We start from the raw sequence: 144,179 nt of genomic DNA on the forward strand, positions 1-144,179 counted from the left end.
AAAATAAAATGTGAACTATTAAAATAAAATGTTAATGATCCCGTACGGTGAACGGCGTGAACAAAAAAAAAAAGTCCAAAATTGCTACTTTTTTAATACATTTTATTTAAAAAAAATTATAAAAAATGTATTAAACATTTTTTATATGCAAATGTGGTATTAAAAAAAAAGTACAGATCATGGCGCAAAAAATGAGCCCCCATACCGCCGCTTATACGGAAAAATAAAAAAGTTAGAGGTCATCAAAATAAAGGGATTATAAACGTACTAATTTGGTTAAAAAGTTTGTGATTTTTTTTAAGCGCAACAAGAATAGAAAAGTATGGACTTCCAGTTCCGGCGCGCTGATGGAGGAGACGCACTAGCGTCACCCAGTAACGGCTGCATTCACCGCTCACAGAACCGGTCATCAGGGTAGGATCTCTGCCGGGATCTTCCCCATTACCTCTCTGATGGAGAGATTTGTCACTCGCGGCGCCAGTGCACCCTCTCAGCCTCCCTCCTCAACTCCGGAGTGGGACGAAGCGGTCCTCAAAATGGCGGCGGCCGAGATGAGCCAGGATATGGCGCAGATGACCTCCTCCACCACAGCTACCCAGGAAGGGCAAGTAAGTGGGGTAATGGACTCTGTCATCCCCTCATTAGGGATGACGGGCAAACAATATGCCATGGAAATGGCTAAAGTACTCTCCCCACAAATAACCGCCACAATTGAAGCCTCTATATCAGCAGCAGTGGCACAGCTTAAAATGGAGGTATCCTCCCACACTGCTCGGATTACGGAGCTAGAGCACAGGCATGTGCAGCTTGACAATGAGATGGACACTCTCTCAAGGGAAATGAGTCTTATGTCTAAAGCGCAACAGGCATTGCAAGATAAGGTTGATGACCTAGAAAATAGGTCCAGAAGGAATAACTTAAGGGTGGTGGGTTTACCGGAGAATATCCCACACAATCAGCTTACTGCTTTTTATTCGATGGAACTGCCCAAAGCACTTGGCCTAGAAGGGGGATATTTGGTAGAGAGAGCGCACAGAGTGGGACCCCCTGCGCAAGCTGAGGCTAATAAACAAAATCGTACTGCCAAGACACGCCAGGTCATAGCTCGTTATCTGAATTATGCTGACAAAGAACTTGTGCTACGCACTTTCAAAAAACGTAACACTCCACTGCTCTATCAGGGGCACAAGTTACTCCTATTTGCTGACTACTCTGCGGAAGTTGCACAAAAACGGAAAGCTTTTGCCCATATTTGTACTTCGTTGTTCAGACAGCAGATACGCTTCACTCTGCAATATCCGGCAGTACTGAGGGTGTTTGGTAAAGACGGTACATCTGCAACTTATTCATCTCCGGATGAGGCAGCCTCCTTAATGGAGACGCAGGAGGCTATGGAGATTACAGCACGATCTGCACAGAAACGTAGAAGAGACGACAGGGTTCAACCGGGTTCTATTACCCCAGGATGAGCATTCTATGATACTCCAAGTGGTGCTCTACAGATGTACTTGGGGGCTAGCACGTACTCTTGGTTTATGCTGTTGGTTACATACATAGCAAGGATGAAGGTGACTTCCAAGGGAGATGGTGGACATATTTTCAGGGACTATTACACTATTTTTCCTGGTCTCTTTCATTTATTAAGTTTGTTATTCTGCACTAAAATGTCAAAGAGGGGACGTATGTGGTGCGTGTCGTTCTGGAGGGGGGGAGAGGGGAGGGGGGTTGAGGGGATTTAATGTAACGGGCAAAAGGGGGGCGGGAGGAGATTGATGATTTTAGAGGTAACTTTTTGGAGAGGTGGTTCAGTGTCCCACCATGTTACCATCAGCGAAAAAAGTGAAGTCTGGAATATGATAGGCACTGTGCAGAGGGTTTTATGTTATGTCACCAAGTTGATCTTGTTTATTGTTTTTTTATTATTTTTATTTTCTATGTCTACATACAACAATGATACTGTGTGCACTGTACTTTTCTGGAAGCGGGGAGGAGTGGAAGATTGTGGTCTGCAGACGTCGTTTGTCCTCAGGTATATCAGACTCCATGTTACCTTATTTTTTAGTATAATACAATGAAGGTCACCTCCTGGAATGTGAAGGGACTTAGGTCCCCGGCCAAAAGGCGTATGGTTTTACGTCACCTAAACAAACTTAAAACGAATATTGCTTTATTGCAGGAGACACACCTGGGGGAGGAGGATTTTTTTAGACTCAGACAGATGTGGGTGGGAGCGGTATATGGTTCACCAGCGGTGAATGGGAAGGCAGGGGCTGTAGTTCTCATCAGAAAGTCTTTCGCACACACTGTGATTTCCCAACAATCTGATAAAAATGGTAGGATGTGTCATATTGTACTGGACTCTGCTCTGGGACGGTTAAGCTTGTACAATATTTACGCCCCTAATGATAATCGCACTCCATTCTTTCGCACCCTGCAAGACACTTTTGGAGATGACCGTGAACGAAATATATTGGTGGGCGGGGATTTCAATACAGTGCATTCTTGCAGGGAGGATAGAAAGAGAACAGCTGAGGGGGAGGGACACAGAAGGGGTGAGGAAAACTGGCTGACGGACTTACTTGAATGCACGAACTTCACGGACGTATGGAGGCACATGCACCCTGATGGTAGGGAATTTAGTTTTTATTCGGCAATGTGGAAAGCATGGTCTCGCATTGATTATTTTCTATTTTCTCAGGCCTTGTTACCTAGGATAGAGAAAGCGGAATTGGCAGACATAGTAATTTCTAACCATGCACCATTGCTGATGGAGCTGACTTCGATTATACCTAAAGGAACCGATATCCTGTGGCGCTTCCCCTCGGCATTGGCCAAGGAGACCGATTTTCAGGCTCATCTCAATAGCTGGTGGATGGAATATCGGTCTACGAATGCGGAGCATGCTGCCAACCCAAGGCTGTTCTGGGATGCCGCGAAGGCTGTGCTGAGGGGGAGAGTCATGGCTTATGTAACCCACCGTAAAAGAAGCGCGACTTTAGTATTTCAGAAGGCGACTAATAACTTACGCAGTGCATACACTAATTTTCTGGCTGATCCGACTAATGGTAATAGGGAGGATTGGGTAAGGGCGAAGACTGACTTCGAACACTCTCAGGAACAGTTGGACACACTGTTTCGCGATCAACGGAATGCGACTTTATACAAATTTGGGAACAAGGCGGGGAAACTGATGGCTAACTTAGCGAAGGGATGGAGACCAGTGACGGACATCAGGGCATTGAAGGACAATGACGGTATGACTCAAACTCACCCGAAAGGTATCAACCAAATCTTGGGGGACTTTTACCAGCGTTTGTATAGGGGGGATGACCTTAATAGAGAGGAGGGACTTAAGTATTTAAGCTCACTAGACTTACCTCGAATGTCGGATGCGGCTTTAGAGTTGCTTAATGCTCCAATCACATTGGAAGACGTTAGTTCGGCTATACGGGGGTTGACAAGGGGGAAGGCACCGGGACCTGATTGTTTTGGCCCTGACTTTTACAAATCACTGGAGAAGGAGATTTCGCCTTCTTTAGTCCAGGTGTTCAATTCCATTCTGGCGGATGGGGGGATGCTGGCTTCGGGGGATATCGCCTACATTAAAGTAATACCGAAACCTGATAAACCTCTGGAGTATGCCTCCTCTTATCGTCCGATCTCCCTCATTAATCAGGACTGTAAACTCTTATCAAAGATACTGGCGGACCGGCACTGTTGGCAATCGATGCTGAGAAAGCTTTCGATAACATAAGCTGGGAGTGGTTGGGGGATGTTCTGGACGGATTTGGAATCAGGGGAACCTTCCATAGGTACATTGACACCATATATAGAGCTCCCCTGGCGCGGGTGTACACGCCAGGTTTCTTGTTACAGCCTATCACATTGCAGAAAGGGACGCGTCAGGGGTGTCCTTTGTCTCCTCTCCTTTTTGACATGGCTTTGGAACCTCTGGCGCGTGCTCTTATACAATCAAGGGGATTCAGGGGAATAAAGGTGGGCTCACATGAATTAAAACTAACTTGCTTTGCGGATGATATGTTAGTATATCTAGATGATCCAGTATCGCATGTAGGAGTAGTCATGCAGGAATTGAGCCATTTTGGTTCATTCTTGGGTTTTAGGGTTAATTCGTCTAAGTGTCAACTGCTCTTTCTGGGATCGCAGGCGACTCCCTGCGTTTCTCAACTTGGTGTGACAGTGGCGAAGTCGCAGATAACATATCTAGGGATCAAAATAGGGAAGACTACTGCTGACCTGTATAAATTAAACTATCTCCCAATATTTACTAAAATTAAAAATGACCTAGTCAGATGGCATACACTACCCCTGTCGTTGGTGGGAAGGGCACACTTAGTGAAGATGATGTGCTTCGGAAAATTGTTGTACCCCTTGCAGACGATTCCCCTTCTGCTCAAGCATACGGATGTCCGTCTTCTTCAGTCATGGATTGTGGGGTTTTTGTGGAAGGGGAAGCGCCCTAGAATAGCATATAAAAAGCTACAATTGGGTAAACATTTGGGGGGTTTGAACATGCCCTGTGTTAGAACATATAATCTTGCGGCTCTCCTTCGACATGTGAGGGATTGGGCACTGGACTGCTCCTACTTCTCTAACTTGTCGCTGGACAAGCAGCTGGCTGCTCCGTGGGATCTCACTGCTTTGCTACATGCGAAATACTCTGAATTACCCATAGAAATAAAACGAAGTGCTCTCTTGCGGGATACCATTGCTGCGTGGAAGGCGGTCCGGAAGCTATATCATCTGCCCTTCAGTATTTCACCCATAATGTCCTTATGGCACTCCCCCTTCTTTTCATTGGGTTCTGAAAATAAACTATATGACGGACGGAGGGAGGGAGGAATACGCACAGTAGGAGACTTGCTGACTTCTCCGGGGGGGAACGTTATATACCTGGAATGACTTGAGAGACAAATACAACTTCCCAGCATCACAGGCCCTCCAGTTCTATCAGATAAAATCGTTTTGTAGGTCTAGGGCCCAACAGTTTGACAATTTACCAGAAGAAACACACTTTACTGAACTATTGGGCCAGGCCACGTCCTGCCGTGCTTTGTCTCACCTGTATAGAACTATTCGGGACAGGGACTCATTCACATATGCGTCTAAATTGTTTGATCATTGGACCCCGGTTTTAGGGCAGGATGAGGTAACTGAGAAGCTGAGGCAGGGCCTGAGACATGTGCGGGGGGCAGCGGTGAGCGAAGATTGGAGGGAGATGCATTTTAAAATTCTACATAAAACAACGTACGCTTTTAACTTTTCACACTGGGAGGTGCCGCCTCATTATTTGACAGCTTGTCCAAAGTGTCAATTGAATAAGGCTGACCTGATGCACTGTCTCTGGCTTTGTGGACAGGTAAAAGATTACTGGAAATCTGTTCAAGAACTGATCTTTAAGGTGTGGGAAAGAGAAATAAACTTAGAACCTATACATTACATATTTCATTATATTCCTATGGTCACTGCGTCAGGTGAAGGGTCTACTTTAGCGGCCAAAGATATTCATTTGCTGCTGCTAGTTGGAGTCAAATGCTTATTAAGACACTGGTTGGCAGCAACGATTCCAGGGATACAGGAGGTGACGTCCACATTTTTGCACCTGATGGACATGGAGTCTAGGGAGACGCTCAGGGACCCAGATAGAGGCACTAAGACATTTTTCAAAAAGTGGAGAGTGGTTATATCGAAATTAATGTCTGAAGAGGACAGACGGCGTCTGATGAATAAGTATAAAATGACAGAGTGGTATGCATTGGAAGCTCTTAAGGGCACCTTAGGTGCTCTAGCAGTTGATTAATCCAATGGAATACTCAGGGTCGATGCCTACACTTCTAATTGGACAAAGGAAAATGTATATATTTTCTGAGGTCAGAGATCAGTATGAGCAAGTATGTAGATTATTGATGTTAATTGTTGGTTTTATTTACTTGTTTAACTGTTATATATAAAACAGGAATGGCTCGCATGGGTAAACTAACAGACTTGCCTGCAATAGATGAAGTTACCCGAATTTTCGGTATCGAAGAGGTTATAGACCTAATGTAATGAAAGGCGAGACAAGGGGAGTGGGATTATGTGTGTTATTATATTGCCTTTGGCTGTATATTTCCTTGTTTACATTCCTTGGAAAATAATAAAAATTGTTAATTTAAAAAAAAAAAAGAATAGAAAAGTATGTAATAATGGGTATCATTTTAATCGTATTGACCCTCAGAATAAAGAACACACGTCATTTTTACCATAAATTGTACGGCGTGAAAAACACTATTTTTGTGGGGAAATTAAAAAGAAAAACGCAATTTTGCTAATTTTGGAAGGTTGCGTTTTTCTTTTTAATTACCCCACAAAAATAGTGTTTTTTGGTTGCGCCATACATTTTATGATATAATGAGTTATGTCATTACAAAGGACAACTGGTCGCGCAAAAAACAAGCCCTCATACTAGTCTGTGGATGAAAATATAAAAGAGTTATGATTTTTAGAAGGTGAGGAGGAAAAAATGAAAACGTAAAAATTAAATTGTCTGAGTCCTTAAGGCCAAAATGGGCTGAGTCCTTAAGGGGTTAAACAACAGGCACATGACTAGTATTTCTTAAAGGGGTACTAACTAACTGTTCCAAACGCTGGAGCCGGCAACTCAAAACGTCATAGTCCCGCCCCCTCCTGACATCACACCCCGCCCCGACATGCGGCTATTACCCCTTTAGATTGCCGCTGTCAAAGTTGACATCGGCATCTAAAGGGACATTTAAACCATCCCTGGTGGTCCAGTGGGGTGGATCGCCCCCCCGCAGCGTGATTGTGGGGGGGGGCAATCCACTGCTGAGGTGGCCAGAGGGCTTACCTCTCCTGTCAGGACCAGGCTTTATCAATCGAGCGCAGAGCACACAGATCTATGTGGTTGTATGAAACCCCATTGATCTGTATGAGGAATCTAATGATTCCTCCTAAAAGTCCCCTAAGGGGACTAAAAAAAAAAAAAAGTGTAAAAAAAAAAGTTGAATAAAAAGTTTAAAAAAAAAAAAAAACACCCATTAACCCCCTTCCTTATTAAAAGTTTAAGAGGATATGGTGTCTTTTTTTTACCAAAAAGTCCACTGTAAACTGTAAATTTTGTGGTGAAATGATTGATGTCATTATAAAGTACAATTGGTGGCGCTAAAAAAAAAAAAAAAAAGCCCTCATATGGGTCTGTAGGTGCAATATTGAAAGAGTTGAGATTTTTAGAAGGTGTGAGGAAAAACGGAAAAACCCTGCATCCTTAAGGGGTTAGGGAAGGGGTCCTCAAACTTTTTAAACGGGGGGGCCAGTTCACGGTCCCTCAGACCATTGGAGGGCCAGCTATAGATATAAAAAAAATTAAAATAAAACTATATAAACAAATTCCTATGCACAATGATATATCTTATTAGTGAACTACCCCTTTAAGTACGCAGCAAAGTTCCCCCCACATTAGTTAGGCAGCATAGATCCCCCACATTAGGTTGGCAGTATAGATCCCCCCACATTAGGTTGTAGTTCCCCCACATTAGTTTAGCAGTATAGTTCCCCCACATCACGTTGGCAGTATAGTTCCCCCACATCACGTTGGCAGTACAGTTCCCCCAAATCACGTTGGCAGTATAGTTCCCCCACAGACATACAGCCTCCAGCCATACAGTGTATGGCTGGAGGCTGTATGCCTGTGTACTGCCCCACTTCAGTGCTCCAACCACCACTCCTCCGGTCCGGCCATAGCAGTAGGTCCCGGGACCAGAGGAGCGGTGGTCGGAGCACCAAAGCTGACGTGCCGCTGGTAACACTTACCAAGCTGGCCAGCGCACATTCTTCTCTCTGCTCCTCTGCGCTCCGTTGCTGTGGGCACACGCACGGGACGTCAGTGACGTCCCTGTGTGCGCTACGTCCCGGCGGTCCTTACGTTTTTAAAGTAAACGTGGGGCCGCCGAGAGCGCATCCCTGTGTCCCGAAAACATCTTTCGGGACACAGGGATGTCCTTAGGCAGCGGCGGGCCGGATAAATGTCCTCGGCAGGCTGCATGTGGCCCGCGGGCCGTAGTTTGAGGACCCCTGGGTTAGGGTATGGTTACACATGCCGTATTTTGCTGCTACAATTTTCCTACTCATTGAAGTTAATGGGTAGCAAAATCAGCTGCATATTTTGCTACCCACTGACTTCTATGGGTAGGAAAATATGCAGCAAATACACAGTAAAATATGTTATGCATGATCCTACCCTAAAGAGGTAACAAGAAGCTTTGATGATGGTCTTTCCTTAGGATAGCCTGTCAATATATGCAATATGGGGTCCAACCTGTGTGATCTCTACCGATCATAAAGTAGGCCATACACATTAGATCACTGCTTCAGTGCTATCACTGAAAACAAAAAAACTAAAATATAACTTTTATCTCATCTGCTTCACAAGCAGATGCCACCACAAATCTGACAAAACCAGGATAAATTGCTAAAATACAAACACATAAGCAAATGTAAACAGAACACCAACCAAGGTCGTGAGCAGAATAATAGGGGGAAGGTGATATCAATGACAAACACCCTAGACCTAGAGGCAACACCGTACTGGAACCTCAGGGGTGTGGAAATTAAATTTTAAAAAAACTATGTGTCAAAGGGACTAAAAACAGAGCAAAATCTACTTGTTCCTCATGACAATCCACTTGCCCTGGTCCACAAAATAATTTTAAAAGGAGATATCTAGTGCTGAAAAACGTATCCCCTATCGTAAGGATAGGGGATACGTTTCAGATTGCAGGGGGTCCGACCGCTGGGGCCCTCCGCAATCTCTTGTATGGGCCCCGACAGCCCACGGGAAGGGCCCTGGCTCCCTGGCCAGATAGCGGGTGTTGACCACCGCACTAAGCGGTGGCTAACACGTCCCCTCAATACAACTATATGGCAGAGCCGAAGCGCTGCCTTCGGCAACCTCCGGCTTTGCCATAGCGGTGTATTGAGGGGGCGTGTCAGCCGCCGCTTCGTGCGGTGGTCCACACCCGCTATCTGGCCAGGGAGCCAGGGCCCTGTACAGGAGATCGCGGGGGCCCCAGCAGTCGGACCCCCCGTGATCTGAAACGTATCCCCTATCCTTCCAGACTATTTTAGTTACTTTTGTATTTCTCCTCTAGTTATAGTACTTTGTAATAACACTTTATTTTTCTATAACATAAGCTCCGAAACAAAAAAAAAAATTATTTGTGATGTGAAATTGCAAAAATATATAATATATATATATATTTATTTTTTTAAATGCCATTCATCTTGGCATTTTTATACCAAATTTTTTCGTTTCCGTAATATTTTCCTAATTAAAAAAAACTTTTAAAAAATGTTACTTAAATTGCCATTTTCTGACCCCTATAACATATTTTTTTTCTCCGCATACTGGGCTGTATGAGGGCTAATTTTTTGCGCCATATACTTTTGTTTTTCTTGCTACAATTTTGGTATTGATCTGACTTTTTGATCGCTTTTTGCTTTTTTTTTCTGGATATGACATTATTAAAAGTGCAATTCTGTCGTTTGGTATTTTTTTATGTTAACGCCGTTGACCGTACGGGATATATAATGTTATATTTTAATAGTTCGGACAATTACGCACACCCCAATACCAAATATATTTATTTTCTTTTTTTTATGTTTTTGTATGGAAAATGGAAAAAGGAGGAGTGATGTGAATTTTAAATATAAAGGGGTTAATGTGTGTTTTTTGAATATTATTATTATTATTTTTTTTTTTTTACATTATTAGCCCCTTAGAGGACTTTAAGGAGGAATCATTCTATTCTAGGGCTGGCTGTATGACCAAATATGTGTATCACGGTATTTTTGTAACTTATGGCGGTTCCACGGTATAACAGTATTTCCCCCCCCCCCCACAAAAAAAATTTATTAGCCCAGCGCTGCACTGTCCCCATTGGGGTACTACTTACATCACCTGCCCTCCTCGTCCTCCTGTTTGTTGTGGCCGCCGGCGCTGGCACACTATAGCTGTATCCCTATGCCCGGGCTGCAAAAGGAAAACAAAAATAAACTTTAACGCATGTTCCTACGTTGGCCTTACGTTCTTCCTGGGGATGTGAAAGTCGGACAGCCGTTAGCCTATCACCGGACGCGGCGATGTTCCGCCTCGGCCGGTGATAGGCTGAGCCCACTGTCATGTAAAAAGCCGGCTTCTTACATGACAGCACACTCAACCTATCACCGGCCGAGGCAGAACATCACTGCGGCAGATGTTCTGATGTTCTGATAGGCTGACAGCTGTCTGACGTTACATTCCCTAGGAAGCGGGTCCGGACCAATGGGGAAGGTGAGTTAAAGTTTATTTTGTTTACCTTTTGCAGCACAGGCATAGGGATACAGCTATAGTGTGTCAGCACCGGCGGCCGCAACGAACAGGAGGATGAGGAGGGCAGCGCTTGCGGGTGACGTGATTAGTTTCCCGATGGGGACAGCGCAGCACTGAGCTAATAATTAATTGGGGGGGGGGGGGGGCAGAACAGCACTCGCGGGTCACATATGATTAGTTCCCCGATGTGCGGGACAGTGCATCGCTGGGCTGATAATTCATTCATTCCCGAGGGGGAGGGGCCCAACCGGTATTGCGGTATAAGGAAAAATTCATATCGTGCATGACAAAAATTTCGGTATTCGGTATGAACCGGTATACTGCCCAGCCCTATTAGATTCCTCATACAGTTCAATGCAGTTCTATTGAACTCCATTGATTTGTGTGATCTGTGCTCAGTGGATCGCACCCCAATAGACCACCAGGGATGGTTAAAAGGTCCCTTTGACATGCCCGGCTATTAGCGGTGGCACCAGCTACAGGAATCAGCTGGGGGCCGCCGGAAATGGAGCGGGCTCAAGTCAGGAGCCCATACACCCTGAGCATCACTGGGCTGCCTGTCATTTAGCCCTGCTTTGGGCTAGCAGAACTGAACAAAGAAATTCCTCTGCCCGGTATCCGGAACTGCAAGTCCCGGGCATCGGGTGATGGGAATTCCACATCCCTGCTTCCTATAACACACTCCTCACTGCAAGTGTACCACTGGACAATGGTTACCCGCAAGGGCCCTAAGTTTGGACACTAAGGGGCAATAATTATTGCCAAGGGCTGTTAAAGAAATGCCCATATAGATATAGATAGAGAGAGATTTAAAAAAAAAACTGAAAACTACTCATTTAACAGATGTAGCAAGCTCCAAAAACACCAAAAATGTGCATAAATTATAATCTGCACTTTAAAGTAGTGCTGGGCGATATACCGGTTCATACCGAATACAGTTTTTTTTTATTCTGAACTATAAGAATTTTTCCTATACCGCAATACCAGTCGCCCCCCCTCCCCCCTTCGAATGAATGACTTATCAGCTGCATCCCCCAGTGCTCCTGTGAGCCGCCAGCGCTTTAAATGAATGAGTTGCGTGCCGCGTCGCTGGAAATGATTAGTAAAGGACATCTGTACTGATTAATTTTACATATTCCTGTGCCCGGGCTGCAAAAACAAACAAAATAAACTTTGACTCACTCATACGTTCCCCCGGCATCAGCCTCGCTGTCCTCCACTGCGATCTTCATGCTGCTTCCGAGGGACGGGAACGTCACAGAGCCGTCAGCGTATCACTGGCCGCAGGGATGTCTCACCTCGGCCGGTGATAGACTGACAGTGCGCCCAGCCTATCATGTCATGAGCTGGCCAGAGCTCCCTACACGACAGTACGCTCAGCCTATCATCGCTGTGGCCGGTGATACGCTGACGGCTCTGTGACGTTTACCGTCCCCAGGAAGCAGCATGAAGATCGCAGCGGAGAACAGTGAAGCCAATATCGGAGCAACGGGGGAACATAGGAAGGTGAGTCAAAGTTTATTTTGTTTAATTTTGCAGCCCGGGCACAGGACTATGCAAAATGAATCAGTACAGATGTCCTTTATTAATCATTTCCAGCGCCGTGGCATGCAACAATTCATTTAATGCGCCGGCGGCTCACAGGAGGACGGGGTGGGGGGGGGGCCCCCCCAACAGCGCCCGCGGGTCACATAATTAGTTCCCTGATGTGGGGGACAGCGCAGCGCTGCAGCTGATAATTCATTGGGGGGGGGGGTTAGAGAAGCAGAGCAGCGCCCGCGGGTCACATATGATTAGTTCCCCAGCGTGTGTGTGTGTGTGTGTGGGGGGGGGAGATACCGTTAAATACCGTGAGAGCGCCATAACTTACAAAAATACCATGATATGCATTTTTTGTCATACCGCCCAGCACTACTTTATAGTCCCAAATGTAAATACATCCCAACACATTTCAGCTGTTAGCCTCATCAGGGGTCAATTAGTAAGATGGTACCCAGATGGCAACCAGCCATTAGACAATCCATCTGATAATCCAATATGTATAGGGACAGTAAAAGTGTCCCATTTACGTTAGGAGTCTGCATGCCTATGCAAATAAATCTGCATCCAAGCATCTGTGTTCAAGGTGGAATCAGATGAGATAGCGGCTGCCATATTGAGTGTTCCACTGGCAGCTAAATTATGTGTCTGGGCATCTCAACATGTATCCATCGCAAAGCTTTGTTCTATAGTGTCTGATACAACAGACGAGCGTTCTTGTCTGTAGGGGAGTGAAGAAGAACGGCTGAATGGGTGTTTGGCTGATCGCTATAGAAAGAGTATGGGCACCCTTATGGGACTTACTTGGCTGTTTCTGTATCTTCCTTAAATTTTCATTGAGAGTGCCAAGGTAAAAACTGACAAAAGACAACCAATTCCATTCATTTAATGACTGATACACAGAGAGAAGAGGGGACACTCATCACTGTGACACAGAGGAAGAAATGAGGGGACACTAATGGCTGATCATGAGACATCATACAACTTTTTTACTGGCTCTTAAGATTGATAACAAATTTGTAAAGCTCTCCATTAAAGAGCAACTGTCTCCAAGAATATGCGAGTGAAGCTGCGCACAGTGCACTAGGGCTTCACAGGCATATTCTTGGCATATCTTTGCCAATAAATTTGGCTGTTTTATACTTACTAAAACAGTTTTCTTATTGCTCCGGTAGTCAGGTAACAACTGATTGAGAGTCAGCGCAGGAGAGCTTCACAGGGCCACCACAATCAGGCGAGCCGCACGTGTCAATCAACTGCGCAACCAGGGCTGTGGAGTCGGTAGATAAATGTTCCGACTCCACAGTTTCTTGTACTTCCGACTCCTCTGTATTAATATGCAAATGTATTTTATACATTCCTTGAAGGAAAGAAAGGCAACTTACAGGTCATTTCCACAGGACTACTGGCTGGGAAGCCAACAGTCTACTGTATTGAGCAGTTTGTGTGCTGATCTGCTGCTGGAGATAGGGCAGTGGGAGGATCCAGGAAGGGGCATTTATTATAAAACATGATTTCCCTAGTAGAATCCCATAGTCATGTTTAAAGTTTAAGCTAACAATCAGAGTTTACAAGTTTTTATAGCCTTAGCTGAATGACAGCAGTTTTTCCAATGGTTTACAGCTTCAGTCTTGAACTATTGACCCTCCATTCCTTTCACTTATAAACGTGTCTCTAGTCCTGCAAAAAACATTTACTTAAAGGGGTACTCCGGCACTAAGACTTCTTATCCCGAAGGATAGGGGATAAGATGCCTGATTGCGGGGAGTCACGCCCCCTCAATAGGCTTGCATTGAGGGGGCGGAGCGTGACGTCACACGGGGCGGAGCCATGACATCCCTATGCTCCGTCCCCGTGATCGCTAGTAATCAGACCCAGAGCGAGCACGCTCCGGGGGGCTGATTCTAACGGGGTGCGGCGTGGAAGATCACGGGGGTCCCCTGCGGCAGGACCCCGCGATCAGGCATCTTATCCCCTATCCTTTGGATAGGGGATAAGATGTCTTAGCGCCGGAGTACCCCTTTAACCTTCTGAGCGGTAATCCCGAGCATGACTCGGGGTTAATTTTCCCTGCCAGGATTGGTAACCCCGAGTCACGCTCGGGGTAGAATTGCAGAGTTCCCGGCCAGGCTGAACGATATATCGCAAAAGCAATGCGATATAGCGATGCGGCCCCCCGGGATAATTTGCGATTATCTGCTCTTGTCGGCTCCCGTTGCGGGGGCCGGCCAGAGCAGGTAAAGAAAAATACTAAAAAAGTCAGTGTTTCCCTACCAGGGGGCCTCCAGCTGTTGCAAAACTACAACTCTCAGCATGCCCGAACAGCCAAAGGCTGTCCGGGCATGCTGGGAGTAGTAGTTTCACAACAGCTGGAGGTACCCTGTCAGAAAAACACTGAGCTAAATGTAAAAGGAAAAAGTAGTAAAATAAAAAAACCTTTTGCTCACCTAGTCCCGGTCCCTGAAGATGTCGTTCCCCTCTGTGCGCTCTGGTCCCTGCTCTATTCATCTTCTAGGACCTTTCACTTTTCAGCCAATCACAGGCTGCAGTGGTGTAAAGCCTGTGATTGGCTGAAGGTGAAAGGGCTTGTTCTGCAGCAAATACACTAGGTTTGAAATCTGCCCGGCAAACCTAGTGTATACTGCTGCAGGACAAGAAAAGGTGACAAGGGGGGGGGGAGGAATGTGACAAAGGGGGGGGGATGTGTCAGGGGGGGGGAATGTGACAGGGGGGAATGTGACGGGGGGGGAATGTGACAAGGGGGGGGGAATGTGACAAGGGGGGGGGGAATGTGACAAGGGGGGGGGGAATGTGACAAGGGGGGGGGGAATGTGACAAGGGGGGGGGGAATGTGACAAGGGGGGGGGGAATGTGACAAGGGGGGGGGGAATGTGACAAGGGGGGGGAAATGTGACAAGGGGGGGGAAATGTGACAAGGGGGGGGAAATGTGACAAGGGGGGGGGAAATGTGACAAGGGGGGGGGAATGTGACAAGGGGGGGGAATGTGACAAGGGGGGGGGAATGTGACAAGGGGGGGGGAATGTGACAAGGGGGGGGGAATGTGACAAGGGGGGGGGAATGTGACAAGGGGGGGGGAATGTGACAAGGGGGGGGGAATGTGACAAGGGGGGGGGAATGTGACAAGGGGGGGGGAATGTGACAAGGGGGGGGGAATGTGACAAGGGGGGGGGAATGTGACAAGGGGGGGGATGTGACAAGGGGGGGGATGTGACAAGGGGGGGGGAATGTGACAAGGGGGGGGGAATGTGACAAGGGGGGGGGAATGTGACAAGGGGGGGGGAATGTGACAAGGGGGGGGGGAATGTGACAAGGGGGGGGGGAATGTGACAAGGGGGGGGGAATGTGACAAGGGGGGGGGAATGTGACAAGGGGGGGGGAATGTGACAAGGGGGGGGAATGTGACAAGGGGGGGGAATGTGACAAGGGGGGGGAATGTGACAAGGGGGGGGAATGTGACAAGGGGGGGGAATGTGACAAGGGGGGGGAATGTGACAAGGGGGGGGAATGTGACAAGGGGGGGGAATGTGACAAGGGGGGGAATGTGACAAGGGGGGGAATGTGACATGAAGGGGGGGGGGGAATGTGACATGAAGGGGGGGGGGGAATGTGACATGAAGGGGGGGGGGAATGTGACATGAAGGGGGGGGGGGAATGTGACATGAAGGGGGGGGGGGGAATGTGACATGAAGGGGGGGGAATGTGACATGAAGGGGGGGGAATGTGACATGAAGGGGGGGGGAATGTGACATGAAGGGGGGGAATGTGACATGAAGGGGGGGAATGTGACATGAAGGGGGGGGAATGTGACATGAAGGGGGGGGAATGTGACATGAAGGGGGGGGAATGTGACATGAAGGGGGGGGAATGTGACATGAAGGGGGGGGAATGTGACATGAAGGGGGGGGAATGTGACATGAAGGGGGGGGGAATGTGACATGAAGGGGGGGATGTGACAGGGGGAGGGGAATGTAACATGAAGGGGGGGAATGTGACAAGGGGGGGAAGAATGTGACAAGGAGGGGGGAATGTGACGGGGGATGTGACAAGGGAGAGGGGGAATGTGACGGGGGGATGTGACAAGGGAGAGGGGGAATGTGACAAGGGAGGGGGAATGTGACGGGGGAGATGTGAAATGGGCGGGGGGGGGGGGGAGATGTGAAATTCAGTGCAAAAAATTGTACCGCTTTTGGTACAAATTTCCAGAAAGAATCATACCGCCAGGGAGGTTAACCCCTTATCAGTGAGAGGCTGGGTTACTCAGGGGTTCCCTGTAACAGCAGGACACAACACTATGGAAAGTATAAGTATTGCCGCTCCTAATTGTGCGTTGCGTGCCATATAGTGAAGCACATGAAAAGCTTCTTCACGGTCACTTAACGTGTTTGTTTTGCAGTTACGTGAGGCACTGCATGCATTGGTCTTTATTCTTACAGTAGAGAAGTCATTAATTATAACTTTTTGTGAATTGGGACATTTAAACTTGCTTTTTTTTTTTCAATTCCAATCTAAATTTAGTAGGAGTCGGTGCATTGTTTGCCGACTCCAGGTACTGAAAATTTCGTCCGACTCCACAGCACTGTGCGCAACGTAAGCACAGAGAGGCGATGCGGTCTGGAGCAGAGCGGACTCCAGGCTCCGCCTCGCCAACTATTGTCTGACTGCCGGAGCAATTATATAACTGTGTTTTACAAAGAATAAAACAGCCAAATTTATTGGCAAAGGTATGCCAAGAATATGCTAGAAAAGCCCTAGTGCAGTGGTCTTCAACCTGCGGACCTCCAGATGTTGCAAAGTTGTAGTTTTGCAACATCTGGAGGTCCACAGGTTGAAGACCACTGCCCTAGTGTACTGTGTGTGCAGCTTCACAAGCATATTCTTGGTGACAGTTGTGCCTAAAAGTGTTTCTGTGTCCGTTTCCCTCCTAGTTTTGGCTACACAGACCAAAATGCTATCTGCAAACCTGACAATACAGCTGTAACATAGCACTTTTCCTCTGCACAGGTTTTAATAAGGTAACAGCGTGGGAAACCATTAAAGGGTTACTTAGGTGGAAAACATTTTTTGCATATGAAGTGGCTCCAGAAAGTTCAACAGATTTGTAAATTACTTCTATAAAAAAATATCTTAATCCTTCCAGTACATATCAGCTGCTGTATGCTCCACAGGAAGTTGAGTTGTTCTTTCCAGTCTGACCACAGTGCTCTCTGCTGCCACCTCTGTCTGTGTCAGGAACTGTCCAGAGTAGGAGCAAAACCCCATAGCAAACCTCTCCTGCTCCGGACAGTTCCTAAGACAGACAGAGGTGGCAGCAGAGAGCACTGTGAAAAGAATTACAGAACTTTCTCAGTAGCATATAGAAAAGTACTGGAAGGATTAAGATTTTTTAATAGAAGTAATTTATAAATCTGTTTAACTTTCTGGAGCCAGTTGATTTGAAAATAGTTGTTTTCTATTCGAGTATCCCTTTAAAATGTATGAGGGGCAGTGCAGTACCCCACAGTTTATTTGGACATCCTGTTCTTGGCAGGATACTGATAAATACAAGTGACATAAGCCATCAACCAGTGTTTCCCAACCAGTCAGCCTCCAGCTGTTACAAAACTACAACTCCCAGCAGGAATTGTAGTTTTGCAACAGCTGGAGGGACAGTGGTTGAGAAACACTGCCATAAAGAGCGTGACCCCAGCCAAGCATGCCCAATCTGATGTGTGTGTGTGTCTTACTGCAGAATAGGACCTGCTAATAATATATAGAATACAACTGCCCAGAGCCCTGACCGCACCACACATGACTAATAACCGGTCACCTATAAGAATACACGGCCCGGGGAGCCCGGAGTGACCGCTGCTCCTGCCAGGTGACTTGTCCTGCACATCTCCATGTCCCGGAATGTGTGACGTCATCCGCCATCCACGCGCACACAGCCCGGTACCGAGACTCACTACACCCCGAACACTCCGCCAGCCCCGATTTTATAACGTTCCTACATTAACCGGTACTAGACAACCGTAAACACTCACCGATTGCAGGTCCGGGCCTCTCCAGCCGCGGCCCGGGTCCACTTCCTGCAAAGCGGATCTGTAATTGGCTACTGGAAAAGCCCCAGGCAACCGTCCAATCAGCGGCCTCGTTCTATACGTAGTCTGTGATTGGCTGGCGAATAGACAGCTCTGTCACTAGCCGCCATGTTTAGTGTGGGCGGTTGAAGCTGAAGTGATGGCAGGAGATTGGTGACAGATTGATGTGCAGAGGGTTTTGTGCTGAGGAGACATTGTTAGAAAATGACACCTTCCATAGACTATATAATCATGGCTGCAGTCCAATTACAGGAGTGCTTAGATTACTGATCAGTCAGCAACTTGGTGACCCTCCAAGGACACTATAACACAGTCTCACCCAACCAGGGTGTCTCCAGCTGTTGCAAAACTACAACTCCCACCATGCCCTCACAGCTTTCCGGCATGCTCAGAGTTTTTAGTTTGGCAACAGCTGTAGGCACCCTGGTTGGGAAACACTTCTATAACAAGTCATCTTCATCATATATCATTGATTTAAATGGAAATTTTACACAGCCAAAGTCAATAAATGAGATAATATAAGGTACAGATGCCACTAGCCCAGTGGTCTCCAACCTGCGGACCTCCAGATGTTGCAAAACTACAACTCCCAGCATGCCCGGACAGCCAACGGCTGTCCCGCCATGCTGGGAGTTGTAGTTTTGCAACATCTGGAGGTCCACAGGTTGAAGACCACTGCACTAGCCTATGTTCACACACTGGTTTGCCAGTAATTCCGGCTTGAGAAATAAGCCGCATTAGACATCACATACATACCTCCCAACTAAGAGCAAAGAGGTATATACCACGCCCCTAACCACACTCAGCCACGCCCACACATATACGAAATGAGGATTACCTCTTTAGGGTGGGGTCACATGGAGCGCATCCGCATCATATTTCACGCTGCCGATGCGCCAACCTGCTGCGGCTTGGTAGCTATGTGTGTCCACTCGTAGTGGCGGACTTCCCGCTGCACATCTGCTACGAGCAGGCTTTACGAGTGGATACACAGAGCTACCCAGAGCTTCTGACTGCCATCGGTGCATCCACAGCATGAAATTTCCTAATAACAGTAAAGATTATACTGCAATGATACCGGAAAACAACTGCAATGTGTGAACGCAGCCAAAATGACCAATCATTATAATAAAAGATCACTGAGCTCAAAATGGAAATATTGCAGATACCAACAATTATCCATCTCCACAAGAGATACACAATGTCCAGATCTATAAAAAGCTTAGAGATAGATAGTACAAGTGACCTTGGAATAAACAGAGAAGAGGCCGTGCTGATGTAGGGGCCAGAGGAGAGGAACGCAGATCACATTGACACCTTGGTACAGCTCCAAATTATAAGCAGGAATATGGAGAACAAATATTTAATATCTTTATATCTGATTGAGAACACAACTGATACTGTCTCATTTACTAGGAGAAAAACTGTAATAACTGTGACTACTCTATGTGTTTCCAAAGAGTTAATTTTGTTGGTTGGTAATAGAGATGAGCGAACTTACAGTAAATTCGATTCGTCACAAACTTCTCGGCTCGGCAGTTGATGACTTATCCTGCATAAATGAGTTCAGCTTTCAGGTGCTCCCGTGGGCTGGAAAAGGTGGATACAGTCCTAGGAGACTCTTTCCTAGGACTGTATCCACCTTTTCCAGCCCACCGGAGCACCGCAAAGCTGAACTCATTTATGCAGGATAAGTCATCAACTGCCGAGCCGAGAAGTTCATGACGAATCGAATTCACTGTAAATTCGCTCATCTCTAGTTGGTAAGACCAAATTCCTACGAGAAGAAAAACTCCACACAATACATATTTGATGCAAGAATTATTTTTGTGTTTTATATCTTTCAAAATGATAAAGTTATATCCATGCGGCTTATATAACTATTAAAGGGGTATTCCAGGATGTTTTTTTTTTTTTTTTTTTACTATGCTACGTGGGCTGTAAAGTTAGTGTAATTCATAATATAGTGCCTGTGCCTGTGTTTCATGGTGGTCTCACAATTCTTCTGTGATTTTTGCCCCAATGTTTATTTTTAACAACATACAAAATGACTCAGGTCTCAGGTTTTCCCAGGTTGCAGTGAATTGAAACATTGCATCACTAGTCATGTGTGCATAGGGAGCCTGTCCTGCTTCAATGGGTGAAGCGATTGCTGGCTGGGAGAGAGATCATTTTGCAACAGCTGAAGGCACCCTGGTTAGAAAACACTGGTCTTGGACGCAGTGGATGCAGCTCATTTGTGCTGAAATGGGTGGGGTGGCTGATGTGTAGGAGGGAGGAATGTAACTTCACTTTTACAAACATGGAATTATGGGATGTGTAGTTTAAGAGACCGATGCCAACAGGAAATACCCAGTTCACAAAAAGATAGCCTGGCAGGTATGTACTGAAATCACCTTATGGTGGATAACCCCTTTAATTCTATGTGATGTTCACAGAAGAACAGTAGACACAATTCTCTGACACTTGGATGGTGAGCTCAGTCCAAAATATAACCATAGGGGGCCACCGGTGTTTTGGTGCAATATTACAAACCAAACAAGGAAAAGAAAAAAAAAACACCATAAGACGCACACCTTCTAAATAGATAACAGAAAGGGGCAATCTTTATTAATAAACAGATCTATACATAAATATAGAAAAAGGCACACAGACAATTAATATCGCTTAAAGTGTACCTGTCATCAACAAAAACTTTTGATATAATGTAGATAATACCATTATATGTATATTTGTAATATACATTGGTTAAAAAATGTGGATATTTTTTGGTTCGAAAAATGCTGTCCCTGAAGCAAAAAAAAAGTAGACAAAATTCAGCCATTATATATTGGTCATTCTAGTTAAATAGGTGGTACCCTTAGGCCATTTCCAAGTGGTCCTAGCACCGGCAGAACATGCAAATGCACAGAATAGCCTTAAAAACCTGCATATTTAATTATAATAACCCCTTAAGGACACAGCCCATTTTAGCCTTGTGGACACAGACAATTTTTATTTTTGAGTTTTTGTTTTTTCCTCCTCACATTAAGAGACGTAACTCTTTTATTTTTCCATCTAAAGACCCATATCAGTGCTTATTTTCTAGTGAGACCTATTGTACTTTGTAATGACACCTTTAATTTACCATAAAATATATAACGAAAAAAAAAAAGAAAAAATTATTTGTGTGGGGGAAATAGAAAAAACAAAAACTACATTTTAGCAACTTTACCCACCATTATACAGGCATGTCCGCTCTTCTGGTTTTACAGGACACCTGCTCTGTAAAGGCCCATTCACGCCACATATTTTCAGAGTGTTATTCCTCTCCCGAGTTTTGCTGCAGAAATACAGTGCAGCAGCCTCCCATCGTTTCTAATTGGATTCTGTTGCACCGTTCACAAAATGGTAAATCCGGACCACAGACTGTGCAAGGGCACTAGGTAAACTTAATTGAAAAGGTCTACATGTGCCCATCTGTACTGGAATTTAATGCTTGTTGTTGAGAGGCAGAGATGCCTGTGACTAGAACACAGTTTTATCCAGGGCACATGAGGAATATTGTGTAACGTTATGTGCACTTGTAGCAGAAGGAGAAATATAGTCAGCTCTCCCGGCGTACCATTATGTGCACCTATAACATGTCACAGGTGATTGGCTGAGCAGGTATTTCCTGCATGGCATTACACCTCATACAACTTATTATTATGTGAATAAAAAGGATATAGTTTATAGTTCACATACCATATAAAACCTGTACAAGTCACATGGAATTCATCCAGACATGATCCCAATTGGATTCTTAGGAGAACAATGAATTAATTTAGTTACCACACGACAGGAGACAGGGAGTGTAAATGTCGACCCTATATTGGCTTTCATGCAGAGGTGTTGTTTAAATAAAATATGTCATCAGGCAAAATCATTTTTTAGTGTTTTTATTTTTTATTTTTTAGGTCTGTATTTTTCCATTTTTCAATCTAGCCTTTAAGCTTTATAAGAGTCTGATACTTCCTGCAGTAGTAATTCCTTCGTAAGCTTCACATATGTGACAAAGCTCCGTTCAGAGAGCTTTGCTTTCAGAATCTGTTAAAATAGCTGAGTATGAGCAGTGAAAAGATACTGCAAGCAGACAGAATCCAGATGAACCCCATTAAAGTCAATGGGATCCTTTGGGACCCATTGGTGTTAGTTGTTTAACAGACCATTCAGCAATCTTTTTCTTTCCTGAACAGAGCTCTGACACAGATATGAACCTAGCCTTACCATTCTCCTTACTATCATCACAGGTAGATTTACACAATGAAAGATAACACCAATATATAGATAACACAGGATCAACCATTTACAATAGGTTATGGTTATATAGCTCTACTATTCACTGGCCCAGATTCAGCAATCTGCCTGAAACTAAAATTGTTTGATTTGCCCATAATAACTTTGATTTTACCAGAGTTCATTAAAATATGAAAGCTGAACGGCAATTGGTTGTTATGGGCAGAACTAGATTGTTCTGGTTTTGGGCAGATTGACAAATCTTGGCCATTGAGTCAGCTCCAGCCTCCAGACCACAGGTTTCTGTGACCCATGTGTCTACTGTAAAGCAGATCTCTAAATGCTGTTAATAGCCACTCAGGCATGATGGCCGCTCCTGGGATCATCTACTTAACCCCTTAAGGACTCAGGGTTTTTCCGTTTTTGCACTTTCGTTTTTTCCTCCTTACCTTTTAAAAATCATAACCCTTTCAATTTTCCACCTAAAAATCCATATTATGGCTTATTTTTTGCGTCGCCAATTCTACTTTGCAGTGACATTAGTCATTTTACCCAAAAATGCACGGCGAAACAGAAAAAAAAATCATTGTGCGACAAAATCGAAGAAAAAACGCCATTTTGTAACTTTTGGGGGCTTCCGTTTCTACGCAGTGCATATTTCGGTAAAAATTACACCTTATCATTATTCTGTAGGTCCATACGGTTAAAATGATACCCTACTTATATAGGTTTGATTTTGTCGCATTTCTGTAAAAAATCATAACTACATGCAGGAAAATGTATACGTTTAAAAATGTCATATTCTGACCTCTATAACTTTTTTATTTTTCCACGTACAGGGCGGTATGAGGACTAATTTTTTGTGCCGTGATCTGAAGTCTTTATCGGTATGATTTTTGTTTTGATCGGACTTTTTGATCACTTTTTATTCATTTTTTAATGGTATAAAAAGTGACCAAAAATGCGCTTTTTTTTACTTTGGAATTTTTTTGCGCGTACGCCATTGACCAAACGGTTTAATTAATTATATATTTTTATAGTTCGGACATTTACGCACGCGGCGATACCACATATGTTTATTTTTATATTTTTTTACACTGTTTTATTTTTTTTATGGGAAAAGGGGGGGATTCAAACTTTTATTAGGGAAGGAGTTAAATGACCTTTATTAACACTTTTTTTTTACATTTTTTTTGCAGTGTTATAGGTCCCATAGGGACCTATAACACTGCACACACTGATCTTTTACACAGATCACAGGCGTGTATTAACACGCCTGTGATCAGTGTTATCGGCGCTTGACTGCTCGTGCCTGGATCTCAGGCACAGAGCAGTCATTCGCCGATCGGACACCGAGGAGGCAGGTAAGGGCCCTCCCGGTGTCCTGTCAACTGTTCGGGACGCCGCGATTTCACCGCGGCGGTCCCGAACAGCCCGACTGAGCAGCCGGGTCACTTTCACTTTCACTTTAGAAGCGGCAGTCAGCTTTGACCGCCGCTTCTAAAGGGTCAATACCGCACATCGCTGCGATCGGCAATGTGTGGTATTAGCCGCGGGTCCCGGCCGTTGATGAGCGCCGGGACCGACGCGATATGATGCGGGATCGCGGCGCGATCCCGCTTCATATCGCGGGAGCCGGCGCAGGACGGAAATATATGTCCTGCGTCGTTAAGGGGTTAAAGGGGTACTCCAGTGGCCAGTGTTCCGACTGCGTTGGGAACTTTTAGTTCCAAACGCTGTGCGAGGGCTGCGGGGGTCGGCCATGAGGGGGCGTGGCCGACCCCTGCAGTGCGTGCACAGCGTTCAGAACTAAATGTTCCGAATACAGCCGGAACACTGGCCAGTGGAATACCTCATTAAAATAAAATAAAAAATGTTTATTCAGAAAATAAATAGATAAAACGATAATGGCCCAGATTTATCAAACTGTGTGAGAGAAAAAGTGGAGAGATTTTTCCACAGCAACCAATCACAGTTCAGCTTTCACTTTACCAGAGCTCGTTAGCTGAGCTGTGATTGGTGGCTGTGGAAAGATCCCTCCACTTTTTCTTTCACACAGTTTGATAAATCTGGGCCAATATTCTTTATCAGTATCTAATTTGAATTATTATTATTAAATATATTATTATACAATATTATATTATCTATTATTAAATATAGGTGATAACACATTACCTTTAAAGGGTTACGTTGTCCCTAGACATCTTAACCTCTATCAAAAGGATAAGATGTCTAAGTGTGCCTACTGTATCTTCGATCTGCATTTATTCACCTGTATAGCAGCTGTATCAAAAGTAAGGAAAAAATGGTTTCCTATAAATCCCGGCTTTAGAGGTATTATTTTTCCGGGGCCTTAGTACGAATTAAAGCTTTATTGAAGTAGTGGTTAGTGGGACTATACATCTAAATATAGGGTTACACCACTTCTGCCATGTGACATTACAACCCTCATCATTTTATATTCAGTTATCCACTTCACCCCCACCAACCACATTTCTCACACCCTCTGTCTTTCAAAATAAGTCAGGACAGACTCATACAGACTCCTGTCTTGGAAAATAACAACCTCCTGATCACTTACAGGAAACAAATCCATTCTAGTGGAGCTCGCGAATATTCGCAATGCGAATTTTATTCGCGAATATCGCATATTCGCGAATATTCGCGAATATAGCACTATATATTCGTAATTACGAATATTCGTTTTTTTTTATTTATTTTTTTCACAGTACACATCACAGTGATCATCCCTCTCTGCTTCCAGCTTGTGTGGTGTAAAGAAGGCTCTAATACTACTGTGTGAGACTGGGGCGCGAATTTTCGCATATGCAAAAATTTGCATATGCTAATGTTCGCATATGCGAATTGTCCCTTATGCTAATTTTCGCATGCGCGAATATTCGTATATGCGAAAATAAAACGAGAATATTACGAATATGCGAATATTCGCGAATATATGACGAATATTCGTCCATATATTCACGAATATTCATGAATTCGAATATGGCCTATGCCGCTCAACACTATCCATTACTAAAGGGCATTATCCATTAAACAATGGTCACATTACAGAGCAGTAGTCAAGCTCTAATATTGAAATGTAAAGTGTAAAAAAGAAATCTCAGAAATCATAACTACAGGGGGCAGTATTTGTTTACACTCGCAGACTTGACGTATGTTCACTGTAAGGGTGCATTCGCACCACGTTTTGCAGTTACGGTCACCGGATCTGGCTGGGAAATGTGAAAATCAGGCGCTCCCGTATCCCAGCCAGACCCGGCCCGTATCTCATTAATTTGAATGAGCCGACCGGAGTCAGATAGTGACTCCGGTCGGCTCAATTTTTTCTCTGTATGATATCCCAGCCGGATCCAGTGACCGTAACTGCAAAACGTGGTGTGAACCTGTCCATAGAACGTTAATAATTGTCATTTATAGTCAGCCTTATTGATGGATATTTTCATCATCAATGTATTCAAATATGTGAAACAATGTTTTATAAAGATTATGTTAGGGTTTGTATAGATGTGGTGGAATGACAGGGAGCCACACTACAACTACATTTCAAAACTGCATTAAAATAATGACTTGCTGCAAATATTTTTTTTCCTTTTGTCTTTTTTATTATTATTATTATTATTATTATTATTTTTTTTTTATCAGCTTCAGAGTGATGTTCACAGTTCTTCATGTGGGATTCATATCTCCCATGCCTCTCTAATTCTGTTGGACAGATATACAGTGGTCCCTCAACATACGATGGTAATCCGTTCCAACCGGACCATCGTTTGTTGAAACCATCGTATGTTGAGGGATCCGTGCAATGTAAAGTATAGGACAATGGTCTACAACCTGCGGCCCTCCAGATGTTGCAAAACTACAACTCCCAGCATGCCCGGACAGCCAACGGCTGTCTGGGCATGCTGGGTGTTGTAGTTTTGCAACAAGACCACAGGTATAGGAAGTTGTACTCACGTGTCCCCGCCGCTCTGGACTGTCACCACTCGTCACCACTGCCCTGGATGTCGCCCTCCATCGCTGTCGCCGCGTCCCCGGGGTGTCCCCAACGCTCCGGCAAGGCCTCTGCTTCTCCGGCATCATCGCTCTACATCCTCGCTCTACGTCGCCGCCATCACGCCGCTACGCACGCCGTTCCTATTGGATGACGGGACGGCGTGCGCAGCGACGTGATGACGACGATGGAGAGTGCCGACGATGCAGGGGATCCCGAAGAGGACGCGCCGGAGCCCCGAGGACAGCTAAGTGATCGTCAGCGGACCACACGGGGCACCGTAAACGGCTATCCGGTGGCAGCTGAAGCAGTCTGCGCTGCGGGATAGCCGTTTATGCGATGGCCCCGACATACAAAAGCATCATATGTTGATGCTGCCTTCAACATACCATGGCCTCTGAGAGGCCATCGCATGTTGAAATGGTCGTATGTCGGGGCCATCGTAGGTCGGGGGGTCACTGTACCTCTTATTCTTTACAGGATCTGTGGATTGTAACTAGCACTGGGGGCTGGGACATATATGGAGAGATTAGTGCATAAGAACTTATACAGTGCATCTAATTCAATACGAAACTGTAAAAATCTCTTTAAATTGAGCTCCCTCTTACCAGTGGCTGAAGATGAATGCTGAGTATAGGGTTGCAGGAGAAGTAGCGCTGATGTGCACAGGGCACAGGGCACAGGGCACTAGGTAAGCCAAGATGAAAAGGTCCACATGTGCCCATCTGTGCAGGTGTTCAGCCACCTAAATCATTAGGGTATATAATATTGGGTATAATTTGGGGCACTTGCTCACAGGCTGACCGATGATGGGTTGTGCAGGCATTTCCTGCATGGTAGTATAACTTATATAACATATTCATTATGTGAATTATACAGGTTGTAGTTTAAAGTTAACAAACCATATAAACCCTGCACACGTCACTTGTTTGAACCATTAACTCAGCCAAACATCATCCCAAATGGATACTCAGGAGAACAATAAAATGCTTTCATTACCTCACTTCAGTGTGGTATTTGGGGGACACAAGCCGAATAGGGAGTTTGTGGTTGGTGAGATTCTATATTTGTAACAAGGGTGTACGAGGGTGTACGTACCATAGTGGCAGATCATGTAGCTGCTATGGGGCCCATGGAGAGAGAGGACCCAACTCCAGTTGGTCCAATTCCTTTTTCTATTGGTAAACACTGCATAACTTCTCTCTCTGGTTTTCTAGATAGAGTGGGGTATTTACCAATGGGTCATGTACCAGACCTCTCTGTCCTGGGGAAAAATCAGACACCACTGCAGAGTGTCGGAGGCTAGGACCACCACCAACTGAGATTCATGAGACGTATGAAGATATAGACATATAGACATATGGACATTGCATTATTTGCACATACTGTTAGCTGAAAGCACCTGTCATTGATAGTGCTTTATTCCAGTTACTTGTTATCCTTATGGTTTTTTAGTTTTTATGCAATTTTGCAACTCTTGTGGTTTTTTGATTTTACGCAGTGCACTTTGTGGAAAAAATGACAGATTCTCTTTATTCTTTGGGTCAATACAATTAAAATGGTACCCAACTAATACAATGTTTCTATTGATGTCCTAAAATTGCTCAGAATTGCCCTATAATGACCCCTAAAGCTTTTTTGTTTTTCATTATACTGTACAGGGCTGCCTAAGGGTTAATTTTTGGTGCCATAAAGTTTTTTTCAGTAACATTTTATTTTTTTAAGATGGGAATTTTTGATCACTTGTTATACATTTTTTTCTGATGTAAGATGTGACCAAGAATTAGCACTTCTGTCTATTATTATTTTTTTTACATTTACGCTGTTCATTGTGCGGGATCATAAACATTGTAACTTGATAGTTTGGACTTCGGCGGTAGGACCGCGCGGCACTGCGCCGTCACCATTGACAGCTATGCAGTGTTCACGTTCTTCCGTGCAAAGAATGAACATGTTCTTTCTTTGCGCTGAACAATTTTAGCGGCGGAATTGTCCGCCGCTGAAATTCCGCAGTGTGAATGGGTCTCGTGGAAAGCCATTCACACTGATGTTTATGTTCACAGCACGTAATTCCATTTGCAGAATTCCGCTGACGGAATTCCGCGGGAATTACGTAGTGTGAACATACCCTAAGTCTACAAGCAAGCTACAGTCACAGCTTAGTCAGTCTCAAGTCAAGTCAAGTCAGTCACTGTCATCTAATATCAAGTCAGAGTGGCCTTCACTAAAATTGTCCAAATCTACTTCTAGTCCCAGCAAGTTAAGGTCTCTGAAGTTACAGGTCACCTCCGTGGCCTGGCTGAACTGTGTAGACTGTTCCATCTGTCACTCAGTAAAGCTACCATTGTCCGTATCTTGGCGTCTGCGTCATTATTGCCCCTGTGCCTAGCCCAGGATCTAGTATACCTTCGGGTGATATTGAGGATAAACCACACCCTGGCATCACGAATACATTGGGTTAATGCCATCTGCCCCAGGGTAATTCCATCTGCCCTGCATCACACCCTCTACCACATATTTATTAACATAATAGAAACAGATGAGAAAACAAGAACACATTTCAGTATCTGGTTCTGATCAGTAAAAGAAAAGTCTTTGAAGGGGTTAAAATAACTCGGGCGAAATAGCACGATATAGAGAAAAGGTAAATAAAAAAATAAAAAAAAGAAAGGAATCGCAGGATTTCATGGAATCTGAAATGCCAATTAATGTATATATTGTTATGGGCTGGTTTGCCAGGACTTGATATGTCCGCTGCCTGCAACGAGCCGGCGCAACGTGACCTTGTGACTCCGCCCCCTAGATGTACCGGGTGCTGTATGGACGTCGCTGACGTAGTAAGAAGTTGCCGCCGCAGCTGGAGCTGAGTGCTGGTGAACCCTTCTGCGCGAGCTGTCACCTGGGGAGAGGACACGAGGTCGGGCAGTGACAGGTAAGAAGCGGCTCCGGGGATCTCCGCGCTGTGTATGGCGGGAGCTGTGCCTACCTGTACTAGCTGTGCCTACCTGTACCAGCTGTGCCTGGAGTCAAGGTCAGAGTGCCTTGCTATTACACCGGGCACCAGGTATAGCTCTATAACCCGGTACAGGCTGCGCTTATAGATGGGGCTCCCCCACGTGGACGTTCCTGTGCGCTGCACCTGACATGGACAGAGACACCTCTCACATTTGTTTTTCCCCACCAGTCTGCTTCCAGCTGTTGCAAAACTACAACTCCCAGCATGTCCGGACAGCCAAAGGCTGTCCGGGCATGCTGGGAGTTGTAGTTTTGCAACAGCTGGAGGCACCCTGGTTGGAAAAGAAAGTTTGAAACTGAATTCAAACTGAACAAACCTTGTTGTAACCCTTGTGTAAGCCCATTGGCGCTCCATGATGCAGTTACTGGGAGTCTAATGGCGGCTGGGGGCTGACAATGGCGCGGACTAATAGTTTCAGCAGTTCTGTAGGATTAAAGATCTTCTATCAGGTTTTTGATGGAAAAACGGATTCCTCAAAAACTGACTAAACTGTATCAAAACGTGTGTACAAATTCTAACCCGTATAAGGTTGAAACTGTATACGGTTTGAAAAATGTCCGGTTGCATCCGTTTTTTTAAAGAAAAAAACATCCGTTTTTACCTTGATGTGGGGTCGCTGGCCACGTGAGCTCTATGCTCTTGCCTGGAATGCATGCGCTGACTGAGCGCTCACGTGACTAACGACTCCACATCACTAGGACATGGAGTCACAGACCAGGAATATGAAAATGAAGCCGGTGGGGCCGCGCCTCTAATGCGATATTCACTAAATTTAGCAGAGTCTCTTCTAGGGGTACATATCTCAGGTCCTACTGGACGTATTTTAGTAAGTGACACCTCGTCGGACTCCTGTTCACCCGCACACTATATTCTAGTGTATTGGGTGATCAGGCTGACAGTTTTCCTTTACGTAAATGCAAAATGTCACAAATGCATATCATGAGCTTTTTGGCTAAGGGTGCATTCACACCACGTTTTGTACATACGGGTGTCAGATCCGGCGGGGGGAGGGGCAAACTGGGCGCTCCCGTACCCCGGGACTCCATTTACTTTAAAGGGGTAGTCCAGTGGTGAAAAAGGTATCCCCTATCCTAAGGATAGGGGATAAGTTTGAGCTCGCGGGGGGTCCGACCACTGGGGCCCCCTGCGATCTCTCTGTACGGGGGCCAGGCTCTCCGGCCAGATAGCGGGTGTCTACCTCCGCACGAAGCGGCGGCCGACACGCCCCCTCAATACATCGCTATGGCAGAGCCGGAGATTGCTGTAGGCAGCGCTTCGGCTCTGCCATAGAGTTGTATTGAGGGGGCGTGTTGGTCGCCGCTTCGTGCGGAGGTTGACACGCCCCCTTCCCGCAGGCTGTCAGGGCTCCGTACAGGAGATCGCAGGGGGCCCCAGCGGTCGGACCCCCTGCGATCTCAAACTTATCCCCTATCCTTAGGATAGGGGATAAGTTGTTCACCACAGGACTACCCCTTTAATGATCCGACCGGAGTCAAACGGTGACTCCGGTTGGCTCAGTTTTGACCCGTATGTGGTTTTCTGACCGGACCTAAAACCATAGAGGTCTGACCCCAACCAATCATATCCTAGCTGTCTGCCATCACTTTATGCCATTGGACTATAGCTTTATTTTTCTGGAGCCCGCAGCATATAATGGGCTGTAGTGATACATATTTGCATTCCTATTCAGTGTCGTTCACTTTCCACTTCTTTTCATACGTTCTGTAACTTTTGGATCTCTTCACTTGTGCAGATATGTTCTACCTGTTCTGCATTCGGCCAGTTCTCTTTTTGTTGCTAAATTTGTTACACCCAGTCTGGTACTGTGAAACCTGTGAGATCTGAGGCCATGGAGTTACATTACTACGTCTGATGCTTTGGCCTCCTTTGTGCTTTGTTTATTAATTGTCCACCATGACAGCCGCCGGAGAGATGGTCCCCTAGGACCTAATAGGAACAGGAAACAGAAATTAAAAGCCCTTCCCCCTCCCACTCCTCCTCAGTGTTTTTCCTGTTCCTATTAGGTCCAGGACGGAGGTCCGGGGTCCTTTCTCTGTAATGGACTCTGGGGGTTTTCATTTTTTATTTTATTTTTTAAATTTTAGTCCGGGGTGGGTTGTGGTCCCTTTCTGTGGTTAGCTATGTAAAGTCTATATTTCAGAAGTAGTGCAAGGGAAGTAGCCGGGTATTTTGGAGGGTTTGCATTCTCTTATTCGCCAAGAAATCCAAGCATCCATGGCGGCCTTTAATCTAACCCCTTCTACAAGCAGTCAGGCCTCTGTGAATGTTCCTCCTGCTGTGAATGTGTTCCCAGTTTTACCTACCTCAGATACTACTACTATTAGTATGACTTCTTTACCTACAGGATACTTACCTAATGTCACTTTTCAGGCTTCTCTGGGTTTGGCTCCCTTGGTCTTTAATCAATGTCTGTTATTGAACCCCAGTGTTTCATCTGGTTATCATAAAGATGTGCGGAGTCTTCATAAATCTTGTAAAAAATCTAATTCTGACTCTGAGGAGGAGGACTTAATATCTCGCTCCGATATAGAGGAAGGTGAAGTTTCTCCAGGGCCCTCTAAAGGGGATAATCCTAAATAGGCTGGGTTCACACTACGGTTTGTAATTACGGTTCCCGTATACGGCTGGGAGGAGGGTTGGGCGGGGCTTAATCGCGGCGCCCACACTCAGCCGTATAGGGAACCGTAGTTAATGTATGTCTTTGAGCCGACCGGAGTGAACCGCAGCCTCTGGTCGGCTGCTTTTTCGGCCGTATGCGGTTTCCCGACCGCAGGCAAAAACGTGGTCGACCACGTTTTTGCCTGCGGTCGGGAAACCGCATACGGCCGAAAAAGCAGCCGACCGGAGGCTGCGGTTCACTCCGGTCAGCTCATAGACATACATTAACTACGGTTCCCGAATACGGCTGAGTGTGGGCGCCACGATTAAGCCCCGCCCACCCCTCCTCCCAGCCGTATACGGGAACCGTAATGACAAACCGTAGTGTGAACCCAGCCTTACTTCTTTCATGATGATACAGAGACTCATTTAAAAGCAGTCAGAAATATCATAGGATTTGAGGATGAGGATCTTCCTGGAACCATTCAGGATGAAATGTTTAGGGGTCTAAGACCTCAGAAGAAAAGTTTTTCCTGGTCATGAAAATATTAAGAACATTATTATTGATGAATGGAAAGAACCTGAGGAAAGAGTTGTCCTACCCAGAGAATTTAAAAATCGTTTTCCCTTTGATGAAAAAGATACAAAATTGTGGAGTGAGATCCCAAAAGTGGATGTTCAGGTTGTGAAAAGTTATCTTTACCATTCAAGGATTCTTCTCAATTAAGAGATCCTATGGATCGTAAAGTTGATGCTCTCTTGCGGAAAACCTGGGAGGCATCGTCAGCTATGCTTAATCCAAATATTGAGGCCACAAGTGTAGCTAGGGCCTTGTATGTATGGTTATCTCACCTGGAAGATCATATTGAGAATAAGACCCCTAGGGAAGACCTTCTCTCATCTATTTCCATACTGAAACTTGCAGCGGGTTTTCTGGCTGATGCATCTCTGGAATCATTTAGAATGGCGGCAAAGTCTGCGGGACTTTGTAACTCATCTACGAGAGCCCTGTGGTAAAAAAAAATTGGAAGGGAGACAATGGGGGATATTTATCAAAGTTGTCTATGTCCCGCATCAATATAGACCAAACTACAGAGGGTTAGTCTGGTCTATTGTGCACCTAATTTATCAAATGGCGCACAGCTCTTGATAAATTCTGTGCACAGACTGCATGATCTTTGCTTTAGTCTATATTTAAACCTGCTCCAACATGGTCTGACATTTCGGCGTACTTTCAGCCTATGCGACTTGTCGCTGAAAAGTCGCTTTTGATAAATTCAGCACCAATGCATTTTTCAATGCATTTCAGTCTAAAATAGACTTGCATGCATCATGTTCTAAAAATCCTCTAGAGCAAAAGTCGCAGAAAAGTCGCACATATTTAGACTGCGACTTTCTGTGCGACAAATTTAGACAAGAAAAACCAGTCTAAATCATTTGATAAATCTCCCCCAATATGTCTAAATCTAAACTTTGTGCTATTCCCTGTGTAGGAAAAGTGGTGTTTGGTCCTTTCCTAGATGACATTCTGGAGAAGGCGGCACACAGGAAAAAAAGGTTTCCCGGAAGAAAAAAATCTCAGAAGACTTTTGTCCCAAAGGGAATAAGGTCAAGAATTTGAGGTAAAGGCAAATCTGGAGATGGAGTTATCCTAAAGGGGGAAAAGGAAAGGAGTTGATCCTTAACCCCAATCAGACCCCCCAAAAAACAATGATGGGAGACCGGTAGGAGGGAGACTGAAGTTCTTTCTCTCACAGGGGAGAGAAATTATTTCAAATGCCTGGATCTTGAATCTGATAAATCTCGGATACAAGATAGAATTTTCTTCAAAACAGGCATCGCCCATGCTTCAACACAGAATGTTGGGAGGCATTCAGAGTCTCCTGCAATTGGGAGCAATTTCCCAGGTTCCAGAGCAGGGTCAGGGTCATTATTCTTCCTTGTTCATGGTTCCGAAGCCAAACTGCTCATTCCGCACGATAATAAACTTGAAGCCTCTAAACAAGTTTATTGTATGCAAGAAATTCTTAATGGTCCCTCCACGTCCCCCATTCATGTGGATTTTCAGAAATACCTCAGATTTGCCATTTTTCACAATGGGGAGATCCTGCATTTTCAATTTGTAGCTCTTCAGTTTGGGAGTGCATCCGCTCCCAGACTCTTCTCGAAGTTGATGGTCAAAGTAGTGGCATTTCTGAAGTTACGGAACATTGTAATAATCTCATATCTAGACGATCTTATCTAAGCAGAATCAAGGGATCTTCTCAGAGTTAATCAAAATCAGGTGATCTCTTGCATACAGAATCTAGGTTGGATAATCAATCTAGAGAAATCAGATTTGATTCCCAGTCACAGGAAAAGATTTCTGGGCTTAATCCTGGATTCAAGGAAGATATCCACGTTTCTTCCAAAAGAAAAGATAATATTAATTCGGGAGAAATTTTCAAGCTTTCAAAGGAAAAGGTTGGTGTCAGTGAGGGAAAGAATGTCTGTGTTAGGATCTATGACATCCACCATCCCAGCTGTACAATGGGCGCAATTTCACTCTAGGCTACTACAAGCTCAGACTCTAGCGGTCTGGGACAAAACCCAGTTTTCTCTAGAGAAGAAACGTTGCCTATCCCCAAAGTGAGAAGTTCCCTAAATTGGTGGCTGAAGGAGTCAAATCTGAAGAAAGGAGTTGTTTGGTATCCAGATCCGTTGATGATCACAACAGATACAAGTGCCTGGGGTTGGGGAGCCCACATAAATCAGTATTATTTTCAAGGTCAATGGCCCCCACACCTACAAAGAGTTGAGGGCAATCTGGGAAGCCCTACAGGCAGCCAAACATCTTCTGTCCAACTAGGATATAAGAGGGTATTCGGACAATTCTACTGCAGTGTTTAGAAGACATCAAGGAGGCACAAAACACAGAGCTCTGCAAGCGATTTCCTCAAGAATTTTTGTCTAAGCAGAAAAAATCTAACCTCAATCACTGCAGTTGGCTCTTGCAATTTAGTAGAAGATTTTCTGAGTCGCAGAGTACTGGACCTAGGGGAATGATGCCTTGTATAGATCTTTTTGTGTCCCGAAAAAATGCAAAGTTTGAGAGGTTCTTCTCCCTGGACCTGAGAGATCCGGAAGCAGTGGATACATTAGCTCAACCCTGGAACATTCCTCTAGCATATGCCTTCCCTCCAATCCCTCTTATTGCAAGAACTCTAGCGAAAATCAGGGACAGCAATCTATCAGTAATATTTGTAGCCCCCTTTTGGCCAAAGAGGGGTTGGTTTTGTCTCCTGAAGAGCCTTGATATAGACAACCCATTTCATCTTACATGAAGGGACGATCTTCTCCAGGGCCCAGTATGTATGTCATCAAGGCATCAAAAATTTTCAGCTCACGGCATGGATTCTAAAGAGCTTCTCTTAGAACAAAGGGGACTTTCTAAGAGAGTAATTTCTACTCTTATGAAGAGCAGGAAAAAGACTACATCCAAAATCTATTTAAAGATCTGGAAGAAGTTTATGGACTGGGTTGCTCCAAAATAAATTGATATTTCTAAACCTGATATACCCTGTATTCTTGATTTTCTACAGGAAGGATTTGAGAAGTACCCTGAAGGTCCAGGTTACAGCCTTGGTGCAGTGTTTAATCAACCAATTGCAGATCACTGTTGGATAAAGCAGTTTTTTTAGGGCTATCCAGAATCAAACCTAAAATTCCAGCTCACACTCAATCATGGAATCTAAATTGGGTTCTGTCAGCATTAACTAGCTCTCCATTTGAACCTCTGGATCAAGCTTCTCTGAAATATTTGACTCTTAATTGCAATTACTACAGCCTGTAGAGTGGGAGAAATGCAGGCTCTGTCCATAAGAGAACCTTATATGACTATATCTGATGACATCTGATGAGTGATTATGAGGTTAGACCGTGCTTTTTTTTGCCGAAGGTAGTTTCTGATTTCCACCGGACCCAGGAAATTGTACTTCCATCATTTTATAACAACCCTAAAATGAGCAAGAAAAGACATATCATACATTGGATGTCAGGAGATGTCTTGAAGTATGCAACCCTTGGAGGAAAGATGACAATTTGCTTCTACAATTTCAAGGTCCAAAAAAGGGGCAAAAAAGCCTCCAAGGGCTCCATTGCTAGATGGCTGAAATCTGTTATCTCGGAAGCCTATTCTTCAAGAGGGGAACAAGTCCCGAAAGGATTAAAGGCCGATTCTATGAGGGCCATGTCTACTTGGGCAGAAAGATCTGCTGCGTCTATTGACCAGATTTGCAAGGCTTCCACCTGTTCCATGCTCTCATACATTTTTAAGACATTATAGACTTGACTTATCAGATTCTCAAGCCTTTTAATTTAGTAGAAAGGTGTTACATGCTATTGTCACTTCCTAATTTATTTATTTGGTATTTCTCTGTTGGCTGTCATGTCATGGTGGATGAGTAATAGTCAGAATTATGACTAACCGATAATTCTGTTTTTTTTTAGTCCACCATGACAGCCCCTTAATGCCCTTATTTTATTATATTACAGTCATGGCTGTAAATGTTGGCACCCCTGAAATTTTTCTAGAAAATGAAGTATTTCTCATAGAAAAGGATTGCAGTAACACATGTTTTGCTATACACATGTTTATTCCCTTTGTGTCTATTGGAACTAAACCAAAAAAGGGAGAAAAAAAGCAAATTGGACATAATTTGTCACACCAAACTCGAAAAATGGGCTGGGCAAAATTGTGGATAAATAAGATTGTTTCAAGCATGTGATGCTCCTTTAAACTCACCTGAGGCAAGTAACAGGTGTGAGCAATATAAAAATCACACCTGACAGAAGAATAAAAGGTGAAAAGTTCACTTAGTCTTTGCATTGTGTGTCAACAGAAAGAGGAGAAGAGAACTGTCTGAGAACTTGAGAACCAAAATTGTGGAAAAATGTGAACAATCTCAAGGTTACAAGTCCATCTCCAGAGATCTAGATTTGCCTTTGTCCACAGTGCGCAACATTATCAAGAAGTTTGCAACCCATGGCACTATAGCTAATCTTCCTGGGCGTGGACGGAAGAGAAAAATTTATGAAGCTGTCAACTCAGGATAGTCCGGATGGTGAATAAGCAGCCCCAAACAAGTTCCAAAGATATTCAACTGTCTTCCAGGCTCAGGGAGCATCAGTGTCAGCGCAAACTATCCGTCGACATTTAAATGAAATGAAACGCTATGGTAGGAGACCAAGGAGGACCCCACTGCTGACACAGAGATATAAAAAAGCAAGCATGCATTTTGCAAACATTAACTTGAATAAGCCAAAATCCTTCTGGGAAAACGTCTTGTGGAAAGATGAGACAAAGATTGAGCTTTTTGGTAAAGCACATCATTCTACTGTTTACTGAAAACGGAATGAGGCCTACAAAGAAAAGAATGCAGTACCTACAGTGAAATATGGTGGATGTTCAATAATTTTTTTTATTTTGCTGCCTCTGGCACTGGGTGCATTGAATGTGTAAGAATCTTATTGATGGTTATAGGAAGCGACTGATTTCAGTTAATTTTTCCAAACGGTGTGCAACCAAATATTAAGTTAAGGGTGCCAATAATTTTGTCCAACCCATTTTTGTTGTTTGGTGTGACATTATATGTAATGTTCGCTCCGGGTCTGATTACCGGCAACCACAGGGCCCCCCCCCCCCCGTGTGACGTCACGCTCCGCCCCTCAATGCAAGCCTACAGGAGGGGGCGTGATAGCTGTCACACGCCGCCGGCCCCGTGATCGACAGTAATCAGACCCGGAGCGAACACGCTCCAGGGACTGATTACAAACGGGGTGACTCGCGCAAGATCACGGGGGTCCCCAGCGGCGGGACTCCCGCGATCTGGGGGGGTCTTTTACGACATCATGTGGGGTGCACAATGGGTACCACCAGCACCTGCTGAAGCCCATACATTTTTTACAAAATCTGTTGAGTTTCAATGAAGTGTAGCACTGCATTCAACACTAGTTTCCCATCAAGTATAGTGAAGTCTGCATCAGATGTGGTCTTTCACGTGCCACTCTTTAGTAAAATCTTGCTGCCAAAAGATTAAGAGGCACGCACCTCTTAAATGGGCACTGTCACTTTAGAAAAAAAACAGTTTGAACTAAAGCGTGCTGCCACACTCTTATCTCTGCTCGTTCTCCCGCTCGGTGGGTGTCTCCGCACCAAGACCCTGACAGATCTAGACTTTTCACATGTCTCTAAGACATGTCAAAAGTATTTTTTTAAGTGACAGTGCCCATTTTAGAGGTGCGCGCCTCCTAATGACTCTCATGGCAGCCAGAACAGGTATTAGTAAATTGCCCTACCAACTGTTCAAAACTATTGACATGTAGAGTTTTTCTTCAAGTGTTACAAGTAAAAAAGTATGTGAGCTTCGAACTAGTGTAGTGTAGATTGCTTCTGTAGTCCCTGACAGTTATTGCCGTGAACTATAGTAAATCTGTCATCCTGTGAAAGCCCCCCCCCCCCCCTTTTACTCTAAGTTCTGCCCAATCTTCTGAGGTGTTGAGGGCTGACTGAACTTGTCAAAAAGCTGTAGCCTTTGGCTGTCCGGCCATGCTGGGAGTTGTAGTTTTACAACAGCTGGTAAGCGACATGTTGCAGATCATCGCCATAAGGCAATGTTTCCCAGCCAGTGTGCCTCCAGCTGTTGCAAAACTACAACTCCCTGCATACCCGGACATTCAATGGCTGGGACCTTCTTTTTTGTATACAACAGCTAGGAGGTGTAGTTTGACTACAGCTAGAGGCACACTGGTTGGGAAACTCTGCTATAGATTGTTTTATAATTATCTTTCTGTATGTTGAAAAACTACAACTCCCAGCCGATGGCTGTCCGGGCATGCTTGGTGTTGTAGTTTTGAAACCTCTGGAGGTCCGCAGGTTGAAGACCACTGCAGCCTTCGTCATCATCCAGCCCTCCCCCCCGACCCCCACCTGTTTTGTACTCTCCTCCCCTCGGCGGGAAGTTATGGTGAGCTGGTCCGGGCCATCTATGCTGCAGGGACCGTCCGTTGGGGAGGATTAGTCATTGCGGGCTGTCCATTTTCACCGGGGGGGGCCTCTTCTCCGCGCTTCGGGCCCGGACTAGTGGCGTCGTCGTCAAGGCAACGTCCCTGTGCGGTGATGTCAAGGCAACGTCACTACTCCGGGCCCCGAGCGGAGAAGAGGGCCCCCTGGTGAAAATGGACAGCCCGCAATGACTAATCCTCCCCACCCGACGGTCCCTGCAGCATAGATGGCCCGGACCAGCTCACCCTAACTTCCCGCTGAGGGGAGGTGAGTACAAAACAAAAGGGGGGGCTGGATGATCCCGATGGCTGTCCGGGCATGCTGGGAGTTGTAGTTTTGCAACATCTGGAGGTCTGCAGGTTGAAGACCACTGATGAAGTAATTGACAGGCGGTGAGTTCACTCGAGTATAAGCCGAGGGGGGCATTTTCAGCATGAAAAATCATGCTGAAAAACTTTGCTTATACTCGAGTATATACGGTAAGTGAAAGTAAACTATCCTCTTCCTGCCTTCCTCTGAATGAATTTGTTGCAATTGATGGCACGAAATATACAATCCTCATACAGACGGCTAACCTGGCCATGTGAATTCTGTCTTATGGGGTTGTCAGGCTTAATCTTGTCTTCTGGGGCTGTTGGTATGACATACCTGGCATTCCTACCGTCTCTTCTCCCTGTCCCCTCTTATGTAATCGATCTAGTTTTTCTAGAAGCAATGCCTATATGTCTGAGAGCTGCAGCTGACAGTGGAGAATGATGGAATCAGAACCTAAGGCAGATGCCAGGATTCTTCCTCTTTCAGGCTTCTTTGCTTCAAAGATACTAGACCAGTAGTTCCCATCCAGTGTACCTCCAGCTGTTGCAGAACTATAACTCCCAGACAACCATCGGCTGTATTACACTGTCTTCTGTTTCTTGTCACAGCTTACTTGTAGGAACATTCCATCTCCCTGTAATGGAATCTTCCCTCTAGGACGTGAATTCCTAGTGACCCCCGTGTTTTGTGCTCCACACAGCCAAAGGTCAAGAGGAAGAGCTGAAGTGTAAAGCATGGATAAGTGACTCAAACACTTTTCCATTGCTTATATAGCACCAACCGTAGTGCTGTGTAGAAGTAGTGATCTCTGACCACAAGGCTTGCAATCTAAATTTTCTATGTTTTTGAAGGGTCGTAGGAAACCAGAGAACATACATGCTCTATAAAGATGGTCAGATACGAACCCTGTGCTAACCACTGAGCAAATGTGCTGGTCATTGGAGAGATCAGCCTTCCATCATAATGGGGAGGGACAATGTTATAGGCCAGTGTTTCCCAACCATTGTGCCTCCAGCTGTTGCAAAATGACAACTCCCAGCATGCCTGGACAGTCTTTTGATGTCTGGGCATGCGGGGAGTTGTAGTTTTGCAACAGCTGGAGGCACACTGGTTGGGAAACACTGCTATAGGCGCTGGTTAGATTACTCTAAACCTTTTATATAGACTTTTACATCAGAGTTTCCCAACCGGTGTGCCTCCAGGTGTTGCAAAACTACAATTACCAGCATGCCTGGATAGCCAAAGGCTTTCTGGGCATGCTGGGAGTGGTAGTTTTGCAACAGCTGGAGGTGCACTGTTGGGAAATTCTGTTTTTATATACTTTAATATCAGGTTCACACTGTTCAGTATGGATGCCAGGAAGCCCTTGGGTGCTCACACATTTTTTTTTTTCTGCCAATGTTTTCTGTTGATGTCTATGGTGCCATTGTATCCCTTTAACCTCTACAGGACGCAGGGCGTATGCCTGAGTCCTTAAAGTGTACCTGTCATCAACAAAAACTTTTTATATGATGTAGATAATACCATTATATGTATATTTGTAACATACCGTATATACTCGAGTATAAGCCGAGTTTTTCAGCACGATTTTTCGTGCTGAAAACACCCCCCTCGGCTTATACTCGAGTGAACTCTCCACCCGCAGTGGTCTTCAACCTGCGGACCTCCAGAGGTTTCAAAACTACAACTCCCAGCAAGCCCGGGCAGCCATCGGCTGTCCGGGCTTGCTGGGAGTTGTAGTTTTGAAACCTCCGGAGGTTCGCAGGTTGAAGACCACTGCGGCCTTCGACATCATCCAGCCCCCTCTCACCCCCTTTTAGTTCTGTACAGTACTCACCTCCGCTCGGCGCTGGTCCGGTCCTGCAGGACTGTCCGGTGAGGAGGTGGTCCGGTGGGATAGTGGTTCCGGGCTGCTATCTTCACCGGGGAGGCCTCTTCTAAGCGCTTCGGGCCCGGCCCCAGAATAGTCACGTTGCCTTGACAACGACGCAGAGGTACGTTCATTGCCAACGTACTTCTGCGTCATTGTCAAGGCAACGCCTCTATTCCGGGCCGGAAGCGCGGAGAAGAGGCGCCCCCAGTGAAGATAGCAGCCCGGAACCACTATGCCACCGGACCACCTCCTCACCGGACAGTCCTGCAGGACCGGACCAGCGCCGAGCGGAGGTGAGTACTGTACAGAACTAAAGGGGGGTGAGAGGGGGCTGGATGATGTCGAGGGCCGCAGTGGTCTTCAACCTGCGGACCTCCGGAGGTTTCAAAACTACAACTCCCAGCAAGCACGGACAGCCGATGGCTGCCCGGGCTTGCTGGGAGTTGTAGTTTTGAAACCTCTGGAGGTCCGCAGGTTGAAGACCACTGCAGGCGGATGATGACAAGAGGATGATGAAGGGGGGGGGGGTGTGGGATGATGAAGGGGGTGTGTGGGATGATGACAAGGGGATGATGAAGGGGGGGGGTGTGGGATGATTACAAGGGGATGATGAAGGGGGTGGGGATGATGACAAGGGGATGATGAAGGGGGGTGTGTGGGATGATGAAGGGGGGTGTGTGGGATGATGATGAAGGGGGGTGTGGGATGATGATGATGATGATGATGATGAGGGTCTGGATGATGACAAGCGGTGATGATGATGAGGATGTTAATGACGGGGGTCTGGATGATGACGGGGGGGGATGCTGTATTTCCCACCCTAGGCTTATACTCGAGTCAATAACTTTTCCTGGGATTTTGGGTTGAAATTAGGGGTCTCGGCTTATACTCGGGTCGGCTTATACTCGAGTATATACGGTACATTGGTTAAAAAACATGTATATTTTGTCCCTACAGCTATTCCCTGTGTGTCTCATCCAAATACAGGAAGTGGGGGTGGACAAGCAGGGATCTGTGCAGTGAAGCTCTGTGACATGCTCCCAGCTCACAGAGCCCTGCTTGTCCTGTCCTCACTTCTTGTATTTGGACTTCTCATAGACATTAGCTGCAGGGACAGCACTTTTTCACCCATAACTATACACATTTTAAGGACGTATAGGTACGCCTGTGGCAATACCGGTCCCCGCCGCCCCGGGATGCCTGCTGAAATCATTCAGCAGGCATCCCGACACATCGTCCAGAGGTGTCAAAGACACCCACGATCCCCCTGAAGGGATAGGAGTGAGGTGGCAGGGGTGCCACCCCTCCTATCCCTGCTATTGGTCAGTCAGAAGCGACCGACCAATAGCATATCGGGGGCGGTTGGTTAAAGTTCCGTTACCCGATTCTGCCCACCCACGGTAATCCAGGCAAAAGGGGGAACTGTCCTGTGACTGGCAGCAGCGGTGGAGGTCCCTTATTGGCGATCGGCGGAGGGCGACCATGACGTACGGCTCCTTGGTGCGGATCCCTTGTAGAGACTAAGGAAGCCGGTGAGCAGTTGCCTGGCAACATCAGGAGTGCTACAGTTTGGAGACCACTATACAGTGGTCTCTAAACTGTAGCCCTCCAGATGTTGCAAAACTACAACTCCCAGCATGCCCAGACAGCCGTTTGGGCATGCTGGGAGTTGTAGTTTTGCAAGATTTTTAGGGGTACAGTTTGGAGATCACTGTGCAGTGGTCTCTAAACTGTGGCGCTCTAGATCTTGCAAAACTACAACTCCCAGCATGCCCACACAACAGTTTGCTGTCTGGGCATGCTGGGATTTGTAGTTTTGCAACATCTGGAGGGCCACAGTTTGGAGATCACTGTGTGGTGGTTTGTAAACAGTGGCCCTCTAAATCTTGCAAAACTACTCACAGCATGCACTAACAGCAAAAGGTTGTCTCACCATGGCGGGAGTTGTAGTTGCATAACTACATCTCCCAGCATGTCCTTCAGGAATCAGTACATGCTGGGAGTTGTAGTTTTGCAACAGCTCGAGGCACACTGGTTGGAAAATACTGAGTTAGGTAACAGAACCTAACTGAAGTTTTTTTTTTTTTTTTAAACTACAACTCCCAACATACATGGTCTTTCAGTGCATGCTGGCAGTTGTAGTTTTCAAACAGTTGGAGGTTTGCCCCGCCCATGTGAATGTACAGGGTACATTCACACGGGCGGGTTTACAGTGAGTTTCCTGCTTCAAGTTGGAGCGGCGGCAAATTTTCTGCCACAGCTCAAACTCCTAGCGGGAAACTCACCGTAAACCCCTGCCAGTGCGAATGTACCCCCAAAGTACTACACTAACACAAAATAAAGGGTAAAGCACTACATATACACCCCCTTACACTTTCCCCTCCTCCCACCAATAAAAATGAAGATGTATCGTATAGCAGTGTTTCCAAAACGGAGCCTCCAGCTGTTGCAAAACAACAACTCCCAGCGTTTCCGGACAGCCACTGACTGTCCAGGCATGCTGGGAGTTTAGAAACAGCTGGAGGCACCCTGTTAGAGGTATTCTACGCCAGTGATTCCCAATGTCCACCCCTATGCAATCCCTAATATATTCCTCAAATGCGCATGGTGCTCTCTCACTTCGGAGCCCTGTCGTATTTCAAGGGAACAGTTTAGGGCCACATTTGGGGTACTTCCATACTCAAGAGCAATTGCGTTACACATTTTGGGGGGCTTTTACCCCTTTAGAAAAGGAAAAGTTGGGGTCTACACCAGCCTGTTAGAGTAACATTTTTATTTATTTATTTATAGTGAGAGCGCACTATGTACATTTGAGGCCTAAATTGGTGATATGCACAGGGGTGGCTGATTTTACAGTGGTTCTGACATAAACGCAAAAAAAAAAAATTCCCACATGTGACCCCATTTTGGAAACTGCACCCCCTCACGGAATGTAACAAGGGGTATAGTGAGCCTTAACACCCCACAGGTGTTTGACAAATTTTCGTTAAAGTTGGAAGGGAAAATGAAGAAAAAATGGTTTTTAACTAAAATGCTGGCGTTACACAAAATTTTTCATGTTCACAAGGAAAAATTTGTAACCCTATTTCTTCTGAGTGAGAACATACCCCATATGTTGATATAAAGTGCTCTGCGGGCGAACTACAATGCTCAAAACAGAAGGAGCGCCATTGGGATTTTGGAGAGAAAATTTGTCCGGAATTGAAGGCCACGTGTGTTTACAAAGCCCCCATAGTGCCAGAACAATGGACCCCCCCCCCCACATGTGACCCCATATTGGAAACTACACCCCTCACATAATGTAATAAGGGGTGCAGTGAGCATTTACGCCCCACAGATGTCTGACAGATATTTGGAACAGTGGTCTGTGAAAATGAAAAATGTAATTTTTTATTTGCAAAGCCCATTGTTCCAAAGATCTGTCAGACACCTGTGGGGTGCTTACTGTACCCCTTATTATATTGTGTGAGGGGTGTAGTTTCCAAAAGGGGTCACATGTGGGGGTCCACTGTTCTGGCACCACGGGGGGGGGGGGCTTTGTAAATGCTCATGGCCCCCAACTTCTAATCCAACCAAATTCTCTCTCCAAAAGCTCAATGGCGCTCCTCCTCTTCTTAGCATTGTAGTGCGCCAGTAAAGCACTTGATGTCCACACATGGGGTATTTCCAAACTCAGAAGAGATGGGGTTACAAATTTTGGGGGACATTTTCTCCTATTACCCCCTTGTAAAAATTTAAAATTTGGGGAAAATCTGCATTTTTGTGGCGAAAAAAAATAAAAATAAATTTACACATCCAACTTAAATGAAAAGTTGTCAAACACCTGTGGGGTATTAAGGCTCACTGGACCCCTTGTTACGTTCCTTGAGGGGTGTAGTTTCCAAAATAGTATGCCATGTGTATTTTTGTTTGTTTTTTTGATGTTCCTATACCATAGGGGCTTCCTAAATGTGACATGGCCCCCAAAAACCATTTCAGAAAAACTCACTCTCCAAAATCCCATTGTCGATCCTTCCCTTCTGAGCCCTCTAGTGCACCCACAGAGCACTGGACATACACATATGAGGTATTTCCTTACTCAAGAGAAATTGGGTTACAAATTTTTGGGTGATTTCTCTCTTTTTACCCCTTGTAAAAATTGCGAGTGTAAAAAATGAAGATTTTGAATTTTCTCCTTCACTTTGCTGCTATTCCTGTGAAACACCTAAAGGGTTAACACACTTACTGAATGTCATTTTGAATACTTTGAGGGGTGCAGTTTTTATAATGGGATCATTTGTGGGGTATTTCTAATATGAAGGCCCCTCAAATCCACTTCAAAACTGAGACGAATGAGTATGGACCGGCACACCCACAAACAGTTCAGGAAGAATTCACAGCGTGCGGTAATCCGCTTACCCCCTCTGCGATCCCGGTGCAGGCAGATACAGAATGTAGTTATGTAGAAACCTATGATAAGAAATTCCGCAGCACTCAGGAAATAATGCAGATAAAATCCTAACTTTATTGCCGCAACTGAATGGACAATTCACGGGCACAGCTACCATGAATTGTCCATTCAGTTGCGGCAATAAAGTAAGGATTTTATCTGCATTATTTCCTGAGTTCTGCGGAATTTCTTATCATTCACTTAAAAACTGAACTGGTCCCTGAAAAATTAAGATTTTGAAAATTTTGTGAAAAATTGCTGCTGAACTTTGAAGTCCTCTGATGTCTTCCAAAAGTAAAAACACGTCAACTTTATGATGCAAACATAAAAGTAGACATATTGTATATGTGAATCAATATAGAATTTATTTGGGATGTCCATTTTCCTTATAAGCAGAATTTCAAACATTTTTAAATTTTTCATCAAATTTTGGAATTTTTCACTAAGAAATTATGCAAGCATCGACGAAAATGTGCCACTAACATAAATAGAATCTTAATCCTTCCAGTACTTATAGCTGCTAAATACTACAGAGGAAATTCTTTTCTTTTTGGAACACAGTGCTCTCTGCTGACATCACGAGCACAGTGCTCTCTGTTGACATTTCTGTCCATTTTAAGAACTGTCCAGATTAGGAGAAAATCCCCAGAGCAAACATATGCTGCTCTGGTCAGTTCCTAAAATGGACAGAGATGTCAGCAGAGAGCACTATGCTCATGATTCAGCAGAGAGCACTGGGTTCCAAAAAGAAAAAATAATTTCCTCTGTAGTATTCAGCACATAATATGTACTGGAAGGATTAAGATTTTTTTTAATAGAAGTAATTCACAAATCTGTTTAACTTTGTGGCACCAGTTGATTTAAAAAAAAATTATATAAAGTTTTCCACTGGAGTACCCCTTAAGGACCGTTTTTGCACTTTCATTTTTTCCTCCTTACCTTTAAAAAATCATAACCCTTTAAATTTTGCACCTAAAAATCCATATGACGGCTTATTTTTTTTGCGCCACCAATTCTACTTTGTAGTGACATCAGTCCTTTTACCCAAAAATCTACGGCGAAATGGAAAAAAAAATCATTGTGAGACAAAATTGAAAAAAAACACGCCATTTTGCAACTTTTGGGGGCTTCTGTTTGTACGCAGTACATTTTTTTTTTTTTGTAAAAATGACACCTTATCTTTATTCTGTGGGTCCATACGATTAAAATGATACCCTACTTATATAGGTTTGATTTTGTATTACTTCTGAAAAAAATCATAACTACTTGCAGGAAAATTTATACGTTTAAAATTGTCATCTTCTGACCCCTATAACTTTTTTATTTTACAGCGTATGGGTCGGTATGAGGGCTCATTTTTTGCGCTGTGATGTTAGTTTTTAGTAGTACCCTTTTTGTATTGATCGGACTTGTTGATCACTTTTTTTTTCATGATATAAAACGTGACCAAAAATATGCTATTTTGGACTTTGGAATTTTTTTGCGAGCACGCCATTGACCGTGCGGTTTAATTAACGATATATTTTTATAATTAGGACATTAGGACATTTCCGCACGCGGCGATACCACATATGTTTATTTTTATTTACACTGTTTTATTTTGTTACTAGGAAATGTCGGGTGTTTTAAACTTTTTTAATTCAGAAGGGAATACCTGAAAGGGTTAATTTTTTATATATTTTTTTTTTTTTACACTTTTTTTTCCCAAGCTCATAGCTCCTATAGGGACCTATGAGCTTGCAATGGTTGATTGCATACACAGATTGTTGCCTTGCCGGTGCATGGCAACAAGCTGTGTAATCGGCGGTTGATTGCTCCAGTCTGTAACTCAGGCATGGAGCAATCAATCAGAGCCGGGACGCCGACGGAAGAAGGCAGGGACCTTCTTCTATCCGGGTAGCTGATCGGGGCATTGTGATTTTATCGCGATGACCCCGGTCAGCCCAACTGAGCAACCGGGAAGCATTTACTTTCACTTTTGATGCGGCGCTCAGCTTTGAGCGCCGCATCAGAAGGGTTAATAGCGCGTGGCCGAACGATCGCGGGCGCGCGCTATTAGCTGCGGGTCCGGGCTGTGAATAGGCGCTGGGACCATCCCACTATCCCGCCGGGACCCCACATTATAGACAGGGACCGGACTTAGGACGTACTCATACGTCCTATGTCCTTAAGGAGTTAAGGTGAAAAATCAGAGCCGTCCTAAAGGGGTTAACTAGAATAAAAAAAAAAAAAAAAAAAAAAAAAAAAATAAAAAAAACATGCCCGATTTCCAAAAACAACACCACAACTCCTTGCTTTATTCGCTTCCATGGAACTGAACTGCAATGCTACAAACAACCTATGAATAAGAGTGGTGCTGTTTTCTCATACAGGTTAATCCCTTTTATTATCATTATGGTAGATTTTGTGTGATGCATATAGATAAATTGTATAATACAACACTACAGTGGCACAACTATATAGGCTACACACACGGCTCTGCTGTGTACATGGTTTCTGGAGTGAGGATAAACTCTGCAGAAGGTGAGCGATGTCTCTTATTTTGGCAGACAGGTCTACACCCCTGTGACTCATACACTTCCTTAGACGCCGTGTCAGATTCATCTTTTCCATGACCCTGTTATATAGATCTCTGGTCTACACCTGTCTCTACATTCCTCTTCTGTATTTTTGTGCCGTTTGTTACATCTCTGGCCCAGAGTTGCTTCCCTCTGGACACGCTTTCCTCTAATTTTGTTATTAAACTTGGTTCACATAGACCCCTTTGGGAAAATTTATCATTGATATAAACTTTTTTTATACAGTCATGGCCGTAAATGTTGGCACCCCTGACATTTTTCAGGAAAATGAAGTATTTCTCGCAGAAAAGGATTGTAGCAACACGTTTTGCTATAAACATGTTTATTCCCTTTGTGTGTATTGGAATTACCGTATATACTCGAGTATAAGCCGAGTTTTTCAGCATGATTTTTCGTGCTGAAAACGCCCCCCTCGGCTTATACTCGAGTGAACTCTCCGCCTGTCAATCCCTTCTCAGTGGTCTTCAACCTGCGGACCTCCAGATGTTGCAAAACTACAACTCCCAGTATGCCCGGACAGCCACCGGCTGTCCGGGCATGCTGGGAGTTGTAGTTTTGCAACATCTGGAGGTCTGCAGGTTGAAGACCACTGATGAAGGGATTGACAGGCGGTGATGATGATGAGGGGGATGATGAGGCAGATGATGATGATGATGATGGTGGGGATGATGACAGGGGTGTTAATGACGGGGGTCTGGATGATGACAGGGGATGATGATGATGCCATGGGGGGGATGATGTATTTCCCACACTAGGCTTATAGTCGAGCCAATAACTTTTTTTTTATTTTTATTTTTTTTATTTTTATTTTTTCTGGGTTTTTGGGGTGAAATTAAGGGCCTCTGCTTATATTTGGGTCGGCTTATGCTAGAGTATATACGGTAAACCAAAAAAGGAGGAAAAAAAGCTAATTGGACCTAATGTCACACCAAACTCCAAAAATGGGCTGGACAAAATTATTGGCACCATTTTATCTGCTTTCAGATGTGATTTTTTTTTTTTATATTGCCCACACCTGTTACTTGCCCCAGGTGAGTTTAAGGGTGCGTTCACACGCTCATTGTTTTTGCGGGTTTTCCGCTGCGTATTTGAAAGGGTGCGGGCTCTTCTTGGCTATCCGCAGCAGATTTTCCACGAAGGAATTCACGCTGCGGAAAATCCGCCGCAAGCCCCATTGAAGTCAGTAGGGACTGTGGTGGATTTTCCGCCGTGTAAATTCCGCCGCGGACAATCTGCTATGGAAAGCCGAGAAGAGCCCGTCCCTTTCAAATACGCTGCGGAAAACCCGCAAAAACTAAAGGAGCCTCACATGCTTGAAACAATCTTATTTTTCCACAATTTTGAAAGGGTGCCAATAATTTTGCCCAGACCATTTTTTGAGTTTGGTGGGACATTATGTCCAATTTGCTTTTTTTCCCTCCCTTTTTTGGTTTAGTTCCAATAAACACAAAGGGAATAAACATGTGTATAGCAAAACGTGTGTTACTGGAATCCTTTTCTGTGAGAAATACTTCATTTTCTAGAAAAATTTCAGGGGTGCTAATATTTACATCCATGACCATTTCTTTGAATTGAGCAGCAAAAATGTGTCGACTTTTTTGGGACACACAAAACTTAGGCCATTTTCACGAGGTAGAATGTCAGCCCAGAAAATTTCCTTAGGCAAAAAATACAGGCACAGGGACTGCTCGGACTCGTCTCCATAGACTCCAATGCATTTCCCAGCAGACTTTGCAGAAAGAATTGACATGTCAGTTATTTCTGCGGAGGCCAAAATCAGGATTTCCTCAGCAGATATTTCCGTTGCAGAAATTCCGACATGTGCACGGTGCAGCAGAATCCCATTGAAAACAGTGAGACTCTGCTGTAACGGAATTTCCTAGTGGAATTTTTCGGCCAAATTCCGCTTGGAAGTTCTGCCATGTGAATAAGGCCTAAAAGCTGCGCAGGCCATGAAGGAGACAAAACATCCAACTAATGATGTATTACACACTGGGAAAACCAGTCCATCGATGGCTTTAGTAGCATATACTTATATCCCTGAATAAATCTAGACATGTATATCTCCAATGTAATGTGAACAGAGACTGAAACTATACACCTCTGGAAGACCTTAAAGGGGTACTCCACCCCTAGACATCTTATCCGCTATCCAAAGGATAGGGGATAAGATGTCTGATTGCTGGGAACCCCATGATCTCTGTGCAGCATCCGACTTTCTTTTAGAATGCTGGGTGCAGGAGGTTGGGGTCGTGACATCATGGCCACGCCCCCTCAATGCAAGTCTATGGGTGCTGCTGCCACACCCCCTTCCATAGACTTGCATTGAGGGGGTGTGACATGCCATCACAAGGGGTGTGGCCGTGATGTCATGCTTTTGCTTTTGTTTCCAGACTGAAAATCATTGTCTGCTACAGTTTTCAGTCCATTAACAAAAATGTCTGACTCCTTCCGGCTCATAGAAATGAATTGGGTACGGCACAGGTCTGGCAGGGATACTGCAGAAGTTGGTTTTCAAGTTCTCCTGCGGGATCCGACTGCCGTATGCCCCAAAGGGGTGTGAATGCAGCCGAAGGTAGTATAGGAAATCGTTCATATAACCAGATCAAGCAAACAATAATAATGCAGTGAAGAAAGCCAGCCCTGTAACAAAATTATACTACAATGCTAAAGAGAATTGAGACCAAAAAACTATACAGAGAAGTGAAATGGTTGCTGGAATGGATGACCAACCAGACAACAGGAGAGTTTAACCACATATAAAAAGGAAAAGAAAGAGCGAAAGTAGTTACCAGGTGGCCTAAAGCAAACCGCAAACATAAAATGTATATATCTTTTATTATAACAAAAATATATAAAATTCAAAGTACATAAAAAGGTAGAGTCCGAAGAAAAAAAAACAGCATAATCGGGACCTGCACACAGAAACATCAGTGTATAACAGTGAAGAAATAATAGTTTACGAAGTATTTGTACCCAAGTACACAATATAGTATGAGTACCTATAATAGTAATAGTATATGAGGGATAATACCATATAATAACAAGGAAATAGTATCCCAACCGGTACAAGCATTTAAAGAGTACCTATCATGAACTCATCTGTCCCTGACTCTAATCCTACCTTTTTTTTTTTTTTTTTTTTTTTGCTAAAACCCCTTTTCAGACCTTTTTATGAGTGCCTTCTTTCTTGCTCATTTTTCTGCCTTCTGTGAGAGAAGAAGGGGGAGTGACCCGGCAGGCGTGACAGCAGCTGTAGCACAGTCCCCAAGGATCTGACCTAAGCAATATAGTATACCGTATAGAAACACCGTAAACGTCTCTAGTGGGTAACCCATGAAGTCCACCTGAGCTGTTCAGTACAACAAGAAGAGATTTCCAGCACAGTATGTATGATAAAACAGGAACTCTTTTTATTACGGATCACATGGATATACACAGGAACGATAGCCAACGCATTTAGGATCAAACTGGACCCTTAATCATGGCATGATTAAGGGTTCAGTTTCATCCGAAACGCGTTGGATATTGTTCCTGTGTATATCCATGTTATCCGTATTAAAGAGTTCCTGTTTCATTGTACATACTGCGCTGGACATCTCTTCTTGTCGTGCTACTCTATTGGGCCTGGAAGCACTGCCATCCAGTCTGTGTGCAGGTGATTAGATTTAGCAGATTTCTATACAAAGCCTTGCGGTCAGGACTGCTAGGGAGACCCCTAGTGGTGAGTTTTTTTTACATTGAAAATAAGCATAAAAGTAACCTTTTTGAATAACCTCCTATTAGAAAGTGACTCATTAGGCATTCGTCTTTAACATATAAAAAGTTTTTTTTTTTTTTGATGATGATAGGTACCCTTTAAGGTTCTATTGTTCCCATGCTGTAAGGGTAGATAAACACAAAGTAGTGCACATGAACATGCATAACCAAATTAGACTGATGCAAGCAACAGTGTGGGGTCTGGGATAATACCACTCCAATGGGCATTTCGGTGCATACAGCTTTGTCTGGGGGGTAGCCATATTTAGGGTAATTTCTCTTCTAATTGTGTTTCATATCTGTTTAAAGCAGTGTTTCCTGACCAGTGTGTCTTCAGCAATTGAAAAGCTACAACTCCCAGCATGCCTGGATAGCCGAAGGCTGTCCGAGCATGCTGGGAGTTTTAGTTGTACAACAGCTGGAAGCAAACTGGTTAGGAAATAAGTTCTCGTATCTAGCACCAGTCTTTGCACTGTTATATTTCCCTAATACTCAACCTTGACATTTTTTACATATTTTTTTAGTTAATAATTGTTGAAACCAAAACCGCACGTCATCTACTGTCCTTACTACAGCTGGAGTGTAGTGAACTAAATAAAACATGCTCACATATAAGTTCTTAGGAACAAAGGCAGTAACCGATGTAGCCTGTGTTGTACAATGCAGATTGTAGTGGAAATGGTTTTATAATGAAATAGAGCGCTCTATACATTGAACACCCTGACGGGTATATATATAACAGTGTCAAAGTAACATCCACAAGAGGTTTTTCAGCGATGGCGCTATTTTCTCATAAATAAGATGGATTTCTGGTAGAATAACATCCAGGCATCAGGCGCCAGTACACTTTATTCCTTAGCTTTAGTTTGGCAGTGTTGTTAGTCTTTTGCAATCATTTTGTCATTGTAATATGACCTTCCATGGAAAGATATCATCAGCGGGGTCACCTTCAGCTTCTTTCCTCTTGTAAAAATCTGACGTATTAAGTTTACTTAGACATGTTCAGTCATTGGTAACCTGTTCTAACACTACCACTCCCAGCAGGTTGCAGACAACTTTAATTTGTTTTTTTGTACATTTAGATGCTTTTTTTGAAGCTATCTATTTACTTAGCTGTCGGCCAACAACTTCTTAGTATAGGTTGAATTAAGGACCTATATTTACTGAATTCTAAGAAATAATAACCCGGTATGTTTTGATGTTATCTGCAGATTATTTTGATAATGGTTTCTTATTATTCACCCAAATGTTGCCGGCTGGGTTTAAGATTTGTGCTGCCTTTTGGTTGGCATGGCTGGTCCATGAAGTGTTTTTGTTGTTAAACCGAACATGTCTGTCATATCACAGGAAAACAATAATCTTCAATTGTTACTCCCTAGGTCATGCAGATCCTTTGCATGTTTTTTTCTTTTGTCTGTATTTGGCTCACAAATCCCTCCATTCTGCTGCTCACTCATTCTAACATCCACAGATCATGTTCTGGATGGTATTGGTGACCCCTATTGGTCTTTTTTTTTAAATTTTTTTTTTTTTTTTTTTTTTCAAGCCATGATTTCTATAAGGAGATAAATGTATTTAAATTTTTTTTTAAGTATATTAGAAAGGTTAATGTTTTGCCAAAATGTGAAACATATAAAAAGTTTTTTTTTTTTTTATTATTCTGACCGTGCCCGTTTAAAGACTCTCTTCTTTTTATAGTACATTTGCTAAACAAGGATGTTACTGAATCTCATACTATTATCCTTGTATGATATTGCATTTCTTTTCTAGCTAAATAAAGTAATTTTTTTTTTCGTTTTAGGAATTGTGATACCACTGGAAATGTGTTTCTGAACGTGTGCCCAGAATCTGGTGACGGTACGGTCATGTTCTTATATAATACTTTTCTATATAGAAATTGTTTTCTTGACAGAAGGGCGATCCCATCCAAAATATGAACGAGCATGGAGTCATACGTGATAATGCACCTCAGTGTCCTCCATAGACATATACAGATTCAAAGGAGAACACTGTGGGAGGTATGTGGTCACATGCTCCTCCATATTATGGACGGGACCAACGTTCACATTGACAAAGATGAAGGGCTTCTTATATCGGCACTACAGGGCACAGTGGGAGCTATTGTGAGCGTTTACTCTGCGTAATCTTACCAAGAGTACGTTCACACGTCCAGATTTTGCTGCAGATTTTCTACAGCTAATCCCTGTTCTTAAAATCCTCTGCATAGGTGATAAGTGTTATAACTCAGAATATGCATTTAAGTGATCTTAAATGGGCACTGTCAGATACAAAAACTTTTGATATGTTGTAAAGCATGTATAACCAAAAGGTTTTGCAATTGCTTTCAATAGAAAATTTTCAGTATTTTATACAGAAAAAGTTAGTGAAACTGCCCCCCCCCCGCCTGCTTGGACACATACTAGTCCTGCTGTGTCCATGCGTCATCACCTATGTCATGGACACACTTCCTTGATTGACAGCCGTGAGCGCAGGGCTCACAGCTAGAGGAAAAATCCTCCCACTGTCAGCTTGTGTCCCACTACTGTCAGTGAGGACAAGCTGGGAGTTGTATTTTTGTTAATGCTAGAGGAGATGTGAGCAGACAGCATACTGAGGGAGGGGGCGGAGACCTGCACAGTGAGGCCACGCCCCTCCCTTTGAGAGGAATTCAGACTAGTGAGCTAAATTAAAAGTGTAATAAAAAAATAAAGGTGCTAGACACATAAAAATGAGATGTACATGGTCACGATTAGGTACTGAGTGATATATATAAAAAAATGTTTTTGTTGGATCTGACGGTAATGTATTAGGCTCATCCATTCAGGACTGGTTTCACATCACCATTCACGTGAAATCTTTCACATATCTGATCTGTGTATGTTTTCTGAAACACCACCTTGAAAAACTGACTGGAAACGTGTTGACTAATTCATCCCTTAACAAATGCCATTTTCACGAGATAAATTGCTTCACTTTGGTTTTAAAGGAGAACTCTGGGCCAAATTTTTATTTGTCCTATATGCCCGGGCTGCCACCCATGAAATAAAAAACTTTATAAAGTGTACCTGTCGTTTACATAAACTTTTTTGATATAATGTATATAATACTATTATATGTATATTTGTAATAAACCTTGATTACATTTTTTTTATATTTTTGTGTGAAAAAATGCTGTCCTTGCAGCTATTGCCTTTGTATCTCTGTGAGGAGTCCAAAAACAGGAAGTGTGGTCAGGACAAGCGGGGATCTGTGCAGACTCTTGGCTTCATAATCATCCTGCTGGGAGAATGTCACAGATCCTCGCTGCCCAGAGCCCTGCTTGCCTGCGCTGCCCAGAGCCCTGCTTGCCTGCGCTGCCCAGAGCCCTGCTTGCCTGCGCTGCCCAGAGCCCTGCTTGCCCACCCACACTTCCTGTATTTGATCTCCTGTATTTGATCTCTTTATAGAGACACATATGCAGTAGCAGCAGGGACAAAAATTACAAATATACATATAATGGTATTATCTACATTATATTAAAAGTTTTTGTTAATAACAGGTACACTTATACTTAGAGTCAGAGCTCTGCGTGCCACTGGGGCCATGTGATGTATCTGTGACCTGTATTAAGGAATAAAGGAAATCGCCTGTGATCGGAGTGCCGTCATACTACGTCATACTGGTTGACACTTTAATTTACCTTTACCCGCTTCCTCGATGCCGCTGATATTACTCTCCCTTTCTCCCGCCCCTGTCTTCTTCCTGGTTTGGGGGCATGACATATCACACAACACTCATCTAATTGTCTGCTGCAGTGATGTCCTGCCTCAGCCGTTCATAGGCTGAGTGGCAGTGTGATGTAATGGGCCTGGGCTACCTTTCTGATGCCTGGGCCTCTTACATCACACTGCTGCTCAGCCTATGACCAGCTGAGAAGGGACGTTGCTTCGGCTGGTGATTAGCTGAGTGCATTGTCATGTGAGCCCCAAAACCAGGAAAAAGATTGGGCCGGAAAATGGGACAGTGATATCGGTAGCATCCGAGGAGTGGCGGGAGGCAAGTTAAAGTTTATTATTTTAATGGTGGCAGACTGGGTATATGTGTATAAAGATTTGTCGGGAGTACTTCTTTAATGGTTTGGCTGGTTGGTGTATATATTAGGGATCGACCGATATCGTTTTTTTAGGGCCGATACCGATAATCAGTGCAGGTTAGGGCCGATAGCCGACAACTTATACCGATATTCCGGTATAAGTTATCGGCTATTTAACCCCCTGCCACACCGCTACAGATCATTGATTTAAAGCGCCCGCTGCAGTGGCTTTTGCGGGGCCATAGGCCGCCGCCGCCACCCGCTTCTCTGCCCCTACCTGTCAGGGTGGTCCGGGCCATCCATCCATCGTTCCTGTAGTGTCTGGGGGCGTTCCGGGTGAAGAGTGAACCGGTCCGGGCTGTCCTTCTTCTCCGGCAGTCATCTTTTCCACTCCGGGCAGGCTCCGGCCTAGTACGCTGCATAGATGCCGCTGCGCAGTGACGCCCGTGCGCAGCGACGCACCTGACGTCACGGCGTAGCGGCGTCTATGCAGCGTTCTAGGCCGGAGCCTGCCCGGAGTGGAGAAGATGACCCCCGGAGAAGGACAGCCCGGACCGGTTCATTCTTCACCCGGAACGCCCCCGGACACTACAGGAAGGAAGGATGGCCCGGACCACCCCCATTACGGGTAAGTTTAATTTTTTTTATTGACTCGGAGGGTGGGGGAGGGGCCCGACCGGTATAGCGGTATGGGCGAAAATCCATACCGGTATACCGCCCAGCATCACGGTGGGGGGTGCGGTGCGGCGGGGCGGGGCATTATCGGCAAGATAATTGCCGATACCGATAATGCCCAAAATCGTGATTATCGGCCAATAATATCGGCCATATCTATAATCGGTCGATCCCTAGTATATATGAACCTTGATGTGAATGGTGCTTTGAAAACAATGCAGCAAACAATGAAAAAACTTACACCTGAGAGAACCTGTTAGTTTTGCAGTTTAGACTGCTGGTACACATGACCGCTGATCAGTGGTAACCAGATGCCAAGTACTGCTAATTCCCACGCTGTACCTGTACTTCGGTTTCAAGTAGGAATTACTTGTGTAGAATGGTATTTAGCAATAATTCATGTGCGGTTACTAGAGCTTGGTGTATAGGCCCCCTTAAGTTTTGGGCCTGCAGCATAAAAGTAAGAGGTCCTTGTGAGGCCTTTAAGACTCCCTCTGCCAGCTGGTGGTCTCCCCTAGAAGACATTTTCCCTGCAAACCAACATAAAAGATATCTAGAACTTCTAAACTGAATTGTTTGCTACATTAAAGGGGTACTACACTGAACTTTTTTTTTTTTTTTACCATTCTGCCTGGCTACAAAAATAAACTTTAATAACTCCCCTTCCGACACTCCCCATGCGCCGATATCGCTCGCCTGTCTTCTGGGCCTCGATCTCCTTTTGCATTTTGGGGCCTGACACCTCAGAATGAGCTGAGCCACAGTGATGTCCCGCCTCGGCTGGTCATGTGCTGAGCGACAATATGATGTAACAGACCCGGGCACTGCCTTTTCCCTGCTTCCCAGGCCTGTTCCATAACACTGCCTCTCAGCATGTCACCGGCCCTGGCGGGACATCACTGCGGCTGGCGAAAACCTCAGCTCAGTGTGACATGTTGGGCCCCAGAATGTGTAAGACCAGGGCCTAGAAGACCGGAAAGAGCTATCTGCACAACTGTGGGAGTGTCAGAAAGTGAGTTAAAGTTTTTATATTTTTGCAGCCAGGCAGAATAGTAAAATGTAAAGAATTCAGTGGAGTACCCCTTTAGGGTAGGGTCACACGTAAGGAATCTGCAGCGTATTTTACGCTGCAGATCATCACGTGGCCCGACCTGAGTGGACTCGGCAACTCGCTTGCCATCTGTGTGGCAGCTTGTAGCGGCAGATTGCTGCCACAAGCGAGGCAGGGGAACAGGGGGTGGCAACAGCTGGAGGCACAAAATGGGTCGGGTCACCAGCAGATCTGCAGAGTAAAATACGCTGCGGATCCGTTACGTGTGACCCTACCCTTAGAGTATCCTATCAGTTTGTAGGTGCAGGTGTTAATCTCTGCCGGTAAACATGCGCTGCCGTTAATCTGGCATCTGGTAAATTTGTTAACTCATTGGTTCCTGCACAGAATTTAACAGTACATGAAAGTGGCTCCTCCAGCAGTGATTAGCAAAACACTTTTTTACTATGTGCACCTTTAGGAACTAATCCTAAAAATAGTAAGGTGCATGATTTGCTAGTCCAGTCTTCATGTGTATGTCCGCTGGGTGCTATTAGCAGCTTTGCTTTCCTTTGCCGCCTCTCCTTATAGGGCCGGCAGATTTAACGGTTTACATTTTGTCTTTCCAGCTTGACAATGGAACAGCAGCTTTCCTACACACCCAGGCTGTTTATACAGGACAAACTTTGGAAAGATTTAGTGCTGTCCGATGCTGCACTGGCTTTTATGTCTAGTTAGGATGGTTTTACAATTAACCCACAACATGGAATCGGTAAGTCCTGCTGTCAGATGCCAGCGTTTCAGTAACCTTTTTTATATTACGACTGCATGTGTAAGTGAAATGTGGGGTATGTCGGAGCTGAATTTCAAGGCCTTAATACTGTGTTTTCCAACCAATGTGCCTCCAGCTGTTGCAAAACTACAACTCCCAGCATGTCCGGACAGCCTTTGGCTGCCTGGGCAGGCTGGGAGTTGCAGTTTTGGAACAGCTGGAGGAACATTGGTTGGAAAACACAGTATTAATACAATACAGGAAATCCAGTGCATATTTTAATAGAGAAGTGATTTAAAGGGCCAGTTATTGTATTGAAAAGATTGCAGATAGCAAGAATCGGATTAAAAGTGCTTATAAACTTATATTTACTATTGGAAATGAACAACACAATCAATAAATCAATGATAAGCAATAAAAAACAATTGTTTATCCTTGGTGAAAAGTTGGAAATATTATCCTTCCCATTTATCCTGTAACATGGGAACACTGTACCAGTGCTTTTTTGTCATGTTATGAGCATTGTTGCCCATCCATTTTTGTAATAGATGGATATCTCAGCAACCAGACTCCGACTGATCAAAACTTCTGACTTGCCGCTATGAGTCTTTTCTTTTTTTTCCTTTTTTTTTCCTTTTAAATGATTGGTCAGACAGGAGGACAGAGCACAGAGGAGTCCTATCAGGCAGGAGAGAGCACAGAGGAGTCCTATCAGGCAGGAGAGAGCACAGAGGAGTGCTATCAGACAGGAGAGAGCACAGAGGAGTGCTATCAGACAGGAGAGAGCACAGAGGAGTGCTATCAGACAGGAGAGAGCACAGAGGAGTGCTATCAGACAGGAGAGAGCACAGAGGAGTGCTATCAGACAGGAGAGAGCACAGAGGAGTGCTATCAGACAGGAGAGAGCACAGAGGAGTACTAGCCCACCTTCACTTACTGGACTTTGTCCATGCCTGTTCTTCAGCTTGGATAAAAGAGAAATACAATTTTCTTAAGAAGTATATTAGAAAGGTTAATGTTTTTTCGAAGATATACAACATATCAAAAGTTTTTGAATCTGACAGTGCCCATTTGAGCATTTACATGCAAAAAATAACACATGAAATCACACTGAAAAAAGTTTCTATTTACTCATATTTGGTACGACATGGAGGGATTGGAACATCACATGAACAACTTGAGTAAATAAACACTAGATCAAGGTTTTCTTTGCTGGCACCAAAGGTGTTGTGTGAAATCCAAAGTACAGCTGTATTTATTTTGCAAGAAAAGTAAGTGAACCCTACCTTGATTTCTGCATTGTTTACGAACAAAATGTGATTATCGGTCACAATAATGGACTGACACAATCTGACACACAGATGTGCTGATCATGTATTTTATAGAGCACATTGGGGAAGATAAATAAAAACGGTCTGATTCCTACATGTACTTACTCTTAAGAACGCAGAAGATTTTTAACAGTGACTCATTCTGTCTGGAGATCTGGTGTATGTCATTATCTTGTCTACTTCAGTGTTCCCCCATCCTGTAGGAAAGGCTGTCCTGGAATGCTGGGAGTTGTAGTTTTGCAACAGGCTGGGGAATAGAGTAGCGCTGTGAGCTATGCTTTTTCCATAAAGGAAAAAGATCACTGGGTTATAGTGTGGGTGAGCAGGAGACTGATAAGGGGTTAACAGGTTAACTATGTACCTGCAGCCCGGAGATCTGTCCCTCTGAAGATCTTCTTCCGTCATCCGTGAACTGCACACTGGAGGCGGGCCCGCCGGCTCAATATGAATATTCATTGCTGCGGGTCATGTGAATGGTGCGCCCACTGAGCGCTCACGTGACCAGCAGCAATTAATATTCATATTGAGCGTGTGGGTCCGCCTCCAGCGTGCAGTTCACGGATGACGGAAGAAGATCTTAAGAGGGACAGATATCCGGAGTGCAGGTATGTATTTAACCTATTAACCCCTCATCAGTCTCCTGCTCACCCACACCATATAACCCAGTGTATTGGGTTTAGTGTGGGTGAACAGATGACTTTTTCCTTTTACCTGTATGCCCTGCGTATAAAAGCCGGGCTAATAGCGTGTGGCACCGATCGTTTTGCTGCGCGCTATTAACCCTTTAGAAGCGCCGTTCAAAGTTGATCGCCACATCTAAAATGAAAGTAAAAGCTTCCCGGCAGCTCAGTCAGGCTGATCTGGACAATCGCAATGTCCCGATCAGCTATAATCCGAGCGGAGGTCCCCTCACCTGCCTCCGTCGTGTCCAATCGGTGATTGAATGCTCCAAGCCTGAGATCCAGGCCTGAGCAATCGACCGCCGATTACACTGATCTTTGCCTTTTCAATACACGGCAATGATCTGTGTATGATATCGGTATGTGCAGTGAAATAGCCACCAGGGGGGCTATAACACTGCAAATAAAAGTGTAAAAAAAAAAAAAGTTAATAAAGATCATTTAACCACTTAAGGACCTAGGGTGTATGGATACGCCTTGACGTCCTGGTACTTAAGGACCCAGGGCGTATCCATACGCCCGTGGGAATTTCGGTCGATATCGATCAGCAGGCACCCCGCGCAAATGCCCAGGGGGGGGTCATCAGACTAGACCCAACCCCCCCCCCCGCCCCCCCTGGGGCGACCGGCGCAAATCGCAAAGTGAATTCACACTTTCGATTTGCGCCGATTCCGGGTCATACGGGTCTATGGTGACCCGGAATAGAAGGGGGATCGCGGTTGTCTAAGACACTCACGATCCCCCTGTAGGCATAAGAGTGAGGTGGCAGGAGTGCCACCACTCCTATCCCTGCTATTGGTCTGCTATTGATCGTCGGAGGCGACGACCAATAGCAGACCGGGGGCGGGGGGGTTAACTTTCGTTTTCCCCGTCCTGCCCACCCACAATAGGCGGGGCAGAATGGGGAACCGAAGGGGACCGGGCGCCGACGTCCACTTACCGGTGCGGAGGCTGCGGCGACGGTGATTGGCGGGCGGCGTGACCTGCGTCAGGACGGCTCCCGGGATCCTACGGAAGCCGGTAAGTTGATCTGGAGGGCTACAGTCTGAGACTGTGGTCTCTAAACTGTAGCCCTCCAGATGTTGCAAAACTACAACTCCCAGCATGCCCAGAGAGCTGTTTGGGCATGCTGGAAAATGTAGTTTTGCAACAGCTGGAGGGCTGCAGTTTTAGACCACTATACAGTGGTCTCTAAACTATATCCCTCCAGATCTTGCAAAACTACAACTCCTAGCATGCCCACATAGCTGTTTGTTGTCTGGGCATGCTGGGAGTTGTAGTTTTGCAACATCTGGAGGTCCACAGTTTGGAGATCACTGTGCACTGGTCTAAAAACTGTAGCTCTCCAGATGTTGCAAAACTGCAAATCCCAGCATGCCCAGAAAGCAAACAGCTGTCTCGGCATGCTGTGAGTTGTAGTTGGGTACCTCCAGCTGTTGCATAACTACATCTCCCAGCATGTCCTTCGGTGATTAGTACATGCTGGGAGTTGTAGTTTTGCAACAGCTGGAGGCATACTGGTTGGAAAATACTGAGTTAGGTAACAGAACCTAACTGAAGGTTTTCCAACCAGTGTGCCTCCAGCTGTTGCAAAAGTACAACTCCCAGCATGCACGGTCTGTCAGTACATGCTGGGAGTTTTAGTTTTGAAACAGCTGGAGGTTTCCCCCCCCCCCATCTGAATATACAGGGTACATTCACATGGACAGGTTTACAGTAAATTTCCTGCTTCAAGTTTGGGCTGCGGCATATATTTTGCCACAGCGCAAACTCCTAGCGGGAAATTCACCGTAACCCCCCAATGCGAATGTATCCTAAAAACACTACACTACCACATAATAAAGGGTAAAACACAACATATACACCCCCTTACACTGCCCCCCCCCCCCCCCAATAAAAATTAAAAACGTCTTGTACGGCAGGGTTTCCAAAACGGAGCCTCCAGCTGTTGCAAAACAACAACTCCCTGCATTTCTGGACAGCCACTGACTGTCCAGGCATGCTGGGAGTTTAGCAACAGCGGGAGGCACCCTGTTTGGGAATCACTGGTGTAGAATACCCCTATGCAATCCCTAATTTAGTCCTCAAATGCGCATGGCGCTCTCTCACTTCGGAGCCCTGTCGTATTTCAAGGAAACCGTTTAGGGCCATATATGGGGTATCGCCGTACTCGGGAGAAATTGCACTACAAATTTTGGGGGTCTTTTTTTTTTTCCTTTTACCGCTTGTAAAAAGGAAAAGTTGGGGGCTACACCAGCATGTTGGTGTAAATTTTTTTTTTTTTTTACACTAACATGCAGGTGTTGCCCCATACTTTTTATTTCCACAAGCGGTAAAAGGAGAAAAAGACCCCCAAAATTTGTAACTCAATTTCTCCCGAGTACGGAAATACCCCAGATGTGGGCGTAAATTGCTCTGCGGACGCACAACAAGGCTCAGGAATGAGAGCGCACCATGTACATTTGAGGCCTAAATTGGTGATTTGCACAGGGGTGGCCGATTTTACAGCGGTTCTGACAAACGCAAAAAAATAAATACCCACATGTGACCCCATTTTGGAAACTACACCCCTCACCGAACGTGACAAGGGGTATAGTGAGCTTGAACACCCCACAGGTGTTTGACGAATTTTCATTAAATTTGGATGGGAAAATGAAAAAAATTATATTTTTTTTCACTAAAATGCTGGTGTTACCCTAAATTTTTCATTTTCACAAGGGAAAATAGGAAAAAAGCTCCCCAAATTTGTAACCCCATCTCTTCTGAGTAAGAACATACCCCATATGTGAATTTAAAGTGCTCTGCGGGCAAACTACAATGCTCAGAAGAGAAGAGCGCCATTGGGATTTTGTAGAGAAAATTTGTCCGGAGTTGAAGGCCACATGTGTTAACAAAGCCCCCATAGTGCCAGAACAAATGACCCCCGACACATGTGACCCCATTTTGGAAACTACACCCCTCTCGTAATGTAATAAGGGGTACATAGAGAATTTACGCCCCACAGGTGTCTGACAGATTTTTGGAACAGTGGTCCGTAAAAATGAAAAATAAAATTTTTCATTTGCACAGCCCACTGTTCCAAAGATCTGTGGGGTGTAAATACTCACTGCACCCCTTATTAAATTCTGTGAGGGGTGTAGTTTCCAAAATGGGGTCACATGTGGGGGGGTCCACTGTTCTGGCACCACGGGGGGCTTTGTAAACGCACATGGCCCCTGACTACCATTCCAAACGAATTCTCTTTCCAAAAGCTCAATGGAGCTCCTCCTCTTCTGAGCATTGTAGTTCGCCAGCAGAGCATTTTACGCCCTAACATGGGGTATTTCCTTGAGGGGTGTAGTTTCCAAAATAGTATGCCATGTAGGTATTTTTTGCTGTTCTGGCACCACATGGGCTTCCTGAATGCGACATGCCCCCAAAAAACCATTTCGGCAAAAGTTGCTTTCAAAAAGCCAAATGTGACTCCTTCTCTTCTGAGCATTGTAGTTCACCCGCAAAGCATTTTACGTCCTAACATGGGGTATTTCCGTACTCAGAAGGGATGGGGTTACAAATTTGGGGGGGCATTTTCTCCCATTACCCTTTGTAAAAATGGTAAATCTGGGGGGAAAACTGCACTTTAGTGTGAATATTTTTTTTTCCATTTACACATCCGATTTTAATGAAAAATTGTCAAACACCTGTGGGGTGTTAAGGCTAACTGGACCCCTTGTTACGTGCCTTGAGGGGTGTAGTTTCCAAAATGGTATGCCATGTGGTGTTTTCTGCTGTTATGGCACCATAGGGGCTTTCTAAATGTGACATGCCCCCCAAAAAAACATTTCAGAAAAATTCACTCTCCAAAATCTCATTGTCGCTCCTTCCCTACTGTGCCCGCCGAACACTTGACATACACATATGAGGTATTTCCTTGCTCGAGAGAAATTGGGTTACAAATTTTGGGGGCTTTTTCTCCTATTACCACTTGTAAAAATTCAAAAACTGGGTCTACAAGAACATGAGTGTAAAAAATGAAGATTTTGAATTTTCTCCTTCACTTTGCTGCTAGTCCTGTGAAACACCTAAAGGGTTAACACACTTACTGAATGTCATTTTGAATACTTTGAGGGGTGCAGTTTTTATAATGGGGTCATTTGTGGGTATTTCTAATATGAAGGCCCTTCAAATCCACTTCAAACCTGAACTGGTCCCTGAAAAATTCCGATGTTGAAAATTTTGTGAACAATTTGAAAATTGCTGCTGAACTTTGAAGCCCTCTGATGTCTTCCAAAAGTAAAAACATGTAAACTTTATGATGCCAACATAAAGTAGACATATTGTATATGTCAATCAATGTATAATTTATTTGGAATATCCATTTTCCTTATAAGCAGAGAGCTTCAAAGTTAAAAAAATGCAACATTTTCAATTTTTTCATCAAATTTTGGAATTTTTCACCATGAAATGATGCAAGTATCGACAAAATTTTACCACTAACATAAAGTAGAATATGTCACGAAAAAACCATCTCTAAATCAGAATGAAAGGTAAAAGCATCCCAGAGTTATTAATGCTTGAAGTGACAGTGGTCAGATGTTAAAAAAATGGCCGGGTCCTTAAGGTATATTTGGGATGGGTCCTTAAGGGGTTAACACCTTCCCTAATAAAAGTAAGAATCACCCCCCTTTTCCCATTTATAAAAAAAAATAAAATAAAACTGCGTAAATAAAAATAAACTTGTGGTATCGCCGCGTGCGGAAATTTCCCAACTATAAAAATATATTGTTAATTAAACCGCACGGTCAATGGCTTATGCTCAAAAAATTCCAAAGTCCAAAATAGGGTATTTTGGTCACTCTTTATATAATGGAAAAATGAATAAAAAGTGATCAAAAAGTCTGATCAATATAAAAATTGTACCGATAAAAACTTCAGATCACGGTGCAAAAAATGAGCCCTCATACCGGCCCTTACACAGAAAAATGAAAAAGTTATAGGGGTCAGAAGATGACCATTTTAAACGTATACATTTTCCTAAATGTATTTTTTATTTTATTTTTTGAAGTAATACAAAATCAAACCTATACAAGTAGGGTACCATTTTAACCGTATGGACCTACAGAATAAAGATAAGATGTCATTTTTATGTTCAATAAATCTTTATTGAAGAAAGTTTTTTCATATTTTCTCACAAACAAAATTACAAAAAACGCCAACATGACGTAACAATAGTAACATACAATCAAACAAAGCGCCTGATAAAGGTTACATAGAGTTAAGATTACGTTTACCACGAGTTCACCATTATGATAACTGCGTAGAAGCAGAAGCCCCCAAAAGTTATAAAATGGCATTTTTTTTCTTCTATTTTGTCGCACAATAAAAAAAAAAAAATCCGCTTCGCCGTCGATATTTTGATAAAATGACTAATGTCACTGCAAAGTAGAATTGGCGGTGCAAAAAATAAGCCTTCATATGGAATTTTAGGTGCAAAATTGAAAGTTATGATTTTGGAAGGTGATGAGGAAAAAAATCAAAATGCAAAAATGCAAAAACCCTGCGTCCTTAAGGGGTTAACTAAAGGTGTAACCGTGAACAATGTATTTTGTAGTTCTACACTGTTTACACAACTTCCCTTAAAGAGTACCCGTCACCAAATAAAACTTTTAGTATAGTGTTCCTTGTGTAATTAGCAGACACTTTCCCAATCACTTGCTTTTAAAATGATCAACATAAATATGTTTAAAATGTAATATAAAAAAACAGGTGGCGGTGTTCTGTTACCTGTCACAATTAATACAGGGAGTTTGGTCTCCTCCAGGCCTGGCAGGAGTCCAAACTCGGGAAGTACTTTTGGCTGCACTAAGCTTGTTTGACAGCTGCACAGAAAGTGAAAGCTCCACAGATTCTCAAAGAAAGTTGCACAGACTGAAGGCTGCAGGGGAGCCTCACTGATGGCAACACAGACTGAAACATGTACAGAGCTTGAGGTCTTCTATTCATCGCAGTGCTGCTACCATGTGAGGGTGGAAGTGGCCCCCCAGCAGGCTTCAGTGATGTCATGCCTGCTGGGAAACGCCCACTTTCTCCTGCTGGGAAATTTCACTATGTGAGCAAGAATAAAGGTAAGCTACACAGCTTTTTTTAAAAAAATTCAGAGCTTTAAAGGGCTGGAGGGGTGTTAGGAGTAGTTAGGGAACATAGTCTGAGGTAGTTTAGAACAGTTTATTTGATGACAGGCACTCTTTAAAGTCAATTGGAGACATTTAATAAAACCTGTGCAGAAGAAAACTTGATCACCTGCCCGTAGCAACCTTTTATTTTTTTTTGTGGATGTTTTAAAGAAATAAATAATGGACGCAATCTGATTGGTTGCTATGGGCAACTGGTCAAGTTTTCTTCTGCACAAGTTTTTGAAAAATTGCCCCAATAGGGAGCTGCCTTCCCAACCACCTCCATCAGCCGCAAGCAGGCCAAACTGCAAGATGGGAACACCCCCGTCTAAACCCTATCAAGTTGTTGTGACATGACCTGAATAGGGTTGTACACACAGGGTATCCTAGTAATATTAATGAACTGAAACTTGCTTGCAGTGACGAATGGTTCAGAATTCCTCTTCAACATTGTGCAAATCTTATTTGCAGCCACAGGAAATGTTTGTTGGAAGTGATTTCTGATAAAGATGGATCTACAGGTTATTAAGTTTAAGGGTTTTCTTTCTTTTCCTCCCGGGAACCATTGAGGTTTACCTATCATGCCCCCAAAAAAATCTGTAAGGGTACGTTCACACGTACGCAGACTTGATGCACAGGATTTTCTGTTGCAGATTTCAATGTAAACTAAATGACTGAGCACAGGTTCTAATCTGCAGTCACTGCGCAGGTGCATTCACACGGGCGTATTTGTCAGCCCCCTAAAGTGCTGCCCTCTTTGTGCCTGCTAATAACTGCAATCAGCCGCTACCAGCAGACTCACTGTGAAGTGCGAGTCGCAGTGTTTCCGCACATCGCGGCCGCTCCCCCGGCTCCCTGAGCTACACAGAGAGCGGCCGCGATGTGTGCGAGTACACTTCAGGGTAACTCTCACATCGCAGTGTGGCTGCTGGTAGCGGCGGATTGCCACTATTAGCAGGCACAAAGAGGGAAGCACTTTAGGGGCCTTTGTCAGCGAATCCGCTGACAAATACACCCGTGTGAATGCACCCTAAGGGTGGATCCACACACAGGCTTTTTTGGCAATTTTTATTGTCTTTTGAGCCAAAGCCAGAAGAGGATTTGAAAGGAGTTGCAATATAAATTAAGGACTTGTACTTCTGCCTCCCGTTAACAGTTGTTGCTTTGGCTCGAATACTGCAGCAGCAAAAAATGATGTGTGTGACACTGGCCTAATTGTAACTTGGATAACAAGTGCAGTAAAAACAACAAAATCCCATACTCTCCTCCCTTGCTCCTTATGGATGCCATGCTCTCTGCTGCGCTTCTCTTCTTCCTGCTTCAGATGACTGTTCGTGCAGTGATTAGCTGAGAAGGCATTACCTGCTGAACATATCACATAATCAAGAAAAAAGAGGACTTCTACAGGGACTGGGCACAGACAGAATGGCATCAGCATTGGAGGTGGATATGCGGACTAGGTTTTTTTTACTGCACAGGGAAGCATATCTAAAAAGTTAACTTTTTTGCTCAGAAAACCCCTTTTTTAAGAATGAAGATATTTCTTTTTTTCTATCGATCTGCAGTTCCCTTACTCCTGTTTGATGCTAGTATTTGTATAACAAAATGGCAAAATCGCCTGTGTGCTCGCAGTAAGTGTCCGTTATGTTGCCATCAAAAACCACAGAGCCAGTATTGTGAACAAAGCCTGAAAAATAAAACCTATTAAATAAATTGTATTGGTCACTTGGGATGGAAATGTTTCTGTGACATTGTGTCGTGATGAATTGAGTCCCTGATATTATATGCTTTTTCTCATGTATTTTGATTTGGTTTTAGGCACTTTGGTCAGGAAAACAATATGGATCTTCTCGGAGTTTAGTCCGGAAAATAGGTTCTAATCTCTCCATTTTACAGTCACCGAGAGTTCATTTGCAGGTATGAGGCCTTTCCATGCTCAGCAGATATATGCATTGTAGTGTTTTGTTGTTTTTGTCTGTTGATGTGCGATGTCTTTGTACAGTTTTGTTCTGAAGCCATTTCTCATTCCCTGTGCACTCAAATAAGTCCTCATATTAAAGGGGTACTCCGGTGGAAAACAATTTTTTTTTATTTTTTAAATGAACTGGTGCCAGAAAATTAAACAGATTTGTGAATTACTTCTATTAAAAAAATCTTTATCCTTGATGCCCGTATCAGAAACTGTCCAGAGCAGGAGAAAATCCTTATAGCAAACCTATGCTGCTCTGGACAGTTCCTGACACGGACAGAGGTGTCAGCAGAGAGCACCGAGGACAAGACAAAAAAGAAATTCAAAAAACAAAGAATTTCATCTGTAGTATACAGCTGCTAATAAGTACTGGAAGGATAAAGATTTTTTTAATAGAAGTAATTTACAAATCTGTTTAATTTTCTGGCACCAGTTCATTTAAAAAAAAAAAAATGATTTTTCCACCGGAGTACCCCTTTAAGGATTCTCTAGCCAGAGAATCCGAGGGTATATTAGAACCATGTGGACATTGCCATCCCCATAGACCAGTGTTTCCCAATCAGGGTGCCTCCAAGTTTTGCGCAAATCTTGTCAGACTTTTTGTGCATTTGCAATAGTAAATCTGCCCCATTGTTGTTACAGAGGGTATAAAACAAGAAGAATGTAAAGGTTATTTCTGGTTCATGATATTCCTACATGCCCATTATTCATGAGGTAATGGACTTGTTCTGAAAACTTTTAGCAGATTCCACGTAGTAGTTGCCATAATGTGTACATGATATGAACCCAGTGTCTTATAATAGTAATAAAGGATGGGTTATGTAGCTGTTATAAGTGTGTGGGTGACTGAAGAATTCCCTGCACCATGTTTTCCTATGTAGATTATTCAGGAGACTGTAAGGGGAATGTGGGAGCGATGCAAATACTTGTATAGTCCGGACAAGGATATCTTTGTTCTCTCATAAAACAGTAAGTGTATTGTGCTGAATGAAAATTCCATTTATGTTTACGGTACTTTCTAATCCTCCTGAAGACATACCTGGCCTGTGTAAGGTGCGGATGAACAAGCTAGCATTTACATTTTTTTTTAGGTGTTTTTTTAGGTTTGAGCATAGCAACTCCCTAACTTTGTGCGGATTTACACTCCCCCACCTAATACTTTCCCCAAACTTTAGGATTAGAGAGAGTCCAGGACCGTTTCTGACCAGTTTCTCATGATCTTACGGTGCATACTGTGTGCATTTTTGTCCTGTGGTCCCACAGAGAATATGCTGATTGCAAGGGGTTAAAGAACTATCAATTTGTATAAAAATAAAGGATTACACAGCATAGGTCACCCCTGTAAGGCCCCTTTCACACTACAGGTATCATCCTGTAAAAAACCTCCGTTATTACTCCCGGCAAAAAGTCCTGAGAACGGCCGTCAAATAATCCCATTCATGTCAATGGGATTTTTTGAACATCCTTTTGCATCAGGCACGTCCACTTTTACTAATGTCAGTTATTTTTGCCGACGCCAAAGACTGTGCATGCACTACTTTTTGGTCCGGCAAAAAAAAAATGGTGAAAAATTTAACATTGAAGTCTATGGGAACTGGATGTTGGGAAAAAAAAAAAAAAAAAAAAAACATCCGTTATCAGTTATTGTCAGGGTTTTTACCCTCCTTTTTTTTTTTTTGTACTGAGCATGCTCAGTACAGCTTTACAAAGAAGGGTTAAAAACCTGATAAAAAAAAATGACTGTAACTGGTAATAATGGATGATAACTGATGAACAACATCATTTTTTTTTTTTAAAGAAAAAGCCCAATAAAAATAATGGATGATGGTCATCAGTTATCATCCGTTATTACCAGTTATTGCATCCTTTTTTTTTTTTTTTTCCATCCATTATACCTGTAGTGTGAAAGGGGCCTAAAGTATTTATTTATTAATTTATTTGCAAACAGTGCGCCAACAGCTGTCCAGGCATGCTGGGAGTTGTAGTTTTGCAACAGCTGGAGGCACATTGTTTGGAATACACTGCTGTAAGGTCATGTTCACACATCCGGAATTTCCACAACAGTAGCAGAGTCCCATCATATTCAATTTGATTCTGCTGTGCTGTGCACAAGGGGAATATCTGATCCAGATGTTTCTAGCACCGAAATTCCAATTTCCGTGTCTGCAGAAAGAATGAACCTGTCCATTCTTTCTGCAAAGCTCGCACGGAATGCATAGACATCTTTTGAGATGGCACATTCCCATGCAATCCTAGTACTGGCATGTTATGCCGATGCCCTCAGTCTGCGTAATGTCCCAACAGAGATTTTTCATACAGACGTTCTTGAAGTGTGAACATAGCCTAAGGCTTAGGCCCTTAAATGTGTACTCCACACGAAGACCCTTATCAATGTTACTGTCCCTCCCCAGCCTAAATAATGCCAGCCTGTTACCGCCTAGGCCCAGCAGTGCCATATTTGACGCTCCAGGCATGTTGGTATCGGCTCTTCCGGGCACCCCTGTGGCGGTGGGTACCGGTGTAATAATTGGGGGTTAGCACTAGATGTTTTTGGTGCTAATGCTAAGCCCTGGCTTAGTAATGGATTCTGTTTATTAGACAGCTTCCACTACTAAGCCTGTAAAGTAAATAGAGGAAAACAAAAGTTTAAAACTTTTATTTCAAAAAACACTCCCTCACAAGCCCTCGTTAACCATTTTGACATAAAAAAAATAAAAAAAAATAAAAAAATTGTCGTAGTCCACAGGATAAACGGATCTGAAATGAGAAGGGGAAAAAAAAAAAAAGGAAAATAGGTTAGTACATTTATTGTAACCCACCCGCACATTTCCTGCCTGCACCGCATGACTACAACTCCCAGCATGCCCTTACAGTAAGGACATAAAGGGAGTTGTAGTCATGCAGCAGGACTGGGGGGAGATGTGCAAGCGGGTAACAAGCTTCTCACCTGCCCCCCACTACATGACTACAACTGCCAGCATGCCCTTACTGTAAGGACATGCTGGGAGTTGTAGACATGCGGCACGGGCGGGTGACAAGCTTGTCATCCGCCCGCCCATCTAACACACTCCCCCAGTGCCGCACAACTACAATTCCCAGCATGTCCTCACAGTAAGGACATGCTGGGAGTTGTAGTAGTGTTTCATGGGTGGGAGATGTGCGGGTTGGTGATAAGATTGTCACCCTCCTGTACATCTCCACCGTGCCTGTGAAAATGAAAGTACAAAAAGTCTCACTGCGACTTTTAGAAAATGCTGTCATAGGCAAGTTTGTAAACCAAGTCTGACCTTGCTTACACTTGCGACTTTTTGAAGGGGGTTTGCGACATTTATTTGCTTGGGTGCGACATTCGCAATGATAAATCCTGGACCACTGCAAAGTAAAAACGGAAAATTGCTTAGGTAGGGCTGATTGGTATTTTTTGCTTACCCACAAAAGTCGTGCAAAAAATTGGTAAGGTGCACTTGCAACATTTTGGGTGACTTTAGGAAGCAAAAAAGCTTCTTAAATCCCTTGATATATCTCCCTCTGTATCTTTTAGGGTGCATGGAAACAGAGACATGTTTTGTGGAGTGTTAAATGCTTTTTTTTCTGAGTATTTCTTTATATTGCACTAAACCTTCAACTGCTATATCTCTTTACCTGCTTCATCTGTTCTATGAAGGATCGAGCGTCTGAACCCCCGTAGGTCAGTGCTCGATGAGTGCTGCATGTTCGGTGTTCTCATGCATGTTTGTCTGTGACTTGTAATAGTCAGGTTTTGTAAAGTCAACATTTTTTTTTTTTTTCTAATAGTTTTATTTCATTATCACTTATCGGACACTTGTGACTTGTGGTGATCTTCATTTATTGCATGTCCTATTCTGTATATACCGTATTCAGCAAATACAAGAATCATAATGTTCATTGCATCTCCTAAATTGTGAGTGGTGCTGCATACAATGTAAGACCAAAAGAGATTTAGTTTCTCCTTAAAGGGGTATTCCAGGAAGAAACTATTTTTTTTATATATCAACTGGTTCCAGAAAGTTAAACAGATTTGTAAATTACTTCTATTAAAAAATCTTAATTCTTTCAGTACTTATGAGCTTCTGAAGTTAAGGTTGTTCTTTTCTGTCTAAGTGCTCTCTGATGACACGTGTCTCGGGAAACGCCCAGTTTAGAAGCAAATTCCCATAGCAAACCTCTGCTAAACTGGGCGGTTCCCGAGACACGTGTCATCAGAGAGCACTTAGACAGAAAAGAACAACCTAAACTTCAGAAGCTCATAAGTACTGAAAGGATTAAGATTTTTTAATAGAAGTAATTTACAAATCTGTTCAACTTTCTGGAGCCAGTTGATATCTAAAAAATTTTTTTTTCCTGGATAACCCCTTAAGGACCCTGGGTTTTTCCATTCTTAGCTTAAAAAAATCATATTTCTTTAAATTTTGCACATAAAAATCCATATGATGGCTTATTTTTTGCGCCACCAATTCTACTTTGTAATGACGTCAGTCATTTTACCCAAAAATCTATGGTGAAAGAGAAAAAAAAAATAATTGTGCAACAAAATTGAAGAAAAAACACCATTTTGTAAATTTTGGAGGCTTCAGTTTCTTCATGATTAAAATGATACCCTCCTTATATAGGTTTGATTTTGTCGCGCTTCTGAAAAAAAAATCATAACCACATGCAGGAAAATTTATATGTTTAAAATGGTCAACTTCTGACCCCTATAACTTTTTTATATTTCCGCGTATGGGGCTAATTTTTTGCGCAGTGATCTGAAGTTTTTAACGTTACCATTTTGTATTGATTGGACTTATTGATCGGACTTTTTATTAATTTTTTTCATGATATAAAAAGTGACCAAAAATACACTATTTTGGACTTTGGAATTTTTTTTTGCGTGTACGCCATTGAAAGTGCGGTTTAATTAAATATATATATTTATAATTTGGACATTTCGGCACGCGGTGATACCACATATGGTAATTTCTATTTACACGTTTTTTTTGTTTTTTTTTAAATGGGAAAAGGGGAGTGATTCAAACTTTTATTAGGGAAGGGGTTAAATGATCTTTAGTCACTTTTTTTTTCTCTCTATTTTAATTTTTTTTTTGCAATGTTATAGCCTCCATAGGGGGCTATAACACTGCACACACTGAGCTTTTACATTGAGCACTGGTTTCTCATAGGAAACCATTGATCGATGATTCTGCCGCTTGACTGCTAGTGCCTGGATCTCAGGCAATGAGCAGTCATTTGGCGATCGGACACCAGGAGGCAAGGTAGGAGACCCTCTTCGTGCCCTATAGCTGTTCGGGACACCGCGATTTTACTGTGGCGGTCCCGAACAGCCCCCTGAGCTAACCGGCATTAGTTTACTTTCACTTTAGATGAGGCAATCAACTTTGAACGCTGTGTCTAAAGGGTTAATAGCGCCGCACCGCGATCAGTGCCGCGCGCTATTAGCCATGGGTCCACCCGTTATAGAACGGGAGCACACAGGGCATACAGGTATGCCATGGGTCCTTAAGAGGTTAAAGGGGTACTCTATTGCCCCAGCGCTCAGAAAACTTTGCTCCCAACGCTGGGTTTGAGTTGCTGTGGTTGCGACGTCACTGACACTCCCTTTGTGAGGTCATGTCACACCCCCTCAATGCATGTTTATGGGAGGGGCATTGCTGACCCCACACCCCCTCCCATAGACTTGCATTGAGGGAGGGGGAGTGATGTCACGACCCTCGCAGCCTGCACCCATAGCTTGGAACAAAATGTTTTGAGCGCTGGGGCAATGGAGTGCCCCTATAAGGAGAGCATTATAAAGATGTGTGAAGACTTATAGGCCATTCTTGTTCCACTAGGAATTCTTGGAAGAAAGGATGTAGAAAACATTTCTCACACCACCTTTTCCAGGTAGCTTTCCCTTACAGACAGTGTTTCACTTCAACTAGGAGTCTTAGAAAATGACTGGGAATGTATGCCAAGCCAGAGATTTCTGGATTGGCATACATTCCCAGTCATGTTCTAAAACTCCTAGTTAGAGTAAACCTTCCTGGAAAAGGTGGTGTGTGAGAACTGCTTTGCATATCCTTTTATCACATAAAATAAAGTACCATGCTTAGTTATGATTAGGAATTTGTATTTTTTTCAGCTTATTCCATATCCTGTAGCAATAAATGGCAGGAGTCTAAATGGAGCCGTAGCTTCATTTGCTGATGTAGGCTGGGTCGTAGATGAGGAGGCAGAAGCAAGTGCGAGACTCAGGTGAGTGCAGAAAACTTAGTATTGTTTGGTATGTAGTAGATCTGTTTCCTGATTCTTTGTAGTGCTATTATATTCTCCCATGTAGGAGGAAAGAACTTTTCGCTAGTTCTGTGTACATTCTCCGTTGGTGACCTTACTTGGCCACGATTAAAGGTTTACATGAGTTACACTACAGAGTAATGGGGTGTTTCCCAACCAGGGTGTCTCCAGATGTTGTAAAACTACCACTCCCAGCATGCCTGGACAGCCTTTGGCTGTCCGGGCATGCTGGGAGTTGTAGTTTTTCAACAGCTGGAGGCACCCTGGTTGGGAAACACTGGAGTAATGTATAACTTTAGAAGTCTTTTGCCCCATATTTAAAGCAGCGATCATATTTGCAGTGTAGGCTCAGGTCAGATCGCAGTTCTTGTCATCAAAATGATCAAAACCAGATATACCTGACAGACCCCATTTTAAATTAACAAGGTCCTTTCAATGTCAGTTGAATGATCCGGCATGGTGTTCCTGTTTGTTACAAGCAGAAGCCATGATACATGTGAACAGTGTCTAAGCAAGGCTAGAGCATCAAGGCAATATGGGATAGAAATACTTTTTAAATAGTCAGATCACTAGCACTTCTACTGGGCTACTATTTCCATATGCACTGGGGCTCAGCCTGTTAAAGTCAGTTTTGCAGAGAACATCCCGCTCAACTGGATCCACTGGATATGGTAGACATGATGTTTTGACATAACAAACACATCCTGTCATGTACAGTACACTGCATCACACCCATCTGCAAAGGTAAGGTGGACGTGTCACTGATGCCTCCCTCAGTGCCCCATGGTATCACAAGGAGGACACTTGGCAGCTGCAGGGCAATGGAAATCCTATCACCCAACGCTCTTGCCCTGTCACTTAGGTCTATGGACCGCAGCTGTATGCTGCAGCCTATAGTGCACCGTGCAGAACGTCAGCGTGGTGACGTAGGCATTTGCGATAGCGCCCCTCATCGCACGCTCCTCCATCAGGACGGAGGATGCGGTCCAGCAACAGCAACCACCGCTGGGCCCGCTGAGATGCCGAGCCCCTGAGCCTGCCAGAGCAGTAATGCATAGCAGGGAATCGGAGAGGAAAGGGGAGGGGGGTTGGTGAATGAATGAGTTAATAATGTGGCACAGGAGGTGATAGAGGGGGGGGGGCTGAAATATAATGGCACAGGGGGCATCAGAGGGAGAGGAATTTAATGGCTCAGAGGGGCAATATAATGGCACAGGGGGCATCAGAGGGAGGGGGATTTAATGGCTTGGGGGGGGAATATAATGGCACGGGGCATCAGAGGGAGGGGAATTTAATGGCTCAAAAGGGGAATATAATGGCACAGGGGCATCAGAGGGAGGGGGATTTAATGGCTTGGGGGGGGGAATATAATGGCACGGGGCATCAGAGGGAGGGGAATTTAATGGCTCAAAAGGGGAATATAATGGCACAGGGGGCAGCAAAGGGGGATTATAATGGCTCGGGGCATCAGAGGGGAAATAAAATGGCACAGGGGAATGATATAGCACAGGGCGGATGATAAAGGGAGAGGGGGGGGGATGAAATGGCACAGGTGGGCGTAGCAGCCACATTTCTAAAGCTGGTCTGCCTACCTGATGACGGGTTGTACCAACCTGAAGGGGGGGACCCTATCTTCCTAATTGGGGGGTACTTATTAGGGGTCCTATCTACCTAATGGGGTGACATACTGGTCTACCTATTAAGTTTCTATAAATAAAGACCTTATTGACATACTATTTTTTATTTAGTTGAAATTATTTATTTCAGACAAGTACCGTATTTATCGGCGTATAACACGCATTTTTTAGGCTAACATTTTTTGCCTAAAGTCTATCTGCGTGTTATACACCGATAAGCCGCTGCAGTTCAATGATTTAAAGCGGGTGCTTTAAATCAATGAACTGCAGCGGCTTTTGCAGGTCCAGAGACCTGCCGTCGCTGCCGGCTTCTCTGCCCCTGCCTATCCTGGGGTCCAGAGAGTGCCGGGGCCGATGCCCCATTACCTCCCCCATCACCCCCCCCGGTTTTTCTTACCCCGCAGAGGACCCCAGGAAAGGCAGGGGGAGAGAGGCCGTCGCTGCCCGCTTCTCTCCCCCTGCCTTTCCTGGGTTCTCTCCCCCTGGCTATCGGCGCCGCTGCCCCATTACCTCCCCCATCCCCGGTTTTATGATTACCTGGGGTCGGGTCCGCGCTGCTTCTGGCTCTGGTCCGTGGTGCTTCTGGCTCCGGTGTGACGTCTATGCGCTGTGAGGCATAATGACGAGTGCCACGACGTCACTCGTCATTATGTAGCACAGCTCATAGCAAGGACGCATAGACGCCGGATCGGAGCCAGAAGCAGCGTGGACACGACTCCAGCAACAGGTAATCATAAAACCGGGGATGGGGGAGGCAATGGGGCAGCGGCGCCGATAGCCAGGGGGAGAGAAGCGGCGGCAGCAGGGCTCTAGACCCCAGGAAAGGCAGGGGGAGAGAAGCGGGCAGCTACGGCCTCTCTCCCCCTGCCTTTCCTGGGGGCTTCTGCGGGGTCAGAAACAGTGTATCGGGGTATACACATGCGCACACACACACCCTCATTTTACCAAGGGTATTTGGGTAAAAAACTTTTTTTACCCAAATATCCTTGGTAAAATGAGGGTGCATGTTATAGGCCGGTGCGTGGTATACCCCGATAAATACGGTAGATTGTGCTCCGTTGTAGTCCCTTGGTCAAGTATTTTCCACACCCCTGAGCTGTGCTGAAAGAAAACAATGAGGAATGCTCCTACTAGTAACGTAAACTTTCTTGCTATAGAATGAGCAATAAGACTGTTTCTATTAGTAACATGAGAACTATCTTGCAGGACTCAGAACAATTGGCACCACCGTCTGTCACCAGAGGATGGCATAACTCACTTTGACACACCAATACGGAGACAAGTGTCAATGCCCAGTTTATTGAGAGTTGAACCACCAGAGGTCAAACCTCAGTCCCCAACCAATGAAGACGCTTTGCAGAAGATCAATGCACTGGAAGGGGAACTTGCCAACTTGAGGGCCCAGATAGCAAAGATAGTTACCTTCCAGGAGCAGCAGAGTGTGACAGCAGGTACAGTATTACAAAATTACCCACGATTCAAGTTATTTGTGCTGTAAGTTAAAGTGGAAAGCGGCATAGTTCATGGGCTTGCATGGTGATGCAGTGTTTAACTGAATGTAGCTGGCTGCAATACCAGACATAGCCCATAGACAAGAATGATACTGTTTCTGGAGGAAAAGGCATTTTTCTATGGCCATGCAAAGATTATAACTGATCACCTGTGGATAGGTGGTAAGTATTCGATCGATGGGCATCCGACCTCTGGGACACCCTCTGATCAGTCCCATAGTGAGTAAGTGGAGCTGCAGAAAGCAGGCTGGACCTCCACTTGTTGTGGTGGCTAGTGTTCTTGTGTTTGGTGGGGTCCCAATCGTCAAGCCCCCATCAGTTAGATGCTTATCACTTACCTAATCACTTTATGAAAGAGTCTGGAAACTTTAGTAAAGGGAATATGTAATCAGCATCACCCACACTAACCTATTGGTATAGGCTTGTAGTGTGGGTGACTCTGATGACAAATGGTACTTACAGTTTGATGATCGGAGCCTCCTTGCTCTGATATTCACATTTTCCTATATGTGCAAATGAAGGAGCTTGGTGCACAGGTGTGTTCCCAAGCCCGGAGTGTACCTGTAGATAAAAGACCGGCGGGGGGGGGGGGCGCCTCATGTATTACCACTTAGACCCTGTAGGGAATAAGGTGGAGGGAAGGGCTTTGCTGGCCCTTTAAGTAATGGCCGCTCACCTGGAGCGAATATAAAATTAGCATATAACCCAACAGAGTGGGTAACCAATGAAAACAGGAACAGCTGCTGTGCCCAGGGTTCCAGGAGAAGGGATGATCCAATCCTGAAGGAAGTAGGTAAAAGTAGAGGAAAATAACCCTTTGGATGGCGCTGCTGTGTCCAAAAAGAAGTGACGTCCAAACCAGGAATATTTCAAAGCACTGGAGTGGTTTATTAAAGAAAAAAATAATAAACAGTATACAAAAAAGAATAACACGTTTCGGGGGAGCCACCCCCTTCCTCAGATCAGCGTAAGGGTACATAGATACAGCCAGAGTATATATACATTCAAAAATTGGCACCAGTACAAAAAGTCATTACATCATACATCAAACAGTGCGTATTCTCTTAAATTACATGGAAATATACAGTGTCATGAATCAAAATGCCAGTATGTTAACATGCAGAGTCAGTATTAATGATATTCATACTACAAAGTGTGAATGACCAGAGATCAGCGCTGTCACGGAGCCTGCAACATCCGGCTTCCAGATGTCAACATCCTGCAGGTGATGTTTGACAGCGCTGGAGCCAGAGGCTGTGGTGCGCCGCTGTGCCTGTGCGTCCACGTGACCATAGAGGTCCTATCAGGAAGAAGGGGCAGGTGCAGCTGTCATCGTTCCTGCCGTGGACAACTCAGATCCGTCAGGACAGACAGAGATGTACACCGCAGACCACGGCACCTTCGGATGCGCATAAATACCGGAACAGATGGAATGCGCCTGCGATAACAGAGCGCAAGAATGGAGCCATAAATCAAATGAAAAAGCGCACATAAGTGTATTGCAGCAAGCAATATAGAGTACATTCATGACATAGAAAGTACTACATGGTGGCATAATAAACAGGATGCTTATGCTGACATAGGGCACACCATTTGGGTATTTAAGTTATGGTGCATGCATGTGGGCTGGCAGAAAAAAGAGCATTTATAGGGAGTTGTGTTGTGTAACATAATACTACATGCAGATAGGGGTACACAGTGGCATTGCATACGGTTAAAGAGTAATAAATAAATGAGTGGATAAAAAAAATCACACTAGGAGTAGAAAAATGTTATTTTTGGACATAATAAGTAGCATAAAACACAGAAGTGACCAAAAAATATATAAATAAAAGATGAGGTGGGACCACATGGAGACATAAATATCTGGTTATAAGGGCATAAATTTTTTTTATTCTCAGCATAAGGTATATATGGGTCCGGAGGTGCCATGGTCTATAGGTATACGCACACTCGATGCGCCTGTGGATCACGGCACTTCATAACATACCTGCGGTGTACACCTCTGTCCGTCCCGACAGTTCCGACAGATCTGAGTTGTCCACGGCAGGAGCGATGACAGCTGCACCTGCCTCTTCTTCCTGATAGGACCTCTATGGTCATGTGGACGCTCAGGCACAGCGGCGCACCACAGCCTCTGGCTCCAGCGCTGCCAAACATCTCCTGCAGGATGTTGACATCTGTAAGCCGGATGTTGCGGGCTCCGTGACAGCGCTGATCTCTGGTCATGCACACTTTGTACTATGAATATCACTGTTTGATGTATGATCGCTGTAGCTCCGCCCCTTTTTGTACTGGCACCAATTTTTAAATGTATATATACTCTTGCTGTATCCATGTACCCTTACACTGATCTGATTAAGGGGGAGGCTCCCCTGAAACGCGTCATCCTTTATTGTATACTGTTTATTATTTTGTGCTTTAATAAACCACTCCAGTGCTTTGAAATATTCCTGGTTTGGACGTCACGTCTTATTGGACACAGCAGCGACATCCAAAGGGTTATTTTTCTCTACTTTTACCAAGCCCCGAGTTTACTGTGACATCCGTATAGCATCCTCATTGTAATGCCCTCCTCCGCTGCAGAATGGAGCTCCACTTTGCATCTAGAACCCTCTCCTCCACTGTGAAATATCTCTCATGAGCTGAGAGATTTCATGTCATGTCACTGATGCAGGCAGAATGAAGCTCTATTCTGCAGCAAAGGAGGCTGATAGAGATGAGCGAACTTACAGTAAATTCGATTCGTCACGAACTTCTCGGCTCGGCCGTTGCTGACTTTTCCTGCATAAATTAGTTCAGCTTTCAGGTGCTTCCGTGGACTGGAAAAGGTGGATACAGTCCTAGGAGACTCTTTCCTAGGACTGTATCCACCTTTTCCAGCCCACCAGAGCACCGGAAAGCTGAACTAATTTATGCAGGAAAAGTCATCAACTGCCGAGCTGAGAAGTTCGTGACGAATCGAATTTACTGTAAGTTCGCTCATCTCTAGAGGCTGAGCACAGAGTAGGAGGGCATTACTTTGAGGAGGCTGACCGGACGTCACAATACACTCAGGGCCTGGGAACGCCCTCCGGCACACTAAGTTCAATCATTTACACATCTAGATAACAGAATATTGGGACAAGCGAGGCACCGATCATCCAACTGTAAGTACCGTTGTCATCAGTGTCACCCGCACTACAAGCCTGTACCAATAGGTTAGTGTGGTTGATTAGCTTTCAAATTAGACTTTTTTTTTTTTTTTTGTCCATTTATATTTTCTCCATTATGAACCCCATTATTTCCTTTTTTATATTCTGAATGAATAATTTTATGACACTAAATCAGTGTTTCCCAACCAGGGTGCCTCCAGCTGTTGCAAAACTACAACTCCCAGCATGCCCGGACAGCCTTCGGCTGTCCGGGCATGCTGGGAGTTGTAGTTTTGCAACAGCTGGAGGCACCCCCTGGTTGGGAAACATTGCACTACATAAGTATGTACAAAAGCTGCATCCAATTTCAAGCTAATTCACAAGACAACCACTATGGCTGCCCTTCCCATTGACACTTTGGCTAAAATGGGCTGTTGCAATTGAATAGAAAAATTGTAAGTATCTCCGTAAAGAAACCTACTTGCCAAACCTTGCTATTGATCTGGCTACAAGATGAATAGCTTTACATCCTAAATCCTTAGTCCTTAGTGCATTCCGTGCTAATGTAACTGATATTTGTTTTAACACACATTTTTGGAATGTCATTTTTACAGTGTCTAGTCCTACAACTGCATTTTACCCCGGAGGTCCTCCTTTGGGTGGACCGCCACCACCCCCTCCTCCGCCGCCACCCCCTCCACTACTACCTGGTCTTCAACGCAGCATCTCCGCTATTGACCTCATCAATGAGAGAAAAGGAAAGAAAACCAGCCCAGATACCACAGTGTTCGACAGCGTACCAAAGCAGCCTGAGATACCAAACATGTTAGATGTCCTTAAAGACATGAATCGAGTGAAGTTGCGCTCAGTTAAAAGGTAACTTGCTTGTGTATCTAGCCTGTAAATGTGTGTCTGAAATGTCTGTTCATTCACCTCTAACATTGGCACCACAAGACAGAAGACAATACAATAAGCAAAAGTCATATTCAGACAATACATCTATATCTTGTCAGTGTCATGGGGAGAGGGGGATTCTATGGTTTATTAGATGGGGACATTCATGGGATATTCCAGCAAGATACATTTGTCATATCTACATGATAGGTCTCACCTCATGTGGTTGTAATGGATTTAATATATATAAAATCATATACATATATATTGGCTGGAAATTCTCTTTAGTAGCTTAAAGGGGTATTCCGGCGATGAGCTTATTTAAAAAAAAACTAGTTAAAAGGGTATCCTAAGGATAGGGGATAAGTTTGAGATCGCGGGGGGTCCGACCGCGGGGGCCAGGCTCTCCGGACAGATAGCGGGTGTCGACCCCCGCACGATGCGGCGGCTGACACGCCCCCTCAATACATCACTATGGCACAGCCGGAGATTGCCGAAGGCAGCGCTTCGGCTCTGCCATAGAGTTGTATTGAGGGGGCGTGTCGGCCGCCGCTTCGTGCGGCTGTCGGGGCCCCGTACAGGAGATCACGGCGGGCCCCAGCGGTCGGACCCCCCGCGATCTGCAACTTATCCCCTATCCTTAGGATAGGGGATAAGTTGTTCACCACTTGTTCACTACTGGACTACTCCTTTTAAGGAAGGGGATTTAAAAAACAAACCTACTCTAAGGGTGCATTCGCACCACGTTTTTGCATTACAGTTTCCGTATACGTTTTCTATGTGAAAACCGTATTGAAAACCGTATGCATTGACTCTCCATTGAAAACCGTATGCTAAATGATGCATCAGGTTTTGTCCATTCTGCATCCTGTACGGTTTTGTCCGTTTTTTTCCCGTACCCAAAACCGTAGTCTACCACAGTTTTTGGTCCGGGTGAAAAACTGTATTAAACCGTATGTGTTGTGTTTTTTTTTTTTTTTTAACATGGGAGTAAATGGGAACCGTACAGAACATATGTGCGTACAGTTCCATCTGGTCAGCACCATACGGTTTTTGACTTTGCACAGTTTTTTTTTTTTTCTTGGAATTTCAATCAAACAAGTGAAACTTTATTCATAATGGAGTGGAAAGTTAAAAACGTATACGGTTTTTTTTTCTTAAAAAACGGATGAAACCGGACATCATTTTTTAAACCGTGTACAGTTTTTAACTGTATACGGGTTAAAATTTGTACTCACTTTTTGATACAGTTTAGTCCGGTTTTGAGAAATCAGGTTTTCAAACTAAAACTTGATACGGAACTGTATTGGTGGTGTGAATGCACCCTTACCTACCGCGCTCTCAAACTGTGGCAAGTATAGCAAGTATATTTCTAGTGACTTGACACAATTGTGAAGTAAACCAGACATAAAATATGCTCCGCAGGCGCTCAGGTCTGTGTGTTGTGGGAAAGTGTTATGCACTTGTCATAAAATTTATGGGCTTAATCCCTAGATTGTGGTGTTCTATTACAGATGTAAATGTTTTCCTTATAGTTTTATAATCCTATTAAAGCCGTCCAAATTTTTTTTTTTTTGCGTCACACAGATATGTTAAAAATTTTGATTAGTTGAGGTAGCTGTAGCAAGAAACATGCGACTGCGCACTTCTCTCTACTGCTTGCCATCTGATCAAGTTTTTTATTTTTATTTTTTTAAATGCCAAGAACACGTTAAAGGAAAACAGTCATCTGTTCACACACACTAAACCCAATACACTGGGTGAACAGGAGACAGATGAGGGGTTAAATGGGTTAAATACATACTTGCAATCCGGAGATCTGTCCCTCCGAAGATCTTCTTCCATCTTCAGTGAATTGCGCGCTGGAGGCGGGCCCGCCGGCTCAATTTGAATATTCATTGTCACGGGTCACGTGAGTGCTCAGTCAGCGCAGCACTCACATGACCCGCGGCAATGAATATTCATATTAAGCCAGTGGGCCCGCCTCCAGCGCGCAATTCACTGAAGATGGAAGAAGATCTTCGGAGGGACAGATCTCCAGAGTGCATGTATGTATTTAACCCTTAACCCCTCCTCTGTCTCCTGTTCACCCGCACTGTAATCTAGTGTATTGGGTTTAGTGTGGGTGAACAGATTACAGTTTTCCTTTTAGGGTACATTCACATGTACAGGATCTGCTGCATATTTTCTGCAGCTGAATTTGCTATCCATTGAAGTTAATGGTCAGCAAAATCAGCTGCACAAAATATGCAGCAAAAATATGCAGCAGATACTGTACATCTGAACGTACCCTTAATGATTTTTTACATTGCTGCGCACAAATGCAATAACCTGTATTGATGTGGAGCTGGTGCTCATTAACTCTTTCCTTCTTAAGCAGTTTAAGCCTGTTTTCTGTTGCCGTTGAATCAATGGCACACTGCTGGATTGCAAGGTACCTTGTGCTGTGAACTGTTCCCCACGGTGTGTCATCCTTGGGATGTGGTTTTAGTCCTAGTCCTTCACTTTCACAATGCTTTCAATGTCATATAGAGTAATCTCTTCCTTTTTACCTTCTTATTTTTGCTAAATATTGTGAAACCCATTACATTCACTGTAATTTAAGTTTGTCTCTGCACTTTGTGTATATATTGTGTACACGAGAGATGCGGGGGGCTCAGCTACCTATATCGGGGTGCTACCCTGCGTATAGAAGCCAACAACACAAACTATTGCCAGGAAATGCAATAGCACACCCAAAATATAATTACTAAAGCAAATATTGGATTTTATCAGACATAAATGCAGCAGGCAGGGACTTAGTTGAAAACAATAAAAAACAGAAAAAGAGGGATAGTTTACAGCAAGAGGGGGCATTAGACTTACTCTGCAGTACAGATGGTTCAAAGTGGTATAACAACGCACCTAAATATCATATGACAATATATGCAGTAAAGCTCAAAAATACCATAAGTATACCCCAGGCAATATAAATACTGTATATGAACACTAATGTAAGGAAGATTCAAGTAAGCCTGCACTAAATGAGAAATTGCAATGGTAAATAGGCTAAAAGACCATGTGCGAAAAACTGCATCAGTTCACTCAGTGGTAATCTGGATCAGTGTTAAGGCTGGGTTCACACCATGTTTTTGCAATACAGTTCCCGTATACGTTTTCAATTTGAAAACCATATGGAACCGTATTGAAAACCGTATGCATTGACTCTCCATTGAAAACCATATGCCAAAAGATGCATCAGGTTGTGTCCGTTTTGCACCCTGTACGGTTTTGTCAGTTTTTTTCTTGTACCCAAAACCGTAGCCTACCACGTTTATTGGTCTGGGTGAAAAATCATATTGAAACGTATACGTTTTTTTTTTATATATATATGGCAATCAATGGGAACCGTACAGAACCCTATGTGCGTACGGTTTCATTCGATCCGTTTTTGACTTTTCACAGTTTTTTTCTTGGAAATTCAATCAATGTGAAACTTTATTCATAATGAAGTGAAAAGTTAAAAAGGTATACATTTTTTTTTCTTAAACTGATGCAAGGGGACAACAACCGTAGACAGATTAAAATTTGTACACACGATTTGATACCGTTTAGTCCGGTTTTGAGGAATCCCTTTTAATCAAAAACCTGATCAAAAAACTGATACGGGAACTGTATTGCAAAAACGTGGTGTGAACCCAGCCTGACCCCACACGTTTTGTTTCTCACGGAAACTTCATCAGGGAATATCCCCTGATGAAACTCCTCTGAGGAACAGAACACATGGAATATAGCACTAATACATTGGATAATTCAGAAAAAAAGCTTTCCCTGTAGATCTAAACCGCACAGTCTTATACATGTGATAAGTGAGGGGAGCTTTACTTTACAGGGAGTGTGGTTTAAGTAGAAAGTTAAATTTTATTAAAGGAACATTCCATCCTAAAGTTAAAACTTCATTCTGAAGGGCATTGTTAAAATCAAGAATTTTTTTCGATTTCATTTTAAAACTTCTTGACCTTTTCAAAGTTTGAAATAAAAAGCTATTCCCTAGGGGAGCCTTATGTCAGACTCCAAAACCCAGGACCTACGGCATAATGTGTGTGAAGTGTCCTCTACAGTAGTGTTTCTGGACCAGTGTGCCTCCAGCTGTTGCAAAACTATAACTCCCAGCATGCCCGGACAGCCTTCGGCTGTCCGGGCATGCTGGGAGTTGTAGTTTTGCAACTGCTGGAGGCACACTGGTCTAGAAACACTGCTTTACAGCATTCACTACCCACTAAGTAAGACAGCCACATCCATTTATGATGACACTGACAACTCACAGATAATGTAGTAGAAAGACATGCCAAATATATGGATATGGAAATGTTGAAACTCCTATAAGATTAGGGTAGTCTTTATTGTAAGATTTAGTTACTCAAAGGATTTGCATATATTGGTGTGGGGCATTGCGGTGCAGTGTTGTGTTGTCCTTGCTGTGAGTTTGTCTGTGTGGCTGTATTTTCAGTTACCCAACAGTATCTTGCTTTTAGATCACAGGACTTGTATACCTTCTAAACACTGGCAGCTTATCCTAAATATATACCCCCCATATTTACCATCCAGCGTGGTTGCACTGTATTAAAAAAGCATTGCATGCAGCATTTTTCAATCTATGGTGGTCCAGATGGGACACCGGTTACAATGCTTCTATTTTTGTGGCATTCAGTGTTTTCATCACAGGTGGCTCCACATCTCCAGATCTATGTGGACCTGGCCCCAGTTTGGGATTATTGAGGAGATAGCTCTATTCTGCTTAAGGGTACGGTCCCACACTGCGTAAAATCACCTGCGGCAGCGGGAAATACTCTGCGCATTCTTTGATGATCATACACAGGGCTAGCCAGCAGCAGCCCTGTGTTTTTGGTAAAGATTGGAGGCGGGGCTGCGCATCATAGTTACTCCGGTGAGCAGCTCCGCCTACAATCTTCACTGAAAACACAGGGCTGCCACCGGCTAGCCCTGTGTATGATCATCTGAGAATACGCAGAGTATTTCCCGCTGCTGCAGATGATTTCGTACACCGTGAAATGCGCGGCGTAAACGGTACCCTGAGCAAATTTTCAAAACTAAAAACTGCATCTAGATGAGAATGCTATTATGTCTTCAGAGTGGGGTCTGACAGGAGAGACTCAAGTCTCTTGAAGCCCCACTTCTGTCATATTGATGACCTTCCCTAGGAATGTTTAAAGGGCAGAATTAGATTAATTATTTCTTCTCTTAGATATCAGTGTAAATCACATTTGTACATAGAGGCTAAACAAACTGGTCTAAAGGTATTGAAAGAGCTTTATTGATCATTCAGTCGTCATTACAAGTCATACAATAAATTACAATCACACAAAGCCTGACAGTACAACATACAGCACAGGTTCCCTAAGCTATACACTATACCACATGCTACACTAAAAAACTTGCCTAAAAGCCTAACTAACCTCTAAATACATCAAAGCAGAATTTCCCAACCAGAGTGCCTCTGGTTAAGGGACACTGTATTAAAGGGATTCTGCCCAGCTCAGACTGGGTATCACAGTTTTGTTTCCAGTGGATATATGTGACCCTCCAATGCAAACTAGTAGCAGCTTTATAGGAGATCCTGATCTGGTAACCACCACATTCATAGTTGCACATACAGTAGTAGGCGTGAAGAAGCTTTCTTTAAAGGAAAACTGCCAGCCTGTTCTCCCACATCCTAAAATAATCTGTGACTCCACATCTTAGTAAAGTGGAGTCACAGACACTGATTATGTAAATTGAGCCAGTGGAGCCCTGCCCCCTGCACACGATTCACTGTATTCAGCAGAGGATCTTCTGGGGGACATATCTCAGGACCTACTGGACATATTTTAGTAAGTGACCCCTCATTTAACTCCTGTTCACCCACACTATAACCCAGTGTATTAGGTTTAGTGTGAATGAACAGGCTGGCTGTTTTCCTTTAAGGCATGCTTGCATTGCTAAGGCAGGTCCATTTCTTCCTTTAGAATTGTTAATACTAGGTGCTCTCTTTTCTTATAGGACTGAAGAACCTAAACCTAGTGACCCGTCTGATCCCGCCACTCTCATTGCAGAAGCTTTAAAGAAGAAGTTTGCGTACAGATATAGAAGTGATAGCTACGGGGAATCGGACAAAAAAAGTTTTCCTAATGTGGAAGAGAAAATGGTCACAGAAACTCCACTGGTATGCAAGTACCATATATAACTATATATTATCATCTAATCTAAGATTATTTCATATATATATATATATATATATATATATATATATATATATATATATATATATATATAATATTCTCCAAAGAATGAGGTGGAAGCGGCACTCCAAAATGAAACCTAAACATGATTTATTCACTCTGTGTACAGCGACGTTTCAGCTTATCAATAAAGCCTCTCATTTGTTAAGCCGAAACGTCGCTGTACACAGATGAGTGAATAAATCACGTTTATGTTTCATTTTGGAGTGCCGCTTCCACCTCATTCTTTGGATATCACATTGGGAATTGGTCTGCTCCTGAAACTGAGCACCCAAACGGATCTTGAATCCTGTCGCACGGTGCTTCTCTGCTCTCTTTATTTATATTTATATATATATATATATATATATATATATATATATGGTCACATGTTACTTATATAGGATAGGTAATTTAACCCTTACTCATCCCCATTTGTGAGGGTCTGGGTTTTTGTTTAAAGTCCCATGCAAATCAATGGGAAATGTATGTTCCCACATAACTTCCGTATGGCTGGAGATATTTCAATAATACCTGGTACACATATTACTTATATGTCAAATAAAAATTAACCCTTACCTACACCCTTATATAAAAAATGGGTTTTTGTTTCAAGTCCTATGCAAGTATATGGGACTTCCAGTACCTAACTCCACAAGCTCCGCATCTCCTGGTCAATGTGTCAGTCCGGCTTGCAAGCCACACCCCATCTCACAAAGACATGCTCACTGTTTAAGCCCCACCCCTTCTATTATCTACCCTTTTTGTGCATGGGTCTTGCATGCAAATCATGCCCAGTCCCACAAAGCCATGTCCCCTTCTATTTTCAGCTTATAATATCTTCATCACAAATCAGTCTCACCTGAGGACGGGATGGGAGGACGGGATATGAAGTCAAAAGCTTCCTCGTTTGTTGATTTTCCTCCCCAACAAGGATTAGGAAGGGCAATGCCGGGTACGCAGCTAGTATATATATATCTCATACAGTCATGGCCGTAAATGTTGGCACCCCTGAAATTTTTCAAGAAAATGAAGTATTTCTCACAGAAAAGGATTGTAGTAACACTTGTTTTGCTATACACATGTGTATTCCCTTTGTGTGTATTGGAAGTAAACCAAAAAAGGGGAGGGAAAAAAAGCAAATTGGGCATAATGTCGCACCAAAATCCAAAAAGAAGCTGAACAAAATTATTGGCACCCATAACTTAATATTTGGTTGCACACCCGTTGGAAAAAATAACTGAAATCAGTCGCTTCCTATAACCATCAATAAGCTTCTTACACCTCTCAGCCGGAATGTTGGACCACTCTTCCTTTGCAAACTGCTCCATGTCTCTCTTATTGGAAGGGCACCTTTTCCCAACAGCAATTTTAAGATCTCTCCAAATGTGTTCAATGGGATTTAGATCTGGACTCATTGCTTGCCACTTTAAAACTCTCCAGTGCTTTGTTGCCATCAATTTCTGGGTGCTTTTTGATGTATGTTTGGGGTCATTGTCCTGCTGAAAGACCCAAGATCTCGGACGCAAACCCAGTTTTCTGACACTGGGCTGTACAGTGCGACCCAAAATCTGTTGCTAATCCTCAGATTTCATGATGCTTTGCATACATTCAAGGCACCCAGTGCCAGAGGCAGCAAAACAACCCAAAAACATAATTGAACCTCCACCATATTTCACTGTAGGTACTGTGTTCTTTTCTTTGTAGGCCTCATTCCTTTTTCGGTAAACTGTAGAATCATGTGCTTTACCAAATAGCTCTATCTTGGTCTCATCTGTCCCCAAGACGTTTTCTCAGAAGGAGTTTGGCTTACTCAAGTTCATTTTGGCAAAATGTAGTCTTGCTTTTCTATGTCTCTGTGTCAGCAGTGGGGTCCTCCTGGGTCTCCTGCCATAGCGTTTCATTTCATTTAAATGTTGACAGTTTGCGCTGATACTGATGCTCCCTGAGCCTGCAGGACAGCTTGAATATCTTTGGAACTTGTTTGGGGCTGCTTATCCACCCATCCGGACTATCCAGCGTTGACACCTTTCATCAATTTTTCTCTTTCGTCCATGCCCAGGGAGATTAGCTACAGTGCCATGGGTTGCAAACTTCTTGATAATGTTGCACACTGTGGACAAGGCAAATCTAGATCTCTGGAGATAGACTTGTAACCTTGAAATTGTTGAAATGTTTCCACAATTTTGGTTCTAAAGTCCCCAGACAGTTCCCTTCTCCTCTTTCTGCTGTCCATGCTTAGTGTGGCACACAGACACACAATGCAAAGACTAAGTGAACTTCTCTCCTTTTTATCTGCTTTCAGGTGTGATTTTTATATTGCCCACAACTTTTATTTGCCCCAGCTGAGTTTAAAGGAGCATCACATGCTTGAAACAATCTTATTTTTCCACAATTTTGAAAGGGTGCCAATAATTTAGTCCAGACCTTTTTTGGAGTTTGGTTTAACTTTATGTCCAATTAGCTTTTTTCCTCCCTTTTTTGGTTTAGTTCCAATACACACAAAGGGAATAAACATGTGTATAGCAAAACATATGTTACTGCAATCCTTTTCTGTGAGAAATACTTCATTTTCTTGAAAAATGTCAGGGGTGCCAACATTTACGACCATCACTGTATATCATTTTTTCTCCTAATGACTTCTGCAGAATCATCTGCATGTCTAATGTATGGTGGCCTACCGCTTCCACAGCAGCAGATTTTTAGAAAGAGAACACTTGATCACAATAGATTTCTAGCTGTCAAATCCTTTAGTTCTTTAGCAGGTAGGCCGATGCCAGACTCCCCTGCTAATCCACATTCAGATGAAGGGGGTACCCCCCCCCCCCCATATTTAATTTCCAATCCCCTCCATTTCATGTTTAATGACTGAATATGAAATGGAGGGGATTGGATATGAGATGGGGAGAAATGAGCTTCATTCCTTTTCTGCATTTAATAGGCCTGGCCTTGTTGTTTTTTTCCTCCTCGCCTTCTAATAGCCAAAATGGAAAACAACTGTTATTATGTATCGCTCTGTATTTTCAATATTCAGCTACTGTATGTCAGTAAAAGAGGGTAGAAATGGTTCCGGACCAAGGTTAGAAGGATAAGGATGATCTCCATTTCTGGTAAATTGGTGCATATTGTAACTATAAACCTTTTCTTTTCAGTTTGGACCTCACATGCTGAAATCGACAGGGAAAATGAAGAGCCTCATCGAATCTTCACATTCATGACAATGAGGATCTGGGGGTCTTCTAATCCACAATGGACAATCAGTATTTCCAGTGATGGTGGGCTTGGACATGCAGCGTATCATTCCCTTGAGGGAAACCTGTGAACGGCTCACAATCTGGAGTAACAATAAGGGTCTATTCACACGTACAGTCTTCTGTGCAGATTTGATACGCAGGATTTTCTGCTGCAGATTCCAGTGTAAACAGAATGACTGAGCACAGCTTCAAATCTGCGCAGAATACTGTACGTGTGAATAGACCCCAAGTCTTGCCATGTAGAATTGTAGTACATAGTAACTAAGCAATGATGACGATGAGAACTAGGGATATATTTATAAAGATTTTGGTACTATAGTTTGTGAAGTAATACTGTATATTGCTGCAGGCATTGCTAGGGATATAGGCTGTTGCGTTGACAGACTTCTCTTCCATTCACTTCAGAAAGGCACTTTATATTCATGTGAATGGGGAATCTATAAGATGTCACATTGGTGACGTCTAAGCTCTTGGATCACCATTGATTTCCTAAGGTAAAGGCCTCGATAAAACACTCCTAGCATGGCACAGACACTTGTTACTAGAAATCTAATGATTTGACAGTTTTCTGGTAACCTGATCTCTGTGCCGTGCCAAAGGGGTATACACATCATTTAGAACCCTGCCCTTTCAATGTGGAAATCTGGAGTGGTTCATGTTCAGACTAACATGTGACCTATTAGATCATTGTCACTAGATTTCCCATTAAAGTGTTCTGCAGTTAGGGTATTTAAATAAATAAAAAATCTTCATATTTTAGGGAAAAATTTCTAGGAAACTTTAAATTTTTGAAATTTCTTAACAGTTTTGTTTGTGTTGCCGAATTTTGAGAAATACTGAAGCAGTGTTGACTCATTGGGAGCATTGTTACACCCCATCTCCATGCTGCTTAATGTGGTAATATCGGGCTGCTTACATGTCTCGTCTGCATTTCCTATGTTACATATGCCAGACCACAGTATTATTCTGCAGTTGTCAGACCATAAGGCCATGTTCACAGAGGAAGGTTTGCGGAATGGCCCCCCTAGAAAACATTAATGGACTTCTGCAAATTGCGGGCATTGGCTGAAACATGTAGTGCCCACTCACAAATGTCAGAAAAGGGCCAGAATCGTGGCTTCTGCCGCCGAAATTCCGCAGTGCAGCAGAATCCACTGAAAGCAATGGGACTCTGCTGCAACGCAATTTCGCAGCTGAAATTTTCCTTCGAATTCTGTCGTGTGAACATGGACAAAGAGTTCATCCAAGCAAGTTGCTACAGTTCTCACAACAAATCTGAGCTCCTCGCTTTTCATTAATATCTTAACAAATCTACAACATTTTTCTCTTGATACATATAGTTGTTTTAGAAGACATTGCTCTATTGCAGTGTTTCCCAACCAGTGTGCCTCCAGCTGTTGAAAAACTACAACCCCCAGCATGCCTAGACAGCCGAAGGCTGTCCAGGCATGCTGGGGGTTGTAGTTTTTCAACAGCTGGAGGCACACTGGTTGGAAAACACTGGTCTATCGCCATAGTACAAGGCACCAACCTTTTGGTACCCCACATGGTTAAAGGGAACCTGTCATCGCTTTCATGCTGCCTGAACCATGAGTCATTGGGTGGTCCCTGGTGGCTTTTCCCCTCCCCACCAGCCTTCATTGATAGAGTATGCAGAACAAAAGTAAAACTAATATTGTTTGGGATATATTGGAGGACGCACCTGGTGTCCATCCCAAATGCTTACAGCAGTGTTTTTCTACCATGGTGCCTCCAGCTGTGGCAAAACTAAAACTCCCAGCATGCCCAGACAGCCTTTGGCTGTCCGAGCATGCTGGGAGTTGTAGTTTTGCCAAAGCTAGGGGCACCCTGTTTGGAAAACACTGTACTACAGTAGGCATTGAAGCTTTTATATGAAATCAGAGGCATGCAGAAGTATAGAGTGGCCCTATAGAATTACATGGTCTATGATTATGATTAAGGTAGTTGAAGTCCAAAACACGTCAAATCTGATGCAGGTTTGCTCCAGTGCATACTGTAGTCCAGTGTTTCCCAACCTGTGGTCCTCCAGCTGTTGCAAAACTTCAACTCCTAGCATGCTCTAAGTCTGTCCGGGCATGCTGGGAGTTGTAGTTTTGTCACCCTGGTTGGGAAACGCCTGTTCACACCATTGTAAGATGGCACAGAATCGGTGGTTGTGCCATGTCGAGAACTATTGCCCTGTAGCAGAGTGATATCTAGAGAAAGACGCCTCTCTGAAGTTGTAAGTTCCAATGGTTGGTTTAAAGTAAGTAGGGTTCAGCCATGTTTCTTATAGTTTGTGTCCCCAAAGAAGCTCTTGGTATATTTTATATATACTCTCCTAGGAATCTCCTAAAGATCACCTTCAAGCATTTAAAGCAGTGTTTGCCAACCAAGGTGCCTCCAGCTGTTGCAAAACTACAACACCCAGCATGCCCGGACAGCCAACGGCTGTCCAGGCATGCTGGGAGTTGAAGTTTTGCAACAGTTGGAGACACCTTGGTTGGCAAACACTGCTTTAAATGCTTGAAGGTGATCTTTAGGAGATTCCTTGGAGGGTATATGGAAGTGATTGTGTTATAGTGAAGGATTTCAGGATGTTTAGTTATGGACTGAGGCAGTATAGGGACTTGGTGTGCCTAGAAATGTGTATACGGTAATATTAAATAATCGGTTTGCCAAAGATATGAGTTCAGCATAAAGCCAAGACCACATATGTGTTATATAGGAATCAGTGTGGTGCTTGTAGTCATAGAATGTATTACTTGGTGTTTGTTTTTTCAATTATTTTTATTTAAAAAAAAAATACAAGACAATCTTTTCAGTGGGAATAAATCCCTGTTCTCCCCTTCTTCATGTCTGGAAGAGGTGGACTAGATTCCTTCCAGTAATTATTTTTTTTTTTTTTTAGATTTCTCTACGACACAAACATTTGTCTGAATTCTATTGTTGCTGCATGCACTACTTATAAGCCGACAGCTGTTAGGGTTCATGGCCCTTTAAGAGTTCTAATAATTCACATTATCTCTGTATCTTCTCACCCATCACATAACTACTATGAGCTGTATGGGGTGTAATGTCCTTAAGCGCTTACTATCAATAATTTTCTCACAGTCCTTATACTATTACAGTTAGTGTGTTTTTGTTTTTTTGTTTTTTTTTTTTCTTTTTCTTCCCATTACAGCAAAAGGAAACTGGAAACCCACTTGTATATTTTAAGGTACCTGTTAAATATTTTTATTGTATATTGAGTTTTGTATTGATTTGATTATTTGCCCTTAAATATTAAGAATAAACACTAAAGCTTGTCCCTGCATACATTACTTGGGCCAGTGGGCCATGTCAGAAGATACAATAAAATGGTGATTGTTTACCCACCCTCTTCTGTATTGTTTTACATATGAGTAGGTTGCGGGAGGTAGCGCATGCAGGGACGTCACTGACGTCCTGTACGTTTGCCCATAGAAGAGCAGTAAGGACGCGCGGGTATGGTAAGTCACCACTCACCAGCACGTCATCTTTGGTGTTCTGACCACTGCTCCTCTCCGGTCCCTGGACCTACTGCTATGGCCCATAGGCTATAGCAGTAGATCGTGACACTGTACTGGAGGAGGGAATACTGAAGTGGGGCAGTAAACAGGAATACAGCCTCCAGCCATACACTGTATATGGCTGAAGGCTGTATGTCTGTGGGGGAACTATACTGCACCTAATGTGCTGGAACTGTACTGCCTACCTAATGTGCATGGACTTATACAGCACCTGACATGGGGAATTATACTGCACCTAATGTGGGGGAACTATACTGCACCTACCTAATGTAGGGGAACTGTTGGGGGGGCATCATAATGAAGTGCTCCATCTTCCAGGCAGCCTTAATCTGGCCCTGATCATGGGACTTTTAGTTTTGAGGGAATGAACTCCAACAGAAAATAGGCAGTTGACAAAAAGATAGCCACACAACATAGTTGAATGTGCTGACAACAAAATCACACACAAATTATCAATGGAAATCGAATTTTTCAACCCATGAAGGTCTAATTTTGAGTGTGACTCCATATCCAAAGTGGAAAACCACACTACAGGCTGATCCAACTTTGATGTAATGTCCTTAAAACAAGTCAAAATGAAGCTCAGTAGTGTGTGTGGCCTCCATGTGCCCGTATGACCTCCCTACAATGCCTGGGCATGCTCCTGATGAGGTGGTGGATGGTCTCCTGAGGGATGTCCTCCCAGACCTGGACTAAAGCATCCGCCAACTCCTGCACAGTCTGTGGTGTAACGTGGCGTTGGTGGATGGAGCGAGACATGATGTCCCAGATGTGCTCAATCGGATTAAGGTCTGGGGAACGGGCGGGCCAGTCCATAGCATCAATGCCTTTCTCTTGCAGGAACTGCTGACACTCTCCAGTCACATGAGGTCTAGCATTGTCTTGCATTAGGAGGAACCCAGGGCCAACCACACCAGCATATGGTCTCACAAGGGGTCTGAAGATCTCATCTTGGTACCTAATGGCAGTCAGGCTACCACTGTTAAGCATATGGAGGGCTGTGTGCCCCCCCCCCCCCCCCCCCAAGGAAATGCCACCCCACACCATTACTGACCCACCTCCAAACTGGTCATGCTGGAGGATGTTGCAGGCAGCAGAACGTTCTCCACGGCATCTCCAGACTCTGTCACGTGCTCAGTGTGAACCTGCTTTCCTCTGTGAAGAGCAAAGGACACCATTGCCAATTTGCCAATCTTGGTGTGCCCTGCACGTTGTTGGGCTATAAGCACAATCCCCACCTTTGGATGTTTGGCCCTCATGAAGTCTGATTCTGACTGTTTGAGTGGACACATGCACATTTGTGGCCTGCTGGAGGTCATTTTGCAGGGCTCTGGCAGTGCTCCTCCTTGCACAAAGGCAGAGGTGGCAGTCTTGCCGCTGGGTTGTTGCCCTGCTATGGCCGCCTCCATGTCTCCTGATGTACTGGCCTGTCTCCACGTAGTGCCTCCATGCTCTGGACACTACGCTAATAGACACAGCAAACCTTCTTGCCACAACTCGCATTGATGTGCCATCCTGGATGAGCTGCACTACCTGAGCCACTTGTGTGGGTTGTAAACTCCGTCTCATGCTACCACTAGAGTGAAAGCACTGCCAGCATTCAAGAGTGACAAAAACATCAGCCAGGAAGCATAGGAACTGAGAAGTGGTCTGTGGTCACCACCTGCAGAACCACTACTTTATTGGGGGTGTCTTGCTAATTGCCTATAATTTCCATTTGTTGTCTGTTCCACTTGCACAACAGCATGTGAAATTGATTGTCAATCAGTGTTGCTTCCTGAGTGGACAGTGCGATTTCAAAGAAGTGTGATTGACTTGGAGTTACATTGTGTTGTTTGTGTTCCCTTTATTTTTTTGAGCTGTGTGTGTGTGTGTGTGTGTGTGTATATATATGTGTGTATGTATGTATATATATATATATAATATATATACACAAGAATAAACATTAACACGTTCCCCTTCTAAAAATCATAAGTGCAGAAATGAAAAATCCCTGAGTCCTTGAAGGGGTACTCCCGTGGAAAACTTTTTTTTTTTTTCCAAATCAACTAGTGCCAGAAAGTTAAACAGATTTGTAAATCACTTCTATTAAAAGATCTTAATCCTTACAGTTCTTTTTAGGGGCTGTATACTAAAGAGAAATCCAAAAAAGAAATGCATTTCCTCTGATGTCATGACCACAGTGCTCTCTGCTGACCTCTGCTGTTCATTTTAGGAACTGTCCAGAGCAGCATATGTTTGCTATGGGGATTTTCCCCTGCTCTGGACAGTTCCTAAAATGGACAGCAGAGGTACGCCGATGCGCTGACAAATACTGGCCATACATTTGCCAGTATTTGTCAGCACACAGCGGAGAATGGTCGCAACAGCCCCCTGTATAGTATCGCAGCTGTACGGGAGCTGCGTGGTTGCTGGGGAGATGTTTGAACTCCCATGACATTGTGCGGAGGTGGTGCACAGCGCAGGAGGACGTCCTACAGCAGTGCGGCCCCGCCAAACGGGACTCTGGGATGTGCTCAGCCCGGACAGGCCACACAGGAAGCGCTGTATACTTGACAGGCTGGGTAATGTGTAAAAAAAATAAAAAAGTTTGAGAGGGAAGGTTTTTTTTATGTGTAATATATATACAGTGACCCCCCGTCCTACGATGGCCCCGACATATGATGAAATCGACATACGATGGCCTCTCAAAGGCCATCGCATGTCGATGTCAGCATCGACATACGATGCTTTTTTATGTCGGGGCCATCGCATTAAGTGCTATCCGGCAGCGCCAAATGCTTAAGCTGCTGCCGGATAGCAGCTTAATGTTCCCCGTGTGGTGCGGTAAGTATTACTTACCCCTCCACGATGCTCCGGGGTGCCCTCCGGGTCCAGCGCTGGTCTTCCGGTGTCTTCTTGGCCCTCTCCGATGACGTCAATACGCTGCTGCGCACGCCATCCAATAGGAATGGCGTATGCATCGGCGTAATGACATCGCTACGCAGGCCCAGTAAGGCCCGCTAGCCGGTTGGGGACCGGAGCCGGATGCCTGCTGAAATCGTTCAGCAGGCATCCCGGCATATCGCCCAGGGGGGTCATTATGCCCCCCCATGTCGGCGATCGCCGGACAATTCAGTCCAGCGATCTGTGGCGATTCCGGGTCAATCGGGTCTCCAGTGACCCGGTGACCCGGAATTACTGGCTGTTCGGGGCCGTCTCTGACGAACAGCCAGAGCCTGCAGGGGTGAGGTGTCACTGGTGCCACCTCACGATCGCCCTGATTCGTCAGCCGGCCGACCAATCAGGGCGCCTGCTGCGGGCGTCACTTCCGCACCCGCTCCGCCCCTCTTCCGCAGGGCGTGAGCGGGTGCTGGGGACACCGATCCCCGGCGTCCATGTTGGGATCGGGGCCCCAGGAGCGACGGTGGCGGCGAGGGACAGCCTGCGATGGAGCAGCAGCAGGAGGTGAGTTACAGCCTCCTGCTGTTGCTTAGCAACAGCTCCCAGCATGCAAAAAGGGCATACTGGGAGCTGTAGTTATGCAACAGCAGGAGGCAGACCACCACAACTCCCAGCATTCCCTTATGGGCATGCTGGGACTTATGGTTTTGCAACAGCTGGAGGCACATTTTTTCTATGGAAAAGTGTACCTTCAGCTGTTGTATAACTACAACTCCCAGCTTGCACAAACAGCTAAAGTGCATGCTGGGAGTTGTAGTGGTGCATCTGCTGGTTGCATAACTACAACTCCCAGCATGCCCGTTGGCTGTCAGTGACTGCTGAGAGTTGTAGTTTTGCAACAGCTGAAGGCACACTGGTTGTGAAACTTAGTTTTTTTTACCTAACTCAGTGTTTCACGACCGGTGTGCCTCCAGCTGTTGCAAACTACAACTCCCAGCAGTCACCTTACACCATGCACCGTACATGCTGGGAGTTGTAGTTTTGCAACAGCTGGAGGCACACTGGTTTTGAAACACTGGTTATGTATCACGGAGTTTGTGACCTTACTCAGTGTGCCTACAGCTGTTGCAAAACTAAAACTCTCAGCATGTACAGTCTGTCAGCGCATGCTGGGAGTTGTAGTTTTGCAACAGCTGGATGTCCCCCCCAATGTGAATGTACAGGGTACACTCACATGGGCGGAGGCTTACAGTAAGTATCGGGCTGCAAGTTTGAGCTGCAGCAAATTTTCTGCACCAGCTCAAACTGCCAGCGAGAAACTACTGTGAACCCCCGCCCGTGTGACTGTACCCTAAAAACACTACACTAACAAAAAATAAAATAAAAAGTAAAAAACACTACATATACCCCTACACAGCCCCCCGCCCCTCCCCAATAAAAATGAAAAACGTCTGGTACGCCACGGTTTCCAAAACGGAGCCTCCAGCTGTTGCAAAACAACAACTCCCAGTATTGTCGGACAGCCGTTGACTGTCCAGGCATGCTGGGAGTTTTGCAACAGCTGGAGGCACCCTGTTTGGGAATCACTGGCATAGAATACCCCTATGTTCACCCCTATGCAATCCATAATTTAGGCCTCAAATGCGCATGGCGCTCTCACTTTGGAGCCCTGTCGTATTTCAAGGCAACAGTTAAGGGTCACATATGGGGTATCGCCGTACTCGGGAGAAATTGGGCTTCAAATTTTGGGGGGTATTTTCTGCTTTTACCCTTTTTAAAAATGTAAAACTTTAGGGAAACCAAGCATTTTAGGTAAAATTTTTTTTATTTTTTTACATATGCAATAGTCGTGAAACGCCTGTGTGGTATTAAGGTTCACTTAACCCCTTGTTACATTCCCCGAGGGGTCTAGTTTCCAAAATGGTATGCCATGTGGGGTTATTTTGCGGTCCTGGCACCATATGGGCTTCCTAAATGCGGCATGCCCCCAGAGCTAAATTTGCTTTCAAAAAGCCAAATGTGACTCCTTCTCTTCTGAGACCTGTAGTGCGCCAACAGAGCACTTTTCACCCCCATATGGGGTGTTTTCTGAATCGGGAGAAATTGGGCTTCAAATTTTGGGGGATATTTTCTGCTATTACCCTTTTTAAAAATGTAAAACTTTAGGGAAACCAAGCATTTTAGGTAAAAAATTTTTTTTTTTTTTTTTACATATGCAAAAGTCGTGAATCACCTGTAGGGTATTAAGGTTCACATTACCCCTTGTTACGTTCCCCGAGGGATCTAGTTTCCAAAATGGTATGCTATGTGTTTTTTTTTTCTGTTCTGGCACCATAGGGGCTTCCTAAAGGTGACATGCCCCCCAAAAATCATTTGACGCTCCTTCCCTTCTGAGCCCTCTACTGCGCCCGCCGAACACTTTACATAGACATATGAGGTATGTGCTTACTCGAGAGAAATTGGGTTTCAAATACAAGTAAAAATTTTCTCCTTTTTACCCCTTGCAAAAATTCAAAAATTGGGTCTACAAGAAAAATGAAGATTGTGAATTTTCTCCTTCACTTTGCTGCTATTCCTGTGAAACCCGTAAAGGGTTAAAACACTTACTGAATGTCATTTTGAATACTTTCGGGGGTGCAGTTTTTATAATGGGGTCATTTATGGGGTATTTCTAATATGAAGACCCTTCAAATCCACTTCAAACCTGAACTGGTCCCTGAAAAAAAGCGAGTTTCAAAATTTTGTGAAAAATTGGAAAATTGCTGCGGAACTTTGAAGCCCTCTGGTGTCTTCCAAAAGTAAAAACTCATCAATTTTATGATGCAAACATAAAGTAGACATATTGTATATGTGAATAAAAAAAAAAATTATTTGGAATATCCATTTTCCTTACAAGCAGAGAGCTTCAAAGTTCGAAAAATGCAAAATTTTCAAATTTTTCATCAAATTTTGGGATTTTTCACCAAGAAAGGATGCAAGTTACCAAAAAATTTTACCACTACGTTAAAGTAGAATATGTCACAAAAAAACAATCTCGGAATCAGAATGATAACTAAAAGCATTCCAGAGTTATTAATGTTTAAAGTGACAGTGGTCAGATTTGCAAAAAATGGCCGAGTCCTTAAGGTGAAAAAGGGCTCAGTCCTTAAGGGGTTAAGGACTCAGCCCTTTTTTGCAATTCTGACCACTGTCACTTTATGTATTTATGCTTTTACCTTTTATTCTGATTCCGAGAATGTTTGTTTTTTCATGACATGTTCTACTTTAACATAGTGGTAAATTTTCGTTGTTACTTGTATCCTTTCTTGGAGAAAAATCCCCAAATTTCATAAAAATTTTGCACTTTTGAAACTCTGTAAGGATAATGGATATTCCAAATAAATGATATATTGATTCACAAATACAATATGCCTACTTTATGTTGACATCACAAACTTGACATGTTTTTACTTTTTGAAGACATTAGAGGGCTTCAAAGTATAGCAGCAATTTTGAAAATTTTCACGAAAATTTCAAAATCTAAATGAATCTAAGTGGATTTGAGGGGGCTTTTCTGTAATAAAATTCCCCACAAATGACCCCATTAGAAACTGCACCCCTCAAAGTATTCAAAATTACATTCAGAAAGTTTAACCCTTTAGGTGTTTCACAAGAATAGCAACAAAGTGGAGGAGAAAAATCTAAATTGCATTTTTACACTAACATTAACATTTTACACTAGCCCCATTTTTTTTCATTTTTAAAAGTGGTATAAAGGAGAAGAAGCCCCCCAAAATGTGTAGCCCAATTTCTCTCAAGTATGGAAATACCTCATATGTTGACAAAGTGCTCTGCGGGCTCACAACATGGCTCAAGAGGGAAAGAGCAGCTGTGGCATTGTGGAGAGCGAATTTTGTTGTCATGGTTTTGGGGGCCATGTTGGATTTAGGAAGCCCCCATGGTGCCAGAACAGCAAAAAAAAAAAAAAAAACATATGGCACACCATTTTGGAAACTACACCCCTGCGGGAACGTAACAAGGGTTACAGTGAGTACCTACACCTCACAGGTTTTTTTGAACAGTGGGCCGTAAAAGTGAAAAATTTGTTTGTTTGTTTTTTTGCACTATATTGATAGTGTTACCCCAAATGTTTCATTTTCACATGGGGTAATAGGCAAAATTGCACTACAAATTTTGGGGGCCTTTTCCCCTGAGAGAGAAAATACCCCATTATGTAAATACCCCTCCAGGAACGTGACAAGGGTTAAAGTGAGTACTTAGACCTCACAGGTTTTTTGAACAGTGGGCTGTAAAAGTGAAAAATTAGATTTTTAAAACTAAAAATGGTGGTGTTACTCCAAATTTTTCATTTTCACATGGTGTAATAGGAGAAAATGGACCCCAAAATTTGAAGCCCAATTTCTCCCGATTAAGAAAACGCCCCGCATGTGGATGTAAAGTGCACTGTGTGCGCACTACAGGTCTCAGAATAGAATGAGTGCCATTGGGCTTTTGGAGTGAAAAGTTTGTTGGAATTGAAGTCGGGGCCATGTGCATTTACAAAGCCCCCATTGTGCAAGAGCAGCAGAAACCCCACACGTGACACCATTTTAGAAAATACACCCCTTAGGAACGTAACAAGGGTTATAGTGAGTACTTACACCTCACGTTTTTGAACAGTAGGATGTAAAAGTAAAAAATTTGATTTAACACTGAATTGCTGGTATTAACCAACATTTTTTTCGTTTCACAAGTAGTAAGAGAAAAAAAACTTCACAAAATTTGTAGCTCACAGGGGTGTGGAAATAAAAAAAAAAAAAAAAACTACTTGTCCAAGGGACTAAAGCGGAACACAATCTACTTGTCCTTCAAGAAAATCCAATTGTCCTTGTAGATAAAATAATTTAAACCAAAATAGTATGTAAATAAGGTCTTTATTAGTTTCTGCACTTTAGTTTTTTTTTTCCTCCTCGTCCTATAATAACCATAACTCTTATTTTTCCATCTACAGACCCATGAGGCTTGTTTTTTGCGGGGACAAGTATACTTTGTAATGACACCTTTCATTTTTCCAACCACCCCACTAAACCAACAGGGATGGTTAAAAGATCCTTTTAGACACCGCTGTAAACTTTGACAGCAGTGATCTAAAGGGTTAATAGCCGGCTGCGGCGATCGCCGCATGCCGGGCTATTAGCGGCGGCCCCCGGCTACAGAAATCAGCCAGAGGCCGCCAAATATGGAGCCTCACAGGCTTTTTGTACAGTGGGCCGTAAATTGAAACCTTTGATTTTTTTTTTTTTTTTTTTTACACTAAAGTGCTGGGGTTACCCAATTTTTTTACATTTTCACAAGGGGTAATTGGGTCACAAATTTTGGAGGGCTTTTTCTCCTGACTAAGGAAATACATCAACATATGGGGTAATGTGCTGGGCAGGTGCACAACAAGGCTCAGAAGTCAGAGGTCTTTTTGCATTTGAGGTCTATGGCATGTCAGTAGCTGATGGTTACATACATTCAGAGGAAAATACAAGAGTGAAACATCCACATGTGACACCATTACAGAAAGTACCCACCCTGAGGAATGGGTATTCGGCTAAAGAGGACATTTTGAACGCATGGGTGTTTCGTAATTTTTTTTTTTTTTCCAGGAATGGATGAAGGGTAGCTTTTGAAAATTGCAATTTTCAAGCTATACTCTGCTTCATCTTTCTGGGAATAACATGTGACTCCAAATTGTCGCCTGGAAATACGACAGACCTCATGAGGGAGAACTCCGCATTTGAGCCCGATGTTTACCTAACAGTAACATACATTCAGAAGAAAGGAACACCCACATGTGAGCCTATTACAAACAGTACACCCCCTAGGGAAGGTGTATAGGGGGACATTAGGAACAGATGGGTGTTCACTTCATCCATTCCTGGAAAATACATTTAGGGTAGTTTGGGGAAAATTGCCGTTTTAGTACTGATATGCCAATTATTTTCCCAGAATGATGACCCAGAGTATAGCTAAACGTAAAGATGATGCCCGCCCCAAACCCTATGCTCTCAATCATCATTCTGGGACTGTTATGTGTGTGGCTGTCCCTATTCTGTTACTTCAAATGCGCACCCCGCTCAGGTGGGGAGAGAGCAGTGCGCATTTGAGGCAACTGCAAACCCCCAATGCTGTTGACTGTGTCCCATGAACCATTTTTTGGAAGGAAAAAAAAATAAAAAATAAATATATATATATATATATATATATATATATGAGAGAGAGAGAGAGCGAGCAACAGGAGAATACAGCAGCACACTGCTAGCACAAAGATATAGATAAAACATGAGTATATAGGTACAACATGAGAAGCTATTCAGCTATGGTGCAGTAATGAAATAGTGAGATACTTAGCTTGCAATTTGGCGGCCAAATAGCTTGAACCGTCCCACTGTGGTAAGGTGATCTCATTGGGACGGACCCTACACTATGAATATGCCTCTGTGTGAATAGATCAGCAGGCAGTGCAGGATCTGGAACATCAAAATCACCTTATATACGCCTGATAGTGGTGGGTGGGGTGCAAGAACAAACATGGAGGTAGCCACTCCCCCATATGTGTAATACAAACAAAGAATAAGTTGGCCAGCACTATTCATTCCAAACTATTATATGGACTTGGCTTACGGGTGCAGGCTGCTGGGCTAAATATACAGCAACAGGAGAATACAGCAGCACATAGCTGAATAGCTTCTCATGTTGTATCTATATACTCATGTTTTATCTATATCTTTGTGCTAGGAGTGTGCTGCTGTATTCTCCTGTTGCTGTATATTTAGCCCAGCAGCCTGCACCTGTAAGCCAGGTCCGTATAATTGTTTGGAATCAAAAGTGCTGGCCAACTCATTCTTTGTATGTATATGTGTGTGTATGTGTGTGTGTATATATATATATATATATATATATATATATATATATATATATATTTATCAGGGGTATTGGGAAAGAGGTTTTTGGAAGACAATGTACTCTGGACTGGTACATTGGAGTCGAATTCTGGAAAATTTAAATTAGGGAAAAGGATTAAAAATGTAGTGCTGGGGGACCTCACCTGGAAAGTGTTGGCCGGGGACAATCCAGGGGACTGAAGTTCCAGAGATGCTCGGACCCGCTCTTTGGCGGTCACCAAAGATTACGGCCTTTAGAAGTTCCTCTTAGAACTGCAGGAATGTCCCTGTGTTGCCAGCGTACTAAGTACAGTACAAAAGAGTTGTACATGGCAGCCTGTACCATGTAGACCGCAACTTTTTTTTGTACCATGCCCATGTTTTCCCGCATGGCATCATATGGCTTGAGGACTTTATCAAAGAGATCAACTCCCACTATATACTGATTGTAGTCCAGACTACAATCAGGCTTGAGGACCGGTCCCACGGTACCTTGGACAGGTGAGCCGTCGTTCCCATTAATTGTGGTGAGCATAAGGACATCCCTCTTTTCCTTATACCTGACCTGCAACAGGTTTTCATGGGTAAGGGCACGGGACTCACCCCGGGGCATAGGAGTCTGGTGGGGATTGGAAGGAAGGCCTCTTTGATTCTTCTGGACTGTCCCACAAGCGAGATTGGATCTGGCGGCGAGGTATGTGAAGAGAGGGATACTAGTATAAAAGTTATCCACGTAAAGGTGGTAACCCTTATCTAGCAATGGGTACAAAAGGCCCCAAACAATTTTCCCTCTAACACCCAGAGTGGGGGGGGGGGGGGTCATTCTGGGGGTTGAAGACGGGAATCTCATCCCTCATCCACCATAAACTTGCAAATGTACCCCGAGGTACTCTCGCAAAATGTATACATCTTCACACCATTCCGCACCCGCTTGGTTGGGATGTATTGCCGGAAGTGGAGTCTCCCCTTAAAGCTGATGAGAGACTCGTCAATAGCGACCTCCTGCCCCGGGACGTAGGCCTCCCAAAATTTTGCCCCGAAGTGATTGATGACCGGCCTGCATTCAAATGGCCTCAAACCGGGGACTGGTCATGGCCATACTGTAGAGCGGGGTCTGGTAGAGGATGTCCCCAATCCAGTACTGCCTGAACTTTTGGTTTTTTAACTAGGCCCATATGCAGCACAAGGCCCCAAAATGTCCTCATTTCGGCTGCGTCAACTGGGAACCAGCCATTGGGACTAGCTAAAAAGGAACCTGTGTTTGCAGCGACGAACTGTTTGGCGTACAGGTTCGTCTGGTCAACCATCAGATTGACAAAGTGGTCACTGAAGACACAGAGGTACGGTCCGTCTACACAGCACAGGCCTGCCACTGGTGGCACGGACCGCCTATAGGTGAAAAATAAAAAAGCAGCTTATAATTCACGAAAAAGTGCCTGCACCACAAAAACCGCTGATCAGTACTACGGGACTGATCAGTGGCGGATGGGCTCTTTTATACATAAGAGGGTCGGCCAAACGATTAGCAGGTCTGCACTCAAAAAATAAATAAAACGCTGGGGGCAGACCGCAGCGACCCTGTAGGGCTGGGGTCACGCAGCTAAAGGTGCTAAGGATCCGCTGACACCTACAGTAGCCGTACGCTGCAAAAAAAATAAAATAAATACTTTTTACCTCCTAAACCTGTCCCTGCCTAATCTAAAGCTTTACCTAACTTTTAATGTGCCATGGGGCACTTTTTCAACTGTGAGCGGAAAGATGCAGCACGAGGCTCCGTCCTGCTCAGCACCACTGTGCAACACTGCCGCCTCCCAGGACAGTGCGGAGGATGAATGGTGGTGTATATTACACCACTGATCATCTTCTTTTTCCGGCTCATCGGGTCACATGTGACCCCAATGACCCGGAATCGCCGGTCTGAATTGACCGGCGATTGCCGATATGGGGGGTCCTGGCAAGTGGCGCGGACCGGAAATACTCTGCATACAGGTACACCCGGAGTCCTTAAGGATTGGGGATGCAGGGCGTATGCATATGCCCTGCATCCCCAATAGTTTAAGGGGTTAAATCTCATTGAAGAGGCTCTCCCCAACCTGATCTAAAAGCAGATCACCTCTCCACACATCTGCATTTTGCAAGTACCACTCAATAAAGATCTTGAAAGGGTAAGAAAAGTTATTCTTACCAGAAATAACCTTAAACACCAGCCCTGGAGAATTTAACCCCATAAGGACATTTTGGCCTTAAAGGGGTACTCCGGTGTAAAAATTTATCAACTGGTGCCAGAAAGTTAAAACAGATTTGTAAATTATTATTATTATTAACATATATCTTAATCCTTTCAGTACTTATCATACTACAGAGGAAGTTCTTTTCTGTCTGACCACAGTGCCCTCTGCTGTCTCCTCTGTCTGTGACCAAAAATGCAAATATATATATTTTTTTTAACACTTTCTTTTTTTCCCTTTAGTCCCCATTAGGGGGCTATACCATGCATATACTGTTCAAAGCCTTAGCATAGATCAGTGTTATCTGTGCTCTGCTTCTCGAGCCTGCCCTGCTGGCTGGGATCAGCAGAAGACCGATCGGACAGTGAGGAGGTTGGTAATGGCCCTCCCGTCGTCCTCTCAGCTTATCAGTACATCATGCGATGGTCCTGATAAACTCCTCTGAGCTGCCAGGATCATTTTACTTTTGTTTTAGAAGCCACAGTCAACTTTTATTGCGGCGTCTTAAAGGGGTACGCTGGTGAAAAACTTTTTTTTTTTTAAATCAACTGGTGCCAGAAAGTTAAACAGATCTGTAAATTAGACAAAAAGGATTTTTGAGGCTCAAGGTCTTTGGATAAGGAACACACTTGTTGGCTTAAGATATATGAAATATTTATTAATTAATTTCTATCAACTGATAATCAGGGATCACAGGGCCCTTGTAAATCCACGGAATCAGCAGATTTATAAAAGATATAAAATCATAAAATTCATATATAAATAAAAATATATATATTTAAAGATGTATGAGAACACTGGAAAAAATAGCAGCTAATTCAAATCGGCACTCTGGATAATATTTGTATGTAGATAATGTCCATAAAAGTGCCAGTGCAGTCCTGAAAATATATATCACAGTCTTTCACACTTATAAATGTCCTTTTATGACAGTACAATGGCAGTTGAATAATATTCAGGTGTCTGTGGCCTCAGACTTAGATGTCGCTCTGTATGTTATACAGAGTAATCCTAGGATGCTGTATTCCACAGCGCAGGTAATTCAAATGTCTGCAGTAAATTCAAACTATGCGCATAGTGTTAAAAAAGGTTTAGCTCACCGGTCCTGATGCAATTATCGGGAGGTATCTTTACCGTTCCTTGCTTGTCCTCAGCGATGTCAGGCAGCCGTCTGTCCCCGCTCTCTGGCCTGAGAGCGCACCGTTGGAGTCTCTGCCGACTCCTATTCGCGTAGTGTTAGCAGATGGTGGGCGATGGATACAGGGGCTACAGCGCTTGCAAGGCAGGTACTTCAGGTGGCGTCCTCGTGTAGCGAGCGCGCGCTCCCGGTCTCTGACCGCGCGCTCAGAAATGTCCGTGTGATATCCGGTAATTGCTGTGGGCTGCAAATGATAATAGTGGTCTCATATGTCTCTTAGGGGCGGTCGCCGGACGCGTTTCAGCACCCACTAGGTGCTTTCTTCAGCGGCTTAAATATATAGGTCCTGGGGGTCTCAGAGTGTATCTTATATAGGGTTGAGCTCCACCCTCTGTTCTGATGTCATGCCAGAGTTGTAAACATTATAGTATCTCACATCTTTATGAATGACTATGTGTTCGGTAAGTCAGATTAAAGGGGAACACTTGCTCTATATGAATTAGACACAGCAAATTAACAAAAATACAAACAAGGTTAAATAAAATAAAGAAATAAGAACAAGAGCACTTATTCAGCACTCAAAGATCTATACATATAGAAATGGAAATATATGTAGAAAATAAAGAACAAAATATATAGATAGGTAGTGTGATGCGAAGAATAGTGAATGGGATATATCACATCAGTACACAAAATATCAAAATGCATATGTATAATTAAATAAATATATGTGCATAAATATGGGAGGATATTCTAGATACTGAAATTGTTCATACTGATGGTCAACTGATAAAAAACAATAAAAATTAATAACTGAATAGTTTTAGTACTTCAGACTAATATTTTAATTGTAATATTAATAAACCTATAGAGATAAAAATTAAATATTAATGTAAATAAATAATATAAAATATTGCACTAGATGGAACATGAATAAGATATGAATAAAATGTATGTGTCCAAAATGTGGAGAAGTGGGGAGTGGGACCCTCCTAGGACCGATCGGCGTGCTGGAAAACAACAGCCAAACGTCGAAGGGTTGTTAGAGGGGCCCACCCCCTGGGGGTCTTCTTCTACCTAATCTTGAAAACCGAACAGCTCCAGATCGTTATTGAGGCCTTTCGGGGCTAAGGAGCCAAATTCAAAAATCTTCCGTGATCTGTAAATTACTTCTATTAAAAAATCTTATATTTTAACTTTCATTTTCCCAGTCCTGCCTACCCACAATAGGGCAGAAGGGGAAACGACATAGGACCGGCGCCGGAGTCCACTTACCGATCTGCGGAGGCTGCGGGCGACGATCGGTGTCGGAGATCGGCGGGCGGCGATGTTGTGCAGCAGGCTCCCTGGATCCGACGGAAGCCGGTAAGTTGCCTAGCAACATCTGGAGGGCTGCAGTCCGAGACCACTATATAGTGGTCTCTATACTGTAGCACTCCAGATGTTGCAAAACTACAACTCCCAGCATGCCCAGACAGCTGTTTGGGCATGCTGGGAGCCGTAGTTTTGCAACAGCTGGAGGGCTACAGTTTGAGACCACTATATGGTAGTCTCTGAACTATAGCCCTACAGATCTTGCAAAACTACAACTCCTAGCATGCCCACACAACTGTTTGCCGTCAGGGCATGCTGGGATTTGTAGTTTTGCAGCATCTGGAGGGCCACAGTTTGCAGTGGTCTCTATACTGTAGCTCTCCAGATGTTGCAAAACTGCAAATCCCAGCAAGCACAGACAGCAAACAGCTGTCTCAGCATGCTGGGAGTTGTAGTTGCGATCCCTCCAGCTGTTGCATAACTACATCTCCCAGCATGCCCTTCGGTGATCAGTACATGCTGGGAGTTGTAGTTTTGCAACAGCTGGAGGCAGACTGGTTGGAAAATATTGAGTTAGATAACAGAACCTAACTGAAGGTTTTCCAACCAGTGTGTCTCCAGCTGTTGCAAAAGTACAACTCCCAGCCTGCATGGTCTGTCAGTACATGCTGGGAGTTGTAGTTTTGAAACAGCTGCAGGTTTGCCCCCCCCCATGTGAACGTACAGGGTACATTCACACGGGCAGGCTTACAGTAAGTTTTCTGCTTCAAGTATGAAAAATTTGCCGCAGCGCAAACTCCTAGCAGGGAATTCACTGTAAACCTCCGCCAGTGTGAATGTACCCTAAAAACACTACACTACACTACACTACACTACCACAAAATAAAGGGTAAAACACTACATATACACCCCCTTACACTGTCCCCCCCAATAAAAATGCAAAACATATTGTACGGCAGTGTTTCCAAAACGGAGCCTCCAGCTGTTGCACAACAACAACTCCCAGCATTTCTGGACAGCCACTGACTGTCCAGGCATGCTGGGAGTTTAGCAACAGCTGGAGGCACCCTGTTTGGGAATCACTGGCGTAGAATACCCCTATGTCCACCCCTATGCAATCCGTAATTTAGTTCTCAAATGCGCATTGCGCTCTCTCACTTCGGAGCCCTGCCGTATTTCAAGGAAACAGTTTAGGGCCACATATGGGGTATCTCCGTACTCGGGAGAAATTACACTTCAAATTGTGGGGGGCTTTTTCTCCTTTTACCCCTTATGAAAAGGAAAAGTTGGGGTCTACACCAGCCTGTTAGTGTAAAAAAATAAAAATGTTTGCACTAACATGCTGGTGTTGCCCCATACTTTTTATTTTCACAAGCTGTAAAAGGAAAAAAAGACCCCCAAAATTTGTAACGCAATTTCTCCTGAGTACGGAAATACCCCATATGTGGACGTAAAATGCTCTGCGGATGCACAACAATGTTCAGAAGTGAGTGCGCACTATGTACATTTTAGGCCTAAATAGGTGATTTGCACAGGGGTGGCTGATTTTACAGCGGTTCTGACATAAACGCAAAAAAATAAATACCGACATGTGACCCCATTTTGGAAACTACACCCCTCACGGAATGTAACAAGGGGTATAGTGAGCCTTAACACCCCACAGGTGTTTGACAAATTTTCGTTAAAGTTGGATGGGAAAATGAAACAAATATTTTTTTTTCACTAAAATGCTGGTGTTACCCTAAATTTTTCATTTTCACAAGGGAAAATAGAAGAAATGGGGTTACAAATTTTACACTAACATGCTGGTGTTGCCCTTTCCTTTTTATTTTCACTAGAGGAAAAGGAAAAAAAGACCCCCAAAATTTGTAACGCAATTTCTCCTGAGTACGGAATACCCCAGATGTGGGCGCAAAATGCTCTGTGGGCGCAAAATGCTCTGTGGGCACACAACAAGACTCAGGAGTGAGAGTGCACTATGTACATTTGAGGCCTAAATTGGTGATTTGCACAGGGGTGGCTAATTTTACAGCGGTTCTGGCATAAACGCAAAAAAATAAATACCGACATGTGACCCCATTTTGGAAACTACACCCCTCACGGAATGTAACAAGGGGTATAGTGAGCCTTAACACCCCACAGGTGTTTGACAAATTTTCGTTAAAGTTTTCACTAAAATGCTGGTGTTACCCTAAATTTTTCATTTTCACAAGGGAAAATAGAAGAAATGGGGTTACAAATTTTGGGGGGCTTTTTTCCTGAGTAAGAAAATACCCCAAATGTGGATGTAAAGTGCTCGGCGGGCGAACTACAATGCTCTGAAGAGAGGGAGCTCCATTGGGATTTTCAAGAGGAAATGTGTCCGGAATTGAAGGCCACGTGTGTTTACAAAGCCCCCATAGTGCCAGAAAAATGGACCCCCCCCCCCCAACATGTGACCCCATTTTGGAAACTACACCCCTCACCTAATGTAATAAGGGGTACAGTGAGCATTTACACCCCACAGGTGTCTGACAGATTTTTGGAACAGTGGTCCGTGAAAATGAAAAATTTTATTTTTCATTTGTTCAGCCCACTGTTCCAAAGATCTGTCAAATGCCAGTGGGGTGTAAATACTCACTGCACCTATTATTGAATTCTGTGAGGGGTGTAGTTTCCAAAATGGGATCACATGTGTGGGGGGGGGGGGGGGGTCCACTGTTCTGGCACCACGGAAGCTATGTAAACGCACATGGCCCCTGACTACCATTCCAAACATATTCACTCTTCAAAAGCTCAATAGCGCTCCTCCTCTTCTGAGCATTGTAGTTCGACTGCAGGGCACTTGACGTCCACACATGGGGTATTTCCATACTCAGAAGAAATGGGGTTACAAATTTTGGGGGGTATTTTCTGCTATTAACCCTTGCAAAAATGTGAAATTTGGGGGGAAACACACATTTTAGTTAATTATTATTTTTTTTTTACATATGCAAAAGTCGTGAAACCCCTGTGGGGTATTAAGGCTCACTTTATTCCTTGTTACGTTCCTCAAGGGGTCTAGTTTCCAAAATGGTATACCATGTTTTTTTTTTTTTTTTTTGCTGTTCTGGCACCACAGGGGCTTCCTAAATGTGACTTGCCCCCCGACCAAAATTTGCTCTCAAAAAGCCAAATATGACTCCTTCTCTTCGGAGCATTGTAGTTCGCCCGTAGTGCACTTCAGGTCAACTTATGGGGTACCTCTATACTCAGAAGAGATGGGGTTACAAATTTTGGGTGTATTTTCTGCTATCAACCCTTGCAAAAATTTGAAATTTGGGGGGAAACACACATTTTAGTGAAATATATATTTTTTTACATATGCAAAAGTCGTGAAACCTCTGTGGGGTATTAAGGCTCATTTTATTCCTTGTTACGTTCCTCAAGGGGTCTCGTTTCCAAAATGGTATGCCATGTGTTTTTTTTTTGCTGTTCTGGCACCATAGGGGCTTCCTAAATGCAACATGCCCCCCAAAAACCATTTCAGAAAAACGTACTCTCCAAAATCCCCTTGTCGCTCCTTCGCTTCTGAGCCCTCTACTGCGCCCGCCGAACACTTTACATAGACATATGAGGTATGTGCTTACTCGAGAGAAATTGGGCTACAAATACAGTTACCCCCCGACCTACGATGGCCCCGACATATGATCAAATCGACATACGATGGCCTCTGAGGCCATTGCATGTCGATGTCAGCATCGACATACGATGCTTTTTTATGTCAGGGCCATCGCATTAAGTGCTATCCGGCAGCGCCAAATGCTTAAGCTGCTGCCGGATAGCAGCTTAATGTTCCCCGTGTGGTGCGGTAAGTATTACTTACCCCTCCACGATGCTCCGGGGTGCCCTCCGGGTCCAGTGCTGGTCTTCCGGTGTCTTCACGGCCCTCTCCGATGACGTCAATACGCTGCTGCGCACGTCATCCTATAGGAATGGCGTACGCAGCGGCATAATGACGTCGCTACGCAGGCCCAGTAAGGCCTTGCGGAAGAAAGCAGAGGACCGGAGAAGACAGCGGAGAGCCCAGCAGAGGCCCGGGGACACCATCTCGAGCGGCGGGGACAGGTGAGTACAGCTTCCTATACTTTACATTGCACGAATCCCTCAATATACGATGGATTCGACAAACGATGGCTCGTTTGGAACGAATTACCATCGTATGTTGAGGGACCAATGTATAAATTTTCTCCTTTTACCCCTTGTAAAAATGCAAAAATTGGGTCTACAAGAACATGCAAGTGTAAAAAATTAAGATTGTGCCGCTATTCCTGTGAAACACCTAAAGGGTTAAAACACTTACTGAATGTCATTTTGAATACTTTGGGGGGTGCAGTTTTTATAATGGGGTCTTTTATGGTGTATTTCTAATATGAAGACCCTTCAAATCCACTTCAAACCTGAACTGGTCCCTGAAAAATAGTGAGTTTGAAAATTTTGTGAAAAATTGCTGCTGAACTTTGAAGCCCTCTGGTGTCTTCCAAAAGTAAAAACATGTCAATTTTATGATGCAAACATAAAGTAGACATATTGTATATGTGAATAAAAAAATGTATTTGGAATATCCATTTTCCTTACAAGCAGAGAGCTTCAAAGTTAGAAAAATGCTAAATTTTCAATTTTTTCATAACATTTTGGGATTTTTCACCAAGAAAGGATGCTAGTTACCACTAAAATTTGCCACCATGTTAAAGTAGAATATGTCACGAAAAAACAATCTCAGAATCGGAATGATAACTAAAAGCATTCCAGAGTTTTTAATGTTTAAAGTGACAGGACCAGAGCGTTTTTTGCACATCTGACCACTAAGCTGTAAAATGGCCTGGTCCTTAAGGGGTTAAGGGTTAATGCCGGGCATCAGCCTGATCGGTGGTGTCCAGCGTTAACCCTGGGACCTGGCTGCTGATAGCAGTCGAGACCCACCGGGTTTGAATAGTTCTCAGCTCTAGAGCACACTTCAAACCCCGGTGACGGGACCAGGGCGTACAGGTACGCCCTGTGTCCTTAACAGGTTAAAAGGGAAATAAACTGTAAGGGTATGTTCATGCGTGCAAATTTTTGCTGCCCACTGACTTTAATGGGTAGCAAAACCTGCGATAGCAAATTTGCAGCAGAAAATATGCACGTTTAAACGTACCCTTACTCAAAATATACTCCCATCAGACACATCGCAGGCATGATTGGATACTTATTACATAACCTAAATTGTCCTGCCAACAGCTTCACAGATAAAAAGATCCTGACAGGTTCCCTTTATGTCAGACACTTGGGGAATGTCCAGGTGAACATTATGCAGGCAACAGCATCAGAGGCTGTGGGAACATGCCCTACAACGAACTTTGAATCAAGATAAAGGCAGTAATGAGTGATGTATGAGAACCCCCCAAGTGGCTACCTTAGGTTAGTTTTTTGTGATAACGTTGCAATAAATTGTGGTAAATTCACTGTTTCCAGAAACCAGATTGTAGGTGGCCCAAGAGTCAGCTGTATAAGGATGCGGGAAGTCAGTTCAAGGTAGACATGTTCAAGAAGTTTTGAGGCAAAGGGGAGAAGCAAGATGGGGCGGAGCAGGACAAAGAGGATGGGTGTGATGGTTGCAGGTTTAAATGATGAAGGAAAATGCTGGTGTTTAGTAATAGGTTGAAAAGATGGGTTAGGACTAGGATTAATACTGTAGTCAGGTTGGGGATGAGGTGGTATGGGATTGGGTCATGTAAAGAGGTAGTGAGATGCGATGTGGAAAGTAGTTTGGAAAATTTGACTTGAGTAACTGTGGAGAAGTGAGTTAAAGGAGAAGAGCACTGGGCGGGTGTTAATGGAAAAAACACAGTATGAACCCACCCTGACATTTGTGTCAAAAATGCTTCCTTATGAATCTGTTCCAACAATGCCTCTGCTGTTCCGAAGTTGAGACTTATCCAGTGTAATAAACTCCATAAAAGAGAAAGTGATAGATTTCAACTAAGATAGGCCAGGCATATTGGGGAGAATTATTTCATCCTGTATAGAGGAAAAGTGGTGTAGATGTCCATAGCAACCAGTTTGCTTCTTTTATTTTTCAACTACTCCACTTCTCCTTTACACAGAATTTGATAAATCTTTCCCCCATGGTCTGTTTATATTACCTATCGATACTGGATCTAATGAACAAGAAGATTTCTCAAATATTTGTTGGTAGAAATGTATCATCAGGCATCTTCTAACATCTTGGCAGTAAAAGGCTTCCTCCTTAGGGTCTATTCACACGGCAGAATTTCCGCTCATCCGCCCCAATTCCGCTTCCGCGGATTTTGTGCTGAATTGGTGCAGAACTGGTGTGGAATCCAAGTGGGAAATTCTGCAGAAGTGTGGACTCTGATAGAAGTGTATTGGGCTTTCATTTGAGGAGGAATTCTGCTTAAGGAAATTCTGCCGCGTAAATAGACCCTTAGGGTTCTTATAGAAAGAGCAACACAAATTCTTGATTTTTATGAAAGTCAGATGCAAGCTTAGGCAGGAAAGAAGGCAGAGATATTCTCCAAGGTAAAGTATTCTGAACTCCCCTATCCTCATGGATGGTGGTGTGATGAGAGAATGCATGGATCTTCTTATCCTAACAGGAAAATGTTGTAGCTAACAAAAAGTTATTAAGATTAATTTGTTATTAAGGGCATTTTAAAAGGAGAACATTAGAATCTTAAAAGATAACAGTTACATAGTTAGTACGGATGATAAAAGACATAAATGAAGGGAAGAGGATGCTCCCCCTGCATAAGCATTAATGTTCTCTTGTTCTAGGAATGTAGCTAACCCTGTTATGAAGCCACCACCTGCTCCTGTTGTGACCAGTTCCTGAGGTAGACTGTTCCATAAATTCACAGTTCTTGTCGTGAAGGATTGTCGCCCCTGAAGACTACAACAGGGGCAACTAGGGCTTCTGTCCTAGAGATTCTATTTCAGTCCTAAAAAAAATCATTCTCCTTAACTGGATATTTCCTTGGTATACACACAAAAAAGAAGTCTATATCAAGATTTTTGCATTATTTTAAAATACATTTCTAACATTTTTGTTAACGTGCAAGGTTCTCTGTTTCCGTCATTTTAAGCGTTAACTCTAAAACGCTTTTACCCAATTATCTGATTCTGAGAGTTTTTTCGTGACATATTCTACTTTATTTTGGTGGTAAATTTTCAGCATTACTTGCATCCTTTCTTGGTGAAAAATCCTCAAATTTCATGAAAGTTTTGAATTTTTCTAACTCACATGCTTCTAAGCTGCTGGCTATGGAGGATCTTGAGAACCGCTCGCGTAGAGCTAACATTCGCATTCGCGGTTTGCCTGAAACCGAAACCAACCTGAAAGCTGCCGTGGACTCTATGTTCCAGGCTCTCCTCACCCAGTATGAACCGGAGCTGCTGCAGATGGATGGCATTCATAGAGCCCTAGGCAGACCTCGAGCACCAGATCTTCCTCAAGACGTGATTCTTCGCCTCCACTACTCAGAGGTGAGAGACCCTCTGCTTTTCGCAGCCCGCAACCTGCTTGCCCTGCATGTCTGCAGATGTCCGCCTGTACTCGGATCTGTCGACATCTACTCTGGAGAGACGCCGTTCTTTCCATTGCATCACCCTTGCCTTGGCCCGGGACAATATTAAATATAAGTGGGGCTTCCCCTTCGCACTGAGCTTTCAAGTAAAGGGCCATACTTACCTGGTGCGTACCCTGGCTGAAGCGCAGGCGGCCCTGACCAAAGAGGGGATCCCATGGACTGCTCCTGACCTCCCAGTGGCCCCTGCTCTCGCTCAAAGGGGCCCTAGACCTTCTCGCACCTGGAGGCAGGTCCCCTCACCTTTGCACAAATCCAAGAGGCTCCAGGAGAGCGTTGTGGACACTTGATTCTACACGGACCACTGTGCTCCATTTTTGATATCTGGTCCTACTTCAGCGTTGAGGCTGGCGAGTTAGGACTGTTGCACCCCGTGACCTCCACTGAGGATGGAAGTATGCGGGTCTCCCGTAATAAGGTGATCAGCTTTCCACTTGGACTTTTCTGTTCTTTGTTTTGTTTGTCTGTTCCGTTTTTGTAAGTTAGTGGGTTCTATGACTTGGTCGCGACCTTGTCGGCTCTGATTGGTATGGGCCTGAGCGACTCCATTTACCTGGTCAATGTGTAAACTCCTGTCTCATAATGTTAGGGGGTTTAACTGCCCTGCTAAACGCAGGAAGGCTTTCCGAGATTACATGACCCACAAGCCAGACGTCATTTGTCTCCAAGAGACGCACTTTTCCACCTCTTCTTTCCCAAGGTTTCTCCACTCACAATATTCTAGAATGTATGTTTCCTCTTTTGTCTCTAAATGTAGAGGTGTATTAATATGTCTCCGTAATAACTTTCCTTTAGAAGTTCAGCGGATTCATCATGACGAGGAAGGTAGATACGTTTTGCTGTTGGGCTCCCTGTACGGTAAGCAATTGTGCCTGCTTAACTCTTATGCTCCTACTTCCACTCCCATTCCTTTTTTCCTCTCCCTCTGCTCTCTCTTACTGTCCTATACATATGATGTCCTGCTTTGGACGGGAGACTTTAATTTCGTTATTAATAGTGTACTAGATAGGTCCTCTCCCTCCCCTCTTACCAGATCCAAAACCCTTCAGCGTAAGCTCTCCACCACTTTCAGCTCCCAACAATTGGCGGATGCCTGGAGGGAGTTCAATGGTTCAACTAGGGAATATTCGTACTATTCTCCATCACAAAAACATTATACACATATCGACTGGATATTGCTGAACACTCCCACGCTCCCTCATCTGCTATACGCTCGGCCTATTTCCTTGTCGTGGTCTATGCCAACCTAGACCTTGTGGGGGGACCCGTGTCACCTTTCAAATGGAGACTCAATGAGTCGCTCTTAATGAATCCCACTATTCGGTCTTCCCTCCAGGAGGATCTGACGCATTACTTCACTCATAATGCAACGCAAAATTCTAGCCCTATCTGGGTGTGGTCTGCCCACAAGGCCTTTGCAAGAGGGAAACTGATAGCTGCTGCTGCTAAATTGAAGCGTGAGCGCACTGCACACCAGCGCACCCTTCATGATAAACTTACGCGCCTTTCCATAGCACATCAAAGGAACCCCTCCCTACCTCTTCTGAGAGCCATTAAAGAGACTAGACTGAGACTGGATGCGGTCCTCTCCACCAAGGTGGAAAAAGCGTTGCGATGGACTCAAGCAACGTAGTATCGTTATGCTAACAAGCCGGACAGACTGTTGGCACGTATCCTTCAGCAACGTCAGAGGCTTAATTATGTTCATGCTATCCAGCTTCATCCTGGTTATCGCACATCCCACCCAGACCGTATCTATGATGCCTTCCACGCCTATTATTCCCGTCTATATTCTTCTATGGATCAGCCGCCACACTACTTCTCTCGACTCAGAACCTTTCTTTCTTCCCTCTCTCTCCCTACTCTGTCCCCTTCTGATAACGACTCTCTCAACACACCCATAACTTACGAGGAGGTTTCCGAGGTCATTGCATCACTGAAGTTGGGTAAAGCACCCGGACCTGATGGCCTTTCGGCCCAATATGATAAGAAAATTTCCCCCCTTCCTTATCCCCCATTTAGTCTCCCTTTTGAATTATTTGTTTCAGGCCCCCTCCCTCCCATCGTAATATTTAGACGCCCTCATCACTGTCATTCCCAAGCCCCATAGGGATGCTTCTCTAGTCTCCAATTATCGGCCCATATCCCTCATCAATCTCGACACCAAGATCCTGATCTCTATTCTTACTCGCAGACTGAATTTGCTTCTTCCTAGGCTTATCCACACTGACCAAGTCGGCTTTATTCCGGGCCGCCAGGCGGCCGACAATATTCGGAAGGTCTTGGGTGAGGTTCATTGGGCCTCCGCTAACTCTTCTCCCCTGATGCTTCTCTCATTAGACATCGAGAAAGCATTCAATAGCGTCTCCTGGTCTTTCTTGTGGGGGATCTTGGGGGGACTGGGTTTCACGGGACCCTTTGTACACATCATACAACTTTTATACTCTACCCCTTCTGCTTATTTGAATCTCCCTACCTCTGCCCCTAAACCCATTGAGATGAGACGGGGCACACGCCAAGGGTGCCCGATATCCCACGGCGTTATTCGCCTTAATTATGGAACCCCTTGCCATCTTGATTAGGAACTCCCCAGAGGTGCTGGGCATTATTATTGGCTCCACCTCTTATAAAGGTGAATCTTTTTGCCGATGACCTCCTCCTTACACTCTTGCACCCTTTCTTCCTTACCCAACCTCTTTTCCATCCTTTCTACTTTCACAGCTCTCTCTGGCCTGAAAATAAACCCCTCCAAATCGGAAACCCTCTACATACACACACCGAACCAGACCCAGAAGCTAATTTCTTAAAATGTTGATTTCCCCCCTTCGATCACATCCCTTTCCTATCTCGGTGTGCGAATTACTCCTGAAATTGCTTCGCTATATGGTGCTAACTATCCACGCCTGTTTCAGTCGATTAGACAGGATCTCCACTCATGGGACCTTCCGTATTTGTCTTGGATCGGCAGGGTGCATGCGACCAAGATGGTGGTATTGCCTAGGCTACTGTATCTGTTTCGCACCCTCCCGATCCCTGTCTCTACAGCGGACATGAAAGTACTCCAAGCAGACATCTTTAGATTCATCTGGAAATCTAAAACTCCCCGGATAGCGCGCAGTGTCATGCATTACCATAAATGATTGGGTGGGTTGTCAGTACCTAATTTTTTTAAATACTACTATGCTGCCAGACTGGGACAGATGGCGTGGTTCATGGCTGAAGGTGACGTCCCGCTGTGGGTTCATCTACAATCCTCCCTTCTCTTGCCCTATTCCTTCTCCTCTCTGATGTGGTTGACTCCCCCAATTGCGAAGTATGTCCCGTACTCTGCACTGCTCACTTTGCACTCTCTTTCACTTTGGTGGCTGGTCCGTTTTCGCTTTTCTCTACAATCTAACCCCTCTCCCCTTCTCTCTTTACTAAGCAACCCATTCTTTGTCCCGGGTGTTACCCCCCGTAAATTTCTCATGGTGGGTTGCACAGTCTCTCACCCTGCTAAATAAATTTCACACCCGTGGCAAACTGCTTACATTAGTTGAATTCCAGACACAATACTCACCTCCATCTTCTGAACATTTCAGGATGCGACCGATCTTTTCGTACCTCCACTCACTTTCCCCCACACACCAGATTCCTACAGATACGAACGTTTACTACTATACTCCCCAACAAGGCGAGGATTGCTCGCTCTGATCTATAGCTTATTGAATTCCCCTCCCCCCGATACGAAACTCTCATTCATGAGGAGATGGGAGGAGGACCTACACCTTGATCTGTCAATGGAGGTGTGACAGGATTGCTGTGACACGCTGAGCAGGGAGCTGGCAGGTTTCCCTCACTGAAACCTCCCTCAAAATTCTACACAGAGCATATTATGTTCCAGCTCGTTTGCATGCTATCTTCCCTTCCTCCTCGCCACTCTGCTTTCGGGGTTGTAACACTGCAGGCACCATGTTGCACACGTGGTGGACTTGTCCTGTCGTTTAGCCATTCTGGCGCTCTATCCTCTCCATTCTCCGTTCCGTCCTCTCTTACCGCTGTCCTTTTCTCCCTGTTTTTTGTCTTCTTAGCAGGCGGCCGTGCAGGATGCCCAACAGCCAGTTTAAGCTAGCTTCATTTATTCTAGTGTCTGCTAGGATCCATATAGCTAGCCAGTGGAAGAGCGCAACATTGTCCGTGGATAGAGTAATAGAAAGGATTAATCAGATTATGCCGTTTGAAAAGATCAATGCTATCCGCATGGACACTGTTAGTTGTTTTGACAAAATCTGGTCTCATTGGATATCCTCCTCGTATTGCCCTGAGATTAGGTACTCGTTGTCCCTATATTAATCTTACATGCTGCCCTCCACCATGATGTTCCTATCGCAGCTTCTGTATTCTGCTGACTGTTAGCTAAAGCATTGTAACCCACGTATGTTACATTTACTGTTACTTTGTTTTAATGTTCACTCGGGTTGTATCCCGACGAATATGCTTGTATTTTTATTGCAATCTGTCACATCAATAAATTGATCCGTTTGATACTAAAAAGAAAGCCCCATTCCACCCTGTCAAACGCCTTATTGGCATCAAGGGACAGGCTGAAACAGGGCCCCCCTCCCTCTATCTGCATATTCAGAAAAAGTAGCTGGACGTTGCCGAACAAGCTCCTCCCTGGCACAAATCCCTTCTGTTCTTCCCTTATTACTTTCCTGTTTCTTCTGGCCCAGTTTTTTGCAAAAATTTTACTATCTGTATTTAACAGAGAAATTGGTTGGAAGGAATTCATGTCCCCCCTCTCCTTTCCTCTCTTCGGTATTAAAATTATTATTGCATCTGGCATAGAAAGAGACAACCTTCCTAATTTCAAGGATTCATGAAATACCTCTAAGAGGAAATGCAAAAGTGGATCACTGAGTTTTCTGTATATTTTGAATACCAAACCATCGGACCCCGAGATGCTCCTCAAAACTTCCTGTACTTCTTCCAGGTCGATCTCCCCATTTAAATCCCTTCTTTCCTCATCTTCCATTTTTGTGATTCCTAATTTTTTCCAGATAATTTTTTTTATCCTGTCCTCGTTACCTTCCCCCTCTGATGTATACAAATTCTGATTGGAATTCCATCGCCACATTCCCTCTCTGTTTCTCTACCTGCACCCATTTGCCCTTCTGGTCATAAATACCCTTTATTAACCTGCTTTCTCTCTGATTTTTGACAATGCCTGCTAACCACTTATTTGTCTTGCCCCTTCTAAAAATGTTTTTTGCCCCCTAAACATGAGGTTATGTTGTGCTTTTTCCATAAAAAATTCCTGAAACAGTTTTTTGTGATGTCTCTAGATCTTCCCTGATTCTACCATCATTTGTTCTACTATACTGTTGTTCTAACTCCTTTATATTCTTTATTAAATCTTCTTTCTAAATCTAGAGATGTTCCTATAAAGACATCCTTTTAAGAATGCCTTTAAGGCATCCCAGACTGCATGTATATTTGCAGTACCTTTGTTCAATGACCAAAATTCCACACTCTTCTTTAATCCCTTTAATTACATCTTCAATTTCTAACCAATGGGGGTTACTATTAAGTTTCTTATTGACTGCTTCTTTACTACCTTGATGTTTAACTGCACATTCCATCATTGCATGGTCCGAGACACTTTTAGGTTCATAACTCATTTTACTTATGGTTTGCAGGGCACTCTCGTTTGTTACTATTAGATCTATCCTCTATGCAGAGTTATGAGTTTTACTAAAGCAGGAAAACCTTTCCTGTTCTGGGTGCAGAGATCTCCATACATCTTTGAAACCCACTTCACAGTTTTGCTAAGGATGTAAACCCCCTGGCCACTTCTTTGCCCCTTCTTTACAGCGGAGATTGTATTAAAGGGGTACTCCCGTGGAATTTTTTTTAACCCCTTAACGACTAAGGACGTATATTTACGTGACCCCGAGTCATATCGGGTCGGTCCCGGCCTGTATCTGATGCTGGGACCCACAGCTAATAGCGCGCGGCAGCGATCGCAGTACCGCACGCTATTAACCCTTTAGACGCGGCGTTTAAAGTTGATCGCCGCGTCTAAAACGAAAGTGAAAGTTGCCCGGCTGCTCAGCGGGGCTGATCGGCACTACCGCAGTGAAAATGCGGTGTCCCGATCAGCTAGGACAAGAGCGGAGGTCCTCTTACCTGCCTCCAGCGTGTCCCCTCAGCGATTGATTGCTCCAAGCCTGAGATTCAGGCTTGAGGAATCGACCGCCGATAACGCTGATCATTGCAAAGCTATGGCTTTGCAGTGAATAGTGCTGGCAATCAGTGTGTGCAGTCTTATAGGTCCCTATGGGAGCTATAACACTGCAAAAAAAAAAAAAAAAGTTAATAAATGTGATTTAACCCTTTCCTTAATAAAAGTTCAAATCACCCCCCTTTTCCCATTAAAAAAAACACACCATGTAAATAAAAGTAAATATAAACATATGTAGTATCGCCGCGTGCGTAAATGTCCGAACTCTAAAAATATATAATTAAACTGCACGGTCAATGGCGTACGCGCAAAAAAAATTCCAAAGGCCAAAATAACGTATTTTGGGTCGCTTTTTATATCATGAAAAAAATGAATAAAAAGTGAACAACAAGTCCGATCAATACAAAAATGGTACCGCTAAAAACTTCAGATCACGGTGCAAAAAATGAGCCCTCATACCGCCCCCAAATGGGAAAAAAAAAAAAGGTATAGGGGTCAGAAGGGGACAATTTTAAATGTATAAGTTTTCCTGCATGCAGTTATGATTTTTTACAGAAGTACGACAATATCCAACCTATATAAGTAGGGTATCATTTTAATCCTATGGACCTACAGAATAAAGATAAGGTGTCATTTTTACCGAAAAAATGTACTGCGTAGGAACGGAAGCCCCCAAGAGTTACAAAATGGCGTTTTTTTCTTCAATTTCGTCACACAATGATTTTTTTTTTTCCGTTTAGCTGTCGATTTTTGGGTAAAATGACTGATGTCACTGCAAAGTAGAATTGGTGGCGCAAAAAATAAGCCATCATATGGATTTTTAGGTGCATAATTGAAAGGGTTATGATTTTTAATAGGTGTGGAGGAAAAAACGAAAGTGCAAAAACGGAAAAACCCGTGGTCCTTAAGGGGGTTAATCAACTGGTGCCAGAAAGTTACACAGATTTGTTAATTACTTCTATTTAAAAATCTTAATCCTTCCGGTACTTTTTAGGAATTGTAGAGAAACAACAGTGCTTCAGCTCACCCCAGGTGCGCACGGACAGGGCGTGAACCTCACCCAAATGAAGGACAGAAGAAAGAGGAGTCCAGCGTCCAGTAACTCGGAGGATAATATTTATTTCACCAGATGGTCATAACAGGAACACAGGGTACAGTGACGCGTTTTGGCCTTACAACAAAGCCTTAGTCAATAGGAATTGTATACTACAAAGGAAATGTTTTTATTTTTGGATTTCTCTTACGTCATGACCACAGTGCTCTCTTCTGACCTCTGCTGTCCATTTTTAGAACTGTCCAGAGCAGCATATGTTTGCTATGGGGATTTTCTCCTGCTCTGGACAGTTCCTAAAATGGACAGCAGAGAGCACCGTGGTTGTGACGTAAGAGAAATCGAAAAAGAAAAACCATTTCCTCTGTAGTATTCAGCAGCTAATAAGTACTGGAAGGATTAAGATTTTTTAATAGAAAGTTAAACAGATTTGTAAATTACTTCTGTCACCAGTTGATCTTAAAAAAAAAAAAAAAAAAGTTTTCCACGGGAGTACCCCTTTAACTCCTTAAGGACCATGGACGTACGCATACTTCTAAGCACCCTGGTGTTAAGCACCAAGGGCGTACGCGTACGTCAGTGGGAATTTCGGTCCCTGCCGTGCACTGGGCGGGGACCGAACCAGAGTGACTGCTGATATCGATCAGCAGTTACCCCGCGCAAATGCCCAGGGGGGGTTTGGGTCATCATACCCCCCATTCACACTTGCGATTCCGGGTCTATGGTGACCCGGAATATAAGGGGGATCGCGGTTGTCCAAGACACCCACGATCCCCCTGAAGAGATAGGAGTGAGGTGGCAGGGGTGCCACCCCTCCTATTGGTCGTATAGACGCGATGACCAATAGCAGATCGGGGGGGGTTAACTTTCGTTTTCCCCTTTCTGCCCACCCACAATAGGCGGGGCAGAACAGGGAAACCGAGGAGGACTGGTGCCGAAGTCCACTTACCCTGCCGGCGACGATTAGTGTCTGAGATCGGCGGGCGGCTATATCGTGCAGCTGGATCCTACGGAAGCCAGTGAGTTTCCTAGCAACATCTGGAGGGCTACAGTTTGAGACCACTATACAGTTGTCTCTAAACTATAGCCCTCCAGATCTTGCAAAACTTCAACTCCTAGCATGCCCACACAACTGTTTGCTGTCTGGACATGCTGGGATTTGTAGTTTTGCAACATCTGGAGGGCCACAGTTTGCAGTGGTCTCTATACTGTATCTCTCCAGATGTTGCAATACTGCAAATCCCAGCATGCCTAAACAGCAAACAGCTTTCTCGCAATGCTGGGAGTTGTAGTTGCGTACCTCCAGCTGTTGCATAACTAAATCTCCCAGCATGCCCTTCGGCGATCAGTACATACTGGGAGTTGTAGTTTTGCAACAGCCGGAGGCACACTGGTTGGAAAATACTGAGTTAGGTAACATAACCTAACTGAAGGTTTTCCAACCAGTGTGCCTCCAGCTGTTGCAAAAGTACAACTCCCAGCATACATGGTCTGTCAGTACATGCTGGGAGTTGTAGTTTTGAAACAGCTGGAGGTTTGCCCCCCCCCCCATGTGAATGTACAGTGTACAATCACACGGGTGCATTTACAGTAAGTTTTCTGCTTCAAGTTTGGGCTGCGGCAAATTTTTCGCCGCAGCGCAAACTCCTAGCGGGCAACTCACTGTAAACCTCAGTCAGTGCGAATGTACCCTAAAAACACTACACTAACACATAATAAAAGGTAAAACACTACATTACACACCCCCTTACACTGTCCCCCCAATAAAAATGAAAAACATATTGTACGGCAGTGTTTCCAAAACGGAGCCGCCAGCTGTTGCAAAACAACAACTCCCAGCATTTCTGGACAGCCACTGACTGTCCAGGCATGCTGGGAGTTTAGCAACAGCTGGATGCACCCTGTTTGGGAATCACTGGCGTAGAATATCCCCATGTCCACCCCTATGCAATCCCTAATTTAGTCCTCAAATGCACATGGCGCTCTCTCACTTCAGAGCCCTGTCGTTTTGGGAGTCTCTCCTTTTACCCCTTATGAAAAGGAAAAGTTGGGGTCTACACCAGCCTGTTAGTGTAAAAAAAATTTCACAAGAGGTAAAAAGAAAAAAAAAAGACCCCCAAAATTTGTAAAGCAATTTCTCCTGAGTACGGAAATACCCCATATGTGGGTGTAAAATGCTCTGCGGGCGCACAACAAGGCTCAGGAGTGAGAGCGCACTATGTACATTTCAGGCCTAAATTGGTGATTTGCACAGGGGTGGCTGATTTTACAGTGGTTCTGACAAACGCAAAAAAAATACCGACATGTGACCCCATTTTGGAAACTACACCCCTCACGGAATGTAACAAGGGGTACAGTGAGCCTTAAAGGGGTACTCCGCACCCATAAACATCTTATTCCCTATCCAAAGGATAGGGAATAAGATGTCAGATCACTGGGGTCCCGCTGCTGGGGACCCCTGGGATCTCAGCTGCAGCACCCACCTGTACGCCTTTCACCTCACACCGACTCCGCCCCATGTGACGCCACGCCCCGCCCCCTCAGTGCAAGTCTATGGGAGGGGGCAAGACGGACCTCCCATATACTTGCATTGAGGGGGCGGGGCGTGACATCACACGGGGCGGAGTCGTGATGTCACGCTCTTCCGCCATTGTGGTCGGGATCCGAAGCCACAAGCAATGCCGGTGTGAGGTGGAAGCCGTACAGGTGGGTGCTGCAGCCGGGGTCCCGGGCAGCGGGACCACAGCGATCTGAAATCTTATTCCCTATCCTTTGGATAGGGGATAAGATGTCTAGGGGTGTGGAGTACCCCTTTAACACCCCACAGGTGTTTGACAAATTTTCGTTAAAGTTGGATGGGAAAATGAAATAAAAAAATTTTCACTAAAATGCTGGTGTTACCCTAAATTTTTCATTTTCACAAGGGAAAATAGGAAAAAAAAAACCAAAATTTGTAACCCCATTTCTTCTGAGTAAGAGCATACCCCATATGTGGATGTAAAGTGCTCTGCGGGTGAACTACAAAGAGAAAATGTGTCCGGAATTGAAGGCCACGTGTGTTTACAAAGCGCCCCATAGTTCCAGAACAATGGACCCCCCACATGTGACCCCATTTTGAAACTACACCCCTCATGTAATGCAATATGGGGTACAGTGAGCATTTACACCCCACAAGTGTCTGACAGATTTTTGGAACAGTGGTCCGTGAAAATGAAAAAATTTAATTTTTCATTTGCTCAGCCCACTGTTCCAAAGATCTGTCAAATGCCAGTGGGGTGTAAATACTCACTGCACCCCTTATTAAATTCTGAGAGGGGTGTAGTTTCCAAAATGGGGTCACATGTGGAAGGGGGGTCCACTGTTCTGGCACCACGAGGGGCTTTGTAAACGCACATGGCCCCTGACTTCCATTCCAAACAAATTCACTCTTCAAAAGCTCAATGGCGCTCCTCCTCTTCTGAGCATTATAGTTCGCCTGCAGAGCACTTGACGTCCACAAATGGGGTTACACATTTTGGGGGTAATTTTCTCCTATTACCCCTTGTAAAAATGTAAAATTTGGGGAAAAACCAGCATTTTAGTGAATTTTTTTTCCCTCTTTTACACATCCAACTTTAACAAAAAGTCGTGAAATACCTGTGAGGTGTTAAGGCTCACTGTACCCCTTGTTATGTTCCTTGAGGGGTGTAGTTTCCAAAATAGTATGCCATGTGGGTATTTTTGCTGTTCTGGCACCATAGGGGCTTCCTAAATGCAACATGCCCCCCAAAAACCATTTCAGCAAAATTTGCTTTCCAAAAGCCAAAAGTGACTCCTTCTCTTCTGACCATTGTAGTTTGCCCGCAGAGCATTTTACGTCCTAACATGGGGTATTTCCATACTCAAGAAATGGGGTTACGAATTTTTGGGGGGCATTTTCTCCCATTACCGTTTATAAAAATGGTAAATTTGGGGGGAAAACTGCACTTTAGTGAAAAATTTTCCTCTTCATTTACACATCCTACTTTAAACGAACAGTCTTCAAACACCTGTTGGGTATTAAGGCTCACTGGACCCCTTGTTACGTGCCTTGAGGGGTGTAGTTTCCAAAATGGCATGCCATGTGGTGGTGGTGGGGGGGGGGTTCTGCTGTTTCGGCACCATAGGGGCTTCCTAAACGTGACATGCCCCCCCAAAATAATAAAAAAAAAAAAACTCACTCTCCAAAATCCCATTGTCGCTCCTTCCCTTCTGAGCCCTCTACTGCGCCCGCCGAACCCTTGACATACACATGAGGTATTTCCTTACTCAAGAGAAATTGGGTTACAAATTTTGAGAGGATTTTTCTCCTTTTACCCCCTTGTAAAAATTCAAAAACTGGGTCTACAAGAACATGCGAGTGTAAAAAATGAAGATTTTGAATTTTCTCCTTCACTTTGCTGCTATTCCTATGAAACACCTAAAGGGTTAACACGCTTACTGAATATTATTTTGAATACTTTGAGGGGTGCAGTTTTTATAATGGGGTCATTTGTGGGGTATTTCTAATAAGAAAACCCTTCAAATCCACTTCAAACCTGAACTGGTCCATGAAAAATTCGATTTTGAAAATTTTGTGAAAAATTGGAAAATTGCTGCTGAACTTTTAAGCCCTCTGATGTCTTCCAAAAGTAAAAAACATGTCAACTTTATGATGCAAACATAAAGTAGACATATTGTATTTGTGAATCAAAATATAATTTATTTGGAATGTCTACAGTGGTCCCTCAACATACGATGGTAATTCGTTCCAAACGACCCATCGTTTGTCGAATCCATCGTATGTTGAGGGATCCGTGCAATGTAAAGTATAGGCATCTGTACTCACCTGTCCCCGTCGCTCCGGACCAGTTCCTCACCGCTCCCGCTGCTGTTCCAGGGGCTCCCGATGCTGTCCCGCTGCTCCGGTGTCTTCTTCGCGATCCTCCGGTGTCTTGCGCATCTTCTGCAGGGTCCGGGCCTTGCTTTCCGGTGACGTTATTACGCTGCTGCGCCGGCGCGGCATGCGTAGTGACGTAATAACGACGCCGGAAAGCAAGGCCCGGACCCTGGAGAAGATGCGCAAGACACAGGAGGATCGCGAAGTGGACCCGGAGCAGCGGGGATCGGTAAGCCAACCTGCTGGGGCACATTACACTGCTATCCAACAGCAGCTTAAGCATTTTGCGCTGTCGGATAGCAGTTAATGCGATGGCCCCGACATATAAAAGCATCGTATGTCGATGCTGACCGACATGCGATGGCCTCTGAGAGGCCATCGTATGTCGATTTTATCATATGTCGGGGCCATCGTAGGTCGGAGGGTTACTTTATTTTCCTTACAAGCAGAGAGCTTCAAAGTTAGAAAAATGCTCAATTTTAAATTTTTTCATAAAATTTTGGAATTTTTCACCAAGAAATGATGCTAGTATCGACAAAATTTTACCACTAACATAAAGTAGAATATGTCACGAAAAAACAATCTCGGAATCAGAATGAAAGGTAAAAGCATCCCAGAGTTATTAATGCTTAAAGTGAAAGTGGTCAGATGTGCAAAAAACGCTCTGGTCCTACAGTGAAAAATTGCCTGGTCCTTAAGGGGTTAAAGTCCCCAGCCACATAAAGATCTCAAAAAATTTAATTTTTTGAAAAATTCAGGAGTTTTTGCAGAGCTTCTACATTAAACAGGGGGGGGGGGGGGGGGGGGCAATGTATATAAACGCTAGGATCACCACTATCTCCTCCCATTTAGCATGTATAAAGACAAATCTCCCTCCTCTGCCATCACCTTCCGAACTATAAATTTCTATTTTTCATGAATCAACACGGAGACCCCTGATGAATAGGATGAGTATAATGAGTGAAACTTAGCCCATCTTTTTTATTTTTTATATATAAATTTTACTATCTCATTAGTGAGATCTCTACTGAAATTATTGCAGGCAAGTAATTGCTAATTCTGTCAAAAATTGTGACCCTTCCCCCCCCCTCTCTTTATCCCCGCTAGCATTCCTCACTAACAGTCTGCCTGCTTTTTCCCCACTGCAAGACCCCTTTGTGTAATTAATAACAAGGTTAACCTCTGTTCCCTCTTCTCACCTCTAGTGCCAGGCTAACCCCCCCCCCCCCCCCCAATCCTGAGTTGAGACTTCCCAACTCTCTCCACTTTTCATTCTCTCCTACCCCCCTCGGAACCATCGTAAAGTCCCTGAGAGTCCAACTTAATAACTTCTTCTGAATAGAAAAACCACATTTTCTTAACCAGTTTTATATGCTAATTCACCAAACTCTTCTTAATTGGAAAAATAAAACATGATAGGGTTAGCTAGGTAGGGATAGGGTTTAAAAAGATTGTAGGCACAGATGAACAAATATTGAATACAGGCAGTGGTGATTCAGTGTAAGGATAGTGTTAACTATTAACTAGACAGTTAGCCATGCATTGAGTGAAGGCAGTGGTGGTTCAGTGTGCCTACCTCTTCCCGCTGCATCCGTGCGTCCAGGCTGTCCGCTTATCAGAGGGGCTGAGCCTGTTTAAGACGCCGAGGGACCGGAAGTGGTGCGTTCCAGCGTGGGACGCATGCAGGCGATCGTGTAGGAGCGGAGCCACTAAGGATAGGAGGCTTACTTTACAGTAGGGTAAAACAGTACTCAGATCTGTTAGGTGGAACATGATCACCTGCATCCAATAATGGACAAGCGGGGCATGTCATCAAGAATCATGTGAGTCCGGTGTTTGTCTTGACCTCCGCCGAACCTGCGAGACTGACTCACTGAACCCCTGGGGTTCTATCAAACCCAGGTTAAGAACCACTGATTTAGACTTGTGGCTCCCTCTGTATCCACTTGTCTGTCTGTTCTAGTCTTTATAGTGTCTTTTGGAGAATTTAAAAATGTATCCATCTTGTTATTCATTGTTTCACCCCCACCTCCTCTTGAGCGTCTCTATAGTGGTTTAGGCTTTTATTTGTCATTTTATTCATTAACTGTATTCTCCTTAAACCCACCTATAAAGAACATACATACTTTCAAAATCTCCATGGATGGTTATTTCTCCACAATATCATCCTTTTTTAACATCTCAAAACAGTCACTTACATACTCTCCTCAGGTGCCTCAGTAAGACAAGTGGATTGGGGAGAAGACAGATCTCTTTCCAATGCACCAGCTGTGGATTTACATATTTTTCATCACAAAGCTCATCAACTTATTTTTCATACCACTTTTGCTCCACCAGTCACTTACAGAGCCACTTTCATGCTCTACACAGTATGCCACAGCAAGAAAGGGGGAGATATCCGAATTGTTTCATTACACCACAAACTTTCCCCGAATTTCAAGTGTGCAAATCACTTTCCAGTGCACCATCTGTAAATATACATGTTTCCTCAATTGGTTCTACTTATTACCGTTAAGCATTTTAAATTTAACCTTACTCAGCCTGTCATTTATGCAGTCACTTATTTCTCAAAATACGCCTCAGCAAGGGAGGGGGAGAGAAATGGACAGATTTCATTCACTTCACCACCTGTGAATATACATATTCCTCATCAGATGACTCTACATATCACAATTATTTATTTACCACTGTTTTCCAGCCAGTCACCTCCAGGGTTTCCCCACATATCAGGTCTGGCACTAAAAAAGTCCTAGGTTCCGATTCCATACACCCCCCTCCGCTTTCGAATCCATTTACATCTGCGTATCTGCATTTTTAAATAGAAGTAATTTACAAATCTGTAACTTTCTGGCACCAGTTGATTTAAAAAAAATAAAAATAAATAAGAGCTTTCCAGTGGAGTACCCCTTTAACCAAATTAGGCTCTTTAAAATTAACCTGTCAGCACTTTTCAATCTGCCCGAATCACAAGTCATTGGGACATAGAGTCTCCAGTTACTTCTTCCTGTCTCACCAGCCTAGATTAATTAATATCTCTCTGCTTGGGCATAGGAAGAGATGTATCATGGCCAACAGTAGGAGGAAGCCACTGGGGATGACTTGCGGTTCATGCAGCCGGAACCTTTTAATGTCCGGTCCGTGTCTTAAAGGGGTACTCCCGTGGAACACTTTTTTTTTTTTTTTTTTTTTTTTTTTTTTTATTAACTGATGCCAGAAAGCTAAACAGCTTTGTAAATTACTTCTATTAAAAAATCTTAATCCTTCCAGTACTTATTAGCTGCTAAATACTACAGAGGAAATAGTTTTGTTTTTGGAAAACAGAGCTCTCTGCTGACATGACCACAGTGCTCTCTGCTGACATCTCCATTTTAAGAACTGTCCAGTAGGAGTAGGAGAAAATCCCCATAGCAAACATATGCTGCTCCGGACAGTTCCTAAAATGGACAGAGGTGTCAGCAGCGAGCACTGTGTTCCAAAAAGAAAACCATTTCCTCTGTAGTATACAGCCTCTAAAAAGTACTTGAAGGATTAAGATTGTTTTAATAGAAGTAATTTACAAATCTGTTTAACTTTCTGGCACCAGCTGATTTAAAAAAAAAAAAAAAAAAAAAAATTCCACGGGAGTACCCCTTTAAGCTCATTACAATCTTATGCAAATGATCATTAATTTGTTAAATGAATAAGGCCATTGCGTACTTGCCTCAATTCTGATGATCAACAGTCTCATATGATACATGGAACTGAGAGACTAATAATAGAACAGAATTAATGACATTTTGAAAGGTAAAAATACACAAAAAAATGTTGTTTTATTTTTATTCATCAAAACTGAACAGCAACAGGCACATATTAAAATGAGTATGGCAAAGCCGTGTACAAATGGCTTCACGCTTAAGCCGTCTCCCAAAAAAATGTCTGTTGCAACAAACTGTAAACAGATGATAAACAGTCTTTAACAGCAATACCAAGGAAAATACAAATCAGCTAAAAAAGCACCATCTTTTTGTCTTTTTATCTAGATAACAGTTGTGCTCACTATACTTAAAACAAATTACAAAATAATGGAATGTTTAAGTTTAAAATTAGTCCTGCAACTGGTCCTAAAAACAACTTATCATACAACAAAATCCCACAAAACTAGTCCACTAAATAAACAAAAACAAAATCCAGAGAGGAAATAAAGAAAAAAATAAAAAAAAATAAAAACCACAACACATTTGGTCACTTAGCTTTGTGCATAGATTAAGGCATTTTAGCAATTCGTTACATTTCACTCATCCTTTTATCTGTGACAACTAGATAGACTGCGGGATTGGTGAGCCGCCACATTCGCTTTTGTTGACCTACAACTCCCACTATCTATACACCACTATAAACATCAGGAAAATTGTCGTCCAGCAACAGCAAGTGTGTCGCTTTCCAATCCCGCAGTATAGACATGTAACTAATCCCATGCACACACTCGCACACATTTCAGTCCTCTCGCTCACACAGGCACACTGCAGCAAAAAAGGCTTTTGTACCCTTGTCCGAACAAAAAAATTCCCTTCCCTCTTTATTTCAGATTGGCAAATACCCTGAGCTGAATATGGTGTTTACATTAATTCCACCTTTTCCGTGCAGTTCAAGTGTTCAGTAGTGGAAACTTGTAATAGAAAAACCCAGCATGCAACGCGTTTCACTATAGCTTAGCAAAACAACCAGGACACAGTCCTTGCATTTTGCCATGAAAAAACATAATAATAATAATAATAATTCCAAATCTTCCAACCATTAAGGGATTGAAGCCTGGCTGTATGCTAGTGAGAGTATTGCAAAATGTGGAAAGTTCCAAAACGAAGTAAGTGGTGCTGTGAGGGAGAGGAAGGATTGCAGTCAACATTTGTTCTCTTAAATAACCAGAATAAAAAATAAAAGATCCAGTTAGTGGTTCCTTCACAACCATGCTTCAAGGCAAGTGTCAGTCAGTATTTTCAGTGTATTTGTAAACAGCATTACTTGCCGTGGCAGCAAAGCAGTGTGGGCACTTCACATTTCCAAAACGAGAAGTCAACACAAAGTGGAAGTTAGAACATCAGTCTTTGAAGTCTGGCAAATTCCCACCAGTAGCTGGAAATATAGCTTTCAATTATAATAACTAAGAGATAGGTTTCCTTTAACGGATTTAAAAAAAAAAGTAAAAAAAAAAAAAAAAAGTGAAGAAAACAAAAAAAAAAAAAAAACCTGTGGCACATGAAAAGCTTCCTGCAGTTTTCAGTCAGTCAATACTGTGCTTTGCATATTCAAGCTTTCATTAAGATGAAATCAACTGAGGTATGTGCATATTGCTCTATGTTCAGGCTTTTAAAAAATAAAATAAAATGAAAAAAACAAACAAAAAAAGAAAAGAATATAAAAAAAAAATTTAATTGGCAAAAAAAAAAAATTCTAATAAAATGGAGCTTGTTAAAAGGAAAAATTGGAGATAAATAATGCTGGCATTTTTTTTTCTTTTTATAATGTAACCTTGGCAATCAGGATTAATTCTCTCTCACCAAGACCTTTACTGATCACTCGCTATAAAAAATACCATCGCAAAGCCGCTGTGATGCATGCTTTAGGTTCATGGTGCGCAGACTTCCTGAGGTAAAAAAAAAAAAAAATACATATTATAGGTCAGTCATCAAAGGCAGGGTCGGCCTCTTCACTACTGGACCGTTCCTGCAGCATTCCCTTCCAGCTGGCTTTATTTAGTCCCACGTGGCCCAGCATGGTCTGTGACAGTCTTGTGTTGCTGAATCTGGCCCACTCCACAAACAACGGCTCCACCAGGTAGGTGATAAACCCTGATGAAACAAGGAAACAGCATGAGAAACACTGGAGGAAATATGGTCATGATATGTAGATTCAAGAAATTCTGGTTCTCTTAGAAATACTGTATTTATCGGGGTATACCACGCACCGGCCTATAACACGCACCCTCATTTTACCAAGGATATTTGGGTAAAAAAAGTTTTTTACCCAAATATCCTTGGTAAAATGAGGGTGCGTGTGTATTCCCCAATACACTGTTTCTGACCCCGCAGAAGCCCCCAGGAAAGGCAGGGGGAGAGAGGCAGTCGCTGCCCGCTTCTCTCCCCCTGCTATCGGTGCCGCTGCCCCTTCTCCCCCCTGGCTATCGGTGCCGCTGCCCCTTCTCTCTGCCGTTGCAAGACGCAATGACGAGTGACGTCACTCGTCATTGCGCCGTGCAGCGCATAGCAACGACGCAGGGGACGCACAACGGAGGCCTGAAGCAGCACGGACCCGACCCCGGCAACAGGTAATTATACAACTGGGGATGGGGGAGGCAACGGGGCAGCGGCACCGGCAATGGGTGCCGCTGCCCCTTCTGTCCCCCCGTCTGTTGGTGCCGCTGCCCCATTGCCGGCGCCACCTTTCTCCCCCTGGCTATCGGCGCCGGCAATGGGGCACCGATAGCCAGGGGGAGAGAAGGGGCAGCGGCACCGATAACCAGGGGGGGGGGGGGGGGGGGGGGGAGAAGGGGTAGATTAGCTGATCCAGAGCAATAGATCAGCTGTGACAGATACATACCAAATAGAAATTCTCAATGTGCCCAGTGCAGCAGAATCTCATTGAAGATTATGGGAGGCTGCTGCCCAGGAACAGTAACTAATGGTGCAAAACATGAACAGTGGCCCACCATTTACTTAAAGGGGTACTCCCCTACTCCCCTATACTTTTGATAGGGGATAAGTTAGATCGCAGGTGATCTCTGGGCCGGCAGCATGCACGGATGACTGGGGTGCCGCGCCGGCGGACATCTTATCCCCTATACTTTTGATAGGGGATAAGATGTTTTGCGCCGGAGTACCCCTTTAACTCCAGTCTATGAAAAGGAAAAAGCTGGAAGGATTAGCAACAGATTTAATGAAAGGTGCACATGTTTAAATAAACATTTAAGATGGTCTATATTCAGAATATAATTGCAATGAGGAGGTGTAGATTTTTACGACCATTTGCATTCTTCTGAACATATTTGTCATGAAAAGTGGCTGGGGTCTCCCAGTTCCCATCACTTTTTATAATTGTATACCAGGCATGTTTCTGGCAATGCTACAAACAACATGGGTCATGGCTTATTCTTACCAATCTGGATGTTGGCGATGTTTGATGTGTTACGATCGCACAAAGGACTGATCTCCAGATCACATTTTCTCTCCACATCTCCTGAGAAAGAAAGACAAAATAAGGACAATGGCCCTCATTTACTAACAGGATTCCGACTCTTTTTGTCGGGTTTTGCGCCTAAATTCTGTCACGACAGGAAAAAAAACAACAGAATCTGAATCACTCAGAGTGACAAAAAATAAATAAATAAAAAACAAAACGACAAAATGGGCGTTGTTTTCTGGAAAAGGGGCGTGATCCCTACATTTCATCCAAAATCACTCGTCTTTTCGGAAAATCATGGGAATTTCCTGGGAAGGAAGCCCTACACTTTAAACATGCTTTAAAGTTTCAGAAGGTGGAGTAAACTCTCTGGCTGTTTGCTCCTTTGCCCGCCTTGTCTTTTTCAAGCGATTCTTACTTGAAATTTTTTAACAACGTTTTAGCCTTATTTTCAACAATTTTTTTTCCTATTGTTTCAGTACACACACACACGTACAACGCGGTTCAAGTTGCACGTTTTTATAATCCTTTTTAAATAAAGACTATTATTCAAGCAGTCGTGGGCAGCGCTCCATTATCCTCCTTGGTGGTACTATTGTGGATTTGAATTTTACTGAACACGCGGCTCAGTGTGTCGGAGGAGGTAGCAGCCTCCTTGTATTCATGCCCTTGTATGTGTTGTGCCGGCATTAGCACAACTACCTTAGGTGAGTCAGTTCTTGGTTCACCTTTTCAATTTGCTATTAGCTTTCGGAGGATATCACACAAGGAAGCGCCTCTTGTTCTTTTATTCCATTGTTTGCCTTTGCAATCACTTGTTATTTAAAAACAAACTAGGCTGAGCGCCACCGGCGGGCACCAATGCTCAAAATAAATAAATAAATAAAATCACTGTGTTGCAACACCAAGGATGAGACCAACAGACAGGATATTCACACTCTGGGTGCACATCCCCCACAGCTCAGAGAGAGCGGCAGGCCACAAAACGGATGTCATCCTCTCTGCAGGGAATATGGTCCATTTAATAAAGTTACATTAAAGATGGACATTTTTAACTATTGGACAATAGTATATTTATTTTGCTTATCATGTGTACTTTTCAAGAGCAGCGTCTGTATCGATTATATAGTTTCTGCCATATTCCATAATTTAGATATTAGGTCTTCTGTTTTGGTACTGATTTTATAAAAGTTTGATGCTTAATAAAGATATATATATACACTTTTGACTAGACCATTTTCGTAGTGTGCTTTTGTTTGGCGTTTAATATTAATATTGCAGAACTAAATATAGTATACATTACACAGGCCCCTTGTGTAGTAGGTTTAGGCCCCTTTAATATTTGGAGATCTGAATGGAGATGACAGTACCAATTTCTGAAAAATTCAGGCAGTTAGCAAGAGATGTAGTCTTCTCTCCCTCCATGGAGAGGTTACCTGCCAGACACAGCACAACACATTGGGACCACTGCTAAAGCATATGTTCTAGAGCAGTGTTCCCCAAGAGTACAACATATTCATAGAGATGCATAGAGGGGGGGTGTCAACACTGTTCTGTGAATGGAGCAGTGGGTGGTCCGTTCAAGAGGAGAACCAGGGTACTGGGCACAAGATCGCAACGGGGGGTCCGAGTGGTCAGACACTTATCCCCTATCCTGTGGGTAATAGAAAGCAAGATGCCGCAAGCTGCGGTTTCAAAATCGATGTGCCCAGCGCTTGTCCTCGGTCACTTGATAATCCCTTTTAGTCACAGAGGGAAAGAGTCCAGTGGACTCTCTCTCTGTGACTAAGAGGGATTATCAAGTGACCGAGGACGAGCGCTGGGCACACAGATTTTGAAACCGCAGCTTGCGGCATCTTGCTTTCTATTGCCCGAACCGTCCAGGATTCTCCCCAGGACGGAGTGGTGCCGGCAGCACTCCTAGTTCCCCACACGCGGATATTTGCCTACTGCCTTGGCGGAAAAGCGCTACATGGTGTTGTACTCACAGTGCAACACTACAAGGTGAGCAGAATTGCTATTTTTTTCCGCTATTTTTTTGTTGCCATAGTTAACGGCACATTGCAGCGCCTTATATCTCTGCTTCTTTTTCATATCATATCTCCTATCCTGTGGGTAGCAGGCAAGTAGTTAAATGGGCACTGTCCCATACAACAACTTTTGATATGTTGTAAAGCATGCAAAACCATTAGAAAATTTTCAGTATCTCATACTGAAAAAGCCAGTCAAACAACTGCCCCCCCACCCCCCCTGCCTGCTTGGACACATACTAGTCCTGCTGTGTCTGTGCATCATCACCTATGTCATGGACACACTTTCTTGATTGACAGCTGTGAGTGCAGGGCTCACAGCTGGAGGAAAAATTCTCCCACTGTCAGCTTGTGTCCTGCTACTGTCAGTGAGGACAAGCTGGGAGTTGTCGTTTGCTAATGCTAGGGGAGATGTGAGCAGACAGTATACTGAGGGAGGGGCCGGAGACCTGCACAGTGAGGCCACGCCCCCTCACTTTGAGAGGAATTCAGACTAGTGAGCTAAATTAAAAGTGTAATTAAATAATAAAGGTGCTAGACACATAATTATATGTACATGGTCAGGATTAGGTACTGAGTGATATATTGAAAAAAAAACAAAAAACTTTTTTTGTTGGCTCTGACGGGTACGCTTTAAGTACTGGAGTTCCCCTTTAATCCATGTCTCACCTTGGTAGAAGAATTCTTCTGTTACTTTCTCACTCCACTGCTTGCTGAGCTCCCAAGTCCGGCATGGGTTACAGATGTCAGCACACTTCAAAGCCATCTATGGTATAAAAAATAAAATAAAAAAGCAGAACTAAAATGTATGCCGCACACAAATAAGGATTTATTCTACAAATAGGATATTACTCTATTATGCCGGTAAAGAGGAGGCCTCTGGTTCTGTCTATCCAGGAATGTATGATATGCAGCAATACCTGCAGAATAAAATGGCGATGCCCAGCGTTCTCCAGACATAAATCGCCCCGGTCAAGGTGGGTTCTGAACTGTGACAGGTATTCATTTTGTCGACTAATGTCTGTAGCAAGAATAATTGATCCTAACTGGCTTTCCATGTGTTGCCTAAGAGAAGGACAAAAAAAAAATAAAATAAAAAAATGTACTGTTCACCAAATAACCAAATAGAAGGATCAAAAGACAAGTGCAGTATTAAAGGGGTTCTCCGGTGCTTACACATCTTATCCCCTATCCAAAAGCATAGGGGATAAGATGCCTGATCGCAGGGGACGCCCGCGATCATGCACGCGGCACCCAGTTTGTAATCAGTCCCCGGAGCGTGTTCGCTCCAGGTCTGATTACGGGTGACTACAGGGCCGGCAGCGTGTGACGTCACGCTCCGCCCCTCAATGCAAGCCTACGGGAGGGGGCGTGATAGCCATCACGCCCCCTCCCGTAGGCTTGCATTGAGGGGCCGAGCGTGACATCACACGGGGGCGGAGGCGTGACGTCACACACCACCGGCACCGATCAGGCATCTTATCCCCTATCCTTTGGATAGGGGATAAGATGTGTAAGCACCGGAGAACCCCTTTAAGGCTATGATCATAATGAAGGTTTGGCCTGTGTGCTGAACGCAAAGCCCAAGTGCAGTGTTTTACCAGGTATGACAATGTGCACTTATATGGACATGGCTGTGCCTAGATAAACAATGCTGGGGCCCTTCGTTTTGCTGATGCTTGGCCATTCAATGGGTAACCGGTATCTTTTAATTACAGGTTCCAAATCTCAGTATAATATTAGGCTTACTTGTTACCTATATCCAAACATACATTAGAAACATTATTATAACTTCAAAATGATGCATACAAGTCTACATTTTATTTTTTATTATTTTTTATTATACCTGTTACACATACTGTACAAAAGAGCACAATATAGCATTGTTTCCCAACCAGTGTGCCTCCAGCAGTTGCAAAACTACAACTCCCAGTATGCCCGGACAGCCTTTGGCTGTCCGGTCATGCTGGGAGTTGTAGTTTTGCAAAAGCTGGAGGCTCCCTGGTTGAGAAACAGTGTTATACAGGCACAAAAAACTGTTGGGGCACATGAAGAAGAAACTATGCGTAACATACCTTTCCTCCAAAGTCATGTGTGCAAACAAACCGGATTCTCGCAACAAGCCCACTGCTGACCTCCAGTGGTGGTTTTCTAATACTGAGGTATTCTAAATAGACAAGAGCAAAAAAAAAAAAAAGGAAAAAACGTAAGCAGAGATGTTACTGAACATGGGCATGAACGCAGTAACAATCTAACACATTGGATTAGTAATAATTTAATTTATAATAATAAACAAAAAAAAAACATATAGGGTATTTCCATACTCAGAAGGGGTTACAAATTTTGGGGGGCATTTTCTCCTATTATCCCTTGTAAAAATTAAAAATTTGGGGTAACCCCAGCATTTTAGTGAAAATCAAATTTTTCATTTTCACATCCAACTTTAGCAAAAAATTTGTCAATCCCCTGTGGGTTGTTAAATGGTAATGCTCATTAAAACTAATTTTTGCCATTACACTCTTTGCGGTAAATAAAAAATATTTCTAATATACTTTGTTTAAAAAAAATGAAGTTTACCATGTTTTATTTCTGCTTAAAAAAGCTCAAGAGCACATTTTCCCCCCATCTCATACACAGACTTTGAACCTAAGCCCAAACACAGGAAGTGCAGCCTGGAGTGCTGAGGGGGGGGGGGGGGGGGTGTCCAACCAATCATAGCTCCTCTCACCCTTTACTGCCATATGCTGTTGGTTGGACACACACCCCCTTCAGCACTTCCTGTGTTTGGGCTTCGGTCCAAAGTCTGTGTATGAGATGGGGGAAAACGTGCTCTTGAGCTTTTTTAAGCACAAATAAAACTTCATTTTTTTTAAAACAAAGTACCGTATTTATCGGCATATAACACGCACTTTTAAAACTTACATTTAAGGCAAAAAGTCTGCACGCCGATAAATCTTCTGGTCACTGATTTAAAGCGGCCGCAGCAGCGTTTGCTTGTTAAGTATTAACAGGACGGCCGCGGCCACTTTAAATCAGTGACCAGCGGTGTCTCCTCCCCACACTGCCACTTGTTTTCTCCCGCACTATCCACAGGTACTGGTGTGGTGGATAGTGCGGGAGATGCTGTTTAAAATGAGCCCTACCTTGTCCGGATCTGCCCTACCTTTTAATCAGCGTCTCCCGCACTATCCACCAGTTCCTGTGGATAGTGCGGGAGAAAACAAGTGAGTTTTACTTTTCATTTTACCTCCCTCCCCCCTCCCTCATCATTCCCCCTTTCCCTGTTTTTTATAGTTTTGTTTATTTTCCTTACCTGTCTGCGCTTCGGCAGGTCAGGTCAGGCGGAGGGTCTTGCGGGGTCAGTGAAGCAGATGAGTGACGTCCTCTGCCGGCTTCTCTGCACGGCATCACTCACGGCACTTTTCATTTCCTGTAGTCGCCGCCGAAAAATGACATCCGTGATGCCACACAGAGAAGCTGGGAGAGGACTTAACTCATCTGCTTCACTGACCCCGCAGCCCGCAAGACAGCCGAAGCGCAGACAAGTAAGGAAAGGGGAAGAGTGGTCTTCAACCTGCGGACCTCCAGATGTTGCAAAACTACAACTCCCAGCATGCCCAGACAGCAGTTGGCTGTCCGGGTATGCTGGGAGTTGTAGTTTTGCAACATCTGGAGGTCTGCAGGTTGAAGACCACTGGATGCCATAGGAGGAACATGATGGGGGGGGGGGTGGAATTATGGGGGGGTATGAGATAGGGGGGAAATGATGAGGGGGGGGGGTGAGATAGGGGGGAAATGATGAGGGGGGGGGGGGTGATGGGGGGGATGATGAGGGACAATGATGGGGGACATGATGAGACAGGGTGGGGGGGATGATGGGGGGGAATGATGGAGGACATGATGAGCAGGGGGAAATGATGGTGGGGGAGGCACTAAATGCTTAATGTCTGTATGGCTAGTGGTGGTTTATGACAGTGGGAAATGATGAGACATGGGGGGTGGCGATGAGAGGGGTAAATGTGGCACATGGACTGATAAAAAGGGAAGGAATGATGTGGCACTGGAGGGGACGGGACCAAACTGAGGTGCAGAAGAAAACAAAGTTGGGGGCATGATGTGGCATTTAGTCCAAGTCATTTATTTTACATTTTTTATTTTTTTTACTTACATTTCCCTGTTAAAATGGGGGTGCGTGTTATACGCCGATTAATACGGTATATTAGAAATATTTTTTTATTTACCATAAGGAGTGCAATAGCAAAAAATTAGTTCTAATGAGAGTGACCATTTAAGGCTCTCTATACCTCTTGTTATGTTCCTTGAGGCATGTAGTTTCCCAAATAGTGTGCCACGTGTTTTTTTTTTTATGCTGTTCTGGAACCAAGGGGGCTTCCTAAATGCGACATGCCCCCCAAAAAACATTTCAGTAAAATTCGCTCTCCAAAAGCCAAATGTCGTTCCTTCCCTTCTGAAGGAGGGTCCATTATGGGGTATTTCAAACATAAGGACCCTCAAATTCACTTCAAAACTGAACTGGTCCCTAAAAAAATTCTGATTTTGAATTTTTCGTGAAAAATTTGAAAATTGCTGCTAAACTTTGAAGTCTTCAAAAAGTAAAAACATGTCAACTTTATGATGCAGACAAAGTAGACATGTTGTATATGTGAATCAATATATTCTTTATTAGTAATGTCCATTTTTCTTACAAGCAGAGAGCTTTAAAAATTTAGCATTTTTCTAAATTTGAATATTTCAGGAAATTTTGGAATTTTTCACCAAGAAATGATGCAAGCATAGACGAAAATTTACCACTATCCTAAAGTAGAATATGTCACGAAAAAACTCTCAGAATCAAATTCTTAAGTTAAAGCATCCCAGAGTTATTTGCAAAAAATGGCCTGGTTCTTAACCCCTTAAGGACTCAGCCCATTTTGGCCTTAAGGACTCAGACAATTTAATTTTTACGTTTTCATTTTTTCCTCCTCGCCTTCTAAAAATCATAACTCTTTTATATTTTCATCCACAGACTAGTATGAGGGCTTGTTTTTTGCACGACCAGTTGTCCTTTGTAATGACATAACTCATTATATCATAAAATGTATGGCGCAACCAAAAAACACTATTTTTGTAGGGAAATTTAAAAGAAAAACGCAATTTTGCTAATTTTGGAAGGCTTCGTTTTCACGCCGTACAATTTACGGTAAAAATGATGTGTGTTCTTTATTCTGAGGGTCAATACGATTAAAATAGAGATAATACGTAGATAGGTTCCTCTCAAGAAGGCGCTGGTACCCGGGGATGAAGATAAAGTTCTTTAAAGAACTTTATCTTCATCCCCGGGTACCAGCGCCTTCTTGAGAGGAACCTATCTACGTATTATCTCTATTGCTACTTACCGGACCAACGAGCGTCACACCGGGCTTGTTCCTCGTGGCAGCGGTTTCCCTTGATCTTCCATACACAGGCGCTACTGTAGGTGTTGTGCTCTGAGCGCAACACCAAGGGGTAAGAACCCATCTTTACGTTAACCCTTATCATTGTAAAACGGTCCTCACTTTTTATTAATACGATTAAAATGATACCCATTATTACATACTTTTCTATTATTGTTGTGC

At 43.8% G+C, this 144,179-nt stretch overlaps 3 protein-coding genes across 9 annotated transcripts in view; 1 reads left to right on the top strand and 2 right to left on the bottom strand.

The window, feature by feature from the left end:
* ARMC1 (armadillo repeat containing 1) overlaps window positions 1-27,129 on the bottom strand; it is a 75,286-nt gene extending 48,157 nt beyond the window's left edge. Inside the window, exons 1-2 of the mRNA XM_056523011.1 lie at window positions 27,091-27,129; window positions 17,969-18,118 (exon numbers count right to left, since the gene is read on the bottom strand). Coding sequence (XP_056378986.1) covers window positions 17,969-18,118; window positions 27,091-27,129 — 189 coding nt within the window. The remainder of the gene's footprint in view (window positions 1-17,968; window positions 18,119-27,090) is intronic.
* Window positions 27,130-29,092: 1,963 nt separating this feature from the next.
* On the top strand, window positions 29,093-92,991 carry MTFR1 (mitochondrial fission regulator 1). Of its 4 annotated transcripts, none has more exons than XR_008844251.1 (9): window positions 29,093-29,226; window positions 53,728-53,783; window positions 58,333-58,475; window positions 68,457-68,555; window positions 74,747-74,859; window positions 77,742-77,986; window positions 81,795-82,056; window positions 88,167-88,276; window positions 91,484-91,542. XR_008844251.1 is itself a non-coding variant. In XM_056522041.1 (9 exons), exons 3-9 carry the CDS (start codon window positions 58,413-58,415, stop codon window positions 91,547-91,549), a joined length of 1,011 nt encoding a protein of 336 aa, XP_056378016.1. In that variant the 5' UTR covers window positions 29,093-29,226; window positions 53,728-53,783; window positions 58,333-58,412; the 3' UTR covers window positions 91,550-92,991. The 4 variants fall into 4 exon arrangements, 3 of the variants coding, with proteins under 3 accessions (XP_056378016.1, XP_056378018.1, XP_056378017.1); XM_056522041.1 differs by having other exon boundaries at window positions 88,114-88,276; window positions 91,484-92,991; XM_056522043.1 differs by lacking the exon at window positions 29,093-29,226 and adding an exon at window positions 29,234-29,325 and having other exon boundaries at window positions 88,114-88,276; window positions 91,484-92,991.
* A 40,200-nt stretch (window positions 92,992-133,191) lies between these two features.
* Window positions 133,192-144,179, bottom strand: part of PDE7A (phosphodiesterase 7A) — a 93,717-nt gene continuing 82,729 nt past the window's right edge. For all 4 annotated transcript variants that reach the window (XM_056522044.1, XM_056522046.1, XM_056522045.1 and 1 more), the window contains exons 9-13: window positions 140,640-140,731; window positions 139,485-139,629; window positions 139,234-139,330; window positions 136,511-136,591; window positions 133,192-135,207 (exon numbers count right to left, since the gene is read on the bottom strand). In XM_056522044.1, the coding sequence (XP_056378019.1) occupies window positions 135,038-135,207; window positions 136,511-136,591; window positions 139,234-139,330; window positions 139,485-139,629; window positions 140,640-140,731 (585 nt within the window). In that variant the 3' untranslated portion in view covers window positions 133,192-135,037. The remainder of the gene's footprint in view (window positions 135,208-136,510; window positions 136,592-139,233; window positions 139,331-139,484; window positions 139,630-140,639; window positions 140,732-144,179) is intronic.

Source organism: Hyla sarda, chromosome 5 (genome assembly GCF_029499605.1).
Source record: "Hyla sarda isolate aHylSar1 chromosome 5, aHylSar1.hap1, whole genome shotgun sequence".
Classification (NCBI taxonomy): domain Eukaryota; kingdom Metazoa; phylum Chordata; class Amphibia; order Anura; family Hylidae; genus Hyla; species Hyla sarda.

Excerpts from the sequence above, each read along its gene's own strand:
- MTFR1 (XM_056522041.1), top strand. The coding sequence starts at position 58,413 with ATGCTGCACTGGCTTTTATGTCTAGTTAGGATGGTTTTACAATTAACC. Across the intron at positions 77,987-81,794 it reads GCAGCAGAGTGTGACAGCAG|TGTCTAGTCCTACAACTGCA; the intron begins GTACAGTATTAC and ends TCATTTTTACAG. Across the intron at positions 88,277-91,483 it reads TGGTCACAGAAACTCCACTG|TTTGGACCTCACATGCTGAA; the intron begins GTATGCAAGTAC and ends TTTTCTTTTCAG.